At 47.1% G+C, this 144179-nt stretch overlaps 1 long non-coding RNA gene across 1 annotated transcript; it reads right to left on the bottom strand.

Annotated features, from left to right (window-relative positions):
* Positions 1-69323: 69323 nt before the first annotated feature.
* LOC147729677 (uncharacterized) lies at positions 69324-132904 on the bottom strand. Its single transcript, XR_015308556.1, has 4 exons — positions 132841-132904; positions 128577-128639; positions 127895-127939; positions 69324-69369 (listed from the first exon to the last, which is right to left on the bottom strand). It is a non-coding gene; the product is annotated as an uncharacterized LOC147729677 (long non-coding RNA).
* Between the last annotated feature and the right edge of the window lie 11275 nt (positions 132905-144179).

Here is a 144179-nt window from a genome sequence, read left to right as displayed (position 1 = left end):
CTTGACATGTCGGCCGCGTTCGACACGGTGGACCATGCAGTCCTTTTGAGCCGCCTTCGGAGTGTAGGAGTAATTGGTTTAGCTTTGAGATGGTTAACATCTTATCTCAGCAACAGACAGCAAGCGGTGGCACTACCACCTTTTCGCATTCTAATACATACTTCTTAGTTTGTATTCTCATGCGAGGCCACCAATATCTCTGTCTCAATAGTGATATTGTTGCGGAAACGCCAGCGTGTGCAGAAGCAAGCCCTTTGTGTGGCGCTTTAATTAGTCCTAACCTGTGTTCCATGTTTGGAATTACTCTATCCCCCACTCCAGGGATTCGAGCATAAGGAACATTATTCGTATCTGTTGAATATAAGTACTTTTCTGGAAAGCCTTTTGGGAGTGTTTTTTTAATCATCTTTTACTGACGCACTGACAGCTTGTAGAATGTCGCTGTCTATTTTTGTTTGTGACCGAGTAATCACAGCTACGGAAGCCGTTTGCACAGCTGCCTTCGCGGCTTCATCAGCCAATGAATTCCCTGCAACGTGAACGCCATCACGTTCATGACTCAGAGTGTGTATCACGTGAGTCTTTTGTAGTTCTTTCTGTAAAAGAACTACTTGTTTCCAAAGCATTTTATGCTTGATTGTGGCACCTGTGTCATCTTTGTAACCATTTTGAACCCATTTCTGTAAATCGTTATTGTAAGAGTTGACGCAAGAACTCGAATCGCACACGATTAGTGTCGGGAATTCTCGATCAGCATTTTCAAGCGCCATCTTTAAAGATCTGATTTCAGCTCGCTGAGCTAAACTTTTCCCCAGTGATTCAGTTTTTGTTATTTTCGGTCTGAATTTACCGCAGAGCCAGCGACCTTTAACAATCGCACAGGCTGCATCGTAGGTTTTATCTTCTACGTTGTAATGCTGTATGAATCTATCTGTATAGATTATACAAGAGTACTGTTGGAGAGGCAGAATTTCGAATGGCAGAGGATATTCTTGTTCATATTTTAAATCATTCAGTTTTTCAAATTGTGGAGCAAAATAGTATTTCACGTCTTCTGCCGCCAGCGAGCTTTCCCACTGTATCCATTTCGGATCTAGTGATACTGTAGGCAGGTTTACTGGGCTGAATAGTGCCTCGAAGGCCGATTCTGCTGTGAGAACAGTTATTCTTTTGCCTTGTGCCAGTGCTCGTTCTTTTGCTATTGCCGTTTGAACTGCTTTTACAGTGTTTTCTGTAAGACTGAATGTTTTTTCTGTTTGTGTGTACAAATGTGATTTGTAAGCTATTGGTACCGTTTCTCCCTCATTAGAGGTCAGGTACGTGAATCCGCATCTTCCTGGGATGACTCGGATTACAAGGTTGTGTGTATTGTCACGTGTTTCTAATTTTGTTTTTGCTAACATGTCTGTTTGCAATGATCTCAAAATTTCTGTGTGTTTTTGAGTCAGGTTTAATAGTTCGTAGAGAGGTTTAACCCTCTCCGCATAATAATAATAATAATAATAATAAAAACACTTATAAAGCGCCTGGTTACACTTATGACAGTGTGTCCCCGCGCTGAGAAATGCTTTAGTACACCAGAGGCCAAGGTCAGGAGCTCACACAGGTATAGGAGTACGGACTGATATTACTTTGGAAAAAGATGAGTTTTAAGTTTGAGCCTGAACCTTGTTTCAGAGGGCTCCATGCGTAGGTCTAGCGGGAGATTGTTCCAGTGCTTACTTGCAAGAAAGCGAAAGGAGCTACCTCCCATCCTAGTCTTATGTACGCGAGGGAGCTGAAACAGCATTGTTCCCGCGGATCTAAGGTTCCTGGTGGGGCGGTGAATAGTCAACAGGTTGCGTAGGTAGCTGGGTCCTTTTCCCTGGGCAATGCGATGGACAAAGCATAGAGCTTTAAACTTAACACGTTCCTCCATAGGGAGCCAGTGAAGCTTTCGTAGTGCTGTTTTACCGGAGGCTCTGCGCGGAAGATTCAATACCATGCGAGCTGCGGCATTTTGGACACACTGTAATTGATGTAGACATTTACGGCTTAGTCCTAAAAAAAGGGCATTGCCGTAATCCAGGTGTGGCGTAACCAGGGCATGGATGAGCGTCTTCCTGGCGTTGGTGGGGAGAAGATCTAAGACTTTCCGGAGAGTTTTTAAAATACCGAAACATTTACCCGTAACTTTACTGATTTGTTGCTTAAAGGAAAGCTCCGTATCTAGCCATATTCCTAAGTTTTTCACCAAATTAGCGGGGAGGGGAAACGCACCCAGTTCTGATGGCCACCAAGCCCGCGACCAAGCAGAAGGGGATTTGCCCACTATCAACACTTCTGTTTTCTCGCCATTAAGGCGTAGGCAGTTGTTATGCATCCACCCTGCCACAGAACGCATACAGTTAGAAAAGTTGATGGCATCCTCTGGCTGATTATGGGTGAGTTTAATTATCAATTGGGTATCGTCAGCATATGTGACGATATCCACACCAAAAGTTTCCACTATATGGGCTAGCGGCTCCATATAAAGATTAAAAAGCGTGGGGCTCAAGCTTGAGCCCTGTGGTACCCCATGTTTTAGTTTGTGGATAGATGATTTATAAGGGGGACAGTGTACCTGGAAACTTCGGTTTTCCAAAAAGGATGCCATCCATTTTAGAGCTGGCCCATCCACTCCTAGATCTGAGAGGCGAGACAGCAGCGTTGAGTGCAGCACGGTATCAAAAGCTGCACTCAGATCTAATAATACCAATGCTGCTGTCTTCCCCTCGTCGGCAAGTTGTCTTAGACATTCTGTGGAGAATAAAACTGCCGACTCAGTAGAGTGGCCACCTCTAAACCCTGATTGCGTGAAGTGAAGAAGCGAATTCTCTTCCACAAACTTCATAAGTTGGCTGTTGACTATCTTCTCCACCACCTTCCCACAGTAGGGGAGGAGAGAGATAGGACGAAGATTTTGTAGCTGAGAGATGTGTATATTAGCCTTTTTTTTCAGAGGTATTACTTGTGCCATTTTCCAAGTATCAGGCACATGGCATTCCTGAAAGGATAGAGTGATCAAGTGTTCCAGTTGCTCGATCATACAGTCAATGACTGCTTTACATCGATTGGGGGCAATCACATCAAGGGGGGAACCAGACTGAATGCCATTGATGATCCTTAGCAGGTCTGCTCTCTCAGGAACAGTGAAATGGGTCAGCGAGGCCTCTATAGTACCGACACTACCTACGACTGGGTCAGTGGTCAACATGCCACCTGTGAAAGTGGCATGTAGAGTATCCACTTTTTTTATGAAAAAATCAGCGATATCTTCACATATTTCATTAGTGTAGTTATCCTGAGTCTCAAGCCTAGTTGGAATAGTGAGCTCCTTATAGATCAGGAAGAGCTCTTTAGTGGGATTTTTGGCTGATTCAATGCGTCCATTGTAATAAGCGCCTTTGGCTGCCCTAACTAGTTTATAGTAGGTTTTTAATTCCCTTTTATAAAGCAGCTTGTCCTCTGGAGTATAATTTTTCCTCCAGCGACGTTCAGTATTTTTACACTTAGCTTTGGCTTCCCTAAGTTCCTTAGAAAACCAGGGGGCGGTTTTATTTTTCCTAACAGGAGGTTTGGATGACCAGGGAGCTATTGTATCAAGAGCCCTAGACACCCAATTCTCATAGTGATCCCAAGCCTTAAGCAGGGTGTCGCTGAGGGGCGGCGGGTCTTTAAGTAGGGCAGATTTAACATTTTCTGGCGTAAACTTCTTCCAATTTCTATGTTTCACAGGCTGAGTTATAGTCCCACTGTCCTCCTGAGGATCAACTTCCACTTCAAACGGGATGGCGAAATGGTCTGACCAGGCAATTTGCAATGGCGTGGCAGTTTTAATTCCTTCCCAGTTGGCAAAAATGGGATCCAAAAGGTGACCACCTTGATGAGAAGGAGCCATAGATTGGAGTTTAAGTGCTCGAGACTTCATTGCAACTATCACATCCTGTGCCACCTTACAATCGGGGTTTTCAAAATGTAAATTTAGATCTCCTAATACAAGAAATTTCTTATACCGCAGGGTATGAGTGGTTATCATCTCTGTTAAGAGTTTACAGAACTGTGAAACCTTCCCGGGAGGACGGTATAAGAGAAGTCCGTTAATGGTATATTTAGGGTTGACTTTTATCATGAAGAAGCCACCTTCACAGTTGGGCAGTGTGGCCTTTTCTAAGGTGCAGTTAAGCTCACTTTAAAAAATTATTGCCAATCCCCCCCCTATTTGCCTTTCTCTATCAATTCTGAGCAGGCAATATCCAGCAGGAACGGCTTCAAGGGTCTCAGGGGTAGCGGCCTCGTCTAACCATGTCTCCGTTAAAAGAAGCACATCAAGATTGTCCTCTAATATCAAATCATATATCTCTAACTTGTGTTTTTTGAGGGATCTACAGTTTAACAACATTAACTTCAGATTTGTCAAACTCCCTACATCTTTCTTGTCCTCACCAATGGAGTAACCACAGGATCTACAATGAAGCCTGGAACAATCCATAGACATCGTATGACGGCAATTAGTGTCTGCGTTGAGGCGTAGGGCAAGAAGGTCACTTCTAGAATACCCAATTAAGGTTTTGGGGCAGGCACTGATGGAAAAATGTGCAGGGGTAGTGGCCCCGTGCCCCGGTCTGCCGCGGACGGGCGCAGACGGGCCCGCCTTTGGCGCGCCTTCGGCGCGCCGCCGGCGCGCCCGCTGCGCCCGCCCGCTGCGCGGACGGGGAGGTGTCATCATTTTATCCAGTGGGAGGCGGGTGGGAAGCGTCCAACTACTGGACCGCAGCCCTATTCCTTCCCCCAAGATGGCGCCCTTCGTAACCTGCCGGCGTCAGCACCTAAATCGGCTGCACCGGTCAGGAAAAGGTGTCAGGGGGCCTCGGTGCAGCGTAGTTCTTGCACCGAGAGGTCCGTAGTGCACACAGTTAAAATTGCACAATTAAAATATTTTACACGTTTTTAAAATAATTACTGCAAACACTCGAGTCAATAGCCATAGGCAAGGGATAGCAGGAGAGAGCCCCCGGCTTCCGCCTCAGGGGTGAAGAAAAGCAAATCTAAGCTCACTCAAGCCAGCGTGGTTAAATACCTGGTTGGGCGGGCGGGAAGCGTCCAACTACTGGACCGCAGCCCTATTCCTTCCCCCAAGATGGCGCCCTTCGTAACCTGCCGGCGTCAGCACCTAAATCGGCTGCACCGGTCAGGAAAAGGTGTCAGGGGGCCTCGGTGCAGCGTAGTTCTTGCACCGAGAGGTCCGTAGTGCACACAGTTAAAATTGCACAATTAAAATATTTTACACGTTTTTAAAATAATTACTGCAAACACTCGAGTCAATAGCCATAGGCAAGGGATAGCAGGAGAGAGCCCCCGGCTTCCGCCTCAGGGGTGAAGAAAAGCAAATCATAATGTAGAATGTAAGTTCTTCCGAAATTCAGGAAGCCTAGAATGGATTGTAAATTCTTCAGTGTTTTTGGTGCTTGGAGTACAGCGCACTTCTCTAAGAAGTTGTCCGCTAGGCTTTTTCCTTCACTTGATAGTTCGTATCCTAAAAATAAGACTGTCAGATGGGCAATTCGAGACTTTTTAAAGGTGAATTTGTAACCCTCTGCTGCGAAACCAAGTATTATGGTGTTCATCCTTTTCAAGTGAGTCTCCAAGTCGGCGTCAGTGAGATAGATATCATCCACATAAGATAATGCCTCATCATCATATATTTGTAGTAACTCTGTTACTCTGGCTGAAAATAATCCTGGGCTGTTCTTGAACCCCTGTGGGAGCCTACAGAAATTTTTCTGCGACCCCATTATTGAGAAAGCGGTCAAGTACCTGCTTTCTGGTGCAATATTTTGACAAAAGAAACCATTAGATATATCTAATGTCGTTTTATATTTTTTGCGAACTATGTTATTCATTAGTGCAGCACTATGCGAGTTTTGAACCGCAAATGTTTTGCAACACGAGTTGAGGTGTCTGTAGTCCAAGACTAGACAATATGAATTGTCTGGCTTGGAGACAGGAAACAAAGGATTGTTCATTTGAGAGGTGCATGTTTCAATCACCCCCTGGTATTCAAGTTGATCTAAAATCTCCCTGACTTGTTTTTTAGCTTCTTGCTTAATTGGATACTGCCTTTGTGCAGTTGGTTGATTTTTTAACTGGATTTTGTGAGAAGGAGAGTCCTCATCCCATCCTACATGATTCTTATATAACGCAGGTGCTTGAGCTACTGCCCATTTCCTTGCATAAGTATATTTCTTGTGAATTGGAATGTGATTTGAGAAGGCAGGCATAATCATTTCTTCGCCATGAGGGCACTCCCTGACAAACTCCGGGGGCCAATCTTTCTCAGCTAACAGGATTTCATAGCCTTTTGAGAGGTTATCCCAAAATAGACCCCTTATTTTCCTAGTCTTATCTCCCTCTATACGCAGTGTTATTTCGTATATCTTATGAGGTTTGCTAACTCTGGTGTCTGCAGTTTCAACTTGAATGTATTCATTCGTGTCCACTGTCTCCAGATGAGTCATCAGGATCTTGCGAGCTATGCTGATTTCTGCTGCACTGTCTAGCATTGTCTGTGCCCACTCCCCGTTTTTCAGCTGTGTCCTCAGTATTCTCGGCATGTTCGATTACTCTAATACTGGCTACCTTCTTTCTTGGAAATTGTGATTTTTTAATTTGAGCAGGTTCCTTGTCCTTGGACTTGGCGTGCTCTCCTGGGTCTGACCGTCCTCTTCTTTCTGATTTCTGCGAAAAAGATCGAGACGGACGTGTAGCAATACTTTGATATCTATCAGGTTTTTTCAAGTTATCCCTATTTCTAAGGTTATATCTTTTCTCAGAGGACTCCCTCTGGGGAGACTGGTGTTCTCTAGTCGGAGTTCTTTCCCTCCGTCGAGGAGACCTTCCTCTGGACTGGAAAACTTTTTCCTTGGGAGTGGATTGTTTATTTCCATCCAGGTTCTTTTTAGGAGTGTTTGAATTATTTTTAATAAATAATTTTTCAGGATTTTCGAGTAGTTGGGGTTTTACTGGTTTCCCACCCAAGCTGTCTCTATCTAATTCTTCATAACATTTTTCTATAATTCTGGCAAGCTCAATTGGTTGATCTGTTATATCTGTTTCCTTCAACTTCTGGCAGATCGCCACAGATGCTGCTTCTCCTTTTATATTGGCTAATAATATAGCCGAGACCTGCTTGAAGTCTTTCAGTAATTTCATACCAAGAGTTAAAGCAGGTTCTGGACCGTATTCATTCTGAATCTGTTTTAGCACATCTGGTATTACCGCCATGGACGGAACACCATGTGTTTTTGTGTAAATGGAAGCAAAGACTGTACCCCAAGTGTCACAGTCCTTCATGTGTGGTGCGACCCCCATTGGAAGGCAGATGGTCAGAATTCTGTGTTTCTCAATAGGGGTAGTGTTCGAAAATACTGCCTCTATTTGAGTAATTTTCTGCGCTAACCAGAAAGGAATTTGTTCCTGTTTTATGGGCGTTTTACCAAGACATGATTGTATGTTCTGTGGTGTAATTTTATTTGTGTTCCCCTGATGAGGGGTCAGTTGTGGGACATTAGCACCTGTTTGGACCGTTGCAGTCCGCATTACATATTGGACTAACTGTCTATGTATTTTAATTAATGTTTTTAGCTGTGCTAACAGCTCTTCTTTCGACATTTTTGCAATGTCCGGATGTGGTGTGTACCTGGCTAGAACCGGCCACGTTGCTCCTGGTCTACCTAGTAGACCGAGCCTGGTAATATGATCATTGTGTTTTAGGGCGCCTTTAAACCAGAGCAGGTGCTCTTGGTATTTTAATGGGATTTCAATCTCCTCGAAAGGAGCGTACTCTTCCGGTGGATCCTCTATTTTGTAATAGTGGAACTCACGTGTTGCGGCGTTTGCCGCTGGAAATTTTATCCAAGAATAGAATACCTCTGTCTGCCGATATTCGTGTGCTTCTATCACGAAGACGACTGTGCCACTCTGTGTCGTCAGTCCGTTTTCTATAAGTTTTAACGGTATAGTTTTTCAATATGTTGACCGGGATGATAATTGCACCCGGTGGATAAATCCCAGTTTCATCGAAACCCCGTTGGTTCGCATCTACTGCGGCTCCTCCGGTTTCGACAACTGCATCGTCATCACTATCTGGCATTGTCTGTCAGAAGTGTTTTTTGTTTCAGAGCAGGTCTCCAAGGAGACAAAGATTAGGTGCACAATATTTTGGAACACTGTATCCTTCAACGTTGAATAAACCAGAGCTTTTCATAGGAATCTCTTCCTACTAAGTTCGGGCGGATTTTAACCTTTCACCCACTCCAGACGTCTATTGGAGTATTTACGGTAAAAAGGGTCTGTGTGAAAAAGCACGACTGAGTTACTCTAACGTCTTGCGTTAGTTTTATCGCCTTACCAAACGTTGGGCGCCATGTAGTGTAGTTCCTATTTTCCCTATAGGCCCTGCACATTGGAATAACATAAACAGCAGTGTAGACGAAGAAGTGCGGTCTTCCAGGTCTCTACTGACTATGCTAAACTTAATTGGGTTTGTACCAACTAGCTCAGAGGTCACTGGAAACTTTCTTGACTGAATAGGAAGTGATCAGCTCCCCAGGCACAGACAAGAAGGGATTCAGTTTTCCAACAACCGCATAAACATGACAACTTTGCTCCTTAGAATAAGAGTCAATCTCTAGAGTCGTGTGAAACAATAGACAGCTATTTCACTCAGTCAGTTGTGCAAGAATTACTTTCACCAAGATGCAGAGAATAGAGAGACGGGCGTTTTCAATAAAAAGGTATTATTTATTGAACAGTCTTTCTTCTCATGCAAGAGAAATGAATTGCCACAATTGCAAGACTTGTTAATATAAAAAGTGCGTACAGTAGTATGAGTATCACGAAGTAATACTGTAAAAGCATCATTATGGTTTCTTAGCCATAAGATGATTAAAATGAATAAAATATATACATTCATATATACATTTGGCTAACAATCTCAACTGGTGCTTCTAACTACGCCTACCCCAGTGTACCTGACCTAAGCCTAACACGTGGAAGGGAGTAAGTAAGTAGCAAGTTAAGTTAAGTTGGTTTTGCCAAGGTTTGCTTCAAGAATTCTCTCTAAGGGTTTAGTCAACACCATACCTCTGAAATAGAATGTTGGAGGGCTGGTATCTCCTTCCAGGACTCGATATCCCAGTCACTCGCAAGAGTAGGCTGGAAACGCTGGAGCTGGATTTTCTCGGCAGGAGAAAAGACAGCGTCTCTCTCAGCGCATCAAGGAGGAGGAGGGGCAGCGTCCGTGGGCTTCTAGCATCTGCTGGGCTCTGCAAGGGACAGCTGTTCGGCTCCTGTATTCACCACACCATCGCTGTTGCTTAAGGCAACGTTGGTAATATTTATACCTGAAAGGTGCCTTGTTTGACGTAAGTTTTTGGACATAAGACGTCAATAAAGATGTCACTAGGAAGTGATCGTTCTTACAGTGCTCATTAGAGTTCTATTACTAATAAAAACAAAGCAAGCGGGGCTTTCCCAGGTTGCTGGGGGTTTTATCTTGTTGAAGAACTCAGAGTGTAATCTAGGAATCTAAGATAGCGGCTTCTGCTGTGTCATGTACTGTAATGAGCTGCAGAGGCGAGTTTCTGAAAGATGGCTGAAATATGGCTCTGATCGTTTATGCCATTATAGGGGTATGAATGGATTATAGCCGAATAGGGGCATAAGGTCACAATATTGATCGGGGTTCTAGATAGAACACGACACTGAGTTTGGTCCGTACACTGCAGCAATCGTCACAGGTTGAGACAGCAGGGAGCCGTGCAGAATTACGTACCTACCATCGGGATCAGTGAGTGCCTTACCAGTTTGCCATGGGAGGCTCCTGCGTATCAAACTAGAGACCACCCTTGTGTATGATGAGTAAAACGTGGAGTATGTTTCTCCCCAGTAGCGCGCCTGAAGCCTGGAGAGAGACCCGGACATGAGGTGCGTCTCTTGTAAGAGACATTTGTCCACTCCGTGTCGCTGTAAGTGGGAGTGGATGAGTCTAGCTTTTCGGTGGTCATTTAGACTTCAAACATTCCAGGTCCAGCAGATAGTGTCAGTTATCCTGAATATGGTGCTATGCAGCGCGAGTGGGAGACACCCCAGGCAGGAGCTGATGGTATACAGCAATGTGATGTCTTCTGCCAGCGGGAAAACAAGGGAAACAGCCCTAGTCATTGGTGTGGTGAGTAGGAAGCAAATTATCTGGACCGGACAAATGACAGAGGAGGCCCTCATTATGCAAAGTCCGGGTGAGCAAAACAAACCAGCGGGAGGGGGGACAAGCAAAACAATTTGTACAAAAGAAAATGTAATCGGCAGACTAATTGCAGAGTAGAGCAAGGAACACAGTGTAGTGATGCAATCTGACCACAAGGAGACAATGAAGATTGACCAAAAAGTAATATACCAGAACCCCAACACTTTGAGAAATACAAGAAACCCTTGATACCCCCACCCCAACCCAACCCTACTACCCACCCCAAACCCCCTCCCCACCCATCCATCCTCAAAGCATGAATCAGGATTGTCAAAAGTGAGGGTGAGTTCAACCTGATCAATTGTAACCGTTCGGATGACCCCTTCACCACCCAGCAGACCCATCCCAACAAACCCCAGAACAAAGCAGAGAAAACCCACAACCCCACAACCACTCCAACCCCCCAAACAGGCTGAGGTACCACCCAGACCCTCCCCAGGGACCCACAACTGGGAAGAGCAGAAACAGCATTGGGAAAGGGAATTACCCGTGAGGGCATGACAGAGATCGGCGTACACCCCTGGCATGAAGCAGGGTGGCCAAGCTAAAGCAACATCAGACATTATTTAGAAAAGCAAATAGTTCACTTAATACAACATTTCAGTCATTATCACTGAGATGTCCAGTGTCTGCGAGCTGAGATCTGGAGGGAGAGGAACGAGATGATTTGTCAAGTTTCTTGGCAAATGCTAGGGAATCCCTGGAGTCAGAGAACACCAGCCTTTTAGCACCCTGGCGGACTCTCAATTTTGTCGGGTAGGTCAGTGAATAGGAAACCTCATGGTTTTGGTGGTTTCTTTTCGCGTGTAGGAACTCCCGCCAGGCAGCCTGAACGGTAAGAGTGTAATCCGGGTGAAAAGATAACGAATTACCATGGTGAGTGACTTTACCCCTGTCACGTGCTGCACTCAGGATAGCGTCCCGGTCTCTGAAATTGAGGATTTTTTAGATGATGGGACAAGGTGGAAGCCCTAGACCCGGGCGAGGAACAAGGGAGTGGTGCGCGTTCAACAATATAAACTGAAGAAAAAGCATCGCTGAAGAGTTCCTTAACCAGTTGCCCCACGAAGTCCTCCATGCGAGCAATGTTGGTGGATTCTGGAACACCAGTAATACAGAGATTGCTCCGGCGAGAGCGTGCCTCCAAGTCCTCATTTTTCTCATGGATGACCGCCAAAATCTTGTCCATCTGAAGCAGTTTTTGACGATCTTGTGTGGCGGCATCCTCGACATCGGAGACCCTGGACTCGACGTGGAGGAGGCGATTGTCGTGGGAATCAACCTGAGCCTTAACTGAGTCCAGGCGGGTAGAGAGCTGATCCAGTTGAGCGGCGATGCCAGTGACTGTAGACTTCACATCAAGCATGATTGCCTTTAAGTCATTGTCGCGAGCCGGAGGCGCATCCATAATGGAGGTAGAGTCACCAGTGTCCAAGCCGGCGCCGTCCTGGCGCGTCGACCTGCGTTGCTCAAATGTAATTTTGGGCTGCTTCGAATCCGTTCTCCCCATGACGGACCACGGGCCTCACCAAGCAGCAGAGGAGATGTGATGTAACCCAGGTGCGCTGCAGGAAGAAGTGCGACTAACGGGCCTCTCCTCGCCACCAGGAGCGAGACCAGGAGGGACAGTGGAGGAGACTAATGGCGAGGAGGGTCTTGGGGAGCAATAAAACCAGTGAGTGTTCCACCTGTTAAGTGCTACACAAGAGTGGAAGGCACCAAAGGAGGCCGGGCGAACCCCAATCGTGGAAACCCCTAGAAGGCTGCAGGGTCGTGTGGGTAATTCAGTAATCCTGGCAGAATACTGGGCGGCAGCGCGCGGTCACCCACCCCGCCAAAGGCCCCCTCCACAGCAGTGCCACTCACCGGATCACACCCCGCAGGGCCCCACGTCCTCCAGCCGGCAGCTGGTAGCTTCGGCAGCCACACTCTGGAAACAGTGGGGGAGGGTTGGCCCGGTTGGCCCAGGCACCCAGAGCAGGCGTCGACTTTGGAGCAGGTTTCCTCGGTCCCTGATTGCCTCCAGGAGTTCGGAACAGCCGCAGTCTAGACAGCAGAGGAACCCGAGTCATTAAAGGCTGGTTGTATTCAGGTAAGACCCTAATGTCTGCAGGATAATGAAGGATTAGGAAGCTTGGCCGGCAGAGCCCACTCAGAGTACGGCCATCTTGCAGCCGGCAAAGCCACGCCCCGCTATTGTTCTGAAATAGACATAACAATTTGATATTTGATATTTATGGGCATTTGTAAAGCGCAAGCGTTCGCTCCCAGGGGAGCATCATGGCGCTGGGCGAGCTGCAGAGGAATAGCTGAAAAAGTGGAATGAATGGAAAAGAGAACTAAATGGCGGCCAGGACAGAGGAGTCTGGTAATTTATAGACCCATGTCTTGAGGAGTTTTCTGAAATTGTTCTCATTGTCTATGGCTCTAAGGTGGGCGGGTAGGGTGTTCCAGGCTTTAGCTGCCAGAACATTGAAGGATTTTCCGCCTCTGGTCTTATATTTAAATCTGGGAATTTGAACCAGGTTAGTCCCAGAGGATCTCAAGCAACGCGAAGGGTATAGCGCTTAAAACGGTTTACAAAGTAACGGGGTCCTGTGTTTTGCATGGTTTTATGGACTGTGAGAAGCAGTTTAAAAAGAATTCTTTTATGCAGTGGCATCCAGTGAAGTGAATTCAGAGCTGCAGACGCAGATGACCTTCTGGGGAGTTGTAAAACCAGTCGGGCTGCAGCATGTTGTAAGCTCTGCAACTTTCTGAGAGTAGATTTTTTCACTCCGGCCATGAGGCCGTTGCAGTAGTCAAGTCGGGAAAGTAAAAGGGCTACCGCGACTGACTTTCTGGCTGCAATTGGGAGGAAATCAAAAAATTTCCTCAGAGATTTTATTAATCCGAAGCATCGACCGGCAGTGATCTTAACGTGGTCGTCAAAAGTAAGGGAGGAATCGAATTGTACGCCCAGGTTACTAGCTGATGTAACTGCACTAGGAGGGGCCTCGGATCCTGTGGGCCACCAATCTTTCGGGCAAAAAGAAAGATTCTTACCTATTGGGATGATCTCTGTCTTTGCGCTATTGCATCTAAGATGATTGGTATTTAGCCACTCAAAGACATCAGAGAGGCAGTTTTTAAACCGGAGATCTGCGTCGGTACGCTGTTTGTCAATGGTGACGACCAATTGAGTGTCGTCAGCGTAGGATGTGACCAGGATCCCATGTGATTCTATCACAGCTAAGAGGGGTGCCATGTAGATATTAAAGAATAAAGGGCTTAATATGGACCCCTGGGGCACTCCAGATGTAATTGGCTTTTCGCAGGATAGGTGTGGTCCTAGTGCCACAGTCTGAGACCTATTTGATAGAAATGATGAGATTCAGGCCAGGGCTGAGTCTGTCACGCCAATCTCTCGCATTTGATTGATTAGGATGACATGCGAGATAGTGTCGAATGCTGCTGTGACACTTGTGGCACTTGTTCCAGATTGTTGACGCATTAGGTATCTTATCAATGTCCAAGTCTGAGTGACTTGATTCTTTCACAGGTTCTTGGAAATATAAGGACAGGCAACATCTGAGTCAAAGGCAGACATACTGATAAGTCTGCAAGGAAATACAGAAATTGGGGCCTCAGCCTGCTTAAAGTGGAGTAAGGCCTTATGATCGCTACATCAATTCCAGTGGATTTTACGTGGGATACTCATTTATTTCCTTCACAGACAACCACATATCTAGAATGCTATCACCATGTAACTACTAAACCTTCATACTCAGGATCACATTCCTCCCATCCTTCATGGTCTTCACTAGCACCCAGTGGCAGGTACATTTAAAAATCAAATTCTGCATCATCTTTTAAACACCTATGGTAGCAGCCCCATCTTACTCCAACACATATTCAACACCTACCAACCAAGAAATACCCTTAGGTGTAGACTAGGACTGGTCCAAATTATAGCCAGAGACAGGAATCTTAGGACCTCTTTGAGGCTCAGATGGCAAGCTCTGGAACTCTTCCAGAGAGTGTCAGAAACCTTTATATCTGCCCATCAGGTCAGAAAAGCTCTAAAAGCTTCCTGTTACCAGGTAGTCAGCCATCACTCCATCGTAGATCAGCTGACAACTCATGGTCCGCCATTGATCTCACACTTAAGAATTTAAAGCCGCACTTCTTGGTTACAGTGCAAAGATGGCAGCCTCGTTGAAGTGCGGAGCCTAGCCTTGCCTCTATTATCCTAGTGAATCCTGCTCCCTGGAGCCGCCTCCTTGTTTAAGAGGGTAATTTTCAGATGCTACGGCTCCAGGGAAACTCATTCCTGCCTTCAGTGGTGCCTGGTGCCATCCCTAGCCTCTGAGAAGCAGGCAAACGAATTGGGTCCCGCTGGGTGGATTGCTTGACAAACCCGCCTGCTCTGGATGGAGGGAGTGGAACCTAGTGGTGACCAGAGGGAGTTACATGACTGGTTAGGCCCTTGCTGGGTGGCAGAGATTGGCTACAGTCTGGACATCTCCCCCTCCTCTTTTGTTAAGGCCAGTGGATATGTCCCAAGCATCACAGATGGGCAGTAGGGCCGAGTCAGACAAGGCTCTCCCCTTCCCCCATCTGACTCTGTGATTGGTAGGAAATGCCATTGGTGAGTTGCATGGAAGCCCACAGGTCTTTAGGTGGTGACGGACTCTCTGGAGGCAGGGGCACCAGCCTGCTTTCCATGCTGTTCCTTGGAGCAGGGGATTGACTGGGGAAAAAGTGGCACCTCCCCGCACTTTGATGTTACTGCCTGATTCTTTACTGTAATTGCCTCCAAAGGGGAGACATATTCTGTAACCTTGCTAAGAGGAGATTTTCCGTAGACCGTGAGGAACCTGGAGTGGTGTGATCTGCTGGGGGACTTCCCTTCTTACCCACCCGGAGACATTGGTGTCTGCCTTCTGACAGGGCACATGGGTGTTTGCGTTGCAGTCTGCCATATTTGGCTGTGATTCCAGGACCAGGATGGTATCTGTGGGTGGCACACCTCGCTCCCTTTGCTAGCCTGGGTCTGTACTGACCAGCACTGTGAGTGGAACACAAATCAAAGGATTAGTTCAAATGGGTGAAGCCAAAGGCCCGTGGCAGACACCTCCATGGTAAGACTGACCCATATGCTCACCTGCCTCGATCACCCCTCCCTGAGAATAGGCTGTTTCAATCGAGCAGGAACCCTGATGGGGTCAATGAGTCAACATGTAAAACTGTACCTCTGAAAATGATTTTACAAGCCATCAGGCTGCTCAAAATAATCTGGAGGACAATATTAGCAGGGTCGGCAATGAGGTTTCCTTATTGCACCAGGATGTTCGATATCTGTCTGAGTGCACTAAGATGGTAGGAAATCATATATTCACTGCTGAGGACTAACTTCTCATGCTCACTATGGCCACGAGCCGAGCATGGCGGACGCGTTCTGAGGTAGCTCCGTCCTCTGCCCGGAACATTAGTTATTTATCCTGACTTCCTGTATCCCACGGGACACCCACTCAAGCCCCGAGAACACCGAGGGTGAGGCGAGCGAAAAGACACAAGCTGTGCGTCCCGGATCTCGCCCGGAGGTGAGTGAGGCGGACGGCGCCGGAGAGGCCTAGTCCCAAGACGCGAGCCGCGGCCTAAAGTTGAAGGGTGAGCCGGGCTCGACGAGATCTGCCGGTGACGAAGTGAGCGGAGGCCGGTGGAGCTGGGCGGTGTCCTGCTGCGGCGGTGTAATTGACAGAAGCTGCACCCGATAACACAAATTGCTGCACGTCTGGGCGTGTGCAGCGCCGACGCGATGCATTAGACCGGCACCGGAGACACCACTGGGGCGCGTGAGCGCGATATTCGGCGCACCGGCACCCGGGGAGATGGCAGCCTCACGGACCTAGCGGGAGAGCTGCAGAGACGCTGAGAGTGAGTCAGGGAGCCCCACAAGACGCTATATGGTATGTGCGAGCCCCGTGAGGGAGCTGTATGATCAGGCCGGAAGGGGTACGCGCCACTGCAGCCGGGCCTGTGCCTGAGGGCGCCATCTTGGGCTTGCCGAAGCGGCCGCCATTACTCTGCTGTGGTCGGAGCGGCCCTCCCTGTGGCCAGTAACGAGACTGATGCCGGGACAGTAGTGGGCACATCAGAGCGCAGACGCGGTGAGGAGTACTACTACAGTGCCATACGGAGCGCAACAAGAACAGGTGGGATCCACTTTGAACCTCTGAGAGCTCTCCCTGCGGCGCCCTGACTGGACGAGTGGATAGGGACGCGCGGGAGATATCGCCAGTGGTGGAGGGCAGTTCATCAGCCTACTGTTTGAATGTAGCTCCGGTCCCTGGAGTGCTGAGAGGCACGGACACCCGATACAACGGCTATCGTGACACGTCAGTCTTTGTTGGGGAGATCCGCCATTGTACGCTGCACCCTCAGCATCACACGCTTGGGGGGCCCGCGGAACACCTAGCAGGCACTGGACAGTGGCACTAGCAGGGTCCGGCGATTAGACCGGAAACGATCTGTAGAGTTGTGTTATACCTGCCCTCTCTCACGTACAAATAGCATTGGGAGTGGCTGCGGTTGAAGGGTGAGTGGCACTCGAAGACACGCACTGCGTGCACTGGCATTGGGAGCGCAAGTGGGACCTCACCACCGCCATCCTGACGACGAGAGCCATGGGGAGGAACAGGGCCAAGATGCAAGACCAGGGCGCGAATGCGGACATCCAGTCCACTGGCTCGGACGACCCACTGACCTCCTCAAACATTGAGATAGTACCGCCGACGGGCAAGGGCACACAGGACGCTAAGCTCGACCTCATACTGGCCGAAATAAAGGCATCCAGGGAGGCGCTTGAGATGCGTATGGACAACATGGCGACTGGCTTGTCGCTCCTGAGGGCAGACCACAACAAGCTAGCCGAAAAAGTCACGGAGCATAAGATCGCCCTTGACGACCTGATACCGCAGCACACGGATCACTCCACGAAAATAGAGCATATGGAGAAACAGCTTAAACTGCTCTGGGACAAGATGGACGATGCGGAAGGGCGGGCCCGCCGCAACAATGTGCGAATTTTAGGGATTCCTGAGCGCAGTGAAGGGAGGAACACCACGCAGTTTGTCGAGGATTGGCTGAAGAAGGTCGTGGGACCGCAGGATCTTACCCCGTTATACAGCGTGGAGAGGGCGCACAGAATGCCAGCAAAGCCACCTAGACCGGGTGCACTGCCGCGACCGTTGATAGCGCGCCTTCTGCACTACAAAGACAGAGACTCAGTGCTGAGAGTGGCGAGAGAAAAGGCACCACTGAGATATGAGGATAAGACCATCTCAGTATACCCAGATTTCACCCCGGCGGTGCAGAAGGCCAGGTCGACATTTCTGGGGGTGAAGCGCAAACTGCGGGATAGAAACCTGAAATATGCACTGCTGTTCCCGGCCCGCCTCAAAATAATACATGGAAACAAATCGTATTTCTTTGACACACCTGAGGAGGCGGCGGAGTGGATGGAGGTGGCTCTGACACCGTTGAATACGCAGGACCCGTTTGAGGAGGACCAAGGTGAAGGACCTTCGCGCCAAGGGGAGCAGCGGAGTGACACGAGTGAAGAACACGCGAAGGGGTCTGCAGCGAGCGGAGGGACAGCGTCGGCTCGAGCTCAGAAGACACCGGAGATAGCCCAGCTGACGGAGGCTGCGCTGGCTGCCCACGACGCAAGGGACAAATCGGACATGGGCAGCAACTCGTACTCCCACACAGAGGTGTCGGGCTCTGCTACCAGCTTGCAGCTCTTCCACAAAATTACTGCCCAAGTGGCGAATGACTTCCGATTATAGCCGTAGAAGACTCCGGTTGGTAATGTATGAGATTTGCACAGGGACGAGAGTGGGCTGACAGGGAATGGGGACACACACTGGCTTAGGGCACGCTGTAGTAACACCAACAGGTCCCGGGCGAGTGTAAGTGGGTACCACCCCCCCAAAGCATAGTCATATTCTGGTTTAATGTTTGGACCTCAGGTTTTTTCACTTGGGGACCTCGAAGTTAGGGGATTACATGTTCTAATGGCACTTGGGACACTACATTTGCTGCTTACAACCTTTCTGGTACGGGGCCTGTTGGAAACCCCTGACACGGACCGCAATGGGGATTCTTAACACCTACAAATATGCACCTGGAACGTGTGAGGCATGGGGTCCATCCATAAGAGACATAGACTTTTGGCACAACTTAATCGGAGGCACGTCATGGTAGCATGCCTTCAGGAAACTCATCTGAACAGTGCAGAGAGCGTAAAGCTGCTTTAAAAGTGGAAGGGGCAGCTGTTTGCTACTACTTATTCTGTGTTTTCGAGAGGGGCGGCTATATGGCTCAGAAACTCTGTTCCCTTTAAGCTGGTGGAAAAGAGACTGGACACAGAGAGTAGATACGTGTTCATTCGTGGGATGTTGGATGGCTCCCCTGTTGTGATCGGCAGTGTTTATGCACCGAATTCAAAAGGGGCATCTTACTTCTGGGTAAAATCACAGCTTTTAACTGTGTTATTTTAACATTTCAAACTTCTGGGGCACTGGGCCCACTGCAATGGTGTCCCATGGACAAACTGCATACAAAAACTGTTACACACATATATACATTACACACATATATACATTCCCACCAGGCCGCTCCTATGAGCAACACAATCAATATTTTTTTACCTACCCTCGCATGATCAGTTCTCTCCACTAGGGATTCACTAGCAAAAACACTAATCAGTATGCCAATCAGAGACCCCCCAACTTAATAATTATTGAAATAGAAAAATGTTATACTATGACATGGTCCAACAGTGAAACAAAAAAATCAACAACAAAAATGGACTACCAATAAATCTCTCTTTTCTTTTTGCCATTAAACTGCAACAAAACAATCACTTACTCTGAATACAATTCAAATAATAGGAGTAACATGTTCTTAAACTATTGCATCTGAAACACTCACTAACATATTTAGTAAATTAATTTTTCTCAAAACAATCATTCTTTTCTCAGACTAGGCCATTTTAAAGTGTAATTCTCTATGTCCAAATGGAATAACCTGTTGAAAGTTATTCATAGTTTTGTTCCTAATACTAAATCACATGTGTTCTGAACAGCTGCATTATACTTTAGTCTAAACCATAAACTCGCTCCAAATTCACAATTCACATGTCTCCAATTGTGTATCTCTGCCTGTCCGTGCCAATAGCTGAGCCTCCTAGCCCCACCCATGATCTTCTGTCTGTGCTCTGCGAACCCATTGGAATGCTGTTATCACACAAGGTCAAAACTGCTCTGCTCTTTCACACACTGTTATTCTAAACCTTACCAGCCCAGAGCTCTACAACCCTTTTTTTTTTATTTTATTGTGGACTGAAACACATCCACTCAACAGGTCATTTTTAAAACTAACTAAACAACTTCTGCTCTCCACCCCCATTGGAGGCCTCTTTTGCAGTTAAAAAAAATGCATTTCACTCTCACCGTCTTCCAAGAGCTAAGAATTCTGGGCTGCTAACCAGCCTTCCTGCCCCCCCCCCTGGCATTCATCACCAAGGCCAAATCTGCCTCGCATTCCACGCTCGTCGTTCTGGCGCTGACAAAGCCAATAAGCCTTCCTAACTCTTTCTAACATGCAATAATTAACACTATTATGACAAATACATTTCTCTTTCTTTTGTTTTTCTTCTTTCTAACTTTACACAAATTAAGGGGATGAAAGAAACCAAATTCTTTTCCATAGAGCACAGCCCTGCATGCACTTTTAAACTACATGAAAAACACACTGATAGTCAGGCACAACCATCTCAGATAGCGCACAAGGACCAGACAATCTAACTCATGCAACAAGGTGCACCCACTTCATTCAAACAAACATTTACACAAACAAAAGGCAGCCCACAGACTGCTCTCAAACCAAACCAATTATAACCAAATCAAACATATCACATGAAATGCATACCCCATCCTCTTAATCACTGCTCACATTGGCTCACTGAGCCATTAAAAGCAACTTTAAATGTACACATTTTGTCTTCTTTTAAAACTAAACTTTCCTCTTTCTGCCACCACCTTAGGGAATCAAACATGCTCTGACAGCTGTGCCTAGCAAACAGTCTCTCCTGCAAGTAATCTATCTTAGCTGCATCAAAAATATTAAACAAAATCAGGATAAATCCATATTCACATACATCTCAAAATTCAAAGAGTCTTCTACAGGAGCGGGTTGGCTCTCAGCCAATCTGACATCAGGTGAACTACAGCAACACCTAAAACATCGCAACTTACTGAAACGCAGCATCTTGCACCCTCAATCAAACACCACCAAACTCACCCAATCAGACACCGCCAAAGAACCCACACATACCCGGACACAAAAGACCAAGCAACTATCTCCACACACAACCACTTACATTCGCACACGCACGTCCTATGCATTGAGTCCCTGCCAAACACGTGTTACCATAATGGGACAAGGCCCGTCGACCAAGTCCTGGGGAACCTGGACCCTAACGCAGACCGAACAGTACACTAACTGTTCTGAGGTTGGAGGACACATCCGCCACCCGGGCGGCACTACAGATTGCTGAGCACTTTACCACGGGAGACCCAGGACCCGCTCCGAACGAACCACACACACTAGGGGTTCGGGTGAGTCCCTGAATCCGCCCGCAATGAGCCACGCCTCCACCGCAGTACCACCCGGTTGGATGACCACAAACAAACGTCCACCCAACCTCCGCCAAGTCTGTCAGAGCACCACTCGCACTCTAAGTTCCCCGGAGCACACTAGCCCCAGGAGCACACCGGCTCCTCCAACCACTAGAGACACACCGGTCTCAGAGACACACCGGTCTCTTAACCACTGGGGACACACTGGTCCCTGGAGCACCCTAGCTCCTTCAATCACCAGTCGGACCACTCACCTCATGTTCGCGGAACCCAACATCCACTGTTCTCCACCGCCGGCTGCTGGGACCAACACGGTCAGCTCCAAAGTTCCGCCTTCTGGACCCCGGCGCAGGATCATGAACCGGGACCTCTCCCGATCAGCAGGGTGGGGCAGCGCTGTGAGAACCAAGCTCGGCATCAAAGTGGGTACCCAGACCCACCGTGCCGACCAGAGGGACCCCGGCCTTCTGCTACCCACCTACGGGTGAGAAAGATCCTTATCGCGGGGTACCTATTCGGGCGCCATCTGATAAGAGTGGCTCAAATCCACCTGAGCGACTTACCTCACTCATATAATATTACCATATAATAAGCCAGCCAGGCAGTGGAGAAGAATTAGAAATATATTTATTTGGCCATAATATTCATCTGCAGATGGGCCCCGTCAGGTCTACACCCCAGGGAGTGCACCGAGAGGACTGCCTCATCTCATCACAGCAATACATTATAACATAGCATGGCAGAGTAAAACCACGCCCAGACTGGAAAAGTACTGGGCTCAGCAGAGGGTGAACAATGAACTCATACATGAGGCATCTGCACCTGCGAAGGCAACACTGTTATCTCCCCTCAAGGCCACAGAGCCGAAGCTCTGCTACTCCAGGGCATGGAAACATTTCTGCAAAACTAACTCAAGGCAAGAAATGCTGAAACAGGGATTTTTCTGCTCATAAGGGAGGGGGGAAAACTGTACCATGAGACATTGGAGCTGCAGAGAAAATGTCAGCATCAGAAATCTGTCTGCCATAGACAAGCTTCTCTCTCTTATAGGAAAGTATACAGAAATATCAATAATGGGAACCTAACCAAGGGAAAGCAATGTACCACATCAGGTTCTCTAACTTAGAAGGCAATAATAAGACAAAAGCTTACACATTACAGAAACAATTCTATCCAACTGAAGCTTGCATATTACAAAAATAGCTCATTGGGTTGCAGCACATGAATAATAAGCTGTAACTGCATATGGGTTAGACACATTAGGCTAACATATTCACAACATCATTAGGGCATTCTGTAACAGGAAAATTACAATCTATCAGACCCTCCTTTTAGCCTAATGTGGCTAACATAAGTGCAGCCTTTATTGCTCAAAGGAGGGACTGTACAATTCTAAAGGAGAGAACGGGGACGGCATCACTCATCAATCAAAGGGAAGCAAAGAAAACAAGAATAACCAATATATCTGGTATCGGGAAATGAAATACTAGGATGAGCATGATCATAGAAGTAGTGCAGCATACTATAGGACAGGAAGTGCAGAGGCAACAAGTAAAAGAACAACCCCTGCAATACCTACTAAAACAATAATTATTCTCTGGGTGTGAGGCACCCTCCTTTTTGACTAATCTAAACCTATGTTCTCGGGGTACCATTTCTCTATAACACTATGTCATGATCGGACAACTTATAAATACATCACTGTTCAAGTCATGAGCAGGAATTAATGCAAATAATATCAAACTGTCAATATCAGGGAAAACACCCTATTGAATTATATACTGAGTGTTCACTTGCATTATCAGCGAGGACCTGTATCTAACATCCATGAAGTAGATCTTTATCGGGCTGAGAAATGTTTTTTTACTAAACTACTCAAAGTATACTAACCCTCACAGCTACTTCCATAGGGCAAGAATACAAGCAACAATTTTTTTCACCCTTGTGTGTGTATGAAGGCAATGACCCACACACCCAATAATCTGCAGCAATTGAATACTACATCATCCTAATGAACTTCCCAGTGCTCCTCCTCGTGAGGTACTAGGTCACTATCATGTGGTGTTGGAATAGTACTCATGAGGGTATGCGCCAAGCAACAAGAAACTAATTCTCTAAAGAGAAATATGAAAGCAATAGTTAGGATACAAACAAACACAATATTAAATTTGTAGACCATGAGAACCAAATGATGTCAGGGACATCTGGACAAGGAGCCGCAAAGGCCGCTCCTCCTGGGGAATAGGAACATTCAAAAGGACTAATTTTCCAAGCTAAAAGTCCAAAGTAAACTAGGGGGAAAACAGTTCACACTGAGGCCAACCAGAGGGGATCTTCTCCCTTCAAGGGATCTTCTCCCTGTGTCCGTTAAAGCCTCACAGGCAGACTTCTATTGTTCATTCCCTAACTCCCACGACGGAGTCGCACAGCTTCACGACTCAGAGGAGCACTTAATCTGGGCCCAGGTGCAATCCTAGTGTCCCACCTGACAATGTCTCGACAGTGCACCAGGGCTCTTCCAGCAGTCCGTCCCTAACACTTTCTGTAGTCCTTCCCTACTTCCCTTACTCAGCCCTTCTTCCGGTGCCCTGCTCTCCTTTCCTGGGCCACAGATTGTAGTGAGTGCTCCCTCGCACCACTGGATCTGTGAACAGAATGGGGGGCTCAATGGCAGGGGACTTATCCGCTGATGTTTGCTCACTGTGATCAAGAGAGACCTCACCACTAGCAATCAGAGCCAGCCTCTTCTCCTTTTGATCAGGCTCCTCACCTCTCAATAAAGCATCCGAGAAGCGTATTTGTCATCACCGACGCCCTTTCTCACCCACTCATCATAGGGCAACAGAAGCGGGACCCTCTTTACGTGCGACACATGTGTCCACGCCTTGCGGCCCTGGATCCGGAGTGCGGTACGGGTGGCCAGTAGCACCTGGAGTGGCTCGGCGCACCTCGGCTCCAAGCAAGACTTCCGCTGGTATCTTCGGATGACGACTCAGTCCCCGTGTTGGATGGTGTGTCCAGCCCCCTCCGGTTGCGGCTTCAGTGTGTCTGCTACCTGCTGATGAAGGGAACGAAGATCTTTAGTCAAAGCATACAAATAAGTCTGTCAACAAAGGGTATTCAATATCAGCAAAACAAGTTGGTCTCGGGACACCCCAAACATTTGCTGGGCGGTGTGAATTTGAATGTGAAAACATCTCAGGCCTATCAATAAATGTGCGCTGACAATAGGTAATACATTACATATCTGACGTTTTCCACTATATTACCTGTGGACGGGCGTATATATTTACTGAATTCTAAGAGAAGAGAAAAAATAAAACAAAACAGACATGTTGTATTCCCGCATTTTCACTTGAGAACCCTCAAAAAGGAAATTTCAAACCGCTATTCCTACAGCATGCACACAGCGTCTACTTTGTGAACCTTCACTGTTGTACAAAACTTCAAACACTTCTAATAATCTTTTCTTACTCAAAACAACTATTTTTGCTCATGACCATGCTCACATATTATAGAAGCAGCAGGAAACTAACTTCTACAAAGCTATAATTTCTAAATAATTTTTTTTTTGCTGAGGATCACACAAGCATCTTTCACCTTTCTCACTATTTAGACCATGTAACATTTTTTTTTTTTAGGGGAAAACCTGTTCACCAGCTCTAATAGGGATTGTCAGCTCAACTATACAGGCTAACTGATAAGAGACTTGTGATACCTGTGCACCTTTACTTAGTGCTGCACAATAATGATGTCGTTACCTAGGAATGTGAAACAAAAAAAAGTACAGAACTATTGTTCCCTTCAAAGGTCAAATAAGGAAACACTAGTCTGGGGCGTCTGGGCGGGTCTTTTCATACCTTTCATCCCTATCCAATTAAAATAATTCTCTAATAAAGACTATCAGTTTATCTTCACAGTCTAGCTAATAAAGAACTAGCAATGTACTCGCACGACTACAATAATGGTGTCATTACCCAACACTGGGACACAGCTAAAATCCCCCATAACTAGGCACTATGCGACATTCATTAGGGAAATGGCGGCAAAAGGGAAATCTATAGAAAAACAAAAATTACTTAGGTGATGGTCAGGCTTGTGACACAGCACCATGAGTACACCGTAGAACTCTTGTATTTTACTACTATACCATTTGACCAAATAGACATACACTGCTGAAGTGTTGACTGTGAAATTTAGGGACCAGAACAAATTCCCCACAGAGGAGCTTGTACTAGTATCAAAAATAGAATTGTCAAAACAATACAGAACAGAAACATACATAAAATAAAAACAAGCATACCAAGGCAGCAGGTATACTTGCTGTGCTAAGCACAGAAAGCATAGACAAATCCCAGCAACACATGCAAAAGAGCTGTGACACACAACACAATTCCATGCATTTCATGCACAGTGAGCCTGCGGCCCGAAACCCAGCATGCTGGCCTCCTTAATTTGTCAGGCTTAAGATCGATCAGCATACCATCCACGCAGAACAGAACAAGCAATGCACAATAAGCCAAAGAAAACATAAAACACACAATATAGTTACATGCGTATAACATAAAATAATACGCAATAATACATATACCAAACACAAAGGCCACAAAAAGGAAAACACAATATTAGTTAACCAAAGGACTATATTTTTCTCATGCATGTCATGCATCATGCGGTGTCAGTGCACACATAATCTGTCTAGCACAAAACTGCATCAATACTCACCATAACTCACAGATAAAAATGTTTCCCATTGCACTGAAATGAAACAAATCAAACCACAAAAAAAACGAAAACACACAAAATATTGGACAGAAAGGCAACCACTTAGTAAAAATACCTTCCACAAATACCTACCTTAAAACCTATGCTTGGAGCTCATTCACACCTGTTCATCTATATTATCTATCATCATCCTATACATACTAACTGTTCACTTTCCGTTCTGAAAACCCTGTCTTCTATCTTAGACAAGAACCAGTCCTAACCTCTTTTAACCGTCAGCCAAGAATATAAAACATTTAGCAGCATTGAAAATCACATAACATTTAAGGCAGCATCAAAAAGAGAAAAAGATATACATTTACTTTCACATCTTTCACTTGTCATGAACCAGGAATTTCCATATTGTGCGTAAACATTTTATTCTTGTTATTAAAGGTACCGAATCTATTTCTGCACAGACATCTTTCCCTGTCTAAATGGGCCATTTTATAACCAATGCACTTTCTCATCTTTAAACAAAAAGGGGCATCTTACTTCTGGGTAAAATCACAGCTTTTAACTGTGTTATGTTAACATTTCAAACTTCTGGGACACTGGGCCCACTGCAATGGTGTCCCATGGACAAACTGCATACAAAAACTGTTACACACATATATACATTACACACATATATACATTCCCACCAGGCCTCTCCTATGAGCAACACAATCAATATTTTTTTACCTACCCTCGCATGATCAGTTCTCTCCACTAGGGATTCACCAGCAAAAACACTAATCAGTATGCCAATCAGAGACCCCCCAACTCAATAATTATTGAAATAGAAAAATGTTATACTATGACATGGTCCAACAGTGAAACAAAAAAATCAACAACAAAAATGGACACAACAGACAACCAATAAATCTCTCTTTTCTTTTTGCCATTAAACTGCAACAAATCAATCACTTACTCTGAATACAATTCAAATAATAGGAGTAACATGTTCTTAAACTATTGCATCTGAAACACTCACTAACATATTTAGTAAATTAATTTTTCTCAAAACAATCCTTCTTTTCTCAGACTAGGCCATTGTAAAGTGTAATTCTCTATGTCCAAATGGAATAACCTGTTGAAAGTTATTCATAGTTTTGTTCCTAATACTAAATCACATGTGTTCTGAACAGCTGCATTATACTTTAGTCTAAACCATAAACTCGCTCCAAATTCACAATTCACATGTCTCCAATTGTGTATCTCTGCCTGTCCGTGCCAATAGCTGAGCCTCCTAGCCCCACCCATAATCTTCTGTCTGTGCTCTGTGAACCCATTGGAATGCTGTTATCACACAAGGTCACAACTGCTCTTCTCTTTCACACACTGTTATTCTAAACCTTACCAGCCCAGAGCTCTACAACCCTTTTTTTTAATTTTATTGTGGACTGAAACACATCCACTCAACAGGTCATTTTTAAAACTAACTAAACAACTTCTGCTCTCCACCCCCATTGGAGGCCTCTTTTGCAGTTAAAAAAAATGCATTTCACTCTCACCGTCTTCCAAGAGCTAAGAATTCTGGGCTGCTAACCAGCCTTCCTGCCCCCCCCCCCCTGGCATTCATCACCAAGGCCAAATCTGCCTCGCACTCCACGCTCGTCGTTCTGGCGCTGACAAAGCCAATAAGCCTTCCTAACTCTTTCTAACATGCAATAATTAACACTATTATGACAAATACATTTCTCTTTCTTTTGTTTTTCTTCTTTCTAACTTTACACAAATTAAGGGGATGAAAGAAACCAAATTATTTTCCATAGAGCACAGCCCTGCATGCACTTTTAAACTACATGAAAAACACACTGATAGTCAGGCACAACCATCTCAGATAGCGCACAAGGACCAGACAATCTAACTCATGCAACAAGGTGCACCCACTTCATTCAAACAAACATTTACACAAACAAAAGGCAGCCCACAGACTGCTCTCAAACCAAACCAATTATAACCAAATCAAACATATTACATGAAATGCATACCCCATCCTCTTAATCACTGCTCACATTGGCTCACTGAGCCATTAAAAGCAACTTTAAATGTACACATTTTGTCTTCTTTTAAAACTAAACTTTCCTCTTTCTGCCACCACCTTAGGGAATCAAACATGCTCTCACAGCTGTGCCTAGCAAACAGTCTCTCCTGCAAGTAATCTATCTTATCTGCATCAAAAATATTAAACAAAATCAGGATAAATCCATATTCACATACATCTCAAAATTCAAAGAGTCTTCTACAGGAGCGGGTTGGCTCTCAGCCAATCTGACATCAGGTGAACTACAGCAACACCTAAAACATCGCAACTTACTGAAACGCAGCATCTTGCACCCTCAATCAAACACCACCAAACTCACCCAATCAGACACCGCCAAAGAACCCACACATACCCGGACACAAAAGACCAAGCAACTATCTCCACACACAACCACTTACATTCGCACACGCACGTCCTATGCATTGAGTCCCTGCCAAACACGTGTTACCATAATGGGAAAAAGGCCCGTCGACCAAGTCCTGGGGAACCTGGACCCTACCGCAGACCGAACAGTACACTAACTGTTCTGAGGTTGGAGGACACATCCGTCACCCGGGCGGCATTACAGATTGCTGAGCACTTTACCACGGGAGACCCAGGACCCGCTCCCAACGAACCACACACACTAGGGGTTCGGGTGAGTCCCTGAATCCGCCCGCAATGAGCCACGGCTCCACCGCAGTACCACCCGGTTGGATGACCACAAACAAACATCCACCCAACCTCCGCCAAGTCTGTCAGAGCACCACTCGCACTCTAAGTTCCCCGGAGCACACTAGCCCCAGGAGCACACCGGCTCCTCCAACCACTAGAGACACACCGGTCTCAGAGACACACCGGTCTCTTAACCACTGGGGACACACTAGTCCCTGGAGAACCCTAGCTCCTTCAATCACCAGTCGGACCACTCACCTCCTGTTCGCGGAACCCGACATCCACTGTTCTCCACCGCCGGCTGCTGGGACCAACACGGTCAGCTCCAAAGTTCCGTCTTCTGGACCCCGGCGCAGGATCATGAACCGGGACCTCTCCCGATCAGCAGGGTGGGGCAGCGCTGTGAGAACCAAGCTCGGCATCAAAGTGGGTACCCAGACCCACCGTGCCGACCAGAGGGTCCCCGGCCTTCTGCTACCCACCTACGGGTGAGAAAGATCCTTATCGCGGGGTCCCTATTCGGGCGCCATCTGATAAGAGTGGCTCAAATCCACCTGAGCGACTTACCGCACTCATATATTATTACCATGTAATAAGCCAGCCAGGCAGTGGAGAAGAATTAGAAATATATTTATTTGGCCATAATATTCATCTGCAGATGGGCCCCGTCAGGTCTACACCCCAGGGAGTGCACCGAGAGGACTGCCTCATCTCATCACAGCAATACATTATAACATAGCATGGCAGAGTAAAACCACGCCCAGACTGGAAAAGTACTGGGCTCAGCAGAGGGTGAACAATGAACTCATACATGAGGCATCTGCACCTGCGAAGGCAACACTGTTATCTCCCCTCAAGGCCACAGAGCCGAAGCTCTGCTACTCCAGGGCATGGAAACATTTCTGCAAAACTAACTCAAGGCAAGAAATGCTGAAACAGGGATTTTTCTGCTCATAAGGGAGGGGGGGAAACTGTACCATGAGACATTGGAGCTGCAGAGCAAATGTCAGCATCAGAAATCTGTCTGCCATAGACAAGCTTCTCTCTCTTATAGGAAAGTATTCAGAAATATCAATAATGGGAACCTAACCAAGGGAAAGCAATGTACCACATCAGGTTCTCTAACTTAGAAGGCAATAATAAGACAAAAGCTTACACATTACAGAAACAATTCTATCCAACTGAAGCTTGCATATTACAAAAATAGCTCATTGGGTTGCAGCACATGAATAATAAGCTGTAACTGCATATGGGTTAGACACATTAGGCTAACATATTCACAACATCATTAGGACATTCTGGAACAGGAAAATTACAATCTATCAGACTTTTTAACTACCCTTAATAGAGTGTTGGCAGACTGGTCAGACTATCATTGGCTCATAGGTGGGGATTTCAATGCAGTCTTGGACATTTCACTAGACAGGTCACACCCACAACTACATGCCACTGAGAGTAGGAGACAGGCTGACGCGCTCGCGCAGTGGGCGGAAGAGTGGGATTTGGCAGACGCATGGAGGTGCACACACTTGCTGAATAGAGAATATACCTACTACTCCCCGCCCCATACACTGCACACCAGGATAGATCGTGTCTTCTGTGCTAAATCATTACTGGGGGCGGTGACCACAGCCGAGCATATGGCTAAGACTTTTTCTGAACATAACCCAGTGGAAGTCACATTACAGTGGGGTAGGGTCCCGACGCCTATACCAACGTGGCGCCTCACCCCGGATTTGCTGGAGGACACTGTTTTTCGGGCGTCACTTGCAGACGCAATAACACACTACTTTAACATAAACGCTGGTACGGCTAGTTCCCGGCAGGTGGAATGGGACGCCTTTAAGGTGTCCATAAGAGGGGAGGCGGTGATCACACGGGTGGGCATGAGACACACTGTTCTGGAGAGACTCCGGGAGGTGGAGTGCCGCCTGGCTATGCTGGAAAGTGAGGCTGCAGGTACGAACGTACCCTTCACGCCGCTGCAAGAGGCGCACATACAACACGCTGAGCTGCTGGAGGAACTGCGTGTACTGGATTATAGGGAGTACACATGCGGGCAGCACGCGCAAGCAGAAAGATCGGGGCCTTTGCTGGCCCGTATAGTGCGGGATGATCCAGTACATATGCCCATACTAGAGGTCACTGACCAGGGAGGGACGCCTGTCACGACACAAATAGACATCAATACCGCCTTCAGAGACTATTATGGGACGCTGTTCGGCCCACACTGACAGCTGTCAGAGGAGGCGTTTGAGGAGTTTATGGCGGAGCTCGACTTACCACGGCTAGAGGTCCATCAGGGGGAGGACCTGGCACGCCCTATCACAGTCGCGGAGATACGTCAGGCCATACGCGCGCTTCCGCGGAATAAAACTCCTGGGATGGACGGCCTCCCGGCCGAGTTCTATGGGGCCTACATAGACCTACTTGCCCCACGCTTACATGTAGTGTACCAAGAAGCGCTGAAGTCACAGGGACTACCGCCGTCGTCCCTACAGGCGTTGATTGTATCACTTCCAAAACCGGGCAGGGACGGCTTACAACTGGCTAACTATAGGCCTCTGTCCTTACTAAACACAGATTACAAAATACTGAGTAAGGTCCTTGCGACGAGGCTGGCCCAATACATCCTGCAACTAATACACCCCGACCAATGCGGTTTCGTACCTGGCAGGAGTACGGCCATGAACTTGCGGAGGCTCAGCCAACTCATGCTACACGAGCAAGCACCTGAGGGGACGGAGGGCTGTGTTTCTCTGGACCTGAAGCAGGCATTTGATTCCCTTAGGTGGGATTTTATGTTTGCAACGCTCGCGAAGTTTGGGATACCGCCCGAGTATGCCGCCTGGGTCCAGCTGTTACACACCCACCCAACAGCCCGGGTTCGCACGAATAGGTGCATCTCGACACAACTAGACATAGCGAAGGGAACCAGACAGGGATGCCCGTTGTCCCCACTACTGTTTATACTAGCACTAGAGCCATTACTATGTAAGCTTCGGATTTCGGCACACCATAGGGGCATACGGCGAGCCGAGACAGTTCACGTGGTGTCGGCATATGCGGACGATATTATCCTATATCTACGAGACCCGAGGGGCGGGCTCGACCCTATCCCCGGAATCTTTGAGGACTTCCGGGCATTGTCGGGCCTCATAATTAGTGAGCCTAAGTCTTACGGGTTCTGCTTCAACGCCTCCGGAGCGACTACCCGGTTACCCTTCCCACCACACACTTTTCAGATGGCGGAGACGACCTTCCGGTACCTGGGGATACAAGTATATAGAGGGACGAAGGATATGATCAATGGCAACCTGGGAAGGGCGATAACAGCGCTGAAATCGCAGGTGCAATTCTGGACCGCATTGCCATTATTGGTGGCGGGCCGGGTGGCCATCTAAGATGGTAGTACTACCCCGTCTTATTTATTACTTCACAAGCCTGCCCTTCATGGCCCCTGCTTCTATGTTTAGGACGTTGAATACTATGCTTACGGAACAAGTGTGGGGGTCGGGACGGCGACGCATTAGTCTCGCTAAACTACAGCTTCCTACTGTGGCGGGAGGTATGGGGGTCCCATATTTGCTGGCATATGGCTATGCCTGTCAACTGCAGTGGCTGGCCTACTGGTTGGCGGGACGCAACTTGCATTAAATTGGCATGACGGAGGTGGACAGGGCGAGGGGGGTCATCCACACCCTGTTGCTGCCAAGGGTGGAGATCCCTAGGTTGACGCCTCCCATGCTTAGGCTCGCGATTACCTGCTGGAGGAGGGCGGTGAGATACACGACCCCTGCATCCTCTTATGCTCCCACGATACCACTCTTGGGACTCGCGATAGGGACGGGCCCGCTGTCGAACCAGATACTCACTGCGTGGCATGACGCAGGAGTGATGCAGGTGGGGGACCTGTTTGCGGACGGCCGCACTATGTCTTTTGAGGATTTTCACGGCTCACACCATACCCCTGGAGGACTGTTCTTCTTGCACGCCGGGGTGCGACGTTATATTGCGATGACATGGGCGCCGAACAGAGACGAACCACCCACGAACCCGCTGCTTACAATGCAGTACCTCATGGGATATGGCAGCCACCTGACGAAATGGATAATGAGTGGTATAAGAACGGGGAGGGCAACCTCGTTACAACCTTTGCGAGACAAGTGGGAAGGTGACATAGGGAGAACAGTCAGGGACAAGGAGTGGGAACGAATCCTCAAATTCCCAAAGAAAGTGTCGAGGAACCCGAAATTTAAATTCATTCAACTTATGGTCCTGCACAGGGCGTACCTAACACCTCATCGCTTGCACGCAATGTTCCCTAACACGGCTGCCACTTGCCCCCGATGTGGCGCGGACGACGCGCGACTACTGCATATGTTATGGAATTGCCCAAAATTGGGGTACTATTGGAAGACGGTCCATGATGCTTTATTTAGACTGGCTCCTTCCAAACCGTACGCTTCTTTGGAGTATAACTTACTGGGGCTGGGACCTACTGAACGGAAAAGAAGCATAGCCACACGTTTTGCTGATCTGGCCCTACTGCTTGCCAAGCGTACCATAACAATGAGATGGAAGTCGGCTAGACCGCCATTCCCAGAGGTGTGGAGGGCAGAAGTAGTGCGTTGGGGGAAAGCAGAAGGTATGACACTGCAGCGCGAAGAGCGTAGGGGCCTCAGGAAGACTCTAATGTCTTTAGATTGGAATGCTATAGTGGGGGGCTTTGATACTGGAGATGGTGACACTACATCTTCTTTATCAACTATTGATAGTTAGGGTGAGGGATGGTGTGCTCGGAATATGAGGAGCTTCCCATATTCTTAGTGACACCCCATGCTCCGGTGGGCGAGAGTAGTTCCAGGCACAAAGTACGAAGAACATATATGTATCATATTGTATATAGTCGTCTGAAGGTTTGTGGCGGATTACTGATTGCGAAATAGATATGCTAAGTTGGACCGCGTACTATAGGTAAATACAATGTCTACATGTAAGTGCCGGGGGAGGGAATGAATGGGTGGGGGGAGTTTACGCAAGAATAGTTGGGACTATGCTAAAAATGAAAATATTTAATGAATGACTTATTATCACTGACGAATGTGAACTACAATCTACGGAACTGATACTTGTAACAGAATTTTTGTATTTGTTCTTGCTTACTTTGCTAATAAAAAAGATTTAAAACAAAAAACAAAACAACTAGGCAATTGAAAAGGGGGAAGATGATACAGAGGGCAGATCCAGACGTAATAATCTGTGTCTAATGGGGTTCTCTGAAAGAACGGATGGCCCTAAACACACACACTGTCTGACAGCCAGACTGGTTCAAAACTTGGATTATATATAAATCACTATTGCATGCTTTAATCTGGAAAGGGTATATTGAGCACTGGTCCCCAGGCCCTACCGTTGGCGCTAAGACACGTCTAAAGAAGTCAGATTTCTCAACTCTGTTAACAGAGGCACAGACAGTACTCAGAATAGCAAGAGGATGTAAAGACAAACTGTGAATCCTCCAAGTTGCTAATCTTCTTAGACTATACTGCAAGAGTTTAGCAACAATTAAAATCCTTCTACGAAGCAAAGCAAGAGTAGAGAGTGATGGTATGCATGTCGCTATAAAGACCAAAGCTTAAGGGATGCACCAGGGATGGCCCTATTTTGTTGAAACGTCAGGAAGTGACTGGGAGTGGGTAGAGGAGGGGGCATATGTCTGTGGAAGACCTAGTGGGTCTGGCCCAGGAGGCGTGGGTCCCCTTGAGACCGGGATGCCTCTGCACCCAAGCATAGCATGTTTGCGGAACAGAAGGAAACACTGGCAGATAACGGAAGACATGTTCTTCGTAAGCCTCTGGTTCTAGCAATACTGACAAACACAGACCTACACTGTGGCAGAATGTGCTCAATGCAACACAAACCTGGCACTCACCACACAAGAGTGCAAAGTGGCTGTTGAAGAAGGGGTGGCCAGACACCTGAACGTTAGCCAACAGCTATGACATTGTAAAGCAGTCCTTGCAATGGTCGCACTCGAAACTGAAGCAATGGGCCAGCTGCCCTAATCGAAGTCTACCATGTTAACTGCTAAGGGAAACAGATGCGTCACATTGGGAAGTATGAGATAGCAAGACTGTGGGTGTTGGAGTTGGTTGGGCTGTGTTCCCTCTGCAGCACAATTGGGACTCTATTGCAGGAAGCGGGACAACATGCAAGGGATTTATCATCAGTAGGTACAGCATATTCTCTGTGTTTAAAGCTCTTTCCTGGAACCTTAATGGCCTGAACAATAAGATTAAAAGGGGAGCCATAATGCACAACATTACGAAACTGGCATTGTAAGTGGTCCTCTTACTGGAAATGAACTTGTTGGGTACCAAATGCTGAATTCTTGACCTCAGGTATACCAGGGTGTTTCATTCTGGGATCACAACATGGTCCAAGGGTTACATATTTTATTAAGCAAGACATTTCCCCGGACTGTGATGGAGGTTCGTGACAATGCTCTTGGGTGATATGTGTCAGTCCTTGGCCAGTTAGATGGGCTGTCCTGGACTACTGTCAGTGTGTATGTCCTACCTGTCATAACACACAGTACACTTCAAGTTCTGGCACTAGCGGGCCTCACGGTGTGTTAATTATGAGCAGGGACTTCAACTCTGTTATGGACCCCTTGGTTGACACAAGAGGGCCGGGGTTTGCTAATCTGCAGAGAGCCCTCACTGGCAGGACATCGGCCCAAGGGTTGAGTGATTTTTGGAGGTTGATGCATCCTACAGATCACAAATTCACATTATACTCCGGAGGTCCTTCTCCAGATTAGGCTACTTCTTTCTCCTGGCAGTTGAGCTACCATGAGTCATGGGTTATACTATGCTTCTCAAGTGTCTATCAAATCACTTCCCGGTTGAGATAATAATGGCCAAACTCCTGGGAACAGAAGGTCACCAATCGTGTCTTAACTCAGGGTTGCGGTTTGACAGGCATTGCTCAGATCACATCTGTGCAGACATAGTGGACTATCTTGATAGTAATAGACATTCGATCTCTTCAGCTATATATCAGTGTGGGAGGCACTAAGGCAACAATCAGTTACAAGACAATTTCACGCATGGCAGGCCAGCATAGGGAAAGGGACAGAGAAAATATAAGACTGGAAATCTTAATCCTTAATTTGGAACAAGATTTTGGCGAGAACCCTGATGCAGAAATTCAAAGGAAACTGGTGGTAGCTTGAACATTCTTTTAAGGAAAGCTGCCAGATGCAGCAAAAAACATGGTCTGCTTAACAGCATTGGCTATAGCATATGTGAGACAGGACTGGCAAGTTAACATACTGGACGGCAACCTCTAGAATAATAACCCAAAATCATTACCCGGTACAAGGCATGGTCACCAAGGTGGATGACATTTCAAGTATTTGCCGACTATTACAGAACACTGAAACCCACACCAAGGGAGGAGGGCGATAATCCACTCATTAACAATCATCCAAACCTCAAAGATCAGATAGGGTTAATCTACACCTTCCAAAGTTTTAGGACACATTTTTTAAGCATTAGCACAGATGCCATCTGGGAAACTTCCTAGTCCACATAGTTTTCCCTCAGAGTTTTTTTTTAAACGCCGCTCATTTTATGGAACCCTTGATGGCCATGTTCCAGGAGCCTCTAAACACATTTGAATGGCCACATAATTTCCATTGTGCTTCCATAGTGGCCGTACCCAAACTTAGAAAATCCCCCATGCAGTCGGCCTCCTACTGGCCCATATCTCTGACTTATAGAGTTGACGATTTTGGCAAACGTCTTGGCCACTCAATTAACATACGCTATAAGGTCCCTGGCCAACCTGGACAGAATGGTTTTATGCCTCAGAGGGGGACAAGACAGTATATCATGCATCACAAGTCACCCTACCTAACCTCGATAAAGTAGATCCGCCCACAGGTCCTCATAGATTATAAAATGGTGTGTGACTGATCTTCTGGTCCTTTCTATATTAATTACTTTAAAAAATGAATTTCAGACACAGACTTAGCGCATATGTGCTATTGCTGTACTCCCCTCCACATGCCAGGGTTTGAGTCAATGGTGCTTTATCGTCATCCTTCCCGATCGAGAGGGGAACACAGAAGAGTTGTGCCAGTTCCTGATCCTGTTTGCACTGATTATGGACCCCTTTGTTAGTTGGATAGGAGTAGATGCTCAGATATGGGGCAGGAGGGGAAACGGAGGACCCCGTTTCTCGATATACGGATGACATACTTTTGTATCTGCAGAGACGCTCACTTCTGGATCCCCAGGCTTATTCACATGCTGAAAGTCTATGGGGACAGCTCTGGTATCTGGAAAATTGGTACAAATCCACCTTGCTTTTTGGGGTAGTTGACCCAATGGTATGCTGCAACTCCAGGCACAATGCTGCACATGGTTAATTTAAATATCTTGGTGTTTTCATAACCCGCATCCCTGACGAAAGCTGGAGATGCAATATCACCTCAAAAATGTAGAGATTGAAAGATCAACTGGAGGCTCGGAGCAGGCTCCCTGATTTCTATAGGGTCATGGCGCTCTGTATAAAGTGATATCTCTACCTCAATTATTTATTCGGTGCAGAATTACACATGCAGGCCTCCCCAGGCTCTCTGTAAAACACTGAAATCTACGTTGACCTCCTATTTGAGGAAAGTGCCCCACCACAGGTCGCATTTACCAAATAAATCCAGTCACCATACGATGGTGGACTGGGGGTTGCGGACATTAAACTTTATTATTTGCTATTGCCACTCAATGGCAGGGTGACAATCATGTCCCTGCCCCCATTGACCAAAATACCCATGGAATATTGGCATAATACTTTGAAGTGGAACACCTGAGCAAAGACCCAACAGGGTCACACCATTGGGGGTGGGTGACTGGATCTCCAAGGTTACTGCTTTAAAGTGATTCCAGGACAGTTCCCAACAGGTATTATGTAGAGACCGTTTGAAAGATGTATGCAATAAGCATTACAAAGAAGGAAGAGCCAAGGAGTCAAGAAAGTTTTTCATAAACAGTGGTATTATTTCCAAATTGGTTGAAGGTCAATACAGTTAAAGCAGCACTGTACAGAGTGGATCGTGTGACAACCCGGTGACACTTGGTGCAGGTGATATATACAATAAGTGACAAGTGAGTGTGCAAGTGTTTTAAAATGACAGCAATTGCGACGCACTAAAACAGAGTTCACAACATCAAATGATGGCCCCAGTGGAGACAAGTAATTGTTCACTGGAAACAAAGTTATTAAGATGGGAGCACAAGATGTGGAATGCGTCTTTAAGTTCAAGCTGTCTAGTCGACGGCGTTTCGATCCCTGTTGTTCGGGATCCTCATCAGGACGGGGCTGTCGATGAGAACAGTGCTGTGGGTATAAAGGGGAGTTTGAGCGCGTGGACTGGGAGGGAAGCATAGGGGGGAGGGGTGGTGGTAGGGTTGTGAAGTTCGGATTATTTAGCGAACTAAGGCGTGTTTTGAAGTGGGGGGTGGAGGGCCTGACCGTGGCAGGGAAACCGTGTTTTTAAGGGGGTGTCTAGGGTATAGTATACTAGGGGATTTAATCCGTTATGCATGGGTCGGGTCATGGTCGCGCCATGCGGAAGACTGTAAACTTACGTAGTAGCTTTCCTAGGATGGCAAAGTCCAAATCCTGGGTTAAACCTCAGTTTTTCACGATAACTATGGGTTTAAAAAGTGATACGTCAGAGATTAGAAGGAGAGTCCCTCCATTAGTGACGATCAGTGACCTAGGTAGAGGTAATTACCTGGATGATTCTTCCGTCTGGGCAGCGAGCGGCGTAGGCGAGTCCTGCAAGGGCCAAGGGAGAGGGGGGGAGAGTTTGTTTAATGGATGGCTCATGGTGTCAAAGTAAGCCAAACAGACTTCTGAGTTATCCGAGCGTGCTCGGGGTAGGCTTCAGAAAGTTCATTACCTGAATGAATCAAGGAGGATGGCCGTAACCGGGGTCTGCTGTCACAGCGGGTTGCAGGCAATGAATGCACTAGCTATTCGCGGGAGTGAGCCTGCTTAAAAAACAGGCGAGGGGCGGCCAATGGGGTGGAGTCACGTGGTATTCGAAGGTGGGGCCGGGCCGGGTCCCGGCGAGCCATAGGCTGTTACGGGGCCGAGCCTCTGTTGGGAGTGTGGGAGGATTATGGGTAGTTTACTAGGTTACCTAGGAGATGCTCGAGGGGAATGAGTAGGCAGAATTGGGAGTGAGCGCGCCTGATGTCGTGGGCGGGCCGGATGGGACTGATTACGTACAGGTACGGGCGCGATTTAGGGCAGGGTTACGTTGTAGTCAACAAACAACATGCTCTGTAATATATTTGTGACAATATACAGTATACATTTGTGAATGAGCATTTCAAAAACAGTTTCACATATGTTTATATAGTCACGAAAGCATTTGTAGTAGAAAGAAACGGACAGATAGTTAGAGACAGAGTTAAGAGAAATTAGATGGAGATGGTATTTGTCCATTCATCAAGGGTGTTGAGTCCTCGGTTGACAGAGTCCGTCTTTGCTATCCATTTGCATTCTGCCCTGTTAAGGAGGTTGGTCATGTTGCCGCCCCTGATGGGGAGAGTTGGTTTTTCAATGACCAACCATTTGAGATCAGTGTCTGAATGTGATTTCTCCAGGAAATGTTGGACCAACGGAGCTGTCAGAACTTTGCAATTGATTCTACTTTTATGTTGAATTATTCTTTGCTTGACCATTTGTGTGGTCTGGCCAATGTAGATCAATTCACATGGGCAGCGGATGGCATATATGACATTCTGAGTCTTGCAGTTTGAATGGTGATTCAGTTGGTAGGTCTGTCCATTATAGACAAATTCCTTAGTGTTGTAGGTAAGTTCACACACACTGCACGATTGGCATTTGAAGTGTCCTTTCACAGGTGGCATTCCCCAGGCTGCAGTAATGCTTTGTTGGTCCGTGGGAGTGGTTGGCCATGTGATGGCCCGGACCAGATGGTTCGCCAAGTTTTTACCTCTCTGGTATGAGAACAGTGGGGGTTCGCGGAATTGTTCATCGGACCTCAGTATTGTCCAGTTATTTTTGATTATTTTCGCAATTCTGTTGCTTTCCGGGTTGAAAACAGAGACAAATGGAATTCTGTTCATAGTTTTGCGGTTTACATTTGGGACCAGTAGATTCTCTCGATGGTTGTACCATGCGCGTTTTTTAGCCTGGTTGATTAGGCGGCGTGGATAGCCTCTATTGATGAGTTTGGTGGCCAGGATGTCAGCTTCTCTGAAATAATCTTTTCTCCATTTGCAATTGCGCCGGATTCGGAGGAATTGACCAAATGGGAGACCATCTCGTAGGCCTCTAGGGTGGTTACTGGTGTAGTGCAGCAAGGTGTTACGTTCTGTCGGTTTCCGGAAGAGCGAGGTTCCTAGTTTTCCTTCTTCTGCATGTATAATCACATCAAGAAATGGAAGGTCATTTGTTTTGGTTTCACTGGTAAATTTAAGGTGTTCCTGTGATGAGTTAAGCCAGGTCATGAATGGTTGTAAAGTTTCAGCAGTTCCAGTCCAAATCAAGAGAATGTCGTCAATATAACGACGCCACAGATGGATTTGTGGTTGGTACGGATTGACAGGGTTCAGAATTAATGTTTTCTCTAGGTTGTGGACAAACAGAATTGCAAACTTCGGGGCAAAGCAAGCGCCCATGGATACTCCCTTGGTTTGGAGGTAGTATGTGTTCTTGTATAAGAAGTAGTTGTTTTGTAGTGCTACCCTTAGTAGGTTCATGATGAATTCGGTTGGAATTCTAGCTGGTTGAGGTCTGGAGTTTAGTAGGTTTTTTATTACTTCTAGGCCTTCATCGTGGGGTATGTTTGTATATAGGGACTCAATGTCCAGACTGGCCATGATTTGGGTGTCTAGGTCGAAGGGTTTGTCCTCTATGGTGTTGATGAGGTCCATGGTGTCTCGTATGTAAGTGTCCGTTGTTGGTACAAACTCCTTAATCACAGCATCCAGATATTTGCCTAGGGGTTCCAAAATGGAGCCACATCCTGAGACGATAGGGCGTCCAGGTGGGTTATTGGCGTCCTTATGGATCTTGGGTAGGATGTACAGGACCGGCGTTCGGGGGTGGGGATTGTTCAGGAAATCAAATTCCTTTTTCGTAATGATGTTCAAATCCTTGCCTGAGGTGGTGATATCAAGGATCTTTCGTCTGATATCAGCCAAAGGGTCTTTGGAGAGAGCCCGATAGTGTTCGCGGTTGGTGAGTTGCCGCTCCACTTCTCTGTCATATTGTGTGTTATTCAAGATAACGATTCCGCCGCCCTTGTCTGCGGGTTTGATGACAATTTGTGAATTGTTTTGTAGGGTCGTTAAGGCTTCTTTTTCTGCCATTGGGAGGTTGTACGGAATGAACCGCGGAGAGGATTTTAAGTCCATAACTTCTTTCATGACCAGGCGTTCGAAAGTGAGGATTTCGGGCGTCATCTGGTTTGATGGTGGATTGAAAGTAGAAGGGAGTCTGAAGGGGGAGATTTGATATTGTTCGATACTGGGTTTGTCCAAGAAAAAGTGTTTTAGTCGTATTCTCCTGAAGAACTTAAGTAGACTAGATTGTAGTTCCAAGAAATTGGTTCTTACAGTAGGCACAAATGAGAGGCCACGTGAGAGGACTTCGATTTCTTTTTGGGTCAGAATGTGGTCCGATAGGTTGAATATCGGGATGGTCATGGCAGTATCCATCGCCTCCAAGTTGTTGTTCACTGCGGTTGTCCCCACTGGTAATATCTGTTGCGGGTTTGCCGGAATCCTGGGGTTGGTGGTTGGTAAGTTTTGGTTCTGGTTTGTCGGTTCTGAGGCGGTTGTGGATATTGTCCGCGTCCGCGGCCTCGCCCTAAAAAACCGGGGGGTAGCAGTGGTTGTGGTCCGGAGTTGGAAGGCCCTGCGTCCTCTGCAGAGCTGTTTGAGGAGACAGAAAAAGTAACTCGTTGGTTGTTCCTATATCTTCCCCAGTTTTGTGTTCTGGGAGGGTTTTGTTGGGTGTTATAGAACTCCTCGTTCAAATAGGGGTATGTATTTTCAACCTTGTAATTTTTAATGTCTTTCTCCACTTTGTTGACCTTTTTGTTGAGTTCGAATGTGTTGAAGGTGGCGATGGTGTTGTTGATTTTATCCAACAAACTTTTTGCGTCCGTGAGAGTAGTATCTTCTTGAATTAGTTTTTCAAGTTCTTCAATTTCTTTAAGTTCCAGGCGACTATGTTCAATAGCCGTATCTATTCCCAAAACCATCCAATGGCGGGAACATGTAGTGGCAAGGTGGCTGAAACTGGTCCTGAATTTAACGTCTTGGATGAAGATCGCAGGGGTGTTACGAATTTGGAGCCCCAAGGGAATAACACCTGAACGTAGGTAATCCGTTAGCATCCGTGCATGTAAGTCCGTTCTGATCTGTTTTTTCTTCAATTTCTCGAGTTTATCCAAAAGTACACGGGAAGGGTTAGTGGTGGTAGTGGATGTAGACGCTGACTGGGGATTGCCCGACAGTAATGAAGGGCCAGTCAGACGTGATTGGATATAATCCTCTGTGTAAGTAAGTGACTCCTTGGACATCGTGTGTAGGCCAAAAGGTAGTACACAGATAGATACCTAATTAAATGAGGTATGTTGATTGTGGTATACCGAGATACCGCTCTCGCAGCGATAGCTGCTCCTAATATGTAAGAAAACAACAGGAGAAAACCCATAAACCACGTTGGGATGGGTGCAATATGTAGATGAGGACAGTTCCCAACAGGTATTATGTAGAGACCGTTTGAAAGATGTATGCAATAAGCATTACAAAGAAGGAAGAGCCAAGGAGTCAAGAAAGTTTTTCATAAACAGTGGTATTATTTCCAAATTGGTTGAAGGTCAATACAGTTAAAGCAGCACTGTACAGAGTGGATCGTGTGACAACCCGGTGACACTTGGTGCAGGTGATATATACAATAAGTGACAAGTGAGTGTGCAAGTGTTTTAAAATGACAGCAATTGCGACGCACTAAAACAGAGTTCACAACATCAAATGATGGCCCCAGTGGAGACAAGTAATTGTTCACTTGAAACAAAGTTATTAAGATGGGAGCACAAGATGTGGAATGCGTCTTTAAGTTCAAGCTGTCTAGTCGACGGCGTTTCGATCCCTGTTGTTCGGGATCCTCATCAGGACGGGGTTGTCGATGAGAACAGTGCTGTGGGTATAAAGGGGAGTTTGAGCGCGTGGACTGGGAGGGAAGCATAGGGGGGAGGGGTGGTGGTAGCAGGCTCACTCCCGCGAATAGCTAGTGCATTCATTGCCTGCAACCCGCTGTGACAGCAGACCCCGGTTACGGCCATCCTCCTTGATTCATTCAGGTAATGAACTTTCTGAAGCTTACCCCGAGCACGCTCGGATAACTCAGAAGTCTGTTTGGCTTACTTTGACACCATGAGCCATCCATTAAACAAACTCTCCCCCCCTCTCCCTTGGCCCTTGCAGGACTCGTCTACGCCGCTCGCTGCCCAGACGGAAGAATCATCCAGGTAATTACCTCTACCTAGGTCACTGATCGTCACTAATGGAGGGACTCTCCTTCTAATCTCTGACGTATCACTTTTTAAACCCATAGTTATCGTGAAAAACTGAGGTTTAACCCAGGATTTGGACTTTGCCATCCTAGGAAAGCTACTACGTAAGTTTACAGTCTTCCGCATGGCGCGACCATGACCCGACCCATGCATAACGGATTAAATCCCCTAGTATACTATACCCTAGACACCCCCTTAAAAACACGGTTTCCCTGCCACGGTCAGGCCCTCCACCCCCCACTTCAAAACACGCCTTAGTTCGCTAAATAATCCGAACTTCACAACCCTACCACCACCCCTCCCCCCTATGCTTCCCTCCCAGTCCACGCGCTCAAACTCCCCTTTATACCCACAGCACTGTTCTCATCGACAACCCCGTCCTGATGAGGATCCCGAACAACAGGGATCGAAACGCCGTCGACTAGACAGCTTGAACTTAAAGACGCATTCCACATCTTGTGCTCCCATCTTAATAACTTTGTTTCAAGTGAACAATTACTTGTCTTCACTGGGGCCATCATTTGATGTTGTGAACTCTGTTTTAGTGCGTCGCAATTGCTGTCATTTTAAAACACTTGCACACTCACTTGTCACTTATTGTATATATCACCTGCACCAAGTGTCACCGGGTTGTCACACGATCCACTCTGTACAGTGCTGCTTTAACTGTATTGACCTTCAACCAATTTGGAAATAATACCACTGTTTATGAAAAACTTTCTTGACTCCTTGGCTCTTCCTTCTTTGTAATGCTTATTGCATACATCTTTCAAATGGTCTCTACATAATACCTGTTGGGAACTGTCCTCATCTACATATTGCACCCATCCCAACGTGGTTTATGGGTTTTCTCCTGTTGTTTTCTTACTTAAAGTGATTCCAGGCCTGGGATACTATAGGCATCTCCGTGTTTGGAGATGGCTGGGTGTCCACACACATAAAAGCCAATGTAAGCCTTAGCAAGGAATTCAATATACGCAGATACAAATTTTTCCAAGTCATACAACTTAAACATGCAATAGAGGCTTATAAGGACAAACTGAACTCCATTGCGGATTTTAACCCAGTGAAGTATAAACTTACAATGAAGGAAATAAAAGAAAAAGCATATCCACGCTGTATCGTATCCTTTTAGTAAACATCCTCGACTCACTTGCAGCTCTTGTAGACAGATGGATTAGAGATGTTGGCAAGATTGAAGATGACGAATGACTAGAAGCCAAAACGGCACCACGCACTTTAGCAACTTCGGCCAAGTGGCAGCTAATTCAGTTTAAATACTTTTATAGGGCTTACTACAAACCAGATAAGCTGTTCAAGATAACAGAACAGAGGGCACGTTTCTGCATGTAATCTGGGAATGCCAGGTGACCCAGGTTTACTGGACCAAAAACCACCTCACTCTGCAGACGGTGAATGATAACACTTTTCCACAATCTTCTAAAAGTGTCATACTGAGCATTCAGCTGGACTGGGACATACCACAGCAAGCGCTTTTTTAGGTCAAGCCTGGGCAGCGCATGCGCTGCTCTGCGAGGCATGCTGTATTTGAGTATGGACTTCAAGCTCCGCCCACTATCCTCCATATATTTTATTGGCTTGCGTCATTGTCCTTTGTAAATGCTGACTTCTAATTTGTTAATACATTTGTTAGTCCCTCCTTAGTACGGCCTTGTCTTCAGTTGTAACTTCCCATGAGGAATGACCCTTTTATTTCTGTTGTTACACATTGTGTCTTGTTTTGTCTGTAAGCACTATTTCCTTTAATGAGTTTCTCCTACTGCAGACAGGACGTGCTTCCCTGCAACATTCAGCATGCCATGCGCGCTTTCACTTTCCAAGCAGCCTGGGACAATGGCGGCCGCTTCTTTGCAATGCAATAGGTCTTGCATTTACAAGAGTTTGAGCTATTAGCATTGTAAATGACAATGCCTTTTATTTAGAGGGTAATTATCAAAACAGATAAATAAAAGGCTTTGTCATTTACAATGCCAATACCTTAAACTCTTGCAAATGTGAGACCAAGTGCATTGCAAATGTTGCATGGGTATGGACTATTGTGTAGTGGTGAAAGCCAATTTATAAAAACTGTGATTGCCCTACGAAGCACAGGAGGATATGGAGGGGAAGGGTGAGACCCTTTTCAATCTGTATTACCTACTATGTGATTCATGAAGGAGAATGCTCAGAAAATCCCAGCATGAACCCAGCGCCTGGATCCCCTCACAGGTGATTAGCCGAACCTTACAAATCCGAGTTGATTGATTCATTGATTGAATACAGTATTGCTTCAAGAAATTTGCAAGTGACATCCTGTTGTGCTGTGGTTTATGTTGAGGATCTTTATTTTCTTGTTCAGGGCATTATTTAAAACAATAAAAAGGTTACAAAAAAAAGAATGCAAAGCCTCATATGATAAGTGCCATCAAGTGCATCTCCAGGTGTCTTCCACTGCTCTGCACCACGGTCATGTGTAAGCACGCCACCGAGTCTTTATATATGACACTGTAAGTTAGTAAACGTAAGTCCGATTTCTGAAGCAAAAACAAGGTATCAAGGTGCTGTCGGGGCGATTAAGTGAGCTATTGCCCAGAGTCACATGGTGCTGAGCTGAGCTGCCGCCGGCGATCGAACCGTGAGCCCCTGTGCTCCAGAGTCAGCCGCTCTGGCCGCTGCGCCACACCTCTCCCCGTAGGCTTAAATTGTTGCATTACAAATACAGTGCAATACAATACAGTAGAAACCCAGGTTGTGAAATGTGGGTAATGGCAGAAATGTGAATGAAAATTGGGTTACCACATATTTTTGCCAATCTGAGACTTACTTCAGGTTAGCATTGGAGTCCAGAGCAGTTATGGTAACGTGGTACATACTGTGCCGCATGCTATTACTTATTACTCTTTGCCAAACATTATGTCGCAATACCATGTATGAACATTATTTCTACCTCTTATGTTATTACCTAAGAATTTAGGGCAATATTCTAAATTAATTATTGAAACCTATGGATTAGCACCTAACACAACTTGCACCAATTTTAAGGCTCACCCCTAATAGTCAACTGCAAATTGTAATATTTGCAGCCTAGACCCTTATCACAATGTTTAGTCTGCGTGGAAAATAATTTGACATATTAGTACTATTTTTTTTACTGTAGCAGTATAAATTGAGTAAAAAACATAAATTTGATACAAACGGAAATTGCTTACGCCAGATGCTTTTTCTTGCTATTCCCTCATTGGTCTGGAGTACATCATATCTTGTGATCTGGGCACACTACTAGCCAAGCTGATGGTGCAAACATTTTTGGTAACATTGTAGTTTTAGATAAGAACTAGTACTTCCATTAGATGAGGTTAGACAGGCTTAGGGCTCCACCTATTGGTGGGACCAAATTACTACAAAAGTCCAGTAAAGTACTTGTGTTCTGTGTCTGGAACATTCTAGGAGAAAAAATGGTATTTTGCCTCAACTGGAAATCCATGCACCATTACGGCCACATAAATACCACTTAAGTATCAAGGCGTGGGTTCAGACGCTGAACAAAGAGTGAATAAATGTAGACCAGTGGACACGAGCCTCACGTACAGCATGTTTATTTCTCAGTGCACTATATGACAAGTCATTAGTAGGCTGTGGGTGCTTGACAACAAAACCCCACACCAATCCACACAAAAGCTGAATACAAAACACTTTCCATATGGCAGAAAAATCCCCATGAAATACAGAGGAAAAGATTAAATGCATTACTCAAGTATAAAACAATAGGCAAATACACAGACACTGCAGTGTAACCGCTTATCAAAAGCGGACTGCTCTATTCAATTATTTAGACCAACATGTGTGGTTATTAAATTAACAAAAAGTAAGGCACACAAGTTCATGGCAATGGATACCCCAGTATGGTAAATAATAGAAGTGGACATCTGTCCCATGCTAGACACTAGGATTATAAATAAAGGCACATTTGTGTGGGTAATCACCAACTTGGAGGACATTCTAGCTGCTTTTGAACACATTGTAGCACCGTTAGTTAAGCACCAGTAAGGGTTGTTGGTTCTATAGTATTAGAACATATAGAATCAATACAGTCACGTCACGTCCTGAAATCGCCCAATTCAAAAAACATTTTAAAACTTGGCTATTTCAACCCCTGTTTTCTATTTTTCATTTTTTCGTGGATGGCGCCTCAGTGCAGAGATACTCCTGTGGGGGTGACTTGTTGCGCTATATCAAGTTCATACAACAGAACATCAGAGAGGGTTTTGGATTGACCAGTACAAGCGAGGCAACTTTGATAGCGGGCTCTTGTTGAGCCATAGTTAATTATGATCTTGATTTAGCAATTTTGTAGTTTGTGGAACGGGAGTATTTGTGGGCCTTCCTTGGCCTCTGGGCCTTCCTGCTCAGGGAAAAGCCAAAAGTAAAGCAAAGAGGCTTAGCAAGCGCACCAGAGTAGGTGATATGTAGCCCAAAGAGAAGTCCTTAAGTCACTGATGAAAAGGTATCAGGCTACAGAAGACTAGTGTAGGAAGACTAGAACCAGCTCAGCCACATCCACACCACATCCTATAAGGGCCACAAAGATCTTTAAACAAACCCCTTGAGCAATAGTGTTGAATTCCAGCAAGAGATCATTCAGAACGAAAAGCTATTCTCTACAGCACTGGCAATATTCAGGAAATGAGAACTTCTCTGTCCCAACAAATAACAATCAACAAAAATGTACACTTTTAAAGGATCGATATTACATGAAGAATATTGGTAGCACCATTTCACTTAAAGCGTCTAAACACATTTTGTAGAATTATCAACACAGTTATACAACTGGTGGTGAAAGTGCACAATCACCACCTCAAACACAAAAGTTGGATTCTTCTAACACTAACATTTCTTTGCTAAAAGAGAAAGAAGAAATGTTTGACGCTTATAATGATCACCGAGGTATGCACAATTTTTGAACAATTAAATACTTTTTCTCAAACTCTTTCCAGTTAGAAGAAAAGCCATTAAAGACACTATGAATGCAGGTGAGATTTCCACCAATTGTAGAATTTTGCCACTTTTTGCTGGCCTTTAGTACTTAACTCTACCTTGACCTACAGACCTCTGCCTAGTTTATGATGTGCACCTTCTTTACCTGCGCGACAAGGTCTGCGCTCTGTATATGTGCTATCATCGGTAGAAGACTCACTGTGCACTTTCAGCTGCATACACAGGGGCATATATTGCTTTAGACTGTAGCTTTTTCTGTCTTTTTTATTTCTGTGCATGGATTGTTGCTGATCTTGGGAGGTGCATGGGTTGTGTTTGCTGATGTCAGGGTGCAGGAGGTGTGTGAAGTTAGTGTGTCAGAATCCCAGTGTCTTGTCCTATTGTGAAGGCTGAGAGTCATGGCGACACCATATTTGTTTTTGATTTTGCACCCCCACCCCAGGAAAATGCTGGCTCCTTTTGCACACAGATGGCTATGGCTACTTTACCTGCTTTTTAAGCCCTTCTTGGATTCTTCACATCCTAGCCAGAGAGTTTGACAACATGTAGTTATGTGGACCCTCCCCCCAAATCACCCTCCTTTGTCCCTCCCTGAATTCCTGAATGCCAAAAATACCCGGTTGCGGGCTTCTCCTTCAGGTTTGTCAGGCTAAAGTGGGTACAATCTGACCAGGGAAAATATGTGACCAATGCAAAGTACTGAGGTAATATCATGCTTTATTTGTATATAAGAGCGGAATTCTCACTCCTCCTTGCATCACAACAATTCCACGGTTCCTGTTGGTGTATTTCCTCGCCCCTGAATGTTCCAGCCTTCCTATAATCATCAGTCCAGGAACACCCAGCCGGTTTGTGGCCTCGGTTGTTGCGACTACTATTTCTGCTGGTAGTTGCCTTTACCCGGACGCCTTCTGGCCTTCATAGAGTCGTGCTGCCATCTTTGAGATTTTTAGCTTTTGTTTTTTTTTCCCCCAGTTGGGACTCCTACTGGAAGACACCATCTGCTTAGGAGCTACCAAGCATCAGCCACTGTGGCTACTGGAAGGGGTCTCCCTGATCTCTGGCAGACCAACAATTTAAGGACCTGGGCTCCCCGATCTTGCTTCAGTCAGGGGTCTCTTGCTAGAGGTTCTCCCCCTACAAACCAGGGTTGGTGGGGGAAGAATACAATTAAAACCCTAATGAGGTATTCTACTTCTCAGAGAAGTTTAAGACGGGTGGGTTTCTCTGAGCCCTATAAAGCCGGTTCTTTGATCATTTGAGAATACTCGTGGTCATTTTGAGCTAAGCAGGCAGAAGGCCAGTCCAACCATGCTGCGAAGGTGGTGGAGTGGAGTAATACCCAACATATTGTGAGATTCCTGCAGGTTTGGTAGGAACTATTTTTGCCAAAATTACTACTATCAGTACAGTTGGATCACTTTGAGCAAAACTGCAATGCCAACTGGCTGAAACAACATAGTCAAGTGTATTTGTTTGATAAAATACAAAAAACTAATGGCCACAGATGGAGGGAGTTTTTTCCCAGGCGTCGGGCAGTTGTTGCTATTTCCTGCTCTGGTCCGCATTAACTCACAGTCAGAATGTGTCTCATAGGCAGGGCTGGGAATCCAATGGGCATAAACTCTTTGCTGTGTGGTGGATGGACCGGCGGCAAAAGGTTTTGTAAAGTGGAGCCAGCTAATGACACGCACTAGTTCCCCCAACTCTCGTTGAGGCTGGGGAACCAGAGGTTTAGTGGAAGGGGCCACTGCTGATTTTTAGCAGATAACCCGCATCCACCACCCTTAAATGACCGTCAGTCTTTTCCTCTTTGACTCTTACTTGCCCTGAGAGTAATGTTGGCACAGAATGACCACAGAGTATTTTCTGGTTTAGGTCAGAGGAAAAGAACCTTTGGGTGGAAAGCAAGAGTGGAGTTAGGAGCAGAGGGAATCTATTTGTTTGGTGCACTTTTGGAAAAGTGACCTGAACAGTCCCACCTGCAGCAGTGAGCTTTGCCACATAGAAGTTGAAGCCTCTTGGTATACTCAGCGCTCTCTATCGGCATCAGTACAGCAGTGCATAGAACTGCACCAAAGTAACCAGCAGAAACAAATTAAAAAACATTTAAAAACTTTCCTACTTTTCCTAAAAAATAAAGAAGGCATACAATCAGCCTTACAGCAGGAAAGGAAAAGTGGTAAGGCATCTGGAAAAGAGAAATCAGGCTTATCACAGCAAAGGCTTGCGTTCTTTATCTGTATTTGACAAATCCAAGACCCAATCAGGGTCCATTCTCTCTAGAATCCTGGAAGGAATTTTAAAGAATTTACCATGGAAGTTTTCCACTACTTTCTCCATTTTCCAGGACTATTCTCGTCATGAAAAAAAGTTCCTCACTTCACATCTTAAAGTTGTTGAGTGATTTGTACAGTACCTGCCGTAGGAGAACCCTCACGGCTTGTGTGGCCAGGCCTCATTGTGCTGCTACTTTTTATTACAAAGGGATGCCTGAGTCTTGTTAAACAGTATTGTTATGTTATGTTTTTTTGAAAGGATTTTTAAAGCGCACTTACACCAAGCGGTTTCATGGCGCTGAATTGACTGGTTAGTACGCATGTGCACTCTTGATCCTTCCTGCTATCCGCAGAGAATTGTTTTTCTGCCATACATGCACTGCGTATGCTCAATACAAGGCATTTAAATGGACAGGCCAACTAGACGTCGCCTTATGAAGTCCATAGACATATTTTGCATCCTTCGCAGATGCACTACCATAGTCCAGACATGAGAGCACCGTCACTCCAACGACTCAAACACGTTTCTCTGAGGGAATGAAGGGCAGGATCTCCAGTAAGAGAGGCCAGTGTAAGAAACATTTGGACCATGGTTTGTGGCCATCGAAGGATAACTGGTTTGAATAGGACACCCAGCAGATACGGGAGTGGACATAGGGCGTAGCTACTCTGGTTAGATCCTACTAGGCCAACAGGAGCTCGCTCCTTACAGTCAGCATCTCAGCCTTATCACCATAGTTTATAACCATCCAGTTCTGAATGGAAGTAATGTGACTGACAGAATCTGTAGGCATATGATCGAATTTCAGCAAAAGGCCTATAAAATCAATGCAGCAAAATGTCATACCGAATATTTGTACTCCACAGTGGTGGTAGGTATGCTTAAGTAAAATGAGGTAAAGAGCGGAGCCTTGTGCGACCCCACATGACGGATCATTTAGCAGTGCAAAAAAGAAGGCGAGACGCTGCCGAAATCCACCCACTCAGGAAAGATCTAAACCATTTAAAGGCAGAGGCTGCCAACCGAGCAGCTCTGGGATGGCCAATCCCTGTAGCATAATCGCTTGCACTGAGCAGTGACCCAGCAGCAAAAGCGATGACTGCTCACCCTCATCCTTTCTTCCTGTATCTAAGACAGTATGCTAGCAGAGCCATCTCTCTCCGCTGTATGTAGAGATGAAGCCAACTCACAACTATTCAAGAAGATCAAGGGAGTCAGGAAAATAGGAAGGCCACTTGACCAGGTACCTTTGACTTGGTGGGCAGGACTGCCATGGGCCTGTAGCTCTCCATGTCAATCAGGTCAAGCCAGGCTTTTCAATCAAAGGAGTGATCACCCACTTTTACAAGCCTCGGCATGAAGGCTTGAGGAAGTTGACTTGTTGATGAATTTAGAAATTGGTGAATAGTGGTGCCACAACCCGTAGAATGGTCACTGGAAAACCTGATATGAGACAAATCAGAGTGTGGCCGACATCAGCTACCGTCAGTCGCCCCAGGGATGTAACATCCCTTTCAGGGCTCTCGCCTTCACCTGTGGTTCTTCCCTGTCCAGATGAGGATCTAAGGTTTTTATCTACTCTTACATATCATAGACCTGCTCAACCAAAAGCTCAGTTCATCACACAATAGTTGTGAGAAAGGGACCACATCCTCAAGTGCTATTCTCTGTTGCAGCTCATTCTCAGGTATGTATGACACATTATATTTAAGCCAAGCCCAAACAATAGTATATTTAGATTCACTAGACAGACAACATCTTACTTCTAGGCGCTGTAGGTGCTCTGTCTGACCCGAACAAAGTTACCAAGACTTAAGCACAACACTGCAGACTGTGGGGCAAGTGCAGCCTCTAATCCACACAGATACGCTCAAACTGAACTGCTCATGTCAAACCACACTGACGACAACACTATTCAGAATTTAAGAAACACTTAAGGAAAATATACTTCAAAAAGTTGTAAAGTCAAAAGATTCAAGTAACTTTAGTATTTTGGCTTTTAAGGGATGAACAAGAGGATACTGCATGGTGCACTCAGAGTGAAGAACCTCTGTAAAAACCTTTCCAGAAAGGAGACATGTGTCCCATGCAATTAATTTGGGAAAACAAAGAAAAAAAGACAACGGCAACTGCCAAGTGACAGAAACAAACACATAGATGTGCGCTGACCCTGGCACGTGGCCAATTAGGGAAGACACTATCCCTGAATCAGGACCACTCAATCGACGGTCAAGAAGGATGTTTATGAGGGAGATAACAGTGGGTAGAATGGGTGCAACTTCACCACAATACCCAGATCAAAGGCACAGTAAGACTAGCGGTCAAATTGGAAAACACAGAATTCCATTGGCTGATTAGTGGTCGGCCAAGAACACTAGTTATCATGGATGTTATCATGGATCTTCCTTTCTGCTATTCTCTGGGATCGAGAATCCTGCATCATGGCGCCTATGGATCGAACGTGCCCTCCCAGAAGGGGCTCATGGATGCAAGTCTGGCTTTTGGGACCCATGTGCGTGTATGACCATTCCTTCAAGAAAGAAGTAAAAGAACTACTTATGAACAAATTTCTTCCCTAGATTCTAGGATACCCTTCTTTCCTCAATCACATTGATGACTAACTTCACCGGTGACCTCTTTGTTTTCAACTTGTTCAGTCCTGACTATACCCTCCTGTTTCTTGACATTGCCCAGTCCAACAGTTTTATTTTAACTTTATTTTGAGCTTATATTGATTTTTCCACTTTACTACCTGAGCCTTGTAAAGCATACCTTCTGGGTGCTAACTATATATTGGATCTTATTGTTATCACGATGCTGCTCTTTGTAACTTTGTAAAGCTCTCTGATACCGATAAGGGTTAAGTTTGTGATATAAAAAAAATATCTGAATAAAAATATTAAATTCCTCATGCGCCTTCCACTGCAGTCTCAGGCCTTCCATGATCTTGACTGCTTTGTGTATTTCTTGCTAAGGGTGGGTTCCATAATGTGGTTAGTCACAAATTATAAGTCTGAATTCTCACCAATGGTCAAATACTTCGGTTTCCAAGGCACAGTACATAATCTAGTAGGCAGTAAAGTATCAAGCTGCAGAACAACTCTATGCTACCAATAGCAGTGAACTAGGACTTGCCTCCTCCCCAGTGGGAATGGACTAATTTTCATTAGCAGAGTACGGTGAGGGCTTGGAAACCAAATCATAAACGATTGAGAGAGTTAAAATGAATAGAAAGTGAATCCTGTAAATGGAGAAAATATGTACTTGGTCAACAGGGTCTGTGATGAAATGCAGTGATGGCACCAACAAGCAAAGTTTTACTATGGTTGACTATCCTGATTCTCATAGCAGATAAAATCTGAACATTAGGAATGGTGTCACATCTCTAGAATGAAAGATACAATTCGACATTTGGAGAAAAACTGGGGAAAAAAAGACAGATATCCTTGTGTAGCTGGTGTAGAGGTGGAGAGAATATCTAGAACAGAGATGCACCCCATGTGCCACATTAATGCACAACTGTACAGTCAAGATGTCAATGGTATCTCAAGACTGGGTGTAAATACAGAAATTTGACATATATTGTATTATGTAGTCTACATTTAGTGTTCCAGGTTGTCATTATATAGTTGTGTCATGTGTGGTCATATGCTCTGGTGGACAGTGTTCCTACTCCTTGAAATTCCAAGTGGGAGATCTTACGCATAATGTTCCAATTTCGCTGCACTGCTGAGGACGCATCATTACCCAGTTCTGATATGATACTGGGTAAAGTATAATTCTAAAGTCACTGTCACGCTGGTCAGGAAGACGCTGGTCAGGAACAGGGGCCCATAGTGAGTCAAAACAGTGTCCACTGCGTTCACGGTCTTTTTCGGGCGATCTATATCCGCCCAACCCTAGAGAGCCACAGAAGAAGGTGACAAACTGAGGAACAGTAAGAATAACAATGCGATGATGGCAAGCAATTATTTTAGGAGGATACCTTGGGGTGAACGGACACAACAAAAATTCTCACAGGTAATAGGAGTGTTTTCTTCTGCAAATTTTCATTCAAAGATAAGCATTAAAAATTGGAATATAGGACACAAAACCTATTAGCAAGGTGTAGATTTAGGTAATATCAAACATGCTAACTGCATCTTGAACGGGACGCACTCGTGCATGAGTGTATCCATGGAGAAGTCTTTGAGGAGGGTACGCTGCAAAGACAGCCCCTGAAACACCACTTCCATCAGGTGATGCACCTGCAGGGTTCAGGCGAGGGCATCTGTCGGCTCCTAGGAATGTCCATATTCTCCTGCCCATTGCATCACTTCTTGCGCCGAGTCTCCCGATTGTCCAGCAGTGAGGAGAAGACGTGGAATGGGTAATGCCTCTGCCAGTGTCCTGAGCGCTTGATTTTGGTGCTTGAAGGGATGAAAGCGCCCAAGGTTTCCTGCCCCGAGCCTGGTTCAGTGGAAGAAGATGGATCTGGAATAGAAATGAGGAAAATATGCTCTTTATGATCAAAGGAAGAATGAATTGTATGGACTACCACACTAGTTAGAAGAAGACTATCAGAGATAACGAGTGAGAGGTTTAACAAGGATAGGAAAGGCTATTGAGGAAGTCGTAGGGGCAACAGGTCTTTGTAGAAAGGGCCTCAAGGAGAGATAGAGAAACAACACAATAGCTTTATTGCAGGCTATCTAACAGTTTTCAGAACATGTTTTATTTGCATTCTGAACACAATAGCGTGTTAAGAATAAGTGAGATAAAACAAAAAGGAAGAAAGTTCCAAACAATTTTTAAAAAGTTACAGTTAAATTACAAAAAACCCAAATACAAAGTGCTTTTATATTGCAAAATTGCAACATAACCTAATAAAGTGAGCTACACCTAAGAATTTGTATTAAGCAGTTGCATAAATTATATCAAAGGTTTCCTAATTGTCTTTACATATGCGGGCAAACCTAAGCAGTGGGCAAGAGGAGGGTGACAGAGGGAACAGGGTAGGAGAGAACATAAAAGAAACAAGCATTCATCAAACCAGTTAGGACTGGCTTTGATTTGCTAACACACGGAAACAGCATGTCTGCATGCCTATCTATTTAAATGGTAACTCATATCTATATTTGCAGCCTCTGTCATTGACTGCTGAACCTTGTCATTTCAACAGATTTTATCGTTGACCTTCCAGCCTCAGAATGGAACCATGTGATAATAGTTGCAGGGGGCACCTTTTAAAGTATATCTAATTTCCTCCTCTGTTGAAACTACCAATGTCTGAGACAATACCTAATGCTCCCTGACATATATTTTTGCTTTTCACGGACTGCCTCATACTATCATCTCTGATAGAGGCACTGCAAATATATCATTCTTTTAGAAAGCTTTGTGTTGGGCATTGGAGGCTGAACAAGCTTTATCTTTGGATTACCACTACTCTCTAATGGACAAAAACAGCAAACTAATCAGAGTTTAGAGTAATATCTACAGTGCTTCTGTAATGTAATTGAACACAATTGGGCTTCTAATTTGGCAATTTCAGAATTGTATTACAAAAATGCAACTCAGAGTCCTACTCAAGTTTCTCCATTCTTTTGTATGCAAGATTTTTATCAAATACATATTTAATCTTATTCTTGTACTAACCCATTGGTTCCAGCACCTACTGAATGTTTGTGTTAATTGCAAATGCACAGACAACTTGTTTTACACAGAGTTCACATCACTCACATAGCAGCATAAATATAGTGATGAATGAAGATCAAATTCATTTTCCTTTTGACCTTCAGATGAAAGTTTGTCTGTGTTCTTGTTTCCTTCCAGTTCATACTGTGACAATCAATTTTTGGCCACGATTGTTTGGTCCTTTCGTGATAACTCATCAATCAATGCTGTTGCTTTCGGAGTGAAATCACTTTGTACCTGGAAGATTCATTCTGCTGTTTCATTCTTCTCCACTGAAGCCATATGTCCATGAGCCATATTTTCGACTTGCATCTGAACCTCCCCTGATTTGGGACACGTAAATCTGTGAGACTCTGAAGGTTTGAGTTTAGATTCAATATCTGATCCAATGCAAGTATTATCTTCCTAGTGAGCTTTCTTAGGAGTTGCTTCTTTTTATATCCCTGTTCTTTCTAGTTTTTCCCAAATTAACCATGATAAATGTAGAGCTTGAGGAGCAGGACACAGTGTTACATTCATACAGGTTTAGTGTAGAGCACAGTATCCAGAAATCATCTCAGACCAGATGGCTTCAGAAGGTGAAGACGTTTCTCTTACGCTTCCTCTCAGCATGTGGCCCTTTGAACTAATGATGGCCATTCTCGTCACCTAGATCTTTCCTGTGATTTTGCACTTTGTGGTGACCAGGTGGTGTTTCCTATAAATCATGTGATGTGAGTAAGACAGCAGCAGGACTCCAGAGCTCTGTGAGGGGTGGAGGATGTCAAAATAGAGTTTCTTCTTCAAGATAGAACAAATGTCATTAGGTCTTGGGAAGTCCATGGATCTATGCCAGAGTATCCCAATCCAAGGTGTAGTAGAGTCTCTCTCTATAACACCTTTCAACAATCTATGCACACCTTAGACTCACATACCATTGTCACCCGGATGTACAAGACCAACATTCATCCATTTTGGTCACACCTATTGTGCGAGTCTTAAGAAGACTGGAGTATTTCCTCACAAGAAGATTAGTAAGAGGTGTACTTGTTTGGGACTATTCTATCCATTCCCATGTTCCTTGTGCATTTTTAGAAGAGGGGAGTGGTAAACTGTATTAAGCGTAGCTGAGAGGATTAGTAAGTGAGTGTAACCTTTATCCAGGAATCATAATGCATTATTCTCCATTTACAGCATCAAGTCTCTATGGTGAATCGTGACTAAAGATTGTTGGATAATTGATTTATTTAGCTTTTGCAGTTTTCGCTGTGTAGCTATACAGCTTCCTGGAAAGTTTTGCGAGCAAAGGTTTGTCAGAGGGCAGACATTGATTGGATCTTCTGGATCTGTTACAAGTTCTTCTTTTGCAATATGGGTTACCTGACTACATTTTAAACAACCAGGGACCACACAACCTGTCACAGGGAAGCCTTCGTCACTTTATGCAGAAAAGAGCCACATAAGTGCCTGTGCCTTTAAGAAGATTGTTGTGAATTCCTAAAGTTGGTCATGTCTATAAGCACTCTAAGTGTTCTTTTTTAACTATGTGAGTAAATCTGAGATGACAATTCCAGCCAATGAAGAGACAGTGGTGTGTTTCTTTTCTCTGACTCAGTGCATGGATCTTTTGAGTTTGCCAATCATCAATACTTCAGGGAGAGCATAAGGGCTTTGGGCCTGGTGGAATATAAGTCACAGGTGGTGTAGGGTACTATTTTTACACTGTTTTTGTTTTTTTAATGGAATTTTATAAGCACCAGTTTTGTTACAGAAGGACACATTCATTTTTGTTAGGCATGGGGAGATTAAGTGATTTTCCCAGAATCACAGGATGTTGAGCGTCGTTGCCGAGACTCGTACCTGGTTCCCCAGCTTCGAGGTCAACCACTCTAGCCATAAGGCTACATCACTAAGGGCACGGGCTTTATACAAAAAAATTGCCTTCTAGCAGGTATCCAACCAAATGTGTGAAACTGGGTTTTTTGGATCCACCCAAAATTGAACTTATTTTAGCTTGAGCAACTATCATCCCTTTTCCACATCAACACACAGTTTACTGTTGGACACTGCTGACTGTATAGTGCGGCAGAGGCCTTTTTACTGAATATCAATTTGGGGTGATTGCCTACTAGCTCTCCTTGGTGGGTCTATATAGTAGGTCATGAGTGGTCCCCCACAGGCAGCCTTGATTGTACCTGTGTCTGCTTGGGCAACATGTTGGGTGGGATACCCATATGGGTTCCCCTGGGTGAACGCACCCCCTAAAGCTGTAGATTGGTCCATAGTGTCAGTGGTAGCCAGATGTAGCTGTCTTCTCTCTTTCTAAATGTCCCCTGCTCTACTTCTTAAGATTATTTCTGCTCTTTGGAATTTATTCTGAAGCCAAGGGCATTGTTGGATTCTGGAAAATCATACTGAAGAAGGATGCTTTGTTGCAATTGGCTAAAGGTAAATCCGTTCCAGCAGATCTTGTTTCAGCAACACTCAAGATCAACACTTGAATATTCACGGTGGCCTGAAGGTGTGTCTGCGTCACAGCCCGTACAGCAGGACGTGGGCACCTGCGGATCCCCAGTAGCCTCTAATTTGTATTGGCACCAGAACCTAGAACCTCAAAAGGGAAGTTGAGAGTTCTAGAACCTCAAAAGTTGAGAGTTTCACCTACTGATGTGTGCAATAGACTATGGCCAGCAAACATAGAAATGCATTTCACTCTGATTTGTAACCCTAAAAATGTAGGGCATCTCGCTCATGTTACAGAAGCGAGACTCACCCTGCATCGAATGACTGTAACAATGTTGTGATCCTAGGAAGCCGACTACAGCAGGATTTTGGCTTTTCATTGCAGCAATCTATCCTTTTACGTAGACAGACTTCAGCGTTGCCGCTTATCTGTGACCCCTAAGACTATGCAACCACTGCCTGGCAACTTGGACTTCAGATGGTGGCCCTAGCTGCTCCTTACTCACAGAGGCCCACCGGGTGGTTAGGTATCGAACTGGGCTACGTCTAACCTCACTAGCACGCACTGTGCTTGACTGCTAGGGGGGAAGTTTCCCTGTTTATGTATCTCTGGTCCACAGGCGTTAGTCTAGAACACAGCTCAGTAACAAGGTAACCCTAGATACGCCCTCAGAAGACTGCCCAATGTACAAGACATATTATAGTTACTGAGCATGTTTCTCCGCCACACTATCCTCCAAAAATAAACCTTGACCTGTCGCCCCTGGAGATCACAGCCTGAAGAGGAGGTACATCTGTTTCCAAGGACAGAGGCGATTACTTGTTGCACTTGCTCTTGAGTCACACAACCCATCTTAGAACTGCCCTGAAACGAGGCATGCAGAAACAGGCAGGATACTGCCCATGGGTTCTTTGCCATCCATGACGTATGATGTCCTCCCTAAGACCTCTCCTGGACCAAGGCCTCCACAGCTGTCAGGCCTATCATGAATACCATGGTAATATTACTCAACAGAAGGAAAGACAGCTTGTTTTTTTAAACATGAAGCTGTGTAAAAGCAAAGGCAAAAGAAAGTTGCAAACAATGGCCAAGACGGAGGTAAGTGCGTTTCCACTCGTCCAACCAAGTACTCACTATAGTTTCTCTAGGCCTTCAAGCCGCTTTGGGTCTGGGTTCTTTTTACACCTGCAAACTGTGATTTGCAGTTGGACACATATTGTAGAGTTATCCAGAGGAGAGCACAAACTCACTCCCTTCTGTCACAATCAGGGCGAGGCACTCCTTCTGCATGGGATGGTGGAAATTTCTCATGCTTTACTTAATCTTACATACCCTATGAGTCTTTGCCTTTTCAAGGATGATGCGTTACGTGTTTTTTTTCAGGAACCATATTACTCTTGTCGAGTATATAATTTGAATTGAGTAACATCCAGGTGTTTACAACGCGGCACAATAGACTTGTGGCTGAAGGCAAAGCAGTTTCTCTCTGTGACTTTCAGTGGGTCAAAAAGGTGTTCAGAATACATGGTCATCCAATCCTTGGCCTCTCTGCAAAGTACAAGGGCACTTGTCACGTATGCCAGTTGTGATCTATGCAAATGTGTGGGTAGGGTGGCAATCTATGCCAGTTTTAACATATATGTTTGTCACGCCATTAATTATATAGGCCCCACCTCTTTCGGGACCCTCCACTCTTTTCATCCCACCTAAAGCCGAGGCATTACTGGTGTTTCTGTACTTCCTACGGACAGTTACAGAAGGCACACGCAGAGAGAGGGAAAAAAATGTAGATAAGGAGATGACAAGTACGGAAGCATGGCTGTTTTAGATATTTTTGCCAGGGCTACTTGTGGTTTCTTGTGCAGCTCTGGCAGCCCTGAGAGAGAGCCAAAGGGCCATTGGGTTATTAGCACAAAACCAGGGGCGTAACACAGGCCCCTGGAGCCCCCGTGATTCAGGGGGCCCACAGGCTCCAGGCGGACCCCCTCAGCACAACACTCTGGCTGCAGAGCTCCTGATTGAGCCCGGTACGGGCAACTCCACGTGCCTTGCAGGGAGGCCCCCTTCGAGTTTCGTTATACCAGGCACAGAGCCTGGTAAGTATGACACAAGCTCCACACACCTCCCAGCCAAAATCAACCCGTTGCGTGCTCGTGTGGGCCAGCACTACCTCCCGGGTGCTGCGCACGACCTACGACCCTGCCCACTGCGTCAAACGCCCGCAACGCGGCGGAATGTCTGCTGCTGTAAACGGGTTAAGGGCCTAATTTTGATATCGGTGGACGGGTTACTCCATCACAACGGGGATGGATATCCAGTTGACTGAAATCTAAATCCCATAATATCGTATGGAATTTGGATTTCAGTGGACAGGATATCCGTCCCCATTGTGATGGAATAACCGATCCGCCGATATCTAAATCAGGCCATAAGTAATTAAGTACCAGGGCCAACCACCAAGAAACACCAACACAATTTACGCGGCGCTCACCGTGGATTCCAATCATATGCTCCAGAATTAATACTCTTTCAGCCAAGATCTTCAAAGCCTCCCGCAGCTGCTGAACTCCTTCCCCCTGAAAATAAAAACATGTTTACACCTTAATGTTTATATATGACCACTTAGGACATGTTCAGACATATTGCCTTGCATACTGTCTACAGGTGGCAATGTGAGGTCTGTGTCGATCCTCGGTCGACCCAGTAATTGGTCCGGCACATGCATGTCCACCGAGCGCCCTAGACCAGTGATTCATAGCCTTTTGACTACTGTTTTTTTTTTTTTTTTTTTTTTTGGGGTTCAATTCTGCTTTATTAAGAGAAAGGCGAAAGGATACACAGCTTGGAGCGCCCACAACCCGGAGGCCGGCAGCAATGCAGTAGTAACAATACACAGCCTGACAGCCGGCATCCCGGGGGCCCGGCGGCGCATGAGCGAATGCTGCTGTAACTGTCCGGTACTCGGCAGAGGCCAATCAAAGCAAGGATAAGCAGCAGTTGAACAGGTTTTTCGTGAACGGGTGCATAGCCTCGTCACTGTTTTGATGTCCGTGAAACAAAAACCATAAACCATCCCAACAGGTTAACAAAATGAGAGGTGTTACATGACTGTGTCCTAAGAGTGTATGGCAGTGGTGTATCGCGGCGGTCCTGGCAGGTGGCGCTGCGCGGGGAAACCTATCTGTCCTGAGCAGGCTGGCTAGTGTGGGTGGAAGTCCGTGGGGTGCAAACTGCAGGAGTAGCAGGATACGAAGAGCATAGGGCATTCGGAGGGGGACCTCCGGCTCATGCAGCGGGGAGGATGCTTAGGCTTCGGAGGGGGTAAGAGAGCCTATCTGTTTACCCCAGGGCAGAGATCTAGGTCCACGAGAGTGTCAATGCAGCTGGGGAGCGTCGGGTGCATCGCTTGACTGTTCCTCTCCCGTTGAGCGTTTAAGCAAATAGTGTACCAGTGGCTGCCATATGTCTCCTGGGCGACATGAGAGAGGCAAGAGCTCTGCAAAGGTGTTGTGTTGGTCTTGGCAGTATGTTAAATCAGTCAGCCAGTCCTTGAATTTGGGAGCCCTGCCCCTACCCCAGCGGCAAGCCACACGTCTCTTGGCCAAGAGCAATGCAATGTCAGCGAATTTCCTGCATTCCCTAGCTATGTGTCTGGTACAGCCGAGGATGACCACAATAGGGTCCGCAGGGACCTCCACTTCGACCATGTCTGCAACGGCCTCGAGGACCTGTCGCCAGTAGTCAGCGATTCGGGGGCAAGACCACGCCAGGTGGAGAATATCGGCATGCTCAGCATGGCATCGTTCACAGCGGTCATTATCGGCCAATCCAAATCTGAATTTCCGTACCGGTGTGTAGTATATCCTCTGAAGGAATCTATAATGTATCATTTTCAGTCTGCAGCTGGCTGAGATGCGGGAGGTCAGTACACAGCAGTATTGCCACTGGTCGTCTGAGATATCTGTACCTAGTTCCGCCGACCAATGCAAACGGGCAGCAGAGACTTGCAAGGGAGCAGCCCCCCTAATCTGGCGGTAGAGCCCCGAGACCAAATGGGTCCCAGCTTGAGACTCCAAAAGATGGTGTAGTGGTGGCAGGGTCGCAGGCTCATTAGGGTAATCAGGTAGGATGTCTCGCATCCCAGCGCGTAGTCGGAGATAGTAAAAGAGGTCAAGAGGCGATCGTTCATGCGCACCAAAAAATTGGTCAGCCGATTTAAACAGCCCATTGTGGAACAGATCCCCCCAATAGGCAATAAGGAGCCTGCTACAAAGGCGTTGGAACCCCGTTTCCGAAAGCAAGGCAAGCCGAGGATGATAGGTAAGAGGCAATTTAGGGGAGTAGGGCAACTCGCAGAGCAGCCGCCTAGCAATACGGCGCCATGCATCTAGCGTGCAAGAAACCGAGGTGTTCGAGGTGGTGATGGAAGTCTCAGGGCAATGCAGCAGACCATTCAGTGGGAGGGGATGTACTATCCAGTCCTCCACCGCGATGTGCGGCATGAAGGGAGTAGGAGCCATCCAATGATAGGCGTAGTGCGCCTGCGCGCATAGATAGTACGCTTCAAAATCAGGGATATCAAAGCCCCCTTGGTCATAGGGTAGGGTTAACGTCGACCATTTCAGCCGGGGAGATTTCCCGCCCCAAAAAAGTCTGCGCAGCTCCGCATGAAGTGTCTTGAAAAAGAAAGCACCAGGGTAGTAGGGAATATTGAGAAAGAGGTATAGGAATCGGGGTAGTATCACCATTTTTATAAGGGAAGCTCTGCCAGCCATGGAGAGAGGTAACGTGATCCACCTATCAACAGTGGCTGTCAATTTGGTCACGGCCACCCCATAATTGGAGCGGAGCGTCTCGTCCTTGGCACGTGCGACACGGATACCAAGATATCGAAGGTCATCACGGCACCATACCAGTGGGTAGTCCAGCGGGAAATCGTGCACAGCATCAGTGAGAGGGAAAAATTGCGATTTAGACCAATTAATGTGAACACCTGATAGTCCTCCGAAAAGGACGAACTCACGAAGCAGGGGATTAAGGTGTTGGTCCGGGTACTTGACGTACAGCGTTATGTCATCCGCATAAAGGGATACGTCGATTTGCCGCTGTAGACATTGTACCGCTCCCGCTCGGTGTAATTGGCGCAGTCGACAAGCCAAAGGCTCCACAGCAATAGCGAACAATAGAGGCGAGAGCGGACATCCCTGGCGGGTGCCTCTCGTGAGATTGATGGATGGCGACAATTTCCCGTTTATCAGCACTTTTGCCGTGGGCTCTGTGTACAGGAGGCGCACCCAGGCCAGAAAAATTTTAGGGAAGCCCATGCTGGCCAGGACCGAAAAGAGGTAGGGCCACTCGACAGAGTCGAACGCCTTGGTGGCGTCGAGAAACACAGCTGCCACGGGGACATCAGGGTGGACCGTGCGGAGTAGAGAGAAGAGGGTACGGAGATTATGAGAGGTTGACCTGCCCGCCACAAACCCAGACTGGTCAGGTAGGACAAGTCTGGTCATGAGCAGCGAAAGCCGCGTGGCTAGGATCTTGGCAAGAATCTTGACATCGCAGTTCAAAAGGGAGAGTGGGCGGTAAGAGTCACAGGAGCCGGGGTCCTTGTCCGGCTTCAAAAGTGAGGTGACAACCACCTCCCGCATAGAGCAGGGTAGAATCCCATCAGCCAGCGATTCAGTAAAGACTTCCCGAAGCACAGGCGCCATGATGTCAATATAGGCCTTGTAGAATTCAGCCGGGATGCCATCGAGCCCCGGGGCTTTACCGTTTTTGAGGGACATGATGGCCTCACGAATCTCATCGAGCTCGAAAGGCGCCGCAAGGAATTCCCTATCTCCATCACTGAGCCAGCAGAGCGCCACCTCCCCCAGGTAGTCGGCGTAGGGAGCATCCACCTCCGCCGCGGATGTATACAGTGCCGAGTAGTGCGCCGTGAATGTAGCGAGTATCGCATCAGTGTCTCTAATGGGGACGCCAGTGTTATCTGTGAGCTCTAGGACAGTGTTGTGGCCGCGCGGCTGACGTGTGAGGGAAGCTAGCACTTTCCCAGGTCTATCCCCCTCGCAGTACCTACGGGCCACCCAGTGCTTCCCCCTGTATTTCGCCTCTCTGGCAGCCTCTTCCTCGTATTTGGACAGCGTGTCCCTAAAGGTCACCTGCAGGCGCGGATCATCATCCACCGCCATACTGAGCTCCAGAGTCCGCAGCTCCCTCTCTAGTGTGGTGATAGTACGTAGGATATCACGGAGGACCCCATGACTTTTGGAAATGCAGAAACCCCTGACAGTGACCTTGAAAGCCTCCCAGATGTGCTCCACGGACTCCACCGAGTCCTTGTTCCTAGGGAAGAAATCCGCAATCTCTTCGCCCAATTCCGTGCGAAAGAGCTCGTCGAGGAGCACATCGGGGCCTAGCTTCCACTGAGGTCTCGGAGTGTCCCAGCCAGGAGTCCGGAACTGCAGTTTCACAGGACTGTGATCTGAAAGTGTCCTGGGCAAGTGGTCAACCCCGATAAGTTCCCTAACAATGTCTCGGGTGGCTAAAAAATAATCCAAGCGCGCCCACGTCCCGGTGTGAGGTGTGAAGTGGGTGCCTTCCCGCCCGAGGGGATGCAGGTGCCTCCAGGCATCAATCAGACCGCCCTCCTCTACCACCCCCTCCAGAACCTCCCTGGCTCGGGGCTTGTAGGAGCCAACTCCATCCGCCCTGTCTAAGGGGGGCGCCAGCGCCAGATTAAAATCCCCACCCCAGATGACATGTCGTGCCCCAATGGCAACAATCCTACCCCACAGCGCGGAAAAAAAGGCAGGTGAGTCAACATTAGGTGCATACATAGAAACAAAGAGATATGTGTCATGTCCCACCCTACCCCACAGTAAAACATACCGCCCCTCCCTGTCCACCTCCTCCCCAAACCGATGGAAAGGCACACCACGGGCAATGAGAATCGCCACACCTCTAGCATAAGTCGAATAGGAGGAGAAGGCACGAGCACAAGCCCATTTGGACCCAAAGGAGACGTCCCTGCGCACGGGCATATGAGTCTCCTGCAGCATGGCAACATGGATGTGATGCCTGTTCAAGTAAGCAATGACATGTCTGCATTTTTTGGCATTGTTTAACCCCCGGACATTCCACGAGAGACACGTCAGCCGAGCAGTTGAGTTCATAGTGGCCATGGACATAACAAAAGCATAGAAGTAAGCGCCCGGGTGGGCCAAACAATGAGGCGTCCGCCACCCCCTTTGGACCAGATTGCACACCAGTCTAGGAAAGATATATACAGTACATGCAATGGTAACCTCTCAGAAACCGTCCCCCCCCCTCCCACCCCAGCACCCCAAACATGCCAGGAGCCATGGATCCCCTTAAAACGAAACCCCCCCTTCACCCTCCCCCCCAACTTCAAAGAGGCAAACAGCCAAACGAACAGCAAGTCAGTGGGGAACACCCAATCGGGGTACATCAGGAAGCACGCGCTGCCACCACCCGGCCCATAGCTCCAAACTGTACCGCCCTCGGTGGAGACTAGGGCCGTGGGAGTGGTCCTTGGTATACGTTACCACTGGGGTGCAATGTCCAGACTGTCGTCGCTCAGGCAGCTCCCCAGCTCGCAGGTGGAGTAACAGCGCCAGTCAGAGGGATAGCCTGATGCAAATGGAAGTTCGAGCGTGCAAGAGCCGTCAGTCCGCATGGTGCTCTGGAGGCAGATCTTCATTCTCGTGTTCTTCCGCAGGGGCCTGCTCATCCCTGCGCGCCCTGCGGACCGACTTAAGGAAATCCTCAGCCTTCTGCGGGTTGGTGAAAAAGCGTTGCTTGCCTTGGTGGGTGATCCGCAGCTTCGCCGGGTACAAGAGAGCGTAGTCTATCTGGGCCTCACGCAGTTTTTTCTTCACCGGGAGGAATTTGCGCCGCTCATCCTGAACCATCGGGGTAAAGTCAGGATAGATGGAGAAGGTGATGCCCTCGAACCGCAGTGATCTTTGTGTCCGGGCAGCCCTGAGGGCGGTGTCACGGTCTCGGTAATTCAAAAGGCGAGCTATGATAGGTCTCGGCGGCAGACCAGGTTGAGGCATAGGCGCTAGGGAGCGATGGGCCCTCTCCACAATGAATTGAGACGAGAAGGCTTCTTCCCCGATGGAACCCTTGAGCAGCTTCTCCACGTAGAGCTCCATCCTGCCCGTTGCAGTGGACTCCGGCACATTCGTAATGCGGATGTTATTCCGGCGGCTTCGCGCCTCCAAATCCTCATTCTTTGCCGCTATTATGCGGAGGAGGTTGTCCATGCGCGCCAGTTGCGTCGTGTGGGATGCGGCGGTATCAGTGGTGTCGGAAATCCTCTGTTCTGCAGTGGTAAGGCGCTCCTCATGGCGATCCACCTTATGGACTAGGGCGTCCAGCCGAGCTGTGACGCCGTCCACTTTTTCCACAACGGTGGCGAAGCCGTGTCGCATCTCCTGTATCAGGCTGGCAAGGTCCGCAGCAGGAGCAACAGGTGGGGCAGGCTGCGGAGGCGGTGCGCTGGGCCCCGGGGTCATCTGCGTCGATGAGCTGCTTTTCCGCGAGTTATCAAAACTCAGCTTAGGCTGGCGGGTATCAGGCCGCCCCATGATCGTGGCTGAGGGCAAGACAGCGGACGAGAAGGATAGAACAGGCTGGCAGAAACACAGCAGGCAAGGATCAGCCAGGAGCGGGAGCACGGGACCCAAGTCCGGTGGCACCAGCAGCGCCCGTTGGTCTCCAGTCCGGTCTCGGGCACCCGGCAATGGCAGCAGGCAGTCGCTGTGTGAGAAACAGGCAGTACAGGAGCCAGGAGCACCGGCCTCCCAGCCGGGCCGCAGGGTCAGAGACAGGGAGGCAGGCCAGTATCAGGAGCAACGCGGCACACAGGTTTGCGCCTCCTAGAGATGGCGGCCGTTAGACGTGCGTGCAGTCCAGTTTCTCTGTGTTGATCAGAAAACTATGTTTCTTAGTTTAAACTCCACCCATGGAGAATCTAGATTTCACTCTGAATTAATCACACACTTCGGAAGGCTCCTAGTTATTTTCTGCTACAAAGATTCCTGCTGCTGCTGTTGATCCGCTTGTAATCTAAAGGTTTTTTTTGATATTGCTGTTTATTGCTGTTGCTCCTGTGAGAGCTGAAGTTTTTTTTTTTTTTTAGAGTGCCACTATTTTCACTCTTTATCTAGCTAGTATTCTGGACTTGAAGTAGAAATAGGAGGCAGCTCAAGATCATTTACCCAGTCGTGGGCTAGCGATATGGGGGAGTACCAGGCAAGTCCCGTGTGGTGGGGCAGCTCCTCCGCCCGGTAAAGGGATCGTAGGCGGGCAGTGCAGGACAGGTGCGGGGCCGTGGCGCCAAAAGAAACAGGCCTGGCAGCCCGGCAATGCCGCAGCAACAAGTGTTCTGGCTGGGGGAGCCCTACCCCCGCGGCAGCGCTGTGACGGTGGAAAGGGAGCCCCAGAGCTAGCGGGCAGAAGTCCCCTACCTGTCCCGTCACCTCCGTGCGCCGCCTCAGCTGGGACGAGCAGGCGAGGGTCCGATGCGGCCTGCGAGCCTCGTGGCAGGCACCGGGCTTGCGTGACTACAGCAGCCAGGCGCCCGTCTCAGGCAGCTCCAGAGCAGGTGCCGGGCAGATTTCCGGAGCCCGTATCTACGGCCCTGGGGATCGCAGCTCTCCCAGACTTGGCACGATTGTGGGCAGCACCCCACAGAAGCGGAATCCGGTCTCCGGTGGGCACCGCAGCACCCCGTGGCAGAGGATCCCAGCAGGATAGATGACCAAGGAGCGGGAGCTGCAGGACTAGGCAGCCATTCCGCAAGCGCGCCCTCTAGCGCCCCCCTTTTGACTACTGTTAATCATTACTGAAATCCAGGGACCCGCATGGATCATTATTGGAATTAGGAGACCTCCTTTGAGTATTTATTGAAATTCTGGGATCCCGGGCTAAGCAATTGTGGCGATTTGAACAATAAACAAAACTATAGGAATAAGCATTCATCAAACACACACACAAACAATGAAATACTTAATTTATTCAAAATGAAATATAAAAAATAAAAATCAAACTTTTAAATATTAATGGGAAGATTGGAACTTTTCTAAAGTCAATTGAGGCCACCACCGTCTATACTATATTCTCTTCAGTGCATTATTCACATTTACAGAGCGTTTTACAATTTGCAATTTTACTTTAACATTTATATACATTTTATTAATCTGTAAATATTCTTTCATTTTCTAAGTAGTTGCGGGGCCCCAGAGTAATGATCCCTGGATCAAGGGTTAAGACTTAAGGTGCCCTAGACTTAAGGTCACCTTCACACAGCAGATTTTGGGGAGTCACCTGTGGCTTGGGTCTATAATCTAGGGAGTGGGCACTTCTCAAATCGTATAGTTCTTAGTAGCAGTGTATAAAGGTATAATACCCCGCAGTTGCTCTATCCCGGAGGGCTTATACGGAATCCGGAATACGTTTTTCTTGTTATGTTGCTCTACACTTTAGCTGCCTGTGGAAAGCGCCGGGACACTCTTTTAGAGTAGCCGAGCGCTATACAAACACATTTTAACATAACATAACATAACATAACATAACATAACATAACATAAGCGTAGAGCCAGGTTGTCTTTCTCGAAGTCAAATATAACTATAATGCAAGTAGGAAATGCTGCCCACTTCCCAAACTTTTTCTGTGAACCACAATACATGCACATGTACTAAATGCAATATTTCCCATCCACAGCCCTGTTGAAGCATATAGTTCCTGTCCAACTTTGCTCTTACCCAGGGCTGCTGCCTACCGAAGAAATCCACAAATCTTACCTCTGCCCCTTTCTCTCCGTCTTCACCTTTCATGCCAGGTTCACCCTGTGGACATTAAGTATTCAGCTTTACTACCGAGAAGACACTTATTTAATTATTTCATAATCATGTTTTATTAGGCAAAAATCTTATTGAAAAGACTCAAGGGATATGGAGAACACTAAGCACTGAGTGGTACAAATAGCACAAGTACAGTAATTCAATAAAAACATAGCTTAGAGGGAAAGATTCAGCCAACCAGCATCCTTGCTTGTAACAAATAGCACAAACGCGTTGTTTCAACGCTTGCTCAAAAGTCATCTTCAAAATTAGAGTACGTTGGTCACTTAAACATTTATTGTTGGTCACTTAAACATTTATTGTTTGAGTGTTTTCATGTTTCATCATTTTGGAAAGAAGTTTGGAAAACCTGTATGTTAATCTTTGATTGTTCTTCCCTGTTCACTTTACAGGCTATTTTTCTAGGATCATTATCGTCTGATGTAGATATTATCTCTTCTTCTGAGAGATTGTTGGATTTGTTTATTTCTCTTGCATTTAAAGTTATCCTATTGTGTTGGAAAGATATTTCTAAAATTTCTATACACACCTGGTGGAATTTTGTTTGTGATGAACATAGAATCGCTATCGCTTCGTCCTATTCCATTCCCCTTAAAATTAAATCTGATCTCCTTTGGCTCCCCTTTACCGCTTATCTTTCCTCCAAATCTCATCCTTGACTGATGCTCAGTATTCCCGCTTATTCTCCCCTTCTCTTTTCTCTCTCTTTTCTTCCCTTTTTCTGTACTTGCTTTCTTTTCATTCTTTCTTCTTTCCTCTTTCCCGTACTCTTGGTTTTCCCCTTTTTTCCTTTTCTCTTCTCTATATGCTCATTTCTTTCTTCGTTCCTATTGCTCATGCATATGTTTTCCTTCCTCTCTTCCTTATTTAATTGTTCCAATTTTCTTGTATAACATATGTATTGTATTTAATCTAAAATGCTAATAAAAATCTCTTAAACAAAAAAAAAAAAATTCGAGTACGCGTCAGTTCTTTCTAATAGTTTGTACAGGTAATGGCAATGAATTCGCCCAGGCCTCCAATGAGTAAATAAAGTATTTGTTAAATGCACCCGAAGGTCTCTTGCTACTGAGACTGGAAAGGGGCGACCACTCGGTCCCCCCGAACGTATGGCTGGGTGCACCGATCCCCCCGGGAAACCATTTTGGGCGGGGGGCGTGGCTCGGCTGGTATGCCGGGGCGCGCCTTTTCCCGCCCAAGAGGGGTTGTCCTAGACACCTACACCGAAGACCACGCCCAGTAGGCGTACCGGAGGAGGGTACACGCCCTCCCGCAGAAGGATAAATAGAGCGGGAATCCGAAGAAGCGTCCTCTTGTTCCTGTGCTCTGAAGGCTGCACCCACTCGTTGCTCGTGAGCCCTCGACGGAACAAGCAGCAATTTTGAGAACTTGTAATCTTGTTGTTTTTCTTTCAGTTATTTGGAGTTCGAAGAGTCCAGGACCTCGTGGATCGACTGGGAGCAGAATACTCGAAACCATGGCTGGCAAGAAAGCGGGAAAGGGTTCCGAGACGGATAAGGTGTTACGCCTATTGTCGAACCGGATGGTTTGCATGGACCGAAAACTCGGACAGGTCCAATCGATCGGTAGAGGTTTGGCGGAGGTCAAAGAACAGCTGGCTGAACTGAGCAATCCGGGTCATCCTAAGAAGGTAATAGGCCCGGCCTTGCCGGGAGTCGTCCCCGAGGGTAGAGGGAAACGGGTCAAGAAGAGGGCGGTTTCGGGGGAGGTCCCGGTTCCAGAGGTACCCCCAGTCGCCCCCCTCATGCCGGCAGACAACCCGGTACCAAACCCAGATGCGGGTCAGCCGATCCCGGTTGTGATTACTCCCGCTAATGATGAGGAAATGCCTCCCGAATTGGCCATCCAGTTGGCAGCATAGCTCAAGAAAAAGGCAGGGGGCGCAGTGGCCCCTGGAGACCCGGCCGAAGAGGCCAGACTACTAATCGAGCAATTGCGGCAGTCGAGAGATGCCGCAAAGGCGAATGTTCCTCTTGTTTCCCCACAGGTGGCACCGGTAGGACCTGCAGTTGGTCACGAGAAGACGGCGGGAACAACGGCCGAACCGGGTAAGCTCGCTTTGCCAATGGCGAGGGAGGGTTCAATACCCTCGAGGCGGGAGAAGGTTGCACAGCACATCCCTATGGCCACGAAAGAGTTAATATGGGGAGACAAATATGTTAACATGTTTTCATTATTAACTGACCATCGCGAGATGGAATATGCTAAAACCCAGAAGGATTTGTGGCACCCGAGCGTCTGGCGCGCCAAGATGGCGGAATTCAGGGTGGATGAGACAGTAACGAACTGGGTTAAGGCCTTTTCTATATTTACTGCAGTTATGGGGGATCGTAAACCCGAGGTGTTGACTGAATTGTCTTGCTATCAAAGTTGTATTATGGATTTTTATGCAATGTATGAGGGGGAGGAATGGAAAGGTTATGACATGAAATTCCGGAAAGCGAAAGAATATGATGCTACTCTGACGTGGGATTGCCTGGACTCGGTGTCATGGCACAAGCAGCTCCTGCCAGGGGCGGCAGGTACATCCTCACCAGGCGGGAGTGGGTCAGGGGTCGTCCGCCAAAAGCCCGCGGTGCCCTTTCGAGCAGGCGCCGGTGGGGATTACCAGCCTAAGACCGGCGGGAATGGCGGCAAGCGTGGGGTCTGTTGGGGCTTCAACCGAGGCAACTGTAACAGACCGCAGGGAACACGTAGGTTCAAGCATGTGTGTGCGGGCTGTGGGAATTCCTCACACCCGGAGAGTTCATGTAGATCTAAAAATAGCGGGACGGGAGGAAAAGGAGGGTCCAAGCAGGAGTGAGGTAGAACGTTGTGACCGATTGCCTACACCCGTTGATCTCATGGCTATGACTCCTTGGTTGCACAAATACCCTGATCATGTATCCGCTGGGGTGTTGAGGAAGGGATTCTTACACGGCTTCCACATCCCGGCGGGGGATTTTCGGGGGGACCCCTTTTGTAAAAACCAGTTATCGGTACAGCACAAACCAAGCGTGGCAGAGAGGAAAATTGCAAAAGAAGTCAGTTTAGGGCGAGTGGCAGGGCCTTTTCATCGCCCGCCGGTGGCGGAGTTCATCTGTTCCCCATTAGGGGTTGTCCCGAAGAAAGACCCAGGGGAGTTTAGACTTATTCATAACCTGTCTGCTCCAAGGGGTTCCTCGGTGAACGAGGCCATTGACCCGGAAGTTTGTTCAGTGCGGTACGCATCGTTCGATGATGCCGTGGCCATGTTGAATCGCCTGGGCCCCGGGGGCGCTGATGGCGAAATCAGATATCGAATCGGCGTTCCGGTTGCTCCCGGTACACCCACAGGATCAGCGCTTGCTAGGTTTTGCATTTCAAGGGAGTTATTACATGGATAAATGCATGCCTATGGGTTGCTCCATTTCTTGTGCCTATTTTGAAATGTTCAGCTGTTTTTTAGAGTGGGCATTCACTGAGGCCACAGGGCATAGGCATGTTATGCACTATCTTGATGACTTCCTGTTCTTGGGAGCAGCCGGCGATACGAAATGTGCGCAGGCGCTGCATGACTTCTGCATCCTCATGAGGGAGTTTGGAGTCCCATTGGCACCAGGTAAGACGGTTGGACCATCTACTTCACTGGAGTTTCTGGGAATTGAGCTCGATTCGGTGGAGGGATGTTTCCGTTTACCGATGGAAAAAGTGGCCAAGTTTAGGGCTTCCTTGACGCAATGCCTGGGCATGGAGAAAGTGACCCTGCACCAGTTACAACAAACAGTGGGTCAGCTTAACTTTGCCTTGAGGGTGATACCAATGGCCCGCCCCTTCTCACGCTCTATTGCACAATCTATGGTTGGTCTCAAAGAGGGACACCACCGTACGAGACTGTCGGCAGAGGTTCGCCAGGATATGCGCATTTGGTTGGCATTTCTGGCGGACTTCAACGGTCGAGTCGTGTGGAACAAGACACCAGCGTCTTCAGATGAACTAGGTCTGTGGACTGATTCAGCGGGGAGCGTGGGATTTGGCGCCATCTTTGGTAATCGATGGTCGGCGCAAACATGGCCGACGTGGTGGCACTCCAGCGGTCTCACAGGTAACATTGGGTTCTTGGAATTATTCCCCATTTGGGTAGCTCTGATGGCATGGCCAGACGACTTCAGGGACCGCTCAGTGGTGTTTTGGTCTGATAATAGGACTGCTGTCGAATGCATTAACCAACAGGCAGGACGCTGCAAATTGATCTTGAGATTGTTGAAAGAAGTTGTGCTGCTTTGCATGAGACTGAATGTACAGTTCAGGGCGAAACATGTGCCGGGCGTACTGAATCATGCAGCTGATGCACTCTCTCATTCACATATGCAGGCGTTCAGGGGTTATCTACCTACAGCGGACCTAGTGGCGGCACCATTCCCCAAAGCACTATGGCTAATCGGTGCCCTGGATTACAAGACCTCGTGGCAGCAAGCATAGCCCCAAGGACAAGGAAGGCATACGAAGGAGCGTTTCGTTCCTATTGCACATTTTTGGGTCCGACAGGGAGTCAGAGCTGGGGTCAGGAGGAATCCTTCCTGGGGTTCCTGGTAGCGCTGCACAGAGAAGGCCGATCAGCGGCAACGGCCAATAGGCATAGGGCGGCCATTTCATTCATGGCGCAGGTGCATGGCATAAAAGACCCAACTTGTTCCTTTTTGGTTAAAAAGGCCCTTCGCGGCTGGCAGCGCCTCGAGGGTCGCAAGCAAGATGCGAGGCGCCCGATTGGCTTAGACAGGTTGTCTCTACTTGTAGCGAGACTAGACGAGACATGCTCCTCCCACTTCGAAGCAGTTCCATTCCGGGCAGCTTTCGCATTAGCATTCCATGGGGCTATGCGGGTGAGCGAACTGGTCGCAAGGAATAAGAAAGACGTTGAGGGAGGTTTGTGCAGGGATCACGTCCAAATTAGGGGTGATTCGATGGTTGTCTCGATAGCCAGGTCCAAGACCGACCAGGGGGCTATGGGAAATAGTGTTGTTGTGCAGCGCGCGTGAGGGTCCCCCACCTGCCCGATAAAGTGTATAGAGGAATACTTGGCACTAAGGGCGGCTACATGGGGGGGGGAGTGTGCTGAGGCACAAGGATGGCATCCCACTGACGAGGTTTCAGTTCCAGAGGGTGCTAGCACTGACAATCACTGCTGCGGGCATGGACCTGTGTGATTTTGGGACCCACTCCTTTAGGATAGGGGCTGCTACTGAAGCTACAGCCAGGGGTCAGAGTGCGGAGGAAGTGAAGCAGTTGGGACGATGGTCCTCAAATTGCTTCAAAAGGTATGTGCGATTGCACATGTTGTAAAGTCAATTGACATGCACTCACGCTTCTTGTCTTTTGTTTGAATTACAGTTTCGCGAGCCTGTCACGCGGGGCGGAATTTGCAGTCGACCCAGCACCAGGAGACCAGCGGTCAAGGACCACCGTCTGGAGCGAGAGGGGTATGGGTCGTGGGCCACTCATATGTGAGGCGCGCCGGGGGCGTATTCAAAGCAGGTGACGCGACTAACGCAGCTGGGGAATACGGGTACAGAGTGGCCTTCCATGGGAAGGGCGGGCTCTGTTTTGACCACTTCGAATCATTTTTTGAGGGTCTCTTAGGGCGGCAAAGGTCACCGCCATCTGTAGTCATAGTACACCTGGGGGGCAATGACTTGGTGACACTGGGTAGACGAGTGTTGTTTGAACAAATTTTGTCTGCTGTTAGCTGGCTGGCTAAAAGAATCCCGGGGTGCACGATTGCCTGGTCCCACATGATTCCCAGGAAGGTATGGCGGGGGGGCCTTTCGCTGTCAGCACTGAACCATTCGGTGAAAAGGGTTAACAATAAAATTGGTAAATTGTTTCGCTCTTCGCAGTTGCATAGCATTCCTCACGGGTGTATTCGGGGTGATCTCATGCATCTGAATGATGGGGTTCACCTGTCCAGGGAGGGGAATGATTTACTCATAGAAGACTTCATAGCATGGCTAAGGGGTTTGAGGAAGCATGACCTTTAGGAGGAGTAGGGGGGGCCGGATAGTCGGTCAACTATCCGGCCTGTGGCGGTAAGGTCATGATCGGTGAGCAGTAATTTCAAGGTCCCTAGAGGGGGGCGCCACCCAGAATGGATGGGAGCGCCCGGGGGGAGGCGGCCATTGGCCCCTCCCACGGGGACGCGGCACCCACTAAGGATGGGTCGCCTAGGGGGAGACGGCCATAGGCCCCTCCCAGGGGGGGAGGCGGCTAGATGCCCCTCCTACTAATTTCCCAGGGGCCGGATATCCGCGACGGCGGATAGAGAGTGTGGGGATGGGGGGGAGTCCACGCTGTGCTTCCTACAGATACCTCACACGGGAACTCGGACGACCTCTAAGATGGCGTCGAGTGGAAAGAGGGCCCCCACCACGACAAGGGAAGTTACAGTTGGCAACGAGGGTAGAGTCCTCTGCGCATGCGCCACTCACTCCGTGAGGGCGAGAGTTTTGGTAGTAAGGATCTGACACTGGTTAAGACCTTGCCGTTGGCCCTTAATGCTAGGATGTACAATTTTAATTTAGAATGTATGCATTTGCAGGACGTTAGACTCGGCTAGGAAACCTTTGTATTAGAGATCTGTTAAGGTTAGCCAAAGAACATGTCTTCATCGAAATGTAATAAATGTAAAATTGTACATGATTATGAAACTTTTATTTAAGGTTTTAAATTTTGTTTCATATTTTAATAAATACGGCCAGGAGGGTGACTCCCTCCCGCCTTCCAAAAGTTCAACCTGTGTCCGACTTCTCCCATCCTTGGGTGTTGGGAGGGGGTGGCGGGCATCCCGGCCATATGGAAAGGGGCGACCACTCGGTTCCCCTGAACGTATGGCTGGGTGCCCCGATCCCCCCGAGAAACCATTTTGGGCGGGGGGCGTGGCTCGGCTGGTATGCCCGAAGCGGCGTAGCCGGGGAGCGCCTTTTCCCGCCCAAGAGGGGTTGTCCTAGACACCTACACCGAAGACCACGCCCAGTTGGCGTACCGGAGGAGGGTACACGCCCTCCCGCAGAAGGATAAATAGAGCGGGAATCCGAAGAAGCGTCCTCTTGTTCCTGTGCTCTGAAGGCTGCACCCACTCGTTGCTCGTGAGCCCTCGACGGAACAAGCAGCAATTTTGACCCACCCACCAGCCCCTTATGGCAATGTTTTTTTTTTTTTTTTTTATCAAATATTTTTTTATTGAGTTCCACAAAGCGATATCGTACATACAACATTTGGAGAAAAAAAAGGCTACGCTGTGGCACCCTTCCCCAACCCTGCTGAGTGCCCCACTCTGCTTCCAGGAAGTGAGGCGGGTCCGGGCGCCCGAGTATGTTCGCTTGGTGGGGGGTACGCCCCCCCGGTGACCACCAGAACTCTTTTCCACCAACCCCCCAAAAGGCCCACCCCCAACTTACCCCAACTGTGCCCTACCCCCCCTTCATTAAACCCCCACCCCCCCGACCTCCCCCCTCCCGCCCGGTGTGTTCCTAGTATCGCTTAAAGGTGGTTGTTCGGGGTTCAGGCTAGACTTTGTGTTCCACTCTAGCCGTATTATCTCTGAACCCTTCCGCCAGTCTCAGGACCCTGAGATACCTCGGACATGTAAGCTCCGTAAATTCTTACGAAAGTAGAGAGATGAGTGGCTGCCAAGTTTCTCTGAAAGTTTCGGATGACTGAGTGAGCGAGGCCTGTATCCTTTCCATCCCCATGATGTACCATAACCTGTGTAACCACCCCGTGTGTGTGGGCTGCCTAGTGGACCCCCATAGCGACAGGATATGCTGAGTTGCTGCCCCCATCGCCAATCCCATCTGTTTTCCCCGCATGGACTTGAGTGGGAACGTCAGGCTGTTCGGCAGTCCAAGGACAGCATAGGCCGGGAATCGTGGAATGTCGGTGTCAAAGTGAGTGTCTATGTCCCTGAGTACTGCCTCCCAATATTCCCGTACCGCGGTGCAGTCCCACAGAATGTGTAGCATGGTCCCCGTGTGCCCGCAACCTCTCCAACATTTAGGGTCTCTGCTCGGGTTTCCCTGGTGTAGGCGTTCAGGGGTCAAGTGCCAGTAGTAGGCGATCTTGACCGCTGCCTCCCTGCTAGCGGTATTCCTGGCCGTGTGGTGAGCACGGTAGTATACTTCCCGCTATTCTTTTGCAGAAAGAGTGCGCCCCAGTTCCCTCTCCCAGCGCCTCTGTCTAGCAGATTTCTCCGTAGGGGGGGTGGGGGGGTAGGGACAGCATCTGATATAATTCAGTGATGGACCTTGTGTCCGACGTTTTGGTCATGATCCATCGCTCATATGGGGTAAGGGAGCGGCCAGCCAAAGGCGCCACGTCAGCGTGCAGCAGCCAGTGCCTAAGCTGAAAGTACTGGTAGCGGAGTGGCTTATCCAGTGTGTAGTTCGCTATCACTACGTCCCAGGTCAGAAAGCCCTCCGTGTCGAATAGGTGGCCTGCAGAGCGGCATTCTGATTGTCGCCATTGAGGGAATGAGCTCGGGGATCTGCCTGGGGGGAACGCCGGATTGTCCAGCAGAGGCGTCATGGGGGAGGGAAAGGTCGTCAGGCCTCTCGGGACCGCGTTTGCATCCCACACTTGCAGAAGAGTCCTGGTGATAGGGGATCTCTTGAGGTACGGTGGTCTGTCCGGACGCGCCAGGAAGGGAACCTTCCAGAGGGGCAGGCCCGCCATGGCCCTGTCCTGGAACAACCAGTGCTTCTCTGAAGTCGGCCGGGACTACTCCAGGAGGAATCGAAGTTGAGCCACCTGGAAGTAACGCCTCAGGTCCGGAACCCCCAAACCCCCTTCCGCCGTCGTCCTCGTGGTCAGGTCGCGCCGCAACCTGGACCTTTTATTCGCCCAAACATAGTGGTGCAGGGCGTCCTGTAGCTTCTTCAGCATCCCCAGTGGGGGGGTGACCGGGATGGTCTGGAATACGTAGAGGATCTTGGGCAGCAGGGACATTTTTATGGCCGCCACTCGACCTAGCCACGAAAGCGGCTGTTGCTTCCACCTCGCAATGTCTCCCTGAACGCGCGACAGCAGCTTGGTGTAGTTAAGGTCGACCGTTTGGACGGTCGCCGGTGTCAAGTCTATCCCCAGGTACTGCACGGTGGTGCTGACCTCAAGCCCCCCTATGTGCAGCGATGCCCTGTTAGCTGGTCGAGTATTGCTACCTAGTGGCAGGACGACGGACTTCTGGACGTTCATTTTGAAGCCCGACACTGCTCCGAACGCGGTCATTTCCGACAGGAAGGCCGGCAAAGAGACCCGTGGGTTATCCACCGCCACCAGAATGTCATCCGCGTAGAGGCTGATGGTTTGTTCCACGCCCCCGAACTTGATCCCGGCTATGGCTTTATTGTCCCGAACACGCTGGGCAAACGGTTCGATGTAAAGGGCGAAGAGGAGCGGCGAGAGGGGGCAACCCTGTCGCGTGCCTCTCTGGATGTCGAACGGCTTAGAGCTAACCCCGTTGACTTTGATGGTCGCTTTCGGGGATGTGTATCATCCCGCCACCCATGAGCGGAAGCGTGGGCCCACGCCGAACTTAACCAGCGTCTGTTCCAGGAACCTCCAGTCTACCCTGTCGAACGCCTTCTCGGCGTCCACCGAGAGCAGTGCTGCGTCTGAGGCGTTGGCGTGAGCTTTATCTATGACATGCATAATGCGCTTTGTGTTATCTGCGCATTGCCGGGAGGGGACGAAGTCCGCTTGGTCAGGGTCGATAACGCCTGGAAGACACGGGCCCAGTCGGGAGGCCAGAATGCCCGTGAAGAGCTTAAGGTCCACGTTGAGGAGCGAGATCGGCCTGTACGCAGCGCAGCGCGTGGGGTCTTTGCCCGGTTTCGGAAGGACTACGACTTCCGCCTCCAACATCTCCCTCGGGATAGAGCCCTGGCCCTCGAACGAGTTGAACAGTTTTGTGAGGACCGGTGACAGGAGAGGGCAAAAGGTTTTGTAAAAGCCAGCGGAGAAGCCGTCTGGGCCCGGAGCCTTCAAGGGTTTGAGGCGGGCGATGGCCGCTATGACTTCCTCCAAGCGGAAAGGGGCGTCTAACGCTGCGGAGTTCACGTCGTTAAGAGCAGTGACCTCCATAGTCTCCAGGTAGATCCTACCCGCTTCCCCCCCTACGGTCCGGTCGGCGGCATACAGCTGCTCATAAAAGGTTCGGAATGCCTCCGCTATGTGGCCATCCTCCCGGACCTCACCGCCATCGTCTCCGCGTATCACTGGGATCTGGGAGCGGACGGTTTTGGCCTTGAGTTTGCTAGCCAGCAAGCGGCCTGTTTTGTCTCCCCCCACGTAGTACGTATGGCTGAGACGGAGCGCTGCGTATTCTGCCCTGTCGAGGTCCAAACTCGCCAGTTGTGCCCTGACCGCTTTCAGCTTGCGCCAAATCCGGGGGGCTCCCGTCTGGCCCGTTCTAGTTCTAGTACTTGCGTCTCCAGGTCCCGCCTCCGCTCTTTCCGCTCCTTATTTTCTGCAGCGGCGATTGCCATGATTTCGCCCCTAATGACCGCCTTAAGTGCCCCCCACAATGTCGCCTGGGTCACCTCGCCCGTGTCGTTGTGATCCAGGTAGGTGGTAATGCTTTGGGACAGTTGCTGCACCACTCCCTTGCGGGATAGTAAACTTTCCCTGAGTCGCCACTTGCCCCTATGTGGAGGAGTACGCGGGACAGTCAGTTGAAGGATCACCGCGTCGTGGTCTGAAAGTGCCGCAGGTGTGATGTCAATGTCCCGAACCATGGGGATTATGTCCGCCGAACCCAGGAAGTGGTCTATTCTAGCATATGTGTGGTGCACATGAGAATAAAAGATGTATCCCGGGGCAGTAAGATGTTTGTCCCGCCAAATGTCAGTCAGCCCCCTGTCCCCCAGCCACTGCTTCCCGGTCGCCGACAGCGCCCCTGCGTCCCCAAATCTCTTCCCAGACCTATCCTTCTCGTTGTCCATGACCAGGTTCAAGTCCCCTCCCACCAGTACCAGCCTCATATCGCCCGAAAGCGCTTCAGACAGCGCCCCTTTCAAGAAGACCTCCTGTTTGGTGTTGGGTGCATAAATGGAGCCTACCGTGAAGGAAGAAGTACCTACATGTATCGTGTGCGCTAGGAGCCTGCCCCTGATTTCTGCCACCTTACTCCCCACCCGTCCTTTGAAGTGTCTGGCCACTAGTATAGCTACGCCCGCTTTCTTCTCGTTGGTCGCGGAGTAGAATTGGTGGGGGAAGGCCCTCGCTTTCATGCGGTGCCAGTCTTTCGCCAACAGATGCGTTTCCTGCAACAGACATATTTCGGCCCCAGAACGCTCAAGGAAGGAGATGACTGCCCTTCGTTTGATGGGATTATTGAGTCCCTTAACATTAAGGGAGAGGATACTTATACTGTCAGCAGCCATGAGTGTGCGTGCGTCCCGTCTGCCATGACAGCAGCCCCCAGCCAGCCCAACCCCAGGGACCAGATGCTAATCCAGAGTGAACACACCGAGCTCCCCCCCCCTTCACCCTCCCACGCCCCAACTTCCCCCCCAACAACCCCCCCTATCCTTCCCCCCCCAACTGGTGAACATAGTCCCAGGCCAATCATGAGACAGTCTAGGCCTGTGGTAGATGAGTCAATGAGTGGGTGTGTGGCAGTGGCGGCTCATGGCCCCCCCGACCTCCCCCCCCATCCAGGAGCCAAAACTTAGCTGATGACGACCTTCACTAGAATCTACTCAGGAGGCCGCGCCGGTGTCCTTTGATACTTCGTGGATTGCTGCGGCCTGTTCCAGGGCCACCGTGTCCGGGTCGGGCTTGAGAGGCTTCTTCCGCTGCCTGTCTCGACGCACCGTCTGCCATCCGTCCCTCGACATCCCAGGGGAGCCCGATGCGGCCCCGGATGACCGCCGGTCCGCCATGTCGTCCTGGGGCGGGTCTTCATGGGGGATGCCTAGCACCGCACACGTATCCCGTAGGGAACGCAACTGGTGGAGGGCGTCATTCCACTTAAAGACCAGGCGAAATGGGTGACCCCAGGAATACGGGACCCCCTCCTTACGCAGAAAGGTTGTGGCAACCCTGAATGCCCTCCGCTTTTGTAGGGTGGTCGCAGCCAAGTCCTGAAAGAGTTCCACATTGTGGTCTTGGAAGCAGAGGGGCTACTTGTGACGAGCCTCCCTCAAGATGCGTTCCTTCAAAGGGTAGTCCGGCAGAAAGGCCCGTATGTCCGGTGGGGGGCCCTGGGTCCGGCGGGCCGGGCCCACTCGGTGGGCTCTGTCGATACGAACCACAGCCCCTTCCCCCAGCACCATTCGGAAGAGCGCTTGCAGGTATCCCGCCATATCGTTTCCTTCCGCCTTGAGCGGCACATTCCGGACTCGAATGTTATTCCGCCTGGAGCGGTTCTCCAGGCCCTCCGTATGGGTCTGGAGATCCATTTGCTGGTCATGAAGGCGGACGATCTCCTGCCGAAGGAGCTCTATTTCCTCACTTCTGGCCTGGCCCGAGAGCTCGTTGGCCGCTACTCTCTCCCCCAGTTCGTCTACGTCTCGTCGGAGTTCCTTGTACTCCCCTGTCATTTCCTGCCGGAAGGTTTGGATATCTTCTTTCAGGGAGGCGAAGAGGGTTTCCATAAATGCCTTGGTTGCCGGTGTCTCGCCTTCTGGGAGATCTTTCCCCTTGGGGGGGGGCATTGGCGCCGGCTTGTCCGGGCTTTTGTCAGGCTTGGGGGGTCCCTTGACCAGCATCTCCGAGATGTTGCGGTTCCCCTTGGGGTTCGACATGGCAAACCCAACCGCAGGCCTCAGCCCGGACGGGGCTCTAGGTGCTTCTGCAGGGGGCCCCTGTGTGCTCCGGCCGTAGTTCAGGAAGGCCGATATCTTGTCCCCTGGGCCTATCCCCTAGTCCTCTATACTGCCGCTCCTCCCTGCTCGTGGTAAAGGGCCTGGCGCCCGCCTGGTAACACTGGGCCTCAGTCTGCCCGCTCGGATCTCCTCCTCCTAGGGCCTGCCGCCTCCTCGGGCTGTCCCAAAGGTGCAGTTGCGCTGCTGCCCCGTACCGTTGGTGTCTCTGGGGGTCGCTAGTAATGGGGGGGGGGAGGGTGGGCCCCCAGCTGCGTCCCCCGTCGCTCCCTGGCCTCCCCCTGAGCGCTGCTCACCTCCTTCCTGTGGATGCCAGGTCCCACCGCTGCCCGATGCCGATAGGCCCCACCGGCCCGCGACACAGCAGGGCCGCGCACCCTCCACTGGGCCCACGCCGGGGCCTCTCGCAGCTCCGAAGGGTGGCGGGCCCGGCACCTCACTGTCTGCTGGGTCGTAGTCGGATGCTGCTGGACTGCGCTCCTTGGCACCCACAGACACTGCCGGGGTGTTCACCGGCTCCTGTCCTGTGTCCGCTGTGCTGCGTGGGGTCCCGTCTCGCCTCTCGGCAGCAGCGCGTGTCCCCTCTATTCGTCGCGCCCTGCGTAGGCCACTGCACACGTGGTCGGTCTCTGGGCCCCCGTTTGACCGCCCGGGCCTCCACCACTCGGGGCCCGCCGCCTTCACTAGCTGTCCCAGGGGCTCAGTCGCGCCTCAGGTTCGGGGCCTCTTGTATCTCTGGGACGTGGCCCCCACCACATACGGGTCCGCTGGCGGTCTGTGCCTCCACTCCTGCGCTGCGGCGCTGTTCTCGCTGGGGGGAGGGGGGTGGGGGCCCCCAGTCGTACCACCGCTGCACCCGGTCTGCCCACCGTTCTCCCTTCGCCTGCACTCCCGGGCCTCGTGGACTCTCGCCGCCTCGTGGGGGGGGGGACGACCTCACTCCCTACCTCCGGTGCTGTGGCCACTCGTGCTCCCGGCCGCTTCCCGGGTCTCGCTCCTTGCTGCAGCCGGCCAGTTGTGTGCTCCGGCCGCGTCTTCCGCTTCTAGGCCCGCGCCGGGGCCTTGCGTAGATCTGGGGGCCGGCGGGCCCGGTGCCGCTCCACTCCCCGTCTGCCTGCTGGGCTCCCTGCCTGGTGCGTCGCTTCCCGGCCCTCGCGGGTGCCACCGGGGGTCTCGGTTGTTCCTCCCCCGTGCCTGCGATGCTATGGGGCGGCCTCGCCGGGCCTCCAGGCGCCCGGGTCCGGGTCGGGGCTGTTCGCGCCTTCCGGAGGCGGCCGGGTGTCACTGCTCCTCGGCGCCTCCCTCCGTTCCAAGGCCTCGCCAGCGGCTCCCCGGCCACTGAGGACTGCCAGGTGTCTGCCCGCTCGCTTTGGCCGGCTCTGTCAGGGCTATGGTCCGCAAATATCCCTGGCGGGGGATCGGGCCTGGGGAGCCTCCGCGGAACACGTCCTACCCAGCCGCCATCTTGGCCACGCCCCGCAATGTTTGTTTTTAATAAAGTTTTGCTGAAGATAGGCCTTTTTTCTTTTGTAGAAAGTAAAGGAATGTTTAAGTTAAGGATGTGACTTCTGCCTGTAGGATAACGTTTTTTCCTTTGTAGGAATGAGCAGTCGATGACACGTCAAGGCAATGTCAGAATTTTTTCTTCCTTAGTAGGTAAACAACTGTCGTATTTATTTTTGGTCGGGCGGTAAGGTCATGATCGGTGAGCAGTAATTTCAAGGTCCCTAGAGGGGGGCGCCCCCCAGAATGGATAGGAGCGCCCGGGGGGAGGCGGCCATTGGCCCCTCCCACGGGGAGGCGGCACCCACTAAGGATGGGTCGCCTAGGGGGAGACGGCCATAGGCCCCTCCCAGGGGGGGAGGCGGCTAGATGCCCCTCCTACTAATTTCCCGGGGCCGGATATCCGTGACGGTGGATAGAGAGTGTGGGGATGGGGGGGGAGTCCACGCTGTCCTTCCTACAGATACCTCACACGGGAACTCGGACGACCTCTAAGATGGCGTCGAGTGGAAAGGGGGGCCCCACCACGACAAGGGAAGTTACAGTTGGCAACGAGGGTAGAGTCCTCTGCGCATGCGCCACTCACACCGTGAGGGCGAGAGTTTTGGTAGTAGGGATCTGACACCGGTTAAGACCTTGCCGTTGGCCCTTAATGCTAGGATGTACAATTTTAATTTAGAATGTATGCATTTGCAGGATGTTAGACTCAGCTAGGAAACCTTTGTATTAGAGATCTGTTAAGGTTAGCCAAAGAACATGTCTTCATCGAAATGTAATAAATGTAAAATTGTACATGATTATGAAACTTTTATTTAATGTTTTAAATTTTGTTTCATATTTTAATAAATACGGCCGGGAGGGTGACTCCCTCCCGCCTTCCAAAAGTTCAACCTGTGTCCGACTTCTCCCATCCTTGGGGATTGTGTTGGGAGGGGGTGGCGGGCATCCCGGCCATATGGAACGCTTGGGGTTAAAAGTGACACAAACCTGGTCACTCGGCAGGTGCGTCGGGAAGAGAGACTCACAACCCCGCTGGTCTTATGGCACAATCTGGTTGTAGATCTGATGCGGGGAGACATGGAGCCATGTGCGTCCGCAGGGGGGGGGGCAAGGAGGGGCGCTTCCCCCCTGGAGCACCCCTCCTTGCCCCCCCTGCGGACGCACATGAAAACCGTGACTTCAAGACGGGGTTCTCACTCTCTCTTTCCTCTCCTTTCATTTACTTGCTTCCCTGTGAAATGGATCCAAAAAAGAAACGCTTTTGCTGGAAATGTCGTATTTTTCTGACATTTTAATTCCAAAGTGCAGCATTGAGAATAAAAGGCTAAAAATATGAAAAATAGATAAATGACTAAATAAAGTAAGACAGAGTGGTAGCAAACTGCCCAAACTGATTTTATTCACACCAAAACACAGCGGCACCTTTACAGAGTTTGCCAGTGAAGCAATATTTTTGTTTTCTTGTCTTTGTTTTCCCTGGACTTGGAACTAGTGCACCAATCCTGGAGGTACTGCAATGTGTGGATTGGAAAACAAAAAGTGTGCTGCGGCTCTGCGTACAGGTATGTGGTCTTTTTACCATACTGCTTATCTATACTATTATAAAGAGAGAACAGACACCTTTTGGCAAGGTAAACTCGGGAACTACAGCGCCAATCCACACAGCCAATACAGCGTTGGAAAGGGCAGTTGCAGCAGAAGGACATAGGCTATGCAGACGCCCACCATATACATTTAAAAGGTAAAAGAACCATGCCAGCAAAATAGTCCCTTGTGGGCGTGTCTGCATTGTGCTGTGGGTGTGTGCTGGGGGCGTGACAATCGCTGGGGGAATTCCGTCACGAGTGTTGTTTTTTCTTCCCAGATTCTATTCATTCCTGCTCCCTTTAAATAGTAATTCAGTGGAGGTCCCATTCTCTTAGAACCACCCCAAGCACAGTTATGGGCAAAAATACAACTAAAAGGCCCTGCAAAGCATTATGGGATAAGATTAGCATAATTTTTAGCATTCATGAAAGGGTTTCAATGTTTTTGAATTATACTCATCAGGGACATCTTGGGACGACGAGGTGAACTGCAGCTTGATGTATAATATTTTAAATGCTATTGCATTTGCCTTATCACGGACATCTAGGGACGGCGAGGTGAGCTGCAGCTTGATGTATAATATTTTAAATGCTTATTGCATTTGCCTCATCAGGGAGATCTAGGGACGACGAGGTGAACTGCAGCTTGATGTGTAATATTTTAAATGCTATTGCATTTGCCTCATCAGGGACATCTAGGGACCACGAGGTGAACTGCAGCTTGATGTATAATATTTTAAATGCTATTGCATGTGCCTCATCAGGGACAACTAGGGACGATGAGGTGAACTGCAGCTCTTTGTAGAATTATTTGGATACTATAATATTCACTTCTCACTGCTAATCTCGTCCCATAATGCTTTGCAGGGGCTTGATCTCAAAACCATCACCTCTCTCACTGCTTGCTGGAAGCTAATTTCACTTTTGTGAAATGACTATATGCATTTTAGCATGTAAAAATACTTGTTATTTTAACTTGAATATATGAGGTTTCTGTTTTAATAATTGGAAATCTGACGGAACAAAATATTGCGGATTTATTGTACCAAGTTCGCGCCAATTCCGCCACCTCTACTTTAAATACCCCTGCACCCCATAATCATAACCCACCCTTACTCTATAAAATACCCCAACACCCTTAAACACTAACCCATCTTAACCCTATAAATATACCCTGTACCCCGAAACCCAAACCTATCCCTAAACCCTATAAATGCCCCTGTACCTCAAAACCCAAACCTACCCCTGAACCCTAAAATACCACTGTACCCCAAAACCCAAACCTAGCCCATAACCCTTAAAATACCCCTGTACCCCAAAACCAAAACCTACCCCTGAACCCTAAAAATACCCCTGTACCCCAAAACCCAAACCTAGCCAGAACCCTAAAATACCCCTGTATCCCAAAACCCAAACCTAGCCCTGAACCCTAAAAATACCCCTGTACCCCAAAACCCAAACCTAGCCCTGAACCCTTAAAATACCCCTGTACCCCAAAACCCAAACCTACCCCTGAACCCTAAAAATACCCCTATACCCCAAAACCCAAACCTAGCCCTGAACCCTAAAAATACCCCTGTACCCCAGAACCCACAACTATATCTGAACCCTTAAAATACCCAAACACCCCAAAACATATACCTCAGTACCCCAAAACATATACCCCTATACCCATACTTGCCTTATCCAAACATTTATAAAAAAACATGCTTTTATAATTCATGCATTTACAACGAATTTCGTTGTAAATGTATGCGTGGTAAAAGCATATAAAATGTAATGCCACGCGTTATAATGGCATTGCGGAGTCATGGTACTTTCGTAATGAAAGTATGCGGAGTGATGGTATGCGGAAAGAAAGTTGCGGAATAATGGGTGTTTACCCTCCCCCGTAAGTACATTGGTGGCACGGCGGCTCACATCTCCAGCAACATACTCATATTTTTTCACCACCGATTGGAAAAATGCACAGGTCTCTCTCATTGATGCCCAGCACCGACATACACTTTTAGACACACCTCCCACCACAAGTTCTAGAATTACGAACTTTAGAGATGGGGAGCTACGTTCGAATCTCGGCATCAGCTCAACATCCTGTGATTCCAGACAAATCGCTTTGTCTCCCCGTGCCTACCACAAATGAATGTGTTCTTCTGTAATGTAAATTGTGCTCATGCCATGTTGTCGAGTTCGCGCTATATAATATTGCAAGGAAAATAAAGTAGGGAAACTCGAGTTCACACACTACTGAACGCGCACTCTTAAGTGCATCAGCAGTGCACTGTGAATCGGAGCATTTCACAGGCCTGTCACAGATAAGAAATGCTATCAAAACGAAATCCTACGAAACAATATACTATTGGCCGGCAGCAATTCATACCCGGACAACGTCGGGACGGGCTGCTAGTGTTTTGTAAAGACATAAGAAATGGACTTTGAAATGGGTCCATTCAGGGCTCTGTAGTCGTGTCCTTAACTTTTCAGGCAAAAGCACTCACGGATTTCTGAATAGTGGGTGTAAAAGCATTAAGGTAACCATGTCGTTCATGCTTACATTTCCCATGGTTTGCTAAATGGTGCATTCCCTATAAGTGTTTGCTTTTTCCAGGAGTTTGTTACTTTTTTTTTGTAGGCCGCATACTGCTCTTGTCTAGTGTAATGTAAATTGAGCCGCATCCAGGTGTTTATAGCAGGCAACAATTGGGTTGTAGACAGTGGGAGTTTTTCTCAGTGGGGCAGTACGGTGTTCAGTGGGGGAGAGGATGTGGCACTATAGTCAGAGCTGCTGAATATGGCACTGGGAGCCAGGTTCATCCTTAATAACCAGTCCACCAGACCACTCTCCTGCGAGAGCACAATCACAGCCTTAGAAGGCTTCGCAACACCTTAGAAGCCCTGGTATCTTCGTACCAGCAGGTGGACCCTAGCATGACAAGTGTAGGTTAACCTTCAAGGCTTGTCCACCACTATCTATACTGAAGCTCACCTCCAGTCTTGCGAGCAGAACTTTGAAGCAGCACGCCCTAGAACAATAGTGACTGTCACTGATGTCACAGGACCCTTGAGAAGGGCCAGCTCTAGGGCGGTGCAACCAGTGTGACCGCACCGGTGCTGACTTTAGGTGGTGGCATCATGTTTGCAAGTATATTATGGTTTTAAAAACGCTTGCTGCCTCCTTCCTGGCCTCCAGCAATTTTCGGCAACAATAAAAATGTCATGATGACTCTGGTGATCAATGTTCTTCCTAGAGAGAGATCAGAATTTTGTCTAGTGGAAGTTTTGACTCATGGGAAGGTAGCTCAGAGGGTTAATGTACCGGCTGCAAAGAACATGTGCCATGCAGATCACAAAGTGCACATAATGTAAATAGGTCAGTGGGTACTGTCAGAGAGATCCTTTTGTTACTTGCAGTTTATAAGTTAAAATCCTAACTTAGAACAGTGAGCTCTTAACTGTCATCTAAGAGCTGCATACAAACTGCAAGGTATGAATGAGAGCGTTATGTCCCCCACCGCCCAGTCTTTGATTATCCTAATGTCCCAAAAAGTGTTCTTTTGGACAGAAATCAATTCTCATTATTAGGGAGAACCCCCAACCATGGTATTAAGTTTTAAATTCCGGGTATTGTGTTTCTCCATACCAATCACTATAAAACTATCCGGGCTACTAGTATGGTTGTCATGTGACTCCTACACCTTGTAGTCCTTAGTCTTATGTAACATTTTCTATACAGTGATTTACACACATATTGATTGTCTGTGTGTGATGTAAAGTGCTCTGACACCCTACAATGGTATGAGTGGCGCTGTAAATCAAATTAAATGCATCTGAGAGAGAGTGGTTATGGAGACTTGGGGGGCACAGTTAAAGGGTGGTGGTGAGGGAATCCATGGCAGAGGTGGTCATGGGGGGGGGGGGGCACTAACAAACATTAATGCCCAGGACACCACCAGTGCTATGGCTTTCCCTGCCCTTGAGGCCAGTCTGCCTCACCCATAGGTACCTCCATTGGCCTTGTTTCAGCAGTAGTAGCTGCAACTCACCAGGGATTGACAATGCAGGATTTGCACGCACACCAAACTAAGTTCACACACTTCACAGTCTCCCTGCTTCACTTTTAACATGTGCTGCGTGCTGTGGGGCCACTGGAATTAATTATGCAGCAAAGGATGACAAAATGACGCTGTAGTGTTGACTAAATTATGCATTAAAAATAAGGCTGCAGCGTAATGAAGTATATTTTCACATATTTTATTATTTTGACGTGTGTACACATGCTAGCAGTCTCTGGAAAGATTTTGCCTTATTAGTACCAGTGTAACATACAAACGGAGCAGTGAGAAAAGTGACCAGTAAACCTTTGCAATAGGCCATCCACTCCGCAGCAACACAAGTCACATTTTTATTAACTTTTTATATGTTTGAGCTACAAACAATTTATAAGTTTAAATGGTCAGATCTTGCAGCAGATCTTGCATTATGAGCCAACTATGGCAGAGCCATAATTTTAGAGAAAATATTTGTAAACTAGGACATTTTGCCATTCATGTTTGAACTCTGTTGTGGAAAAAGGGAGAAGTGCTGATGACTGAAACTCCATGGCTCGGAGACAACTGGCTTGTGTTTCCACATTTTATTGTATTTGGTACATTCTGTGATTAGAAGCATATCCCATTTTGTGAATATATTTTAATGTCAATAACTCATTATAATCTTATATAGTCATGTGTATCCATTGGTTGATTAAACTGGGCAGTGAAATTCCAAACAAATACTAAAAATTGGGATGTCTGCGCATTCTAGCCACACCTCTGGCTCCACCCACAGATCCAATCCTTGGGTTATTCCCGCCCTCTGATTCTCCGCCCACTGTTCTCCAACTTTTCCCCCCACTTTGACCACTGTGTAAGACTCAGCATCCCTGGACCTGTGATGTGCCGCCGCTGCTGGCGCCGCATGTGCCACACATTTAAGGTGCAGGGCTTCCGCTGGCCATTAATGTATCCCTAAACATGGGCACATTGTCAGTTTGACATTGACTACACGTACAGAGACTATAGGTTTCTTTTAAACAATATAGCTAACATTTGGACCTATACATTTTATTTTGTATAAATTAATTTAATGTGTGTAAAATGTTGCAATGCCCGGGGAATTCTAGTAAAGGGAGCACCCCTTGGCGAATCACTAGCGTTGGTGAGTGCTGTATTATTTATTACTGACTTTGATGTTGTGTTTTAACTTTGGATAACATTTATCATGAATTCTAGCGCCAAGAAGCCAATATTGGTAAATATGTGCGCTACAAATAATCCCTAACATTCACTGTGCATACAGTATATTTAATCTGGTGCTTTAATCATAGGCTGTTTTAAAGTATTCGGCGCTGAAGACAGCCTTGATTGGTGTTGGATCGAGGACCCGGAAGTCTGCACACCTAGCAGACAGAGATAAAGCAGCTTGTCAGAAAGTTTAGCATTTTCCCTACAGGCGGTGTTTGTTGGCCTGTGGCAGGGTCAGTCACATGTCCTGGATTCCGGTCATTTAATTGAGTCTATCCCAGTTGTGCGCCCCAGTGTTTCTTGTGCCCCACCTGGCACACATCATGTCGGAGGTTGGTTATGTCGTTAACATTTTGCCCCCCCCCCCCTGGAAAAAAGTCTGCGGACGCCCCTGCATGGAGCCCCGGCTAGTGGCTGGTAGCCAGGAGGAGGAAGCAAGCATCGACAAAAGCATTAGACCAGGCTCTACTGTGGCAACACCCACAAGCATGTGTTAGAGACCATCAATAGAGAGGGGGGAGAGGGGCGGTATCGCAGCGGTTGTCAAGGAAGCTTATACCTTCAGCTTGTGCAAGGAGAATATAGTGGGCTGTGAGAGTGCCTCATTCAAAATCAGGCTTAATCCCAATTTCACAGTGTCTGGCCTCCTAATTTACAGCCCGCCCAGGATCTCGAGTTTATTTAGAGAAGACCTACTGAGCAAAGTGGGACAATTGACCAGTAAGGCGGCAAATTTTACCATCTTGGGGGATCTTACAGCTAGATTCATCATTGACCCGTTTTGCGAGTCCTTAATAGCGATTATTAAGGAATCGCTATTAAGGACTTGCAAAACGGGATTCATTTAGGAATCGCTAAATAAATTGCGATTCCTACACATTCCTTATTTGCGATTAGCAAATTGCTAATCGCAAATAAGGAATAACTCCTAAGGCCCATAGGAATGAATTAGGAGTTATTCCTTATTTGCGATTAGCAATTTGCTAATCGCAAATAAGGATGCGATTTCAAGGGTGCCAGGGGTGTCCAAAGGACACCCTGTAGCACCCCTGAAATGTAATCTACATTGGTGTTGCGCACACACATGTCCAAAGGACATGTGTGTGTGCAACATGCAACATAGAAAAATGCATTTAAAAGCATTTTTCTAAGTTTTCGCTATTTACCACGAGGTTTGACCTCGCGGTAAATAGCGGCCTGAAATTGCGATTTCGCAATTTAAAAATGGTTAATGAATTGCATTTAAGGAATCTCAAATAGAGATTCCTTAAATGCAATTCCTCGCAATTTAGCGAATTCGCAATTACCGATTTTTGCATTTGGGATGATGAATCCCAAATGCAAAAATTGCGCTCGCAAAGGGCCAGATTCTCCGAATCTGGCCCTTTGCAAGCCCATTTTTCAATGATGAATCTGTCTGTTAATCTCCAACTCTAGAATGGGGGTAAAGCTGACGTCGCCAGCTTTCTGGCAGACTTAGAGGCCTCATCAATACACTAGGAGTCACAGAGGTAAAGAAAGGTGAGGCCGCCCCCCACTCACAACATTATAAACAACAAGAGCCACACCAAAATTACACCTAATCCTAACAGGAATCACAATATAAGGGTTTTTAATATCCTTCTCAATTCACTTGAGTGTGATTACTTACACTACTCTGCTTGTCACGATGTATCAATCACTACTTTAAGAAACCATACAGGCAAAGTTCACCTCCCACCAATAACTATAAAGAAAAAGTGTGAAGGGGGAGGGAGAGTACCTCACGGTAGAAACACTAAAGGGGTTGCTGACTGGTACTCGCCAGCTTACCCACTTATCATCATCGGCCACTCTCTCTCTTTGTGTGGAAAAAAGGGAAGGAAAAAGTGTATGCTCTCCTTTTAAAAGGACCGTAACATAAATGTAGTGCAAAAGTGATAGTAAATAAACCAACCGTGCCTACTATTTGTTATAAGTGCCCATTGAACCCCTGGAGAGTCAGTGAACATAATTCTCACCATTAAAAACCGGCTGGCCAAACAATTTTATTCAATGCTGCAAGCCTTCCCAATTAAAAATGGTTTACATCCAACCATAATCAATTCAATGTTGCCAACATGTTTCGTTGCTACACCATCTCACAACTTCTTCAGGGCTAATAGGGGTTCAAATTCTCAGTCTTCACTTAAAATTCGCCTGAAACCTGACGGTTGTGGTGCCATGGCGTACCTGCAACTGTCTTCAACATGGACACTGTGTCTTTAGATCACGTGTCCTCAGGGTGACTACCCACTGTCTAGCCCCCAGTGCCGCGTCCCACTGGCGTGTTAGAAGCTCCGACCAATTGGCCAATTAGGCGGCAAATTTTACCATCTTGGGAGATCTTAATCTCCATCTCGAGAACGGGGGGAAAGCTGAGATCGCCAGCTTTCTGTCGGACTTAGAGGCCTTCCAGCTGAGGCAGCATGTCCTCGAGGGTACGCATGTGGCTGGATATTTGTTGGACCCTATTTTCTCTAACCTCAGCTCTATAAAAATCTACTCGCCGGTCCCGCAGGCTTGGACTGATCACTCCTTGGTTTCATTCTCTCTGCAGTTGCAGGGAAAAGCGGATGTGATCCGCCCAGTCCAAGCTCTTAAACGCTCTTGGCACAAGTGAGATTTAGATCTCTTCTCTGCCAGGCTATTGAGCATAGACCTCAGCTACCTCCAGGCGTGGATGGGGCAAATTCGTGCTTCCAAGAATGGCTGACGGCCGACCTGGACTGCTGTATCCCGGCCAAACCGGGAGGAAAGGGGCGAGGGCCATCTAATCCGTGGTTCAATGACTCGCTAACCTTGGCAAAGAAGGGCTGTAAGTAGCTAGAGCGCGACTGGCGACACTCTTACGATGCGTCTGCAAAGCTAGAATACCAGGTGGCTGTTAAGCAGTATCATAAGCTTATTTGGAGAGCCCGAGTGGAGTTTGTGGTCAACAAAATTCTGGCCAGTACAAATCCCACAAAGACTATCTTCTACCTGCTTAACGGCATGAAGAGCGTGGGTGCTTCTGGGGTTTCTCCCATTGCTTCTAACAGCCAGGGCGACGAACTAGCGCAGTACTTTGTTAATAAAGTCGAGCTGATTTATCAGGGATTACCTAAGGCGGTCCCCCCTACGGAGGAGGTGGCGCCAGGAGTGGGGGATACCATGGAGAGTAACTGCTTGTCATCATTCCCTCCCTTGACACCCCCGAAATTCGAGGCCTTATGCCAAAAAATCAAATCAGGTTCCCCGGCTGACCCCATGTCACCTGCCCATTACCGCCAGTTTCACTCACTGATCTCCTCCGTGAGATTAGATTTGGCCAAATTGTCTCTGAGGTCAGCATCTGCACATCGGGCGTGGAAACACGCCAAAGTTATCCCTTTGATAAAAAAACCCTCTCTGGATCCGGAAAAACATGGCAACTATCGGCCCATCTCCCAGCTGCCTTTTTTGGCCAAGCTGTGAATTCTGCTCTGTTCAAATTCATTAAGCAGAACGCTATTTTTGATCCCTCACAGCATGGTTTTCGACCCCAGCATAGTACAGAGTCTGTGCTATTGGTAGTGTCAGAAGCCATTCGGAGCAGTCTGGATGTTGGAGACTCGGCGGCCTTGGTCCTGCTGGAACTAAGCGTTCAATACTGTGTCCCATGCGATACTTCTTAAACAACTCCAGGAAGTCGGGATCAGGGATGTGGCCTTGGACTGGATCCGTTCCTTTTTAGAGGAAAGGTCCTTCCAGGTTTCAGTACCACCTTTTTATTCTCAGGACTTTGCTTTGCATCAGGGGGTGCTGCAGGGCTCCATATTAAGTCCACTCCTGTTCAACCTGTATGTTAGACCTCTGGCGGTGGTGGCAAAGGGCAGGGGACTGTCCTTGGTGTCGTATGCTGACGACACCCAATTGGTGATTGCTTTTTCGAAGAAATGCAATACTAATTTGGGCAAGTTCGAGGAGAATCTCCTGGCCATCTCCGACTCGATGGGTGCAAACTGTTTACAGGTAAATGCCCGTAAGACGGAGATTTTGCTGTTTGGGAAGGACCGGGAGTCGTGGTCTGAGCAGTGGTGGCCGGATCGCCTCAAACCCACCCCACTCCCTAAGGAGGTTGTGAAGAACTTGGGTGTGTGGTTTGATAATGGCCTGACTGTTGACAAACAAACAAAAGCCGTCGCAGGGGTATGCTTCGGGCTTTTGCGAGGCCTGAGACCGTTGTTGGTTTTCTTTCCTCCCAAGGTGCGCCAGACCATTGTCCAGGCGTCCATCCTTTCCAGACTGGACTATGGTAATTCCCTCTATCTGGGTGCAAATAAGGCAAGCATCAAGCACCTGCAGAGGGTCCAGAACGTGGCGGCACGGCTGCTGGTCGCATTGCCTACATCCTGCTCGGTGGCGCATGTACTCCCTAAACTCCACTGGCTGCCGGATGAAAAGCGCATTCAGTTTAAGGCGCTATGTATTTCACATAAGATCTTGAAACACCAGGCCCCATCAGGGCTGCTTCATTTGCTGGAGTCCTATGTGCCTGGGCGCTCGTTGAGATCTGCTGATCTTGCGCTGGTCCACACCCATCGAGTCTGGGTGGTTTTGTTTTATTAGTGTTGTGGTGTTATTAGTGTTGCTGGTAGTGGTATTGTTAGTATTGTTGGTGGCATTAGTGATACGAGTGATTATATTTTTAGTACTAATGATGGTAGTATTGCTGCTTATTTTTATTTGAAAAGTTTTATAAAGCTCGAACAAGACCCTTACAGGTATCAGAGCACTGTACAGATGTGGCGAAAGCACAAATAAAACACAATTGTAAAAATTAAATCCACACACTGTCAAGGTGTTGATGGTATTAATAGGGTGATATTTCTGGTGGTTGTATTGGTGGTGGTATCAGTGGGCGTGTTATATTGGTGGTGATTTTGTTGGTGCTGGGGTTGTTGGTAATATAGTGGTAAAAAATTACAAAAAACAATTTGATGGACAGAATGTAGATCAATGTCTTACATTCACCCCAGTACAAGGATCTGGGCCTAAATCCATCGTTTTTTGCACTCCACACCACCCCGGGTCAGATAATGGCTTTATGCAAATCAGCTCTGACCCTGTGCCCCAAGGGAACAGTCCAGTCCGAACTACAACAGCCATATCTTTCCCAGACCGGAATCAAGCATCCGAGGACCGGACCGATTTCGAGGTAACACCTCTCATCAGCCCGGCTAGCTTGACTCCAGTGGTGTGGAGGCTCTGGGACCCACGTCTGGGCTACCCCAGTACACTCAGGGAGAAAATTACAAAAAACAATTTGATGGACAGAATGTAGATCAATGTCTTACATTCACCCCAGTACAAGGATCTGGGCCTAAATCCATCGTTTTTTGCACTCCACACCACCCCGGGTCAGATAATGGCTTTATGCAAATCAGCTCTGACCCTGTGCCCCAAGGGAACAGTCCAGTCCGAACTACAACAGCCATATCTTTCCCAGACCGGAATCAAGCATCCGAGGACCGGACCGGTTTCGAGGTAACACCTCTCATCAGCCCGGCTAGCTTGACTCCAGTGGTGTGGAGGCTCTGGGACCCACGTCTGGGCTACCCCAGTACACTCAGGGAGAAAATTACAAAAAACAATTTGATGGACAGAATGTAGATCAATGTCTTACATTCACCCCAGTACAAGGATCTGGGCCTAAATCCATCGTTTTTTGCACTCCACACCACCCCGGGTCAGATAATGGCTTTATGCAAATCAGCTCTGACCCTGTGCCCCAAGGGAACAGTCCAGTCCGAACTACAACAGCCATATCTTTCCCAGACCGGAATCAAGCATCCGAGGACCGGACCGGTTTCGAGGTAACACCTCTCATCAGCCCGGCTAGCTTGACTCCAGTGGTGTGGAGGCTCTGGGACCCACGTCTGGGCTACCCCAGTACACTCAGGGAGAAAATTACAAAAAACAATTTGATGGACAGAATGTAGATCAATGTCTTACATTCACCCCAGTACAAGGATCTGGGCCTAAATCCATCGTTTTTTGCACTCCACACCACCCCGGGTCAGATAATGGCTTTATGCAAATCAGCTCTGACCCTGTGCCCCAAGGGAACAGTCCAGTCCGAACTACAACAAGCATCCGAGGACCGGACCGGTTTCGAGGTAACACCTCTCATCAGCCCGGCTAGCTTGACTCCAGTGGTGTGGAGGCTCTGGGACCCACGTCTGGGCTACCCCAGTACACTCAGGGAGAAAATTACAAAAAACAATTTGATGGACAGAATGTAGATCAATGTCTTACATTCACCCCAGTACAAGGATCTGGGCCTAAATCCATCGTTTTTTGCACTCCACACCACCCCGGGTCAGATAATGGCTTTATGCAAATCAGCTCTGACCCTGTGCCCCAAGGGAACAGTCCAGTCCGAACTACAACAGCCATATCTTTCCCAGACCGGAATCAAGCATCCGAGGACCAGACCGGTTTCGAGGTAACACCTCTCATCAGCCCGGCTAGCTTGACTCCAGTGGTGTGGAGGCTCTGGGACCCACGTCTGGGCTACCCCAGTACACTCAGGGAGAAAATTACAAAAAACAATTTGATGGACAGAATGTAGATCAATGTCTTACATTCACCCCAGTACAAGGATCTGGGCCTAAATCCATCGTTTTTTGCACTCCACACCACCCCGGGTCAGATAATGGCTTTATGCAAATCAGCTCTGACCCTGTGCCCCAAGGGAACAGTCCAGTCCGAACTACAACAGCCATATCTTTCCCAGACCGGAATCAAGCATCCGAGGACCGGACCGGTTTCGAGGTAACACCTCTCATCAGCCCGGCTAGCTTGACTCCAGTGGTGTGGAGGCTCTGGGACCCACGTCTGGGCTACCCCAGTACACTCAGGGAGAAAATTACAAAAAACAATTTGATGGACAGAATGTAGATCAATGTCTTACATTCACCCCAGTACAAGGATCTGGGCCTAAATCCATCGTTTTTTGCACTCCACACCACCCCGGGTCAGATAATGGCTTTATGCAAATCAGCTCTGACCCTGTGCCCCAAGGGAACAGTCCAGTCCGAACTACAACAGCCATATCTTTCCCAGACCGGAATCAAGCATCCGAGGACCGGACCGGTTTCGAGGTAACACCTCTCATCAGCCCGGCTAGCTTGACTCCAGTGGTGTGGAGGCTCTGGGACCCACGTCTGGGCTACCCCAGTACACTCAGGGGGAAAATTACAAAAAACAATTTGATGGACAGAATGTAGATCAATGTCTTACATTCACCCCAGTACAAGGATCTGGGCCTAAATCCATCGTTTTTTGCACTCCACACCACCCCGGGTCAGATAATGGCTTTATGCAAATCAGCTCTGACCCTGTGCCCCAAGGGAACAGTCCAGTCCGAACTACAACAGCCATATCTTTCCCAGACCGGAATCAAGCATCCGAGGACCGGACCGGTTTCGAGGTAACACCTCTCATCAGCCCGGCTAGCTTGACTCCAGTGGTGTGGAGGCTCTGGGACCCACGTCTGGGCTACCCCAGTACACTCAGGGAGAAAATTACAAAAAACAATTTGATGGACAGAATGTAGATCAATGTCTTACATTCACCCCAGTACAAGGATCTGGGCCTAAATCCATCGTTTTTTGCACTCCACACCACCCCGGGTCAGATAATGGCTTTATGCAAATCAGCTCTGACCCTGTGCCCCAAGGGAACAGTCCAGTCCGAACTACAACAGCCATATCTTTCCCAGACCGGAATCAAGCATCCGAGGTAATATAGTGGTGGCATTGCAAGTCGTGGTGATGGGCATTGATAGTATTTTTGGTGACTTTGAGATGGATGTATTGTTAGCGGTACTGGTGGTGATTTATGATAGTGTTAATAGTGATATCAGAATTATTGATGATGGTGGTATAGGGTTATTGGTGGTCATGTTGGTGGACATATTGGTATGGCTGTTGGTGGTGGTGTGGTATTCTTTTTGGTGGTGTGGCATTGGTTATTATTTGTGTGTTACTGGGGATGGTGGTGTTGGTGGTAATCGTGCATTGGAGATGGGGTATTGATAGAGGTGATATTGGAGGTGGAGATATTGAGCGCTATTCATGGCTGTATTAGTGGTAGTACTGCTAGTGTTGTTAGTGATTAGGAATTGACATTGTGGTGATGGTAGTGGCAGTGTGGGTGTTGTATGTGGTGCTTTTAGTGGTGGTGATATTGGTGATAGCCTGGTATTGAAGGTGGTGGTGTGTTAGAAGTGGTGGAGGCACAAACAGTGCCATTATTGGTGATGGCACTGTTTGTTTTATTGCTGGTATTGTGTAGTGGCTTTGGTATTGATGCAGTTTTGGTGACAGAGGTGTTAATGATGGTAGTGGTGTATTGTTGTAAGTTTATTGCTGTTATTGACTGTGTTCGTATTGCTGGTGGTGGTGCTAGTGGTGGCATTGGAGATGTTGTTGGTATGTTATACGGTTCCCTCTAAAATATTAAACTAAAAATGGAGAACCAAAGTGGGCCCAGGAGGGCTACACCACAGGTGGTGGATTGATGCTTGTGGTGTTGGTAGTGGTATTGGTGGAGCACTGGTGTAGGTAGCTGTATTGAATATTGAGATAAATAATTGAATATAACAAAAGGTTTTATGGTTGTGTGTCCTTTAGACGTAAAGTAGTCCTGTGCACCAACACTATGTAAAAATCAGAATGACACACTTAGGAGCCAAAAGTAACAGGTGAGGGAGAAATTCCCCTCTGAGGCGGAGATTTGCGAATAAATTCAGGTGCTTAAAAAAGTAACGCCTTCAGGCAGTTCACTAACCAGAGTCCCTGATGAAATGCCGAAGAGCATGAAACGCGTCGGACAGACATTTGGACAATTTAGCAGGCAATACCATTCTCCTGTACACGGCAAACCTTCAATAAATGGTGTCAGCAAAACCTACCTTTTGCGGGCTTTTCCACATTTGGCGATTTTTGATTTTGATGTTAGCGGCCACACCTGGGCCGCGGAGGAGCCCCGCTTTTTGAACAACGGACCTGCTGTAGCGCCAGAAGGTGTAGCGGCGTAAGGAACAGGAGCTGCATTGGAGGTAGTAAGAGGGCGGTATTGGAGGACAAGTATATGCCTCAAACCACTGGGGTATTTTATTGATGAATAGAACTAAGCATGGGCGGAAAATCCGTTTCGCTCGCGGATTTTGCGGATTTTCGGTAATTTCGCAATCCGCGAGATTCGCGAATCTCCCGCAAAATCCGCAAATCCGCGAGCAGCGGATTTTGCTCGCACTGCTCGCACTGTTCGCGTGAGTTCGCGGCTTCCCAGTACAACTTCGCGCCCCGCGAATAAGTGCAAAATTGCAGAAATACGATCTTAGCAAAACTGAAACTACTTACCAGGTTCAAAAGTTCAGGCTCATCATTAGTAGCCATTTCCTCTAGTGCTTCCTGAGGGGCCCCTCCAGAGTTCAGTTGCCAGTTGCAACTATTATGTGACCCTGCTCTGAACCTCAGAATAGTTACACATATGCCACAAAGGTCCTGAATTACAGCTAAGGGAGACAAGCAGGAGCCAGGCTGGAAGTTCAAATCCATTATTCAGCCCCTAATTCATTATTGTCAGTTGGGGCAGGGCAGGTGTTGTAACTAATTTTGCAACAATGAAAGCACTTAGCAAGTGCAAAAGATCACTAATCAGGAAGCACTAAGGAAGCAGGTGCCAGCTAAAAAAATATTCTGTGACACATTAATCAGCCCCAAATTAATTCAGGTCACTTGAGGCAGGGAAGGTGTGCTTGCGTTGCCACAATAATGTACACTGCCTGGACAACCAGAGGGTGCTGTGATGAAACAGAGGGTGGCATGGGTGGGCCAGAGGGTGGCATGAGTAGTCAGAGAGTGGCAGTGGTGACAGAGAGTGGCAGTGATGAAGAAGAGTGTCCCCAACAGGCTGGACACGTAGAAACAACAAGTTCGCGAAACTTGCGACCCGACAGGTAAGTTCGCAATTTGCGAAATTGTACAAAACCCTCGCGAACTGGCAGAAACCCGCGCAAACACACAAAAAAAAAATCCGCAAATTCGCGAGAATTCGCGGATTTTGCGGATTGCGAGTTCGCAAATCCGCAAAATTCGCGAACGCGAGATTCGCAAAATTCGCCCATGCTTAAATAGAACGCATGAAGGCACACGGCCCACTGTGGTAATAAACAAGCACTGCAAGTACCATGATTCACTGTGTGGATAAGCCCACTGAGGCGGAGACTTGCGAATGAATTCAGGTGCTTAAAAACTTAACACCTTCAGGCAGTTCACTAACCAGAGTCCCTGATGAAATGCCGAAGAGCATGAAACGCGTTGGACAGACATTTGGACAATTTAGCACGCAATACCATTATCCTGTACACGGCAAACCTTCAATAAATGGTGTCAGCAAAACCTACCTGTTGCGGGCTTTTCCACATTTGGCGATTTTTGATTTTGATATATATATAAATATATATATATACACACATTTTTAGAAAAATATATATATATATATATGATATTCCGGATGATGGGCAGGACAAACAAAATCCACAAATTTATCACGTGCAGTACCACCTATTCCGTGTACTGCCTAATATGCCCGTGCGGCTTACGCTACATCGGGAGCACTATTAACCAACTGAAATTGAGAGTGCTGGAGCACCTTAGGGTAATTGATAGAGTAGACCCCTCATATCCAGTAGCCCGACATTTCGCGGAACACCATAACAAAGATAGAAACAAATTGTGATTCTTTGGGATAGATCATGTTCCACACAGCCCACAGGGAGGGGACAGACTTAGAAGGCTACGACGCCTTGAATCAAGGTACATTATTGACCTGTCCACCAAGTACCCGAAAGGCATGAATAGCGGGGAGGAAATGGCAGTACACCTTGGTAAATAATGAGTTACAACTATAACATCTCCAGTGTACTGAATTAGGCAAGTTGGGCGTATTGTCTTGCCTATACCCTGGCTGTATCACGTAGGGAGTCTAATACACAATCCATAATATACTTCTCTGCCCTTGATTATGATGTAACCTTTGATATATGAATGGATCTTCATTGAGTATCACTACAGTTTATCTGACGAACAGATGTATCATTTATTGATAATGAATAATTACCATTTCTCAAGTTCCATTGATGGGGGCGTGGCTTGGCGCCCGACGAGGACGGCGGCTCCGATGTGAGCGCTCCGGGTCGGCAGGGGATTTCGCTTTCTTCTTCCAGTCACCGACGCCTGCAGAGTGAAGTTTCCCCAACCGGAGCTCATGCGAACTGGTGCGCTCCCAGCTGCGGCGGTTTTTGAGCTCTGACATGGGCATTTCGGCAAGTTCTTTGGCGGACGCGGCTTTCTAACGGCCGCGACCGCCATTTTGCCCTTCAGCAACGCGATTCACGGCGCACCTTCTCACAGGACATGCGTGTATGCCACAGCGCTCCTACTTCCAGCAACTGCTCATGGTGAGCTAATTTCTTGATTTTTGAACTGCCATCGCACTTATTTTATATGCGCTGACTTATGCGAGTCTAACTCGCGATTTTACGAATTTGGCGGCCATTTTGTTTCACTGGCATTTTTTCTTTCCTCACGCAGAATACCTGTACACGCAGTTTGAGCCTGCTATTTATCAAAAGCATTGCAATTCCTTGTACTTTCCTACACATGGTCCTTTTGTATTTTTGGCAGTTTCTCGTGCTATTTTTGCGCATTCACCTCCAACTGCTCCTTTTCATACTGATAATGTGCTTCCTCTAAGGGACTTCTTTTGCTCCACAACATGCTACTTTCTTGCATTCCATTGCCATGGTGATTTTCTGCTTCGTTCTTCAGTGTAAGGGATCCTCCACATACGCATATGAATGCTGTTTTCCACCTCTCTATGACTCTCTGGCGTTCTTAAGTGGCGAAGAGGGAGCCTTCTTCTCCTTCTTCCTTTTTTGAAGCTTGTGTGCCTTTCCTCATTCAGGTGTTCCTACTCACATTCATTAGTGTCTGCAGGCACGCAGAGGATACTACCGGACTCAACTTTTCTCTTATTTTTCCTCTGGAGGTGACTCTTTTTGTATGGAAAGAAGTGCAATTACTCGTACTCCCAAAACTCCACGCTGTGTTTTCATTAAAAACTCAAAAGTCTTTTCTGCATTGGCGCATCTCGAAGCTTCTCAGGCGCTTGCTGCTCAAATGTCGCAATCCAACACGGAGCGCCCTGTTCAGCCTTCAGGGAAAGTCACGTCGAAACGCCTTAAAAAAGATCCTCCATCACCGACAGGATCCACATCGGCTGTATCCATGGAGATGTTGCTGGAAGAGATACGTGCTCTTAGACCCTTCATGGAGGAAACTAATTCGAAATTGCAGGTTCTCACTGACAATTGGTCTCAGATGGATGCAAGAGTAACTACAGTGGAACGTTCTCTGTCTTCTCTTCAAGAGTCATCCTCCAAGGTGACACACATGCAGTCGCAGATTTCCTCTCTCCAGAAGCAAGTTGAAGAATTGGAGAACCGAAATAGACGCAATAACCTTCTACTCTACGGCCTGGTGGAGAATTGTGAGGGCACTGACCCCATTGCCTTCTTCAAATCATTCTTACCCAAGCTTCTTCATCTGCCCGAAGGTACCACGCTTAACATCCAGCGAGCACATAGGCTTGGCCGCATCTCCTCCACTTCTTCTACTTCTTCACGACCAAGAGGTCTCATCATGTATTTCTTAGAATACACTGATCTTCTCAAAGTCATCTCAGCGGCTCGTGCCTCTCCTCGTCTTACATGGTCAGGTTCTACTCTCTTTTTTGCGCAAGATTACGCCAGAGCCACAGCCAACCGTCGTAAAGCCTTCTTAGATATGCGACCAGAGCTCCGCTCTATTGGGGCCAGATATGGTCTTTTTCATCCTTGCCTGTTCAGAGTCACTCACAACAACAAGACGACAACTTACGAGGATCCTGTTCGTCTCCGGAGTTTTTTGAACTCTGCACAGGCGTCTGATATGGACTTATCCGGTTCTTCATCAGCTTTTCCTCCATGACTTTCGCATGTTGCTGCTTTGTTGTCTTAGTTAATCCGCATATTTGATGCTGGCTGTTTTGCTGTTTGCCTTTATTAGGTTCCCCAGCGCCTTTCATTTTATGTGCTTCTTTTGATTCTCGTTCGTTCTCTTACGTCCCTCTAATATAGTTATGTAATGTTCACCAATGTCTGCTATTTCCTTTTTTACTACTCACCTTCATCATGTTTTTTTCTTCTTTCCCAATTTATTGTTCTTTTTTTTTCTCCCCTGCAGGTTTTACAACCTATAGTGTGTTTTCCCCTCGGCTTGATGGTTCGCTCGTGTTGGATGTTTTGCCTCCTCTAGTTGGCGCTCCCCCCTCAGTCCTTTCTTCTCGTCTCCTCTCCCCGGTGATCGTCCCTCCCCAGCTCTGTCAAGTTCCATTGATGAGATTTCGAAAATTTGAACATGATCATGAAATGTGTTTCTTATTCTTTAATTGCCCTTCAGAACCTGTGCTTCTCTTTTTACAGTCTCAGTAGCATGGTAGCTTTCGCTCTATGATAGACATTTCATTATTTGTAATTATTTGCAATTTATAATTTTTAAAAAAAACGAATTTAAATAATGATGTCATGAAATGCGGTGAACACCCATATGGAGTTCCAAATGCTATATTATCTGTATTTGCTAAATGGTATCCAACTGTAAAAGGGACATAAGCCGATCCACAGCTCTATTGTTTTGAGACCCTTCTTTCTTGTGAGTACTCCGATTTTCAGAGGTATTCAACATGTTCCAAGATGGCGCCCATTGTGGTGTCTGAAGGGCTGGTCCCTTGTTGATGTTTGCCATTGTTAGCAAACTTGCATTTAAACCGGAACTGCGAGGTATCGGTAAGAAACACTGAGGAAGGCTAACGCCGAAACGTTTGTTTGCTGAATAAACACTGTAATCTGTCACTGCCGGAGTGCTGTTTTCCTTTCTCTAGAGGAGAGGATTTGCGAGCGTTATATATATATATATATATATATATATATATATATATATATATATATATATATATATATATACACATTTTTAGAGAATCTATGGTTAAATGGAAGTGTGATTACCTGTTTTTAGGTGTCGCCTAGGCAGAATATGCGCTGCCTCCTAGAGAAATGCTGTTCCTAGAAATTGGGTTTTAAGCACCACCCATCTTTTCAATTGGCCCCTCTTACTGTCCTTTGTAAATGCTGTCTTATGATTGCTGGATAGGCATAGTATTCCCTCCTTTTGGACTTTTGTATCCTACCATGAAGACTGCCCCGTTACATGTATTCTTACTTTTCAGGTTATTTCCGAAACTTCAAGAGGACTCTTTTTTTGGGGGCCTGCCTCTTTTCCTGTTAAGTGTTCTGTTTACTTTGTGCATGGGCTTCATGAAACACTTGGGGCTGCTGCTTCATTTACTGTGCTGTTTACTTCTGTGTTTATTAAGCTTCTGCTGCCATTTAATCTCCCCGTGCTGACCCCTCACCCCTCCCACATCTCTACTTTTACTTTTTTGAAGTTTTATATAGCGTGAACTCGACCCGAAGGGATCAGATCGCTTTTAAATGACCAGCATTACAGACTGACACATTACATTTTCAGGCATGGGGAGATTAAATGATTTGCGCACAATCACTGGATGCTTGAGCCAACGCAAGACTCGAACCTGGTTCCCCAGCTTGAAGGTCGCTTGCTATGGTCGTTATGCCACATCCGAACGGTGCTCAGTGTTCTGTATGCTTCCTGCATGGGCTTCATGAAATGCTTGTGGCTGCCACTACATTTGCCATGCTCTTTGCTTTGGTGTTTATTCAATCAATCAATCAATCATAACATTTGTAAAGTGCACTACTCACCCATGACGGTCTGAAGGCGCTGGGGGTGGGGAGTGCTGCTACTGCCCAAAGAGCCAGGTCTTGAGGAGTCTTCTGAAGGTCAGCAGATCTTGGGTCTCCCGTAGGTGGATGGGGAGGGTGTTCCAGGTCTTGGCGGCGAGGTGGGAGATGATCTGTCGCCGGAGGGTGCTCTTCGGATGCGGGAGACTGTGGCGAGGCCGGTGGAGCGGAGCTGGGGGGTGGGGGTGTAGAATCTGAGTCGTCTGTTGAGGTACGCTGGTCCGGTGTTGTGGAGGGCCCTGTGTGCGTTTATTAAGCTTCTGCCACCACTAATTATCCTCGTGCTGACCCTGCACCCAACACTACTTTCTTTTTTGTTTTTTGCACCTTTGCTGCTACTTAATCTCCCTTTGCTGTCCCCATCCATCCCCCACACAACTCTACTTTTTCAATTGTATTTCGTTGCAGTTTTATATAGTGCGAACTCGACCCTAAGGGATCATAGCGCTTTATATGACCACCAGTTACTTTACAGATAAGCACATTCATTTTTCAGGCACAGGGAGATTTTATGATTTGCGCACAATCACAGGATGCTTTCAACCAGCACCAAGACTCGAACCTGGTTCCCCAGCTTCAAGGTTGGCCACTCTGGTCATTACATCACATCTGACTGCTGCTCTCCCCCTCTACTGTTCCTCCCTCTTTACTCCTCCTCTCGTGGAACTCGTAGGCACGCCTTGCTCATGATTTCCCTGTGCTTGTTATTTGGCACAGAGTTGACGCACAATATTCTTAAAAACAGTAATATAGTATTCAATGCAGCAACAGGCTCAGAACGTCAATGGTTTCAGTGTCTGAAATAACAAATAGTTTTGTATTTCACTGGCACATTTCACTAAATGCAGGTTTTTGATAATCGCGAGGGTTAGGAGATGTACTACAGCAGGCACGAGCGGCAGTCTCAGCATGCACGTGTGCACTAGGGCCGGTGTTTGCAGCCTTTGTTGGCACTTTGTCATGAGCACATTGTTGCTCATCTCCCCATTCCTCCCACAACAATTTTTTTTTGCATCTTTGCCACCACTTGATTTCCCCTTGCCGCCCCTCTCTCCATTTCCATGAAACTTCTTTTTTATATTTTATTTTTTTGCAGTGTTATATTTCGCAAACTCGGCCCTCAGGGATCAGGGCACTTTACATGACCGCCATTTGGATTACCGATGGACACATTCAATTTTTAGGCATGGGAGATTAAGGGGCATATTACCAAAAACATTCAATAATTATCGCTATGTTGGTTTAGCGGCGATATTTTTATCGCCGAGCTGCGGCGATTTTTATCGCTTAGGAAGCTTGCTATTATCAAGGTATATCTCCTAAGCGATAAAAATCGGCCCAAATGCATGAATATCGCTGAAAAGTCTGCGATATTCATGCATTACCGAGCTAATGCTCTTAGACATGTTATCCACCTACCATTGGATAACATGGCTAAGAACTGCTCAGGGGCAGGTGTTAGCTTTTGGAGATATTCGCGCTTAGCGCGAATATCTCCAAAAGTTGGTAATAGGAGATAGCGATGTTAGCGACTGTTTCCAGTCGCTAACATCTTGGCACGCCCACTTTGCATGTCATTAGTGATAAATATCACTGACATGCAAAGCGGGGCCCAAGATGGTCGCTATCTCCTACTAGCTGTCGCTAACTGGTGTTAGCGACAGTTAGGTAATAGGGAGATAATTTTATCTCGCTTTCTTGGCTTTTAAAGCCAAAAAAGCAGAGATAAACCCCCTTGATAATATGCCCCTAAATTATTTGCGCACAATCACAGGATGCTTGTTGATCTTCCTTTGTGGTTTGCTTCTCTTTCCCAATGTTAACTAAAGTTAGATTGTTTTTTTTTTAACTGCTCTGCAAGCCCCTTGTTCACCGACTCACAAGCTTTAAAATATCGTTCAACATTGTTTCATGGCCAAAACCTTTTTGAACCTAAATCCTGACACTTCGCAGGAAAGAGGTGTGGCGCCGCGGCCAGGGCGACTGACTCCGGTATCTGGAGATCACGGTTTGCTTCCTCTTCTCTGTCACTAGACTGTAAGGTGTACTTTTCCTTATTCTGTACCAAGATTCATGTCGGGAAGATGTGGTGAAAAGGGTCTGGCTCAATCCACTGGGAGGGTTCCCTGGAGGGGCTGGAATCCTCTAACTCTTGGAGAAATTCGAGCACGCATGAGATGTGGATGAAGATAACTCTTGGTTTGCTCGACTGCGATCTAACCCAGGTTTCTGGCTTGCAGCTGCTTATTCGAACCCACTGGAATATGTAGCTCGACTCGTTGAATCTTTATGCTCTTTAAGGCGAATGTAAATGAATGGTCCGTTCCTATAGTTTAAGATTATCTATCAGCGTGAAGAGTTGGTCTAGGACTGCAGATTAGTTCTCGATGGTCAAGTGGTCATATGCGAATATACAAAGATTGGGCTCGACATTCACGGTTAAGAAGCTTTTCAATATGTGGTGTGTATAGGTTGTGTATAGGTTGCCCCTCATCAAATCCTATCTTAAAGCAGCATAAAATCTCTGCCATTGTGAGTTGAGACGGGATCAACAGAAAGTATTCTGTAGGACGGCGGCTTTTCAAGGATCGCTTTGGTCCTCGTGTCAAGAGCCACTCTACAGTGCTTGGTGGAAATATGCAATGATGCTGCCCAAATGGTAGCCTTTCTGATCCCATTTGTGATGTCTTCAGAGGAGGCTGCTTTGTAGATGGTGGAACTGACATTAATGTCTCGGGCATCAGTGTCCTTAGCAGGATGGTAACGTAATAATGTGCCTCCCACAGCCAGTCTAAACGACTTTTCAATAGCAACCTCACTTCAATGGTGGCCAATAGCAACAAAGCACTTGCAGGATTTATTCAGAGGGTGTTTGCTACTACAAGTGGAAGATCCTACTAACATGTTATTTGCAGGACACAATTCCACAACTAACAATTCCAACACAACCCACATAATTCCACTACACACCCCATATATCCAGTCCAATCCATGACCCGTAGGTAAGAGACATTTACATGTACAAAGCCAATAGCTGTAACTCTGTTTCATTTTTTTTTAACACGCAAACATATAGATCTAGTGCTTAGCACTTACCTATTGTTCTTTTTCGCCACCAAAAAGGCAAAGCATTCCACACAGTTCCATGCCATGCAATTCATCTCCACACGTTTCCAATACAAACCACATAATTTGACCCAAACCACATAATACAATTCAACAACACAATTACAAAACACACCACATACATCCAATCCACACCACACAATTCCACAGCGTGGCACAAAATTCAACAGCACACCACATAATTAAACTCCACTACATGTCATTCCACAAAAAAAATACCCTTCCAAATAATTACACTCCATATCACACAATCCCACTCCACATATCTCCAGTACACTTTACACCACATAATTACTAGCCACATAATTCCACAGTATACCATGCCACATAATTCCACTACACAAATCCACTACGCACAACACAATTCCACGCCACACAATTACAAAATCAACTAATCCAACACAACCCAGATAATTCTACTACATGTCATATACATATACTACATAACACATAGGTAAAAAGCTCTAACTCAAACAAATGCGAGACCGGTGCATTTCCAATGATGGCCAAGAATGGCTTGGATGGCAGATAACAGTAATTTTAATGTACATTGCATTAATAATTAAGTGTTACTGTGGTCATCTCTAAATTAGCCTGACAGCGCCACCTTGTGGTAGACTGTCACAAGAATTGAAGTCGACAATTCAGTGCGGTGCCAAGCACCGGCTCAAATTCAGCACTGGGTTTAATATTTTTACAGCTCGAAGATAAAATCTGGGATCGACCGATTACAGGTGCACAGTGTTAGCAGGATAGCTATCAGGAGTGCAGCAAGTGAAGGGGCATAGAGCACCAGGGCTTTAGAGACCCAGTTTAGGGGTCCACCGCACCCCAATAATTAATGCATTTTACTACCCAATCGGAGTGAGGGTCCATTTTCCTTGCTTACATTGGGAACCATGAAATCCTTGCTGTCCCCCTCTCATTTCCACACTCCCCGGACTCTCTATCCTCTCACTCCCCCCTTCAAAGGCCACCTCTTGGTTGTGCCTTGCTGGCGGATTATTTGTCCTCGTGACTGTTGTACCAGGAAACAAGTGGATTCCCCTTAAGCCCTCTGTCAAATTCTCAGAAGAAGAACAGAGTGTGCCTAAAGCCCTTAGTACAGAGCACCTTGTGTACAGGCGGCGGCGAGTCAGTAAAGGGCTCGCTGGTCTGCAATATATAAAGGAATGTCGGAACACACGAAGTCCCATCTGCCTTGTGAACTGCTTATCACGTTCTGTGCAGGGAACCTTGAAAAAGAAAGGTACACTTCCGCTTAACTTCTAAACACCTGAAGAAAACGTGCAGTCTGCAGCTCTGTACAGAAAAATGTGCAGCGCGCAGGACCGAGAACTCCGTAGTCTGCAACAAGGAGAAGCTGCATTAAACTCCTTTAAAGAACAGACTTATTTCAAGCAAATGGTAGCTCAGCGAGTTTAATGCTTTCTTTGGCATCTGTCTGACGTACAGTTGTAAATGTATGTATACTTGTAAAGCGCACTATCACCTTTCAGGCATCCTGGCGCTGTATACCGCTGTGGAACCCTTCCTGGCTTTCCCTATGGGATGCCCCCTACTGGGCACCCCCAAGGTGAAGCCAGGCATCCCAGCGCTTTCAAGGCCGTTTGAATCCCGTCAGAACCATCGCGTCTTTCCATAGTTTCTTGGCGTGGTCTGTACATTGGGTAACCACTATGGGGCAGATTTACAAGCCCCTTGCGCCACCCGTACGTCACTTTTCGCATGTTAAAAATGCAGCAAGAGTGGCGCAATCGGCTTGTGAATAAGCCCCTATATATTTACAAAGAAACCTGCAATATTTACGACCGTGAAACGAATGTCCACAGACGTCATCCCTGTATATTTTTATTTTAGCTGTTCAACCATAGTCTCAAGAAGCAGTGACAACTGGTGAAATTTGACATTTCGGATGGAGGGTACAGGTTTCCTCCAGGGCGGTTCAGGGATATAAACGTCCCTAACATGGTAGAAAATACAGGGCTAATTGATAGATTTTATAGCACAATAGTTACACGAACTGAGTAAGCAACAATTACCCACGGAGTGGCCCTTATAAAATAGTTCAATACTTTCGTGGTGTCCAAACCAAGCCTGATCCTCGCCAGAGGTTTGGGGGTTAACCCTCCCAGGAAAACATTGAGTAACCGGTACGTGCATTTCTCAGCACAATTTACCTGAAACCAACAGCTAACACAATCTGGGAATGCAATTTAACTTGGGCAGCCAGCTTTTCAAACAGCGTCTAACATCCGTGTTCAGTCCTTCATTTCATCTCCTTTCATTTTCCAAACCTCCCTCCTTCCCACAAATTCTTCATTCCGACTGAGAGTCAATAAAGTGGAAAACAACTAGTGACACAGATATCTCTGTCCAAGGTGATACTTAAAGTGTTTAATAAAGCTCAGCCTCACACAGCAGTAATAAAAATCTCTTTCTAAGGTAGATGATGAAATGCCTTCACCCGAGCCACAACATACAAGTCGTAGCAGCAAGTGCCCTCTGACACCAAGTAACCAACATCAGACATGTCTCTCAAAAACAGCAGGACATTCCACTCACATATCACCTTTAAGATTATTTTGAAATTTGAATATTTGTTGTTAAGCATCGTTGTGACAGGTAGTGTCAATAGCATTGAAAACAAATGAACTAGACACTACGGCAAGCTCAGTGAATTATCAAACACATCCTCTATTAGTGAAGTCAAACTGTCTGGCTCAATCCTGGTCGGTAGTTCATGAAGCACAGGTGTCACTCACATTAAATACAATGTTCTAGCAGTGCTAATCTTTTGTTTAAAAAAAAAAAAAATTAAGATAGTATTCTCAGTCATTTTTGAAAACTTTTTTGGGATTTGCAATACTTCGGGAATCATTTAGCGAATTATCCAATCCGGCTATGGTGATCAGCTGGTTCTCACCCACTTACTAGATCAGGTCCAGCAGGAGCTAACAGAGGGAAGGAAGCATCAATATTGGCACTATAAAAAAAAAACAACCTGGACAATTCTTACCCTAACAACTATCGCCCGATAGCCAGGCTGCCGCTCCCAGCCACGATAGGGGAGAAAATCATGAATAATCAGTTAGCTCAGTTCATACAAGAAAATAACGTACTTGATCCAACCCAATTCGGGTTACGACCTGAACACAGCACAGAAACAGCACTAATCAAAGCCACCGAAGAGATCAGGAGGGTCATGGACGGAGGGGGCGCTGCCGCCCTCATCCTCCTCGATCTGTCTGCGGCTTTTGACACTGTGGATCATAACCTATTGCAACGGCGTCTAGAACACCAGGACACCGGCTGGTAACAGTGCGCTTTAGAAATGTAAAAAAAAAATGTAAATTAATAAATAGTTAGAAACGTAGGGTGTTAGGGGTCTGGCTCTGGCCTTGCAATCCTCCTTTCTGAAGGATACAAGACAAACAGTGACGCTGGGCCAGTTTAAATCAACACCTTATGTCCTCGCTTGTGGAGTCCCACAGGGCACAACAATATTTAAAGTTTATATATCAGAACTCGCTCCTCTGATCCAAGTCTTCGGCTTTAGTCTCACCTCATATACTGATGACACCCAGATTGTGGTGGCAGCGTACAGGGATCATGCCTCCCTATCTTTGCAGTTTCAAAACTGCTTGATGGAAATAAACAGATGGATGGGAAAGCACTGTCTCAAATTAAACTCTGAGAAACCTGAAGGGGTGATCTTTGGGAATGTGCAATCCAGTTGGGCCTACCTTTGGTGGCCGGCGGAAATGGGGGTACTGCCAAAACCAGTTCTTAAGGTGAAAAATCTGGGGTGCTGATTGATAATAAACTCGCTCTATTTCAGCAGACCAATGCTATTGTTTACATCCACCATTTCTTGATCAAGAAACCGAAGAACATTTTACCTTAAATTCCCATCGACTCTAAAAGAACGTTAATTACCGCACTCGTACAGTCTAAGCTACGGACTCTACCTGAATATGCAGAAACAGTACTGTAAGAAACTTCAGATGATACAAAATGCTGCTGCAAGATTAATACTGAATGTCCCTAAATGTCAACACGTGTTTTCGTGAGGACGCACTGGCTTCATTACAGACCACATGCAAATACTTGGTATCTGGACTGACCCTTCAGTGGCACCCGCTGTGAAATTAATTCTGTGGCAGTGAAACGGCTGTTTCTGCCTTACGATTGAAAGTATCAACCCCTGCAATGAAGTCGTTCGGGTGAGATTCTTAAAAACCACGAGTTGTTTGCCTCCTGTCCTGAGGAAGACTCGCAGGCCTAGGCTTGGCTTTCCTATGTGCCACAAGCCGAGTCGAAACGTCGACGAATATATAACCTTGTACCTGGCCCCGACCAACACTTATCCATTACGTGCCTAACATGATAACAATCTGTGATTGTAAAAAATTATGCAAATAGACCTTGTGAAATATTGCGGGCCAGGCCATTAAGATTGATATGTTGATTCAATCCCACATTGAACTTTTCTATTTTTCTTCATTCCACTCTGGGATTACCTTTCTGTACACCAACCTTTGAGCACTTTCTCCTTTGCATGTTCCCCTTGGAGCAACCTCTTAAAAATGTTATTACAAACATTTTAAAAGCTTTATCGATTGGAATAAATTTACTTTGTTTCATACGACTTTAGTTGCTGCACATCCTTTATTATATATACATAATATTTCTTTGTGGAAGTATTGTTCTCCCCAAGAGCGTGGTATTTATTTAAGCTCTGAATCAAAGGAAATTGTAATTGTCTTTACTCTAATTACTGATTGGTTTGAGGACCATTGTTTTCATATACCGTAGTTGTCACCAGACAAACATGTAAGAGAGGGCCATATTATGTAAAAGATACCCTCCTTTTTGATAAGCCTAACCTAAACTGGGGACTTGCGTCATCATCCCTAGAATGTCTATGGAACACCAAAGAGAGATAGAATTATACAAATTATGAGATTTATTATTCCAAGAATACCACAAAACGCCTGGAATGACCACCATTATCCCGGGGTCAACATTATTCCAGTTATCAGCAACATATTTCCAAGGATTCCCCCAATAAGCCAAGAAAGCCAAGAATTATGTCAGATGTAGGCATTGCCATGCCAAGGCGGCACTTAGTATCTTGATTAATGTTCCTTTTGGAAAAAAATATAATTAAAGATCAATGGATCTAGATTCTAGTTCCATGTCTGGACTAAAATAAAAAGCTACATGAGAGGAATAAGTAAAATATATGCAGAAACATATAAATATTTGTGGTCTTAGGCTGGATGGAAACTTGCCAGGGTTCTGCAGAAGGGCTCTCCTGTGGGTTCCCTAGGGATGTTCTAAATTCTGGGATTATGGATTATTTGACAAAGAGTGACAGGTGAGAAGTCTGTGGATGAGGTGCAGAATAAACTAGTCTCTGGATCTGTACTGCTTCTGTTGTCAATAAAGTGGGTTCAAAACTTAAGGAGAAATAGAAAAGTAGATTGTGGTAGTTATGTTTAATGTCTACCCTGACCCTTGAAGGAAGGAGGTGCATGCACATCAAAGAGGAAGGACACACGGGATAGAAGAATGGGCTAGGTCACTTATTCTATTGTCACTTCTCTAGTCACACTTTTCATTTGGCCTTGAATATATGGGCTCTGTTATGAAATGACCAGCCAGCCTGGGATTCGACCCCCCTATCATTTTCCTGTAAGGCTAGTAGTTGCCAGTGCCTTAAAAGTGATCTCTACTGGAACAACACCCTAGCCACATTCGTTAGGCTCGCAGCATATCGGCCATTTCTGGTTTATATGGATTGCCTTGATTGGTTTATCAGTTGAGAAATGCAGATTAGATTTTCAGGGATCATGCACATTAATTTAAATTCCACCCATGGTGCATTCCAGGCTTAATATGGATGGAGTACTTACTGCATGCACAAAGACCCCTGTCCCCAGAGCGTGCACTCTGCAGTGTAAGAACCAGTCTATAGACCTGGACTCCATCTACCAGGATAATGTGTAAATGTTGGTACTTTGGGAGGTGCAAACATGCTCGAGTTCACCTCAATCCACTCAGGTGGAAACAGACCAAAAAAAGTGATTTGCAATTTTAAAAAACCCAAACAGATCTTGAGTCTTTGTGACTTGGAGTAAAACACAACCCTATGACCACTCTGCAACTGGATTAATTTACTCTAAATTTCATGACTCTCACTTTAATGTGTCAAATCCTCTTTATCCTTATGATGAATCTATCCATACTAATATAATAAAGAGAGACCCCAAACCTTTGAGGCGGGTAATCTCAGGAACCACAGCACCAATCACAACACCCAATACAGCGTTGGAAAGGGCAGTTGCAGCAGAAGGACATAGGCTATGCAGACCCCCACTATATACATTTAAAAGGTAAAAGAGACGTGCCAGCAAAGTAGTCCCTTGTGGGCGTGTCTGCGTTGTGCTGTGGGCGTGTGCTGGGGGCGTGACAAATGATGGGGGCGTGTGGTATGTTCCGCCCTTCAAGCCATGTCTCATATCGTGTGCTAATCCCACCCTGCTCCCTTTAAATACCCCTGCACCCCATAATCATAACCGCCCTGACTTCGTCAGACACGGTCGCTCCCACGCTCCCTGGCTCCTGACGGTATCGTTACCCTTACCTCAGACCATCTGTGTACTTGTGCATCTGCATTAGCGCTTGTGATTTCTGATTTGTGCATCTGCATTAGCGCTTGTGATTGTGCATCTGTTTTAGCGCTTGTGATTTACTTCTCATTCCGCTCAGTTTGTGGCACGTTTCAGGTATTCTGCAGCGCAACATAATTTAGGCATTTTAATTAGCGCGACGGAAACGGAGCTGCGCTCTACCTGTTTACTTCAATCTGCATGTTTAAAGCGCCTGTGAACTTTTATCTGTGCCCCAGCCTCACTCGACTTGTCTCTACCTCCATTTTGTTTGTTGTTGTTGCCCTGAGCCCTTCCTCCTCGCACCGCTCCCGCCTCCCTGCTGCCCCTCCCACCCACTGACCCTTACTGTAGACCCCGTAGGATACTCAGCTGTGACCGCCCTGACTTCGTCAGACACGGTCGCTCCCACGCTCCCTGGCTCCTGACGGTATCGTTACCCTTACCTCAGACCATCTGTGTACTTGTGCATCTGCATTAGCGCTTGTGATTTCTGATTTGTGCATCTGCATTAGCGCTTGTGATTGTGCATCTGTTTTAGCGCTTGTGATTTACTTCTCATTCCGCTCAGTTTGTGGCACGTTTCAGGTATTCTGCAGCGCAACATAATTTAGGCATTTTAATTAGCGCGACGGAAACGGAGCTGCGCTCTACCTGTTTACTTCAATCTGCATGTTTAAAGCGCCTGTGAACTTTTATCTGTGCCCCAGCCTCACTCGACTTGTCTCTACCTCCATTTTGTTTGTTGTTGTTGCCCTGAGCCCTTCCTCCTCGCACCGCTCCCGCCTCCCTGCTGCCCCTCCCCCCCTCAAAGTGTATTAATGACAGATGGTCCCACGCGCAGCGTCCACGCGCTACGGCCGCGCAGAAGGTGCGCCAAAGGTAAGCCCGTCTACGCCCGTCCGCGCCTGGACCGCGCCCAGCGCCAGAGCCCCTGGTCCTCGTACTGCCCACCCCTCCCGCATTACTTACGACGCCTCCACCCTCCTAGCCCTTAACCCCGGCCGTTCCCCCAACTGCGTCCAAGCCGCTCCTGGACACACCCATGGACCCTTTTCCTGCAACTCCTGCAAGTTCGACGGCACCAAGAACAACTCCTCATCTACGAACACACAACAGTTATCCGACCCCAACCACCTACAATGCATCCTGCTCAACACCCGCTCGGTCCACAGACACGCCATTGACCTCTGGAATCTACTAGACACCATCTCTCCGGACGTCGCCTTCTTAACAGAAACATGGATGAATGCCTCTTCAGCCCCAGACATCACCATTGCCATCCCGGAAGGCTATACGATCATTCGCAAGGACCGTACCGGCCACACAGGAGGAGGCATCGCTATCGTCCATAAGAAATCCATCCGCATCTCAACCAGCTCAGACGTCAATCTCGCCAACTCTGAACACCTTCACTTCCAGATCCACACCGACCCCAAGACCACACTCAGAGGCACCCTCCTTTACAGGCCACCAGGACCCCGCGCACAATTTAGTGAAGACGTCACGGACTTCATCACTCCACACGCGCTCCCCTCTGAGGATTACATCCTTTTGGGAGACCTCAACTTTCACCTTGAAAAGAATAACGACCGCAACACCACCACCCTTCTGGACAACCTCGCCAACCTTGGACTTAAACAACTTGTCACTACCCCCACCCACTTCGCAGGTCACACTCTCGACCCTATCTTCACCTCCAGCAAACATGTCTCCTTCAGCCACACCACAGCTCTCCTTTGGACTGACCACAGCTGCGTTCACTTTACCTACAACAAGCCCACATCCAACAACCACCCCCAACCCACTCTGCAAAGAAACTGGAACAAAATCACCATCGACCAGATCTCCTCATCGCTTCTTCAAAACCCCCCAGCCCACTCCTCAAACCCAGACCAAGCAGCCACCAACCTCACCCAATGGTTATCCAACAGCGCCGACATCCTAGCACCACTGAAAAAACATCAAATCAAACTAGGCAGCAAGAGGACCTCCTGGTTCAACGATGAGCTTAAGAAATCCAAGAAACTCTGTCGCTCCCTTGAGAAGGCCTGGAAAAAAGACCCAACCACCAGCACCAAGGACGCCTTCAAAAACGCCACCCGATTACACCACCAATTGAACCGGAATGCCAAAAAAGCCGCTTTCAAGGACCGACTGGATAACAACGCCCACAACAGCAAGGAATTATTCAACATCGTCAAGGAATTTACCAACCCCTCGGCCAACTCCAACGACATCACCCCCTCTCAAGCCCTCTGTGACTCCCTAGCCTCATTCTTCCACAACAAAATTGCTGACATCCACAACAGCTTCGACAACCGACCCGAAGACCAACCCACCCAACCCCCTGCAGGACCCCCACCCCCCCTGAACATCCTCAATGACTGGAAGCCAATCTTCACTGAGGACACCATCCGTCTGATGAACTCTATCCACCCAGGATCCCCCACAGACCCATGCCCCCACCACATCTTTAACAAAGCAGACTCCATTATAGCACCGCACCTCCGAGACGTCATTAACTGCTCCCTCAACTCCGCTACCTTCCCGGAAAGCTGGAAACATGCCGAACTCAGCGCCCTCCTGAAGAAACCCACAGCTGACCCCACCGAACTCAAAAACTACCGCCCTATCTCACTCCTTCCATTCCCGGCCAAAGTCATCGAGAAAGCGGTCAACAACCAGCTCGCTGCATTCCTCGAAACAAACAAATCCCTCGACTCCTCACAATCCGGCTTCCGAGCCAAGCACAGCACTGAAACCGCCCTCATCGCAGCAACAGACGACATTCGAACTCTACTGGACAATGGTGACACAGTCGCCCTCATCCTCCTCGACCTCTCCGCAGCCTTCGACACGGTCTGTCATAGCACCCTTTTACAACGCCTCAGAAACGTCGGAATCCAAGGAAAAGCACTGGAATGGATCACCTCGTTCCTCACCGGAAGAACCCAGAGAGTCCGCCTTCCACCATTCAAGTCAGAGGCCACTGAAGTCATCTGCGGCGTACCACAAGGATCCTCACTCAGCCCCACCCTCTTCAACGTATACATGAGCCCCCTCGCGGCCATCGCACGCCAACACAACCTGAACATCATCTCCTATGCCGACGACACTCAACTGATCCTATCACTCACCAGAGACCCTAACACTGCCAAAACCAACCTGCATGAAGGAATGAAAGAAGTAGCCGAATGGATGAAGCACAGCCGTCTGAAACTGAACTCAGACAAAACAGAAGTCCTCATCCTAGGCACCTCCCCCTCCGCCTGGGACGACTCCTGGTGGCCAGAGGCCCTTGGAAAAGCACCCATCCCGACGGACCATGCACGGAACCTGGGCGTCATCCTAGATTCCTCACTCTCGATGAACAGACAAGTCAACGCCGTTTCTTCATCTTGCTTCAACATTCTTCGCATGCTCAAAAAAACATTTCGCTGGATCCCCACCGAAACTAGAAAAACAGTCACCCACGCTCTGGTCACGAACCGACTGGACTACGGAAACACCCTCTACGGCGGTACCACCGCAAAACTGCAGAAAAAACTCCAACGCATCCAGAACGCTTCAGCCAGGCTCATATTAGACATCCCGCGTAAAGAACACATATCTGGTCACCTGAAAAACCTCCACTGGCTCCCCGTCAATAAGAGGATTACTTTCCGGCTCCTAACCCACGCACACAAAGCACTCTACGAAATGGGACCCGAATGCCTCAACACACGACTGTCCTTCTACAGCCCCTCCCGCCAGCTACGATCCTCCAACCAAGCCCTTGCCACTGTACCTCGCATCAACAAAACCACCATGGGAGGTAGATCCTTCTCCTACCTGGCAGCTAAAACCTGGAACTCACTTCCCACTTACCTTCGCCTTACTCAGAACCACCTAGCATTCAGAAAGCAACTTAAAACGTGGATATTTGACAAGTAATTCCCCACCCTTCTTCAAGCGCCTTGAGACCCTCTGGGTATGTAGCGCGCTATATAAATGACTTGACTTGACTTGACTTGACACCTTTACTCCTTAAAATACCCCAACACCCTTAAACATTAACCCATCTTAACCCTATAAATATACCCTGTACCCCAAAATCCAAACCTATCCCTAAACCCAAAAAATACCCCTGTACCCCAAAACCCAAACCTAGCCCTGAACCCTATAAATACCCCTGTACCTCAAAACTCAAACCTATCCCTGAACCCTAAAAATACCCCTGTACCCCAAAACCCAAACCTAGCCCTGAACCCTAAAAATAAACCTGTACCTCAAAACCCAAACCTACCCCTGAACCCTAAAAATACCCCTGTACTCCAAAATCCAAACCTAGCTCTGAACCCAAAAAAATACCACTGTACCCCAAAACCCAAACCTACCCCTGAACCCTAAAATACCCCTGTACCCCAAAACCCAAACCTAGCCCTGAACCCTTAAAATACCCCTGTACCCCAAACCCCAAACCTACCCCTGAACCCTAAAAATACCCCTGTACCCCAAAACCCAAACCTAGCGCTGAACCCTAAAATACCCCTGTACCCCAAAACCCAAACCTAGCCCTGAACCCTTAAAATACCCCTGTACCCCAAAACTCAAACCTACCCCTGAACCCTAAAAATACCCCTGTACCCCAAAACCCAAACCTAGCGCTGAACCCTAAAATACCCCTGTACCCCAAAACCCAAACATAGCCCTGAACCCTAAAATACCCCTGTACCCCAAAACCCAAACCTAGCCCTGAACCCTTAAAATACCCCTGTACCCCAAAACCCAAACCTACCCCTGAACCCTAGAAATTCCCCTATACCCCAAAGCCCAAACCTAGCCCTGAACCCTAAAAATACCCCTGCGCCCCAAAACCCATACCTAACCCTAAAACTACCCCTGTACCCCATAACCCAAAACTATATCTGAACCCTTAAAATACCCAAACACCCCAAAACATATACCTCAGTACCCCAAAACATATACCCATATACCCATACTTACTTTATCCAAACATTAAAAAAAACATGCTTTTACCATTCATGCATTTACAACAAATTTCGTTGTCAATGTATGCGTGGTAAAAGCATATAAAATGTAATGCCATGCGTTATAATGGCATTGCGGAGTCATGGTACTTTCGTAATGAAAGTATGCGGAGTGATGGTATGCGGAAAGAAAGTTGCGGAGTAATGGTTGTTTACCCTCTCCCGGTAAGTACATTGGTGGCACGGTGGCCCACATCTCAAGCAACATACTCATATTTTTTCAGCCGCCATTTGAAAAATGCACAGGTCTCTCTCATTGATGACCAGCACGATATACACTTTAAGACACACCTCCCGCCACATGTTCTAGAATTGCGAACTTTAGAGCTGGGGAGCTACGTTCGAATCTCGGCATCAGCTCAACATCCTGTGATTCCAGGCAAATCGCTTTGTCTCCCCGTGCCTACCACAAATGAATGTGTTCTTCTGTAATGTAAATTGTGCTCATGCCATGTTGTCGAGTTTGCGCTATATAATATCGCAAGGAAATATAAAGTAGGGAAACTCGAGTTCACACACTACTGAACGCGCACTCAAGTGCATCAGCAGTGCACTGTGAATAGGAGCGTTTCACAGGCCTGTCACAGATAAGAAATGCTGTCTAAACGAAATCCTACAAAACAATATACTACTGGCCGGCAGCAAATCATACCCGGACAACGTCGGGACGGGCTGCTAGTACTAATATAATAAAGAGAGAGCCCAAACCTTTGAGGCAGGTAATCTCAGGAACCACAGCACCAATCACAACACCCAATACAGCGTTGGAAAGGGCAGGTGCAGCAGAAGGACATAGGCTATGCAGAGGCCCACCATATACATTTAAAAGGTAAAAGAACCGTGCCAGCAAAGTAGTCCCTTGTGGGCGTGTCTGCGTTGTGCTGTGGGCGTGTCCTGGGGGCATGACAAACGCTGGGGGCGTGTGGTACGTTCCACCCTTCATGCCATGTCTCATATTGTGTGCTGTGGGCGTGTGCTGGGGGTGTGGGCGTGTGCGGGACGAGGGATTACGGAAAAAAAAGCGAGCGTTGTACCCAATATTTCATTGTTTTTTCTTCCCAGGTTCTGTACATTCCAGCTCCGGGTGTGCTTGCCCCGTGCTCCCAGTGACGTGCACCTGCTTTACTGTATGGAGGTCAGGCATGGCGCTATTCCCAAGGGCAGGAAGGAGCGCAAACAGGGGCCATAGTGCAGGAAATGTAATCTCGCCTTAACTTCCGGTGATGGCTGAAGCGCACACTGGAGATTTTTTTACTTCTGTTGCGCACAGGCCTCGCGCCACGCACATCCGGACACAAGGACCGCCTCCACGGAAATAGCAAGAAAGGGAGCAACCCTCCCCCGGGAATATGTGATGATATTCCACAAACCAACATCCCGCATACCATCACTCTGCAATTTTTATAACTATTACTCCGCAAAGACATCATTTCTAAAACTTTTACAAAGCATATGACTTTATCACGCATGCCATTATAATGCAAATGTATGTGTGGTAAAGTCATATACATTGTAAAAGTACATTATTAAAACATCAAATATATGTTTGTATATATGTGTATTTATATATATATTTAATTTAAATAAAACATTTATTCTTTTAAATTGCATTATTTATATTATTTTTATTTATTATTTTATTTTATAACCCTTTACACCCTAAAAACTAATCCCACCCTGCTCCCTTTAAATACCCCTGTACCCCATAATCATAACCCACCCTTACTCCTTAAAATACCCCAACACCCTTAAACACTAACCGATCATAACCCTATAAATGTACCCTGTACCCCAAAACCCAAACCTATCCCTAAACCCTAAAAATACCCCTGTACCCCAAAACCCAAACCTAGCCCTGAATCCTATAAATACCCCTGTACCTTAAACCCCAAACCTATCCCTGAACCCTAAAAATACCCCTGTACCCCAAAGCCCAAACCTAACCCTAAAAATACCCCTGTACCCCAAAACCCAAACCTACCCCTGAACACTAAAATACCCAGGTACCCCAAAACCCAAACCTAGCCCTGAACCCTAAAATACCCCTGTACCCCAAAACCCAAACCTAGCCCTGAACTCTAAAAATACCCCTGTAGCCCAAAACCCAAACCTAGCCCTGAACCCTTAAAATACCCATGTACCCCAAAACCCAAACCTACCCCTGAACCCTAAAAATAACCCTATACCCCAAAATCCAAACCTAGCCCTGAACCCTAAAAATACCCCTGTACCCCAAAACCCATACCTATCCCTAAACCCTAAAACTACCCCTGTACCCCATAACCCAAAACTATATCTGAAACCTTAACATACCCAAACACCCCAAAACATATACCTCAGTCTCCCAAAACATATACCCCTATACCCATACTTGCCTTATCCTATCATTTAAAAAAAAACATGCTTTTACCATTCATGCATTTACAACGAATTTCGTTGTAAATGTATGCGTGGTAAAAGCATATAAAATGTAATGCCATGCGTTATAATGGCATTGCGAAGTCATGGTACTTTCCTAATGAAAGTATGCGGAGTGATGGTATGCGGAAAGAAAGTTGCGGAATAATGGGTGTTTACCCTCCCCCAGTAAGTACATTGGTGGCACGGCGGCCCACATCTCCAGCAACATACTCATATTTTTTCACCACCCATTTGAGAAATGCACAGGTCTCTCTCACTGATGGCCAGCACCGACATACACTTTTAGACACACCTCCCGCCACAAGTTCTAGAATTGCGAACTTTAGAGCTGGGGAGCTACGTTTGAATCTCGGCATCAGCTCAACATCCTGTGATTCCAGGCAAATCGCTATGTCTCCCCGTGCCTACCACAAATGAATGAGTTCTTCTGTAATGTAAATTGTGCTCATGCCATGTTGTCGAGTTCGCGCTATATAATATTGCACGGAAAAATAAAGTAGGGAAACTCGAGTTCACACACTACTGAACGCGCACTCTTAAGTGCATCAGCAGTGCACTGTGAATCGGAGGATTTCACAGGCCTGTCACAGATAAGAAATGCTATCAAAACGAAATCCTACAAAACAACATACTACTGGCCGGCAGCAATTCATACCCGGACTACGTCGGGACGGGCTGCTAGTCTTCTTATAAAATAGGATATATACTATACATTTTATTTCAATATACAAGCACGATCCGTCTGTCACTTTGTACCACTAAGCACTTTATTCTCCCTAGCACTGAAGTCTTCATTTCTCAAGGCTGTCTTCTTGTCAATCACCCTAGTGCAAAGGAATGGGCCAGTAAAACAGATCAGAGGTCCATGAACAGCATGGCGCTGCTGGCTGCTGAGGGTGGGTAGAGATAAGAGAACAAGGTCTCAAGGATCAGGATCGAAATAGGGCTTTGGGATTTTTCCATTCTTAACTTATAACTTTAGAAAGGATCATTTGTGGTCTCAATGACAAATATGCTTTATGGAGACCTGTTTAGTCCCAGTAATACAAAGTGTCTGTCCTCAAGTAAATTTAAACTCGAAAACAGGCTAACATCAGGCCAGCTGAGCTGTAATGAGTTCTGCTTAGATGCATTCTTTTTCAAAGAGTAACATATGATAGTGACATGGTCTCCGTGCTCTGACACGTAGAGAAACACAAGGGAGTGGCATAGTGTCAGTACTTTGACACAAAGAAAAGCACAAAGCAGTGACATGGTGTCTGTGCTCTGACACAAAGAGAAACATAAGGGAGTGACATGGGGTCAGTGATCTGACACAAAGAGAAACACAAGGGAGTGACATGGGGTCAGTGCTTTGACACAAAGAGAAACACAAGGGCGTGACATGGTCTCAGTGCTCTAACACAAAGAGAAACACAAGGGAGTGACATGGGGTCAGTGCTCTGACACAAAGAGAAACGCAAGGGAGTGACATGGGTCAGTGCTCTGACACAAAGAGACACACAAGGGAGTGACATGGTCTCAGTGCTCTGACACAAAGAGAAAGTCAAGGGAGTGACATGGTCTCAGTGCTCTGACACAAAGAGAAACACAAGGGAGTGACATGAGGTCAGCGCTCTGACACAAAGAGAAACGCAAGGGAGTGACATGGGGTCAGTGCCCTGACACAAAGAGACACACAAGGGAGTGACATGGTCTCAGTGCTCTGACACAAAGAGAAACGCAAGGGAGTGACATGGGGTCAGTGCTCTGACACAAAGAGAAACACAAGGGAGTGACATGGTCTCAGTGCTCCGACATAAAGAGAAACAAAAGGGAGTGAAATAGTGTCAGTACTTTGACACAGAGAAAGGCACAAGAGAGTGACATGGTGTCAGTGCTCTGATACATAGAGAAACGCAAGGGAGCGACATGGTGTCAGTGCTCTGACACAAAGAGAAACGCAAGGGAGTGACATGGGGTCATTGCTCTGACACAAAGAGAAACGCAAGGGAGTGACATGGGGTCAGTGCTCTGACACAAAGAGAAACGCAAGGGAGTGACATTGGGTCAGTGCTCTGACACAAAGAGAAACGCAAGGGAGTGACATTGGGTCAGTGCTCTGACACAAAGAGAAACACAAGGGAGTGACATGAGGTCAGTGCTCTGACACAAAGAGAAACGCAAGGGAGTGACATAGGGTCAGTGCTCTGACACAAAGAGAAACACAAGGGAGTGACATGGTCTCAGTGCTCTGACACAAAGAGAAACACAAGGGAGTGACATGGTGTCAGTGCTATGACACAAAGAGAAACACGAGGGAGTGACATGGTGTCTGTGCTCTGACACAAAGAGAAACACAAGGGAGTGACATGGTGTCAGTGCTATGACACAAAGAGAAACACAAGGGAGTGACATGGTGTCAGTGCTATGACACAAAGAGAAACACAAGGGAGTGACATGGTGTCAGTGCTATGACACAAAGAGAAACGCGAGGGAGTGACATGGGGTCAGTGCTATGACACAAAGAGAAAGACAAGGGAGTGACATGGTCTCAGTGCTCCGACATAAAGAGAAACAAAAGGGAGTGAAATAGTGTCAGTACTTTGACACAGAGAAAGGCACAAGAGAGTGACATGGTGTCAGTGCTCTGATACATAGAGAAACGCAAGGGAGCGACATGGTGTCAGTGCTCTGACACAAAGAGAAACGCAAGGGAGTGAAATGGGGTCATTGCTCTGACACAAAGAGAAACGCAAGGGAGTGACATGGGGTCAGTGCTCTGACACAAAGAGAAACGCAAGGGAGTGACATTGGGTCAGTGCTCTGACACAAAGAGAAACGCAAGGGAGTGACATTGGGTCAGTGCTCTGACACAAAGAGAAACACAAGGGAGTGACATGAGGTCAGTGCTCTGACACAAAGAGAAACGCAAGGGAGTGACATGGGGTCAGTGCTCTGACACAAAGAGAAACACAAGGGAGTGACATGGTCTCAGTGCTCTGACACAAAGAGAAACACAAGGGAGTGACATGGTGTCAGTGCTATGACACAAAGAGAAACGCGAGGGAGTGACATGGTGTCTGTGCTCTGACACAAAGAGAAACACAAGGGAGTGACATGGTGTCAGTGCTATGACACAAAGAGAAACGCGAGGGAGTGACATGGTGTCAGTGCTATGACACAAAGAGAAACACAAGGGAGTGACATGGTGTCAGTGCTATGACACAAAGAGAAACGCGAGGGAGTGACATGGGGTCAGTGCTATGACACGAAGAGAAACACAAGGGAGTGACATGGTGTCAGTGCTCTGACACAAAGAGAAACGCAAGGGAGTGACATGGGGTCAGTGCTCTGACACAAAGAGAAACGCAAGGGAGGGACATGGGGTCAGTGCTCAGACACAAAGAGAAATGCAAGGGAGTGACATGGGGTCAGTGCTCTGACATAAAGAGAAACACAAGGGAGTGACTGTGAAAATACTGCATAATTTAAAACCTGTCAAAAAAAGGAGCTTCGGGTTTCCAACCTTGTGGCAGTTTTTGGAGGAACAGACCAGGGAATGCCCCTCAGCCATTCATTTGCTATTGTAACTGCTTAGCTATGGCTCGGCTCGAGGTCATCTTAGACTCTGAAACAAAATCGAGTAGAGTCAAGAAACTGGTAGCCTCTACCTCCCTGTGCTTCCCTCTCGTGCACTATGCACTATTCCCCAAGCTCACCTGGGGGCCGGGTATTTGCATTTCCACAATCATGAAACATAAAGCTGGTGGCACGGGCCACCTAGGGGGCATGGAAAATGCTAATGATAACGGCTGTGCATGAGGTATGCACGGGAGGATGAAAGAAAGACTTCAGCATGTGTGTAGGCAGGTGTAGGGGAGCATGTTCATTGAGTCGGGAAGCACAGGGTGGGCGAGTGGCATGAGTGGCAATCTCTGATCATGTGATGTCCACTGGACTGGAAAGTCCACGTGTTGTGGGGGGGCTGGTGCTGGTTTGTGCATGTGCTGGTGCAGACGCTCAGCACATACTTTGGATGCACTCACTGTGCGTGGGTATAAGCGGAGGTGGGAACAGGAGGGAGGGCCAAAAATTGAGCATACTTTCCTTTGGGCAGAAATAACCGAGATATCTGATTGGCTTACTTCAATCAACCTATACATCCAGTTTCTAGGTGTGAGGGGATGGTAAGTGGTGTATTTGCAGTGACAACAAGAAAGACAAAAGGAGAAACAAGAGAGTGAGAAGGTGGGTGAATGGCAGTGGATACAGCAGAGGTAGGAGCAAAGGGAGCGACTGAAAGTTGGGGATGAGTTGGCCTAATGGCTAAGGCGGTCGACCTCGAATCTGGGGAACTGGGTTTGAGTCTCAGCAATGACGCTGAACATCCTGTGATTCTGGGCAAATCACTTAATCTCCCCGTGCTTAACAAAAAATGGATATGTCCTCATGTAATGCAACTGGTGCTAAGTAAGGCGCTCTGATACCCGATTTGGGCCAAGTTTGCGCTATATAAAACTGTAAAAAAAAGAAAAAGTGACTGAGGCTGGTAGAGAAAGACACAAAGGAAGAGATGGAGTAGGGAAGAAGTAAGGGAGCAAAGAGAGAGGGAGACAGTGGTGCCAAAAGTTGACTGCAGAGATAGTGAGAGGAGAAAAAGAAAGCAAGGCAGAAGGAGTAACAAAGAGAGAGAAAGAGTTGGAAAGAGGGAGAAAGAAAGATGAGGCAGTTAGCACGATTGAAGGAGAGTGAGAGAGTATTTAGTATTTACATTACAATCTTTGCATTTAGTATTTACATTACAATCTTTGCTGGCTCCACATGTGCTCTGGCTCTTAGAGCCAAGCTGAAACCCTGGCTTGGACCTCCTTATACATTCTGTGGCTTGCCTACATTAGTTGGTGTTGCTCATCTTCAATTCATGGCTTGAGTTATCCTGGCTTCCATCAGTTTTCTACTAGCACTGCGATCAGCAAGTCTTCCCCATGAGCAGCACTGACTGGTATAGTGGTTTTGTGGTCATAGATCCCAAACACACATTGTGTCAGATAAAGAAATCATTTACTTACAGGCAGTCCCTTCGCTCCCTTCTCCCCTGCTGATCCAGCATGCCCCTGTTTAAAGAAAAACACATGTCAAAAGAAAAACATAAGTAGACATGCTTGAACTGTTACTCCAGAGTCAACATGATGCACAGTATTACTTTCATTTAAGCAAGAGGAGGCTAATGATGGCCATTCATGTTCACATGTATATGTAGACAGTATTCAACATATGATATTTCATGGAAACAGTAGCTGTGCCTCAGAGGAGGAAGAAAGGACACAAGGACAGTGACACATGTCCAGAAGGGTAACCACAGCCATCCAAAGTCTCCCAAGTCTGGGTCAGGGTGAAAACAGCAGCTGTTCAGAGTGCTGGGTCATTTTATCTCTAGTATTCAATCCTTACCCATAATGTCTAGAGTGCTTGTGATTACCAAACTGGGTGAATGTTCATGAAGTCTCAAAGTATTCTGAAGACCTTGAACAATGATTTATGGAGTGTCAGCTATTGGGTTAACTAAATCAGTAAATGTAAAAGAAACTAGAGCTGAGAATAGCTCAACATTACAATGTATGAACAGCAGGTTGAGTTGCTCAGATGGACGTTTGCTAGCACAGAAAAATGATGGAATAAGTGAAGTAAGGATCGCTCTGCAGACACTCAATGTGAATATATTATGTTGGGTGTTGTACGCGATTCACTTACTTTGTCTCCATCATCTCCTTTCATACCCTTCACTCCAGGATGTCCGCGCATCCCTGGCAAACCCTATGAAAGACATTGAAAGGATATTATTAGAAACCATTGTAACATGGAAAATAAAAAAAGTCTGGTGGAATGAGTACATTTTAAGACAAAGTAAAACCTAGGAGAGTCAAATGAGTAGACATTTTACTCCGGACATTTTAAGCAAGGATTGCATCATTCAAGCCGGCGGCAAGGTTTCTTAATTCTATATTCTCCCCGATGAGCAGCATTGCCCCCTTCAAACCATATGACTGGAGGTTGGTGTGCGGTTACAATTAGGCTTTCTTTTGGGAAGGTTTTGGAGCAAAACATCACCATTAGAGCTAGAAACTAGTTGCATGTCTTACATGCTTTGTTGGTACCCCTTTAGGTTTTGAAGTGTTGCTCAGAACCAGAACTGCTTGTTCTGTAGACGGCATCTGGGTAGAGCTAATCACGTATGATGTCAGATATATAGACCAAATGATACAACGCTTGCAGTACAGCTTCAGGGAATGTTACTCTTTTTTTTTTCCTCATATGACCTCCGTAGCTACTGCCGCCTCTCGATAGATAGATAGATAGATAGATAGATAGATAGATAGATAGATAGATAGATAGATAGATAGATAGATAGATAGATAGATAGATAGATAGATAGATAGATAGATAGATAGATAGATAGATAGATAGATAGATAGATAGATAGATAGAGTCTCAAGGGAAGGTGAGATTCTCCTAAAAAGATGGGAATGTTACTCTTAATCTATGGCAGTCAGAATATACCTTGAAAAGGGGAAGCTAAGATAAGACTCTCTTAACGGATGTGTGACGTTACAACGCATACTTTTACAACGCCTACCTTTACAACGCGGTTTTTACCACGCATACCACTACAACGCTTAATGCTTTTAGGCGCTGGATAGTGAATAGTTTAATTTACTATTCCAACTCCAGTCCCCGTGGATAGTAGGGAAGGTTATTGGATAGTAAATTAACCTATTCCCTATCCTAGAGCGCCCCCCAGAGCAATGCGTTGTAATAGTTTGCATGGTAAAAGTTGCGTTGTAATGGTAGGTCGTTGTAAAAGTTTCGTTGTAAAGGTTGTATACCCTCTTAACACTGTGCAAAACCTGTTGGCAATCTAAGTGCCCACCCAAGAGCGTTTTGTTAAAGATGTCGCGCCATGGAAGATGACTATTGGGTTGCTAAAAACAGCCAAAATTAAACGGAAGTACATCAGTTTGTTTGAGACCAGTGCATTGAAATTAAGGGTGGCCGAAATTCCGTGTAACGAAATTACGCAGAATTACCTAAGAATTCCGTAATATTACAACTGAAATACAAGCAAAGAGTAGTTCTGCGTTTAGCACTATTTTTTGTGTGAAAAAATGCCCCCTTGCATCCAAAATGGACATAATGATGCATTTTACGCCAAGAAGCAGGGCAATATAGAACAGAACATGAACAGCAGCCGTCGGCTAAATGTGCTCTTGGATAGGATTTCCCCTCAATTTAATACCGGCATTTAGCAGTATTTTGACACAAAATGCACAATGGATGTGAGGATGCATTTTGTGCTATGAAATAGTACTAAATGCAGAAGAACATTAATAACTGCTCACTAATTGTAGGATTTTTTGCCACTAATTACTATTAACTACACAAGGAGAAACATCATATTTATCGGTAATTCAGTAATTCAGCGTCGCAGATAAATTTAGAATTACCAGAATTACTCTGATTATTCCAGTGTAATCGAAATCTGCCCAGGCCTAATTGAAATATGGTTAGGAGCAAATGATTCCTTAATATTAAACCCTAAAAACACAGAGAAGAATAAGGGAAAGCACAGTGAGTAGGAAATAAGATAGGATACGATTGCCTAGGAAATAGATTAAGAGCCATGAAGGATAGGCTTTTTTACATCAGAAGAAGAAACCGAATCAGCCTGGAAAGCGACTTCAAGATTAAGCCTCTGTGGCAAGAGGATCAGAAACTGAGCCAACTACTCGAAGGGCACTGAAAACTTAAATCCGATGCAAATCCAAACTGAAATCTAGAAAAAGGAACGTCAAGAGAAATATTGAAATGATATGCAGCATTGTCAATGGTGCTAAGCGCCAGGAAGAACCATGGATTACAGCAGCATTTGTTCATAGAAACTACTGAAAGTCTTGTCCAGAAGAATAGAGAACTATTACAATGGCTAAGACCCCAGTCATTTCTCTAATCGTCTAACAAAAGGTCCTAATGAGGAGAGACCCAGAAGAAAGTGAGAGGTCTATTTATACAACTCAGTTACTACCAAAAAGAGAAGATGATTCTGTGGATCACACAAATATTTGCAAGCACTAAACAAGTCCTTATCCCAAATCCCTCAATACCATAATGATTTGATTGATTTGATTTCAGATTTGTAAAGCGCATAGCTACCCTGGGGCGTCCCACTATTGCACTATTGATAAGGTAGATCCACTTTATTAAATCCTGCTCCATCTCATCCTTTAAGGTCAACTCTTTTGGCATAAATTTTGATGCCCACCTATCTATGGAACTTCAGATTAAGACTGTTTTGCCTCTGGTTTCTTTCACTTTAGGGTGACCAGGAAGAGTCTGCCTTTTCAATCAAAGCATCTTCACACAGATGGCTTCGGCTCATGTCCTTTAGAGAATGGACTATTGACGTCTTTTGGGGTGGGGGAGAGGTCGGGGGTTCTTTATACTTCCTTTAAAATCCAACAGAGAATTTAGAACTTTACTGCCAAGAGTAGCGACAGGATTGAAGAAAACTGTGTCCCTCGAACACTCGAGCACATTTACACTGGCTGCCTATTAAGCAAAGAGCTACCTTTTAAACCTTAATTCTCATGTGCAGGATATTTGCAGTTCAGTAAATGTCCCCCTTTATTTATGGTTTGAGCCTCATCGCCCAGTGTTAAATCCTTTGTTCTAAATCTCATTTGTTATTCTCAGTTCCTTGTGTGAATAGAACCAAAGTTGGAGGACATGCCCTGTCCTAGCTTTAGAATAAGCTTCCCCTGAAGCTTAACTCTATTAGCTCATACATGACCTTCAAGAAAACTTTAAATACTTCACTATTTGGTTAATCGTTTACAGACCGTTCTGCTTCTCAAACTGCCCTAAGGCTGTTTGTCTATAGTGCAAATACGCCTTTTGGGGTGAAGATATGCGCTTAACAAATTTAATCCAATCTGAGCAAATCACGACTCAAAAACTGATAAGAGAATGGGGCTGGAAGGTTTTATCCTTGATGGACGCTCTAATACCCTTACAAAAGAAAGACTCAATCAGGACCATGGAGACCTGAAGTTTTCCCCTCCTCTCTGTTTGAAAATAGACTTTGCGTCACACTCAAGAGGTTGACATCTTCTTAACTAAACAACACATTCATCACATTGCTATATTTCTAAATTAAAGTGATAATTCACCATTGGAGCGGTTGTTAAGCCTTCACACCACACGCAGAATACATCGACCCTGGATAGAGTCAAGAGTCTGGGCTTCAACCGTGCCATACAAGCAAGTAAATCAGTTTATTCTTCTAAAGGTGTACGCGTAATATCAACACATTTCAACTGTACTACAAACAAAATATTGATATGTTAATCATGACACTTTCCATTCTAACTAAGCAACTTAACCTTTTGCAGTGGAAGATGTATTTCCCAATAAACACACATATAGTCTTCATTCAGGGGTGAATAAATGAAAGCTTATACTTCTCCATCAGAATTAGATTTACGGTCACATGTCCGATTGGACCTGTACTGCTATTAACATCTATGAATTTACTCAAAGAAACAGCAGATTAAAGGAAGAATAATACTGTGGCCTCTTAGCTCTGTTCTTCTGGACTCCTTTAAGTTAGTCTTCCTTTAAAGGCTTGTGGTTATCCTAGCATTAGAGGACGGTATTTATTTGTGATTCACCATATCCACCAATACCCTCCCATGATCTGAAATTCATGATTTGATAGAAGACCCAAATTTGAAGATAAAACCTCCAGATTATCTTGGACCTTCCTGAGCAAGATTTCAAAACCTTTAACTGTGATGGTGTCAAAGTTTACTTCACACAGTGATCTATTCATTAATTTCCTGCATCATTAATTAACACGAGCTATTAAATTTACTGTTTAGTAATGATAATATATGCAGTAACTATTTTCATGCCATGGAGAAACAAATAATATCTAATCAAATGATAAGCAAAAGCTCACCTGTGTGCCTGGAAGCCCTGCTGGTCCTGAAGGCCCACGTGCTCCTGGCGGTCCTGCTGGCCCTAGTGAATACCACAAATTGTAATTAGGGGAAAAGTACACATTTCCATTAACTTAACTGTTCCTTTTCCCAGGTTATTCAGGAAAGATTTAAACCTAAAAGATGTTTTTGAAAGCCAGTGGGAAACGTTTATTTGTCCACCACTAACAGCAGGGATGAGATACCTTCAGTATGAGCCATAAATTCCAGCGTAACTCGACTGTCAACCCTCATTTATAGGATCAATTATAATTTTTACATATATTGTAGCAACGGACATCCTCTTCGGTAACAATCTTTGTAGCATCCAGGAGCAATATCTCCTTGATGGGCTATTTGACAACAGAAATGACACTCCATGGACAGACTCCCCTTTGTAAACGTGTTTTTTTTTGGCTTGAGTCAGATCAAGTTCACCTTTTAACCCCTCCCACACTTGTGACGGAACCGTTCCGTCACGCCCGTTGGGTGGGCTGTGCTGGTGGCGGAACGGTTCCGTTACGGCCCGCTCGCCGCGCCTGCGCGGCGCGTTCTATTGAGCGGGCGGGGTAGTGACGGAACCGTTCCGTCACAAGCACAGCTCACCCGAGGGGCGTGACAGGGCGGGTCCGTCACCACCGCGGGAGCGCCGCACGGCCCCTCCGCCCCTTAGCACTGCGGCGGAATAGCCGCCGCAGTGAAAGGGTTAACCACCCACCCACACACCTCTGTGTTCTAAGTACAGACCAATGCTACAGGACTTTAAACAGGGTGGACTATGACAGAACCACATCTAATTCCAATTCAGGTGCAAAATCACTTACTTATCTCAATTAGAATTTGTGCAGGAGTTGGAATGAGTGCCTAAAACTTGTATTAAAAAATTGTACGCTGACAATGCTGTTTGTCAAGGAAACAACAGGACAAAAGAGCATCCTTCGACCCAATAAGGGAAGATGTTACCTCTGAGGCCTTAATACAGCGACCAAAGAAGAAAAAATGGTGGGTAGGTCACAGTGGTGATACCCTGTACCCTTCTCATAGATGAAATGGAAGCTGACATGAAGTTCAAGAGATGGTACAAACCCTGTGAAACCTAGTAGAACGAAATTTCATTAATCAAAAGCTCAGCTTTTGACCTTAAGGAATTAAAATTCAGTAGGACATCCCTTTGGTTCAACCCTACTGCCCTCCATCTTGGAAGGGTCTTGCATTCACAGATGATCCGCAGACGTTGGCAGAGGCCTGCAAATCCATTTGCTAATTGTCTCAGGAAGTCCTAGAGACATTGGCAGTTGGTAGGATGGGTGACTGGTTGGTTAATCAGATATTCCTGTGGGACAGGGGGATGCCATCAAGAGCTGGGATGTGTGGTCACGCAGACGGATGGACTCTGGAGACTTGGGAAACTGGTCTGCTTTGAAAAGAGGCCAGTGGAACTCAGGGACAAGGCGTGTCACTGGTCCAGGCCTGCGGTCCCCAAGCACGCTAAGGATGTTTATGATGGTGAACCATCTCACACAGAGACCACACGCTGTAACCTCTTTGCACAGTTGCAGACATTCAAGAGGAAAAGCTTAGAAATAATATAGAACCCTGCTGTATTGTAAGGCACATTTTAATCATCATGTCTTTCAAGATGTGTAAATAATTATCCCGGGCCCTGGATGGAGGTTGGATAGAGGCATGGTGGAGGCTGGTGGAGACTGGATGGAGACTGGAGGGATGTGGGGGTTGCTGGACCTACCACTACACACTACACAAGCCTTGGAAAGAATTTAAGAATACAAAAAGGCCCAGGCCCCACGACCACTCTTGGTACTCACATTGCTCCAACAGACAGGCGGTCAGAGACGGACCTTCTGCCTGAACGTAGTCTTTGGGTGCAGGAAAAGTAATTTGCCCTCTTCCACTGATGCTGCATAGACAGACCTCTACATCAATGGCCAGTAATGGCTCCACTGTAGGCCAAAATGAATACCCCCTCTACGGACGCCTACATTAGCAGCGGTAGGTGCTCTCCAAAATACTACACCCTATACACCAATAAGAATTAAGCGATCCATGACATAGTCCACCCTCAGGGGCAGTAAGTACTCTGCTACAGAATGTATGCTTTACACCCAGGAGCACCAAGTGCTTGGCCACAGACTCCACTCTTTAGAAAGAGGAGCAGCATTAGCAGGGGAGAGGTGTGGCGCCACAGCCAGGGCGACTGAGGCTGGAAGCTGGGGATCACGGTTCGATTCCCGGCACCAGCAGTAGATTAGCCCATCACCATGTGGCTCTGGGCAATAGCTTGCTTAATCTTCCCGACGGCCCTCAGCGCCTGGAGACCCTTACGGGTGATTGTTTGCGTTTTACAATTGTGGATTATTATTATTATTATTATTATTATTAACTGCTCTGCTCCACACTTCAGGCCTAACACCAAGCAACAGTAAGGACCTCACCACAGTGTCCACCATTTACATCCAGGAGCAGTAATTGTCCACCAAAAGCTCCAAACTTTACACCAGGAGACGTAAGCTCTCTGTGACTTTACATCAAGGAGCAGTAAAGTCCTTGACCACAGACTGCACACTTTCCACATGCAGAAGTAAACACCCCACACCAGACTGCACCCAGGAGGATTATGTGATCCGCCACAGATTTCACTCCTCACACCCAGGAGTAGTAAGTGCTTTGCCACACACTCAATGCTTTACACTCTGGATCAGTAAGGGGCCACACTACAGGCTCCAACCTATATAGCCAGGACCAATAAGGGTGTTGCTACAGATTACACCCTTTTTGCACCCTGGGTAAGGGGTTGTGCCACAAATTACTGTTCACAGAAGTGACCAACAAAATGCGTCAGTGCTTGTGGCTCTGGTACCCACTCATCTTTTATGCAGAGGAAGCACAGTAGTCGTAGAGCAGTCTTCTCCTTGATTTCCTGTGTTTTACGTTACCTGTAGGCCCAGTCGGGCCGGGTGGCCCCCGGGGGCCAGGCAGCCCCGCCACAGCAGTATCAGTAAACGTGGAAGCCAGGTGAGGTTCTCCATCTGTGTGAAAGAGCACATCTGTCAGTGAATCAAAGTGGAGGACAACAGGATGTTTAGAGCCAATCATGATAATCTTACTGTTGAAAGCTTACATAGAAGTTGGATTTAAATCAGAAACTACACCGGTCTACCTGGAAAGTACAATGTTCGCCTCCTAGAGGTACAAAAATAAGCAGCAGGACTTATCCTCGACCCTCTAGAGGGACCCACATCACACCCCACCTCAAGAAGCTACCCAGGCTCCTGATCCAGAAGAGATGCTGGTTCAAGATGCTGAGCCACACTTACAAGGCCTTGCACAACAAAGGACCAGTACATATCAACAAATGCATGAACTACCACCAACCAGCCAGACACCTTTGATCTGCTTCTCTCTCCACTGCAGACACCCATGGATCCACAGAGCCAACAGCAGAGGATGCATCTTCTTGCACCTGGCAGCCAAGGCTTGGTATAGCCTTCCCATGCACCTCAAGACCGCACAGTAACTCCAGCAATTCAGGAGAGAACTCAAAACCTAGATGTTCGAATAAACAACTCACCTCGCACTATTATTTATTTATACATCTTGTAAAGCGCTTGGTTACACTAGCAAGTGTGTCCCCACGCTGGTTGCTTTGCATCCGTAGCAAACATCTCCAGTACTTCGAGACCCTCTCAGGTGTTTGCTGCACTCTATGAATGCTGATTGATGCAATGTCCCACCAGTCTGCACACGCGTCACATTTGTGACTACAGCACACAAAGCACTGCATACACACACAACCCACAATTCAACCTAACATCATACAGGTATGGATTGACCAATACCAGAAACATTCACTGAACTGGAGAGACCACACACACATAGTGCAGAGGTATGTATGCCCACACAACACACAAACACACACAAGAGAACAGCACATGTTTCAGAGCTGTTATTTCCATAGTTCACCCTTTTTTGGGTGATCATATTGGAATGTGGTGATAACGTTCAATGACTGGGTGAGATGTTTGGAGATTTGCCAGCTGTATGGGTGTCACTGGGTGTGACTGTGATTGATTCTCCTACCTCGCTGCAAAGACCTTGAACTCCCTGCTCTGCACCACGGGCAATCACCATCGCTGCCTCAAATCAGAAAGGACCTCAAGACCTGCTCTTCAACTGAACCACAGACCCAGCCCCTGACCCCAGCGCCTTGAGACCCTCGTGGGTGAGTAGTGGTGCTTTATAAGTCCCTGATTGATTGATTGAATTTTAATTAATTGCATCTCAGGGCATAGAGTGCATATTTCTATCACTGGTGACTAGGACTGCCAGGGGAGGGTCTCCCCCTGATGATTGTGGTCTCAGAAATCTACTTTACAAGGAGGGTTTTCTCTCACAAAAAAAGTGTGGCTGTGTTCAGGCGGTATTCTCTTCGATGGAAAAGCGATACAGTAAGCTGCAGAAGTTTTTTTGTTGAATGGGATCCCACCAGCCTCGAAAGCAGACTTGCCGGGCGCATGCAAGCTTGGTGTGAGCACATAGTTCCCACTGTATTTGGGCTTTCCTGGAGCCCGCTTCTATGAGTTTACACAGACTGCTGCTCTTGAGCGCGACATCAAGATCTCCGTTGTTGTGCTGGCAATGTCGGATGGGTCAGAGTGACTTTTCGTCATGCCCGTATCCTGGAACGAAGGATATCCAATGTTTGTGATGTGTGGTCACGCAGCAGGAAACCGAAATGCACACCGCTGTGACACTGTGCTGCAAGGAGTCAAGGAGAGAAGCCTCAGGAGCATTGCATGTGGTAACATATAAGGAAGGACTGTAATGGGAAGTTTGGCCTGATAGTATTTTGCAGCTGTTCGGAGCAAGGGTATCTTTATCCGACACTTTTGAGGTGGGAAGTCTTTAGAGAAGTCATATTATTCCATCGAGCACTCAAAAAATCCAATAGAAATCTTTTTCAAGTAATGCAGTAGTTATTTAATCTTGGAAGTTTCAATTCTTTTCTTCATTGAAATACAATCTTCAACATAGTCTCCAAACTGTGCAGCCAACACGTGTTTCGTCTAGTCTGATTCGACTAATGACTTCCGCAGGGCTGCAACCCAAAACAAAGTATAATCGCTATTATAACACTATATCATAGTTCAATGTCACTACATAATGGTTGGCGCTACGTTGAGGCACACAAATAGTCTGCTCCTCGCCATCGTCAATATGGGTAAACAACTACGATAATAAGGTAAGACAGCGGACTGTGCCCATGATTGAGAACCCTCTTATTTTATAATACAGAAAGGTTAAATAAACACATAATGACTTTGAATATCATATAACTTTGTAGATTGAAATACTGAGACTTAAGGACGACATTGGATAAGTTTGGCTCAGCGAGGAGGCATATAGGTATGACGCCCTCTAACATGGTCGTTCTCCGTGTTTTTGATACTTACTCTTTGTTACACTACATTCTCTCTTTTATGAAATATAATAAAAGAGGTAACACCAAATAAATAAAACTTTTTAAATGATTCACATTTAGGTAATCTAAAGACCACTGTGGAGATTTCTAGCTTTCACTTGGTGGTGAGAACTTTACTATATTATATACTCCTTTTCAAACACCAGTTTGGCTTTGGGATGTTTCCCTTTTGACTATGGTTTTAAGTGACTAGTGTGTTATATCGAACTATGATATAGTGTTATAATAGCGATTATACTTTGTTTTGGGTTGCAGCCCTGAGGAAGTCATTAGTCGAATCAGACTAGACGAAACACGTGTTGGCTGCACAGTTTGGAGACTATGTTGAAGATTGTATTTCAATGAAGAAAAGAATTGAAACTTCCAAGATTAAATAACTACTGCATTACTTGAAAAAGATTTCTATTGGACTTTTTGAGTGCTCGATGGAATAATATAATTTGTCTGAGCTATTTATAGCATATTTCCTGTCGTGGTAACCGACTTGCATTCATTTTGAGCACCACTTTAGATATTCAATTTGTGACATTCCTTTACCTGCTGTGCGCTCTAATCTTAACAGTTACCGCCTCTTTTGTGTCTTTAGAGAAGTCGCCATTTGCAGCTGATCTGACCAATTGCTTCCGACACCTGTCTGGAGCCATCAAAAGTTGTTAAAAAACAATGAGTTTATCTAGATGCTGACTTTATTGACCACAATTCTAGTGTCCTCAGGTGATCTATCTTTGAAAGTGCCTAACATCAATATGGTCGATATCGACTAATCAGTCCTACAAAACAAACACTGGCAGAGCCAACAGGTCCTTGAATAGCATGAACGGGACTTTTCGCTTTACCAGTCCTTTCTCCCAATGCTGATCACAATCTGCAAAATGAAACAAAAATGATTGTTGCTGATGCTGAACAGCCAGGCCTGGAGTCCCTTCTTGTATTCTCGGTGCGATGAGGCTGTCCTGAGGAGCAGGGGAAGGTCTTTCCAGAATTTGAGCGGCTGTTGTTTGCGTCACGTTCGATTTTGTGTTTCTTTTTTTTTTTACCTTATACATCCTCGTCGTATTCTGCTATTAAAATAGCATGTGGATGCATCTAGCACTAAAACAATAACACAGAATGTAATTTTGTCTAATTTCACATAATGTTTGTGACATTTTGTGTCATTTCCGCAGAGGAAATTATGTAAATTCCACCCGGACCTACAAATTATACCAACAACTGTAACTGACCTATTTAGAGGTTGGCACTGTGGTAAAAATAAAAGGAAGTGCTTTTGCATCAGATATTAGCAGTGTTCTAGTCAACATATGAGCACTGCTGTATTGAGTGATGCTTGTGCTATAACGTTTTCTTCGCCACTTTTCTTCTTCAGGTCTACAAATCAGTGCCTTAGTTTTGAAACAGCGAGGCATCTTCGATGTTCTGTGTTTGTGGGGGGTGGGGGGGACGGATGTGCAGGGACATTTAATGAGTACTGACATGTCTGGAAATGAACTCTCTCCCTTCATATCTCTCCAGTACCTGAACTATAGCTAGCACAGCTGGGCCTGATGTTATTCGCCGCTAAATTAGGAAAAAAGGTTGAGAACATTTTCTTGCTCCCTCCTAGTTTCAGACCACAAAGATCACCTGCCAAAGCCAATTTGTTCGGATTAGTAAAAGTCTGACGTTAGCCAATAAACCGACCATGAATGCCAGAGAACGCTCCGCCCAGAATATTTTTGTCAGGTTCCAACATAACAAAACTGAGGCCCTGCTGCCCCCTGCTGCTCATATTTGGGATCTCGGTATACTGACAGGAAACCCAAGGAGTAGTTACACTTTTGCAAGCACTTTGCATGTGCTTCTATGGCTCTGTATAATAACATATATGTTGCCATCCTAAATACTTGTTGAGTGATAACTGAAGAGCATTGCCCCTTTAAGATGGCTGCCTCAGGAGCACGTGTCAGAGTACAGGCTTGTGTTGCTGAAGCAGGGCAACAGAAAAAGAGCACGGAAGGCTCAAGCGTGTACTGGTAATACGACTTAGTGCTTCCGGGCATCTGAGCCTCCTCTATTTGACGTTAGTCAGCCTCAGTAGGGTTTAGTAGGGCGTGGCGCTCCAGTAGCACAGAGGGCCCAGGCTTGTAGGTGCAGAGACCTGCTGCGGGTGCACAGTAGTGTATCAAGGAGGCCATTGGCCCTGGTGAAAGCAAGGTAAAAGGCCCCTTGGACAGCTGTTAGGGAGTAGTAAAGGACAGCCGTGTCAGGGTTCTATGGGCCCTTCAGGACTCCGGCGCGACTGCACCTGCAGCACCAATGGTAGCTACTCCCCTGCATGTGCAAGCTGTGCCTGTAGTACTGCAGTATCCATATCTGCTGTCACAGACACTGGAAGTAAGGGTGCGGGCCTGCGGCAGAACCACCAAAATAACAGTGCTGGAGTTCAGAAAGTGAACCTGCCTTCAGTTTTAAAGTTCCACTTCTTTTCTATAATGTCCCTCTTTCTCTCTAAAGTCTGATATCTGGGAATGTGGGTGGAGGAGCTGGTGTGCAGAGGAAGTTACCTGGAGGCTGAAACGACAATAGCTGAAAGAATGAAAACACTGATGTAGCATGGCTCTGAAACGCACTATCTCACCTAGTCCCCGCAGCTGTGATTGGATAAGATTGATCATTAAACAATTTTTGAACTTTTTTCTGAGGATAAGGTGCTTAGCTTTTGTGAACATTGCTGCAAGGTGGTCATCTTTGCTGCATGGGGAGTGGCTTTGCTGTGTGCGTGTCATTGTTGTGAGATGGATTGCATTGCTGTGAGATCTTTGGTCTTGTTGCATGGGGTTGGTTGTGTTGGGAAGTTGTCAACATTGTATTGAGGCTGTGAAATTGCTTTATTACAAGGTGTTGGCATGGTAGCAGGGTAGTTGAATTTCCTGAAAGATAGATGGTATTGTTGCAGGATGGGCAGGTATGCAATGGAGTTGTTTCCATTGCTGAATGTGTTAATGTAGAGCACATTCCATAGTAAAGGCTCTTAACTTGCTAAGTATCGGCCTCCTGCAGTGCGTCCTGGTATCTGTCTTTTGTCATAGGACCATATTGCATATCCAAGGTTCCGGCAGTGTAATTTGTGGTAGAGATATGTATGAGGTGGCTCGGGCGTTAACAGGGAGCCGCATGAGAGGGTTTAGTGTCAGGGAGGTGGCGTCCTGGTGCTGTCCTGTAGCAGTGTTCTAGATCACTTAGAGGTTGGAAGTTGGCTGTCTGGACAATTCAAGGTAGCACCTTCGCCGCGGGGCTAATTCCCCCACGGCACTGGGGGGAGGAGGGGTGCGCGCAGCGCCACGGTGCTTGTGACGAGCTCGGCTTGTCACGCTGCACTGTGGCGCTGTGCTTATGACGAGCTCAGCTCGTCATGACCACGTCTGTTTTAATAGAACACTCAGCACAGCGGGGGATTTAGCCCCGCGTGTTAGCGCCGTGCGTGTCATGACGAGCTCAGCTTGTCATGAGGATAGCGGCACCATGCCTCATGACGAGCTGAGCTCGTCATGAGCACAGAAGGAGGTAGAGTGAGTTAACATAGTAGGGAGATGAAGCTGGGAGAGGTGTCCTAGAAGGTAGTGGTGGACATGCGGGAGTAAAGCATGCCTCTTGGTCCTGGGTGTCATTGACCCAGGTTGAATGCAAGGATTGGAGTTGGTTGGGGGTGGTAGTGTGTTTAGTGTCAAGCAGAAGAAATTCCACTTAGCTTCTGAATGAATGAATGAATGAATGAATGAATGAATGAATGAAAATACATTTCTATAGCGCAACTAAGCCCCATGGGCGTCAAGGCGCCTAACCAAATGATACCAGCTATTAAAGTATACTCTTACTGTGGGTAGGCCTTGATAAAACACCAGGTTTTCAGCGCTTTTTTAAAAAGGGACAAAGATGGTTGGGTCTTAATCTCTTGGGGAAGCGAGTTCCACAGTTTGGGGGCAACAATGGAAAATGCCCTATTGCCCCAGCGTACCCTTTTGGCACGAGGAACCACCAGCAAATTCATCTCTGAGGATCTAAGAGATCTACAGGGCATGTAACGAGTCAGCAGGGCACCTAGAGGATCCAGTGGTCCGTCTGCCAGAGCTCTGTAAGCTAAGCATAAGATCTTGAAAGAGATCCTCAGATGTATGGGGAGCCAGTGTAGACTCTTTCTGGCCATAGTAGCAGAGGATACATTGGGAACTGCAAGAACAAATCGCGCAGCCGTGTTTTGCACGACCTGAAGTCGATGAATGAGTCCCTTGTTGGAGTCTGCATAAAGTGCATTGCAGTAGTCCAACCTGGAACCCACCAATGCCACCACCGTCTGCTTGCGTACTGAAGGAGAGAGAGTGAAGGATTTTCTTAAGGATTTTTATGACCCCCCAACAGGTAGCCACAGTTCGGTTGGCCTGTAGAGTCATGGATAGAGAGGTGTCAAAAATTACGCCTAGGTTTCTAGCTGACTGGGACGGCGATGGACAGGTTCCCAGCGCTGACGGCCACCACTCGTTAGACCAGATATCCTGGTCTTTGCCAAAGACCAGGATCTCAGTTTTGTTGCCATTCAACTTCAGGGAATTCTGGAGCATCCAGTCCGAGACTGTTTGCATACAGATCCTGAAGTTGGTGGCGGAGGTGGAAACCGAGTGGGCCAGTGACACCATGATTTGTGTGTCATCGGCGTATGACACCACTTCCATCCCCTGTGATTTTACTAACCTCGCAAGGGGGGGCCACATAAATGTTAAATAGGGTCGGACTAAGGGCCGACCCTTGTGGCACCCCACACTGCAAGGATTTGACAGGGGAAAGGAATTCGCCGAGCATGACTCTCTGCTCTCTAAGATGAAGAAAGGAGTGCAGAAGGTTCAAGGCCGAACCGGCGATCCCTGCCTCTCTCAACCGAGATGTAAGAGTAAAGGGAGACAGGGTATCAAAGGCTGCTGTGAGGTCCAATAGGACCAACACCGTGGTTTGGCCTGAATCCACCTTCATGCGGATGTTATTTACCACCATAGTCAAAGCTGACTCCGTACTATGGGCCTTTCGGAATCCATGCTGGGAGCTGTCAAGAAACCCCAAAGGGAGTCGACGATCTTGAAGAGCTCCCTAGAAGAGGTGAGAGAGGCAGTGAGATTCGAGAAATACTGCTGTTTTTCCCCAATGACACTGGCTTTATAGTCTCTTAACAGACCCTTATGGACCTCCATTTCAGTAGGGTCCCATGTTTTCCTCCATTTTCTTTCTTGTCTTCTGCAGCTTTGTCTGAGAAGTCTTAGTGATTCCGTAAACCACGGGGCAGTGGGCTTGCGATGGGCCGAATATCTATAGGATAAAGGGGCCAACTCATCAACCGCTTTGGTGATGGAGTCAGAATACCGTTCAGCTGCTTCATCCACATCTCCCAGGGGAGAGTACCTACTCTTCTCTATAAATGGAGCAAGGGCATCATTAGTAATGTTCCTAAAACTCCTTTTCGGACCTCTGGTATTGGAGGGTGATTCAGATATTACTGTCGAATGATAGGCCATCAGGAGAGGGACAGCCAGATGATCTGACCAGACTAGGGCCACCGGGGTATCCACAGAGAGTCTTGCGTCATTAGTAAAAACTCCGTCCAAGATGTGGCCCGCCAGGTGTGTCAGGTTGTTAACAAGTTGAATACACTCACAAGCTGCAACTGCATCCACCAGCCTAACGGTATCTGTATCACTTAGGTTATCTAAATGAAAATTAAAATCCCCAAGTATAGTCAAATGAGATTTGCCAAAATAGGGTTCGAGAATTCTCAGAAGGTCCTCAGTAAAAGTAGCT

This window comes from Lissotriton vulgaris, chromosome 2_1, assembly GCF_964263255.1.
Source record: "Lissotriton vulgaris chromosome 2_1, aLisVul1.2, whole genome shotgun sequence".
Lineage (NCBI taxonomy): Eukaryota > Metazoa > Chordata > Amphibia > Caudata > Salamandridae > Lissotriton > Lissotriton vulgaris.
This window is presented reverse-complemented; position numbering and strand designations above follow the sequence as displayed.